The 113,764-nt window shown below is 45.8% G+C and overlaps 14 protein-coding genes and 2 long non-coding RNA genes across 53 annotated transcripts in view; 6 read left to right on the top strand and 10 right to left on the bottom strand.

The window, feature by feature from the left end:
• Window positions 1-835, top strand: part of LOC109642504 (clumping factor B-like) — a 4,154-nt gene extending 3,319 nt beyond the window's left edge. For all 3 annotated transcript variants that reach the window (XM_069516631.1, XM_069516630.1, XM_069516629.1), the window contains 2 exons: window positions 1-35; window positions 422-835. The exon at window positions 1-35 is cut by the window's left edge and continues 15 nt beyond it. The gene's annotated coding sequence lies outside the window, so the exon portion shown is untranslated. The remainder of the gene's footprint in view (window positions 36-421) is intronic.
• Window positions 836-7,022: 6,187 nt separating this feature from the next.
• On the top strand, window positions 7,023-14,849 carry LOC109642506 (secreted protein C). 2 transcript variants are annotated; one of them, XM_069516575.1, is made up of 24 exons: window positions 7,023-7,474; window positions 7,802-7,866; window positions 7,955-8,023; window positions 9,154-9,189; window positions 9,478-9,528; window positions 10,130-10,183; window positions 10,779-10,847; window positions 11,083-11,112; window positions 11,247-11,312; window positions 11,419-11,466; window positions 11,658-11,702; window positions 11,844-11,888; window positions 12,310-12,381; window positions 12,503-12,628; window positions 12,702-12,755; window positions 12,858-12,896; window positions 12,998-13,045; window positions 13,147-13,188; window positions 13,275-13,301; window positions 13,459-13,512; window positions 13,588-13,629; window positions 13,722-13,757; window positions 13,945-13,989; window positions 14,546-14,849. In XM_069516575.1, the coding sequence occupies exons 1-24, from the start codon at window positions 7,464-7,466 to the stop codon at window positions 14,578-14,580; spliced, it is 1,209 nt and encodes a 402-aa protein (XP_069372676.1). In that variant the 5' UTR covers window positions 7,023-7,463; the 3' UTR covers window positions 14,581-14,849. The 2 variants fall into 2 exon arrangements, with proteins under 2 accessions (XP_069372676.1, XP_069372677.1); XM_069516576.1 differs by having other exon boundaries at window positions 7,025-7,474; window positions 13,150-13,188.
• Window positions 9,105-11,592, bottom strand: LOC138405922 (uncharacterized). The gene is made up of 2 exons (XR_011239584.1): window positions 11,454-11,592; window positions 9,105-10,841 (listed from the first exon to the last, which is right to left on the bottom strand). It is a non-coding gene; the product is annotated as an uncharacterized lncRNA (long non-coding RNA).
• Window positions 14,850-15,459: 610 nt separating the features above from the next.
• On the bottom strand, window positions 15,460-24,189 carry hsf1 (heat shock transcription factor 1). 3 transcript variants are annotated; one of them, XM_069516572.1, is made up of 15 exons: window positions 24,055-24,189; window positions 22,490-22,598; window positions 21,884-22,020; window positions 21,618-21,742; window positions 20,181-20,256; window positions 20,046-20,107; window positions 19,767-19,845; window positions 19,558-19,676; window positions 19,302-19,486; window positions 19,061-19,199; window positions 18,730-18,801; window positions 17,066-17,171; window positions 16,902-16,949; window positions 16,563-16,611; window positions 15,460-16,233 (listed from the first exon to the last, which is right to left on the bottom strand). In XM_069516572.1, exons 1-15 carry the CDS (start codon window positions 24,169-24,171, stop codon window positions 16,046-16,048), a joined length of 1,611 nt encoding a protein of 536 aa, XP_069372673.1. In that variant the 5' UTR covers window positions 24,172-24,189; the 3' UTR covers window positions 15,460-16,045. The 3 variants fall into 3 exon arrangements, with proteins under 3 accessions (XP_069372673.1, XP_069372674.1, XP_069372675.1); XM_069516573.1 differs by lacking the exon at window positions 18,730-18,801; XM_069516574.1 differs by lacking the exons at window positions 18,730-18,801; window positions 19,061-19,199; window positions 19,302-19,486; ... (6 more) ...; window positions 22,490-22,598; window positions 24,055-24,189 and adding exons at window positions 17,260-17,729; window positions 18,001-18,383; window positions 18,561-18,723 and having other exon boundaries at window positions 17,066-17,198.
• A 298-nt stretch (window positions 24,190-24,487) lies between these two features.
• On the top strand, window positions 24,488-29,361 carry bop1 (BOP1 ribosomal biogenesis factor). Of its 2 annotated transcripts, none has more exons than XM_069516570.1 (16): window positions 24,488-24,623; window positions 25,259-25,432; window positions 25,527-25,619; window positions 25,849-26,003; window positions 26,083-26,200; window positions 26,376-26,477; window positions 26,657-26,869; window positions 26,964-27,125; window positions 27,260-27,340; window positions 27,474-27,543; window positions 27,744-27,876; window positions 27,973-28,156; window positions 28,228-28,519; window positions 28,608-28,692; window positions 28,859-28,966; window positions 29,050-29,361. In XM_069516570.1, exons 1-16 carry the CDS (start codon window positions 24,504-24,506, stop codon window positions 29,201-29,203), a joined length of 2,244 nt encoding a protein of 747 aa, XP_069372671.1. In that variant the 5' UTR covers window positions 24,488-24,503; the 3' UTR covers window positions 29,204-29,361. The 2 variants fall into 2 exon arrangements, with proteins under 2 accessions (XP_069372671.1, XP_069372672.1); XM_069516571.1 differs by lacking the exon at window positions 24,488-24,623 and adding an exon at window positions 24,648-25,159.
• Window positions 29,057-41,910, bottom strand: LOC138405921 (uncharacterized). The gene is made up of 2 exons (XR_011239583.1): window positions 41,259-41,910; window positions 29,057-29,488 (listed from the first exon to the last, which is right to left on the bottom strand). It is a non-coding gene; the product is annotated as an uncharacterized lncRNA (long non-coding RNA).
• ntaq1 (N-terminal glutamine amidase 1) lies at window positions 30,277-32,491 on the top strand. The gene is made up of 6 exons (XM_020106354.2): window positions 30,277-30,403; window positions 30,883-30,982; window positions 31,233-31,283; window positions 31,383-31,531; window positions 31,604-31,728; window positions 31,828-32,491. The coding sequence occupies exons 1-6, from the start codon at window positions 30,342-30,344 to the stop codon at window positions 31,977-31,979; spliced, it is 639 nt and encodes a 212-aa protein (XP_019961913.2). The 5' UTR covers window positions 30,277-30,341; the 3' UTR covers window positions 31,980-32,491.
• On the top strand, window positions 33,560-41,145 carry lrp12 (low density lipoprotein receptor-related protein 12). The gene is made up of 11 exons (XM_020106353.2): window positions 33,560-34,481; window positions 35,163-35,219; window positions 35,326-35,461; window positions 35,801-36,003; window positions 36,335-36,582; window positions 36,675-36,824; window positions 36,918-37,139; window positions 37,290-37,556; window positions 37,675-37,877; window positions 37,966-38,098; window positions 38,313-41,145. Exons 1-11 carry the CDS (start codon window positions 34,436-34,438, stop codon window positions 39,228-39,230), a joined length of 2,583 nt encoding a protein of 860 aa, XP_019961912.2. The 5' UTR covers window positions 33,560-34,435; the 3' UTR covers window positions 39,231-41,145.
• A 928-nt stretch (window positions 41,911-42,838) lies between the features above and the next one.
• On the bottom strand, window positions 42,839-67,041 carry LOC109641892 (regulating synaptic membrane exocytosis protein 2-like). 21 transcript variants are annotated; one of them, XM_069516548.1, is made up of 41 exons: window positions 66,854-67,041; window positions 66,433-66,610; window positions 65,707-65,739; window positions 64,813-64,914; window positions 64,134-64,344; window positions 63,248-63,423; window positions 61,441-61,597; window positions 61,057-61,291; window positions 60,702-60,983; window positions 57,776-57,840; window positions 57,552-57,671; window positions 57,368-57,467; window positions 57,015-57,138; window positions 56,650-56,696; window positions 56,477-56,565; window positions 56,348-56,383; window positions 55,145-55,275; window positions 54,828-54,999; window positions 54,579-54,738; window positions 54,370-54,393; window positions 52,615-52,683; window positions 52,308-52,443; window positions 51,815-51,922; window positions 50,959-51,009; window positions 50,769-50,837; window positions 50,616-50,675; window positions 49,978-50,145; window positions 48,880-48,989; window positions 48,618-48,647; window positions 47,142-47,648; window positions 46,948-46,989; window positions 46,695-46,733; window positions 45,984-46,006; window positions 45,791-45,888; window positions 45,344-45,490; window positions 44,926-45,110; window positions 44,647-44,782; window positions 44,391-44,503; window positions 43,985-44,086; window positions 43,651-43,790; window positions 42,839-43,536 (listed from the first exon to the last, which is right to left on the bottom strand). In XM_069516548.1, exons 2-41 carry the CDS (start codon window positions 66,594-66,596, stop codon window positions 43,351-43,353), a joined length of 4,947 nt encoding a protein of 1,648 aa, XP_069372649.1. In that variant the 5' UTR covers window positions 66,597-66,610; window positions 66,854-67,041; the 3' UTR covers window positions 42,839-43,350. The 21 variants fall into 21 exon arrangements, with proteins under 21 accessions (XP_069372649.1, XP_069372657.1, XP_069372653.1 ...); XM_069516556.1 differs by lacking the exon at window positions 45,344-45,490; XM_069516552.1 differs by lacking the exon at window positions 46,695-46,733.
• A 679-nt stretch (window positions 67,042-67,720) lies between these two features.
• On the bottom strand, window positions 67,721-71,900 carry LOC109645805 (zinc finger protein 665-like). 3 transcript variants are annotated; one of them, XM_069516490.1, is made up of 4 exons: window positions 71,697-71,900; window positions 71,210-71,309; window positions 71,124-71,167; window positions 67,721-70,401 (listed from the first exon to the last, which is right to left on the bottom strand). In XM_069516490.1, the coding sequence occupies exons 1-4, from the start codon at window positions 71,758-71,760 to the stop codon at window positions 68,444-68,446; spliced, it is 2,166 nt and encodes a 721-aa protein (XP_069372591.1). In that variant the 5' UTR covers window positions 71,761-71,900; the 3' UTR covers window positions 67,721-68,443. The 3 variants fall into 3 exon arrangements, with proteins under 3 accessions (XP_069372591.1, XP_019967010.2, XP_019967011.2); XM_020111451.2 differs by having other exon boundaries at window positions 71,124-71,309; XM_020111452.2 differs by lacking the exons at window positions 71,124-71,167; window positions 71,210-71,309.
• Window positions 71,901-73,299: 1,399 nt separating this feature from the next.
• On the top strand, window positions 73,300-76,026 carry jtb (jumping translocation breakpoint). 4 transcript variants are annotated; one of them, XM_020111453.2, is made up of 6 exons: window positions 73,300-73,571; window positions 74,059-74,278; window positions 74,896-74,936; window positions 75,036-75,121; window positions 75,204-75,283; window positions 75,455-76,026. In XM_020111453.2, the coding sequence occupies exons 2-6, from the start codon at window positions 74,190-74,192 to the stop codon at window positions 75,609-75,611; spliced, it is 453 nt and encodes a 150-aa protein (XP_019967012.1). In that variant the 5' UTR covers window positions 73,300-73,571; window positions 74,059-74,189; the 3' UTR covers window positions 75,612-76,026. The 4 variants fall into 4 exon arrangements, with proteins under 4 accessions (XP_019967012.1, XP_019967013.1, XP_069372641.1 ...); XM_020111454.2 differs by having other exon boundaries at window positions 73,312-73,571; window positions 75,207-75,283; XM_069516540.1 differs by having other exon boundaries at window positions 73,321-73,571; window positions 75,039-75,121; window positions 75,207-75,283.
• A 472-nt stretch (window positions 76,027-76,498) lies between these two features.
• Window positions 76,499-79,406, bottom strand: glmp (glycosylated lysosomal membrane protein). Its single transcript, XM_020113615.2, has 7 exons — window positions 79,261-79,406; window positions 78,565-78,729; window positions 78,204-78,302; window positions 77,947-78,111; window positions 77,590-77,808; window positions 77,140-77,408; window positions 76,499-77,062 (listed from the first exon to the last, which is right to left on the bottom strand). The coding sequence occupies exons 1-7, from the start codon at window positions 79,339-79,341 to the stop codon at window positions 76,888-76,890; spliced, it is 1,173 nt and encodes a 390-aa protein (XP_019969174.2). The 5' UTR covers window positions 79,342-79,406; the 3' UTR covers window positions 76,499-76,887.
• Window positions 79,407-80,303: 897 nt separating this feature from the next.
• cct3 (chaperonin containing TCP1, subunit 3 (gamma)) lies at window positions 80,304-85,284 on the bottom strand. Its single transcript, XM_069516525.1, has 14 exons — window positions 85,135-85,284; window positions 84,439-84,500; window positions 84,317-84,367; window positions 84,027-84,089; window positions 83,851-83,947; window positions 83,622-83,739; window positions 82,450-82,636; window positions 82,221-82,370; window positions 82,009-82,141; window positions 81,583-81,664; window positions 81,289-81,469; window positions 80,953-81,198; window positions 80,730-80,861; window positions 80,304-80,647 (listed from the first exon to the last, which is right to left on the bottom strand). Exons 1-14 carry the CDS (start codon window positions 85,160-85,162, stop codon window positions 80,555-80,557), a joined length of 1,623 nt encoding a protein of 540 aa, XP_069372626.1. The 5' UTR covers window positions 85,163-85,284; the 3' UTR covers window positions 80,304-80,554.
• Window positions 85,285-85,701: 417 nt separating this feature from the next.
• pdia8 (protein disulfide isomerase family A, member 8) lies at window positions 85,702-90,684 on the bottom strand. Its single transcript, XM_069516527.1, has 13 exons — window positions 90,324-90,684; window positions 89,477-89,555; window positions 89,241-89,358; window positions 89,057-89,164; window positions 88,407-88,536; window positions 88,034-88,147; window positions 87,797-87,922; window positions 87,527-87,709; window positions 87,281-87,389; window positions 87,073-87,201; window positions 86,687-86,766; window positions 86,547-86,604; window positions 85,702-86,469 (listed from the first exon to the last, which is right to left on the bottom strand). The coding sequence occupies exons 1-13, from the start codon at window positions 90,593-90,595 to the stop codon at window positions 86,398-86,400; spliced, it is 1,578 nt and encodes a 525-aa protein (XP_069372628.1). The 5' UTR covers window positions 90,596-90,684; the 3' UTR covers window positions 85,702-86,397.
• A 399-nt stretch (window positions 90,685-91,083) lies between these two features.
• On the bottom strand, window positions 91,084-100,943 carry gon4la (gon-4 like a). Of its 7 annotated transcripts, none has more exons than XM_069516468.1 (27): window positions 100,805-100,943; window positions 99,336-99,586; window positions 98,937-99,148; window positions 98,712-98,786; window positions 98,573-98,623; window positions 98,429-98,482; window positions 98,236-98,331; window positions 98,058-98,150; window positions 97,709-97,870; window positions 97,430-97,492; window positions 97,033-97,243; window positions 96,837-96,938; window positions 96,655-96,695; window positions 96,451-96,563; window positions 96,192-96,375; window positions 96,010-96,096; window positions 95,729-95,906; window positions 95,391-95,541; window positions 95,110-95,257; window positions 94,920-95,036; window positions 94,023-94,841; window positions 93,810-93,908; window positions 93,523-93,729; window positions 93,300-93,443; window positions 92,873-93,135; window positions 92,582-92,684; window positions 91,084-92,488 (listed from the first exon to the last, which is right to left on the bottom strand). In XM_069516468.1, the coding sequence occupies exons 2-27, from the start codon at window positions 99,559-99,561 to the stop codon at window positions 92,375-92,377; spliced, it is 4,113 nt and encodes a 1,370-aa protein (XP_069372569.1). In that variant the 5' UTR covers window positions 99,562-99,586; window positions 100,805-100,943; the 3' UTR covers window positions 91,084-92,374. The 7 variants fall into 7 exon arrangements, with proteins under 7 accessions (XP_069372569.1, XP_069372572.1, XP_069372570.1 ...); XM_069516471.1 differs by having other exon boundaries at window positions 96,837-96,935; XM_069516469.1 differs by having other exon boundaries at window positions 100,705-100,824.
• A 244-nt stretch (window positions 100,944-101,187) lies between these two features.
• Window positions 101,188-112,914, bottom strand: ints3 (integrator complex subunit 3). The gene is made up of 29 exons (XM_069516487.1): window positions 112,609-112,914; window positions 111,925-112,008; window positions 111,743-111,826; window positions 111,545-111,658; window positions 111,163-111,247; window positions 111,018-111,084; window positions 110,700-110,841; window positions 110,491-110,620; window positions 110,156-110,253; window positions 109,792-109,983; window positions 109,624-109,711; window positions 109,227-109,306; window positions 108,846-108,937; window positions 108,659-108,765; window positions 108,449-108,568; window positions 108,043-108,172; window positions 107,816-107,870; window positions 107,126-107,229; window positions 106,849-107,013; window positions 106,592-106,745; window positions 106,375-106,443; window positions 105,602-105,677; window positions 105,404-105,517; window positions 105,240-105,288; window positions 104,975-105,142; window positions 104,210-104,310; window positions 104,054-104,126; window positions 103,814-103,964; window positions 101,188-103,357 (listed from the first exon to the last, which is right to left on the bottom strand). The coding sequence occupies exons 1-29, from the start codon at window positions 112,690-112,692 to the stop codon at window positions 103,280-103,282; spliced, it is 3,054 nt and encodes a 1,017-aa protein (XP_069372588.1). The 5' UTR covers window positions 112,693-112,914; the 3' UTR covers window positions 101,188-103,279.
• Window positions 112,915-113,764: the final 850 nt, after the last annotated feature.

The following is a 113,764-nucleotide window of genomic DNA, read 5'->3' as shown; positions in this document are numbered from 1 at the left end:
CCCGCCTCTGGTTTGTGGAGGCTCGTGGACACCAGGTGATCCTCACTCTACGTCACAGCCGCTGGAAACGAACTCGTGAACTACGAAGTTCGTTTCTATGCAGACGATACGTTCTAGATAGAACTCCGAACCTCAGGCTCCATGAACTCGTTCTTTTCAGAACAGCTGTTCTCACCGGGTGCTGTGTAGTCTGACTGTGAATGTTTCTGGTTGTTTATTCTCTCTCATGACGACCTGAGGAAATAAAGTCAGTTGATGTCGTTTCTAGAATCATTGAATCATTTGCATAAAAATATAGAAACAGAAGAAACAGAATCCACCGCAGACTGTAACCGTGCTGCGTTCAGGTGCTACAGGAAAAAAGACTGATAAATGATAGTGTAGCATCAAGTTAACGTGTTCCTGTGTTTTCTCCCGTCAGAGCCCCGCCCACCGTCTTCACTGTGGAATACAGTTGCCATGACAACCACCAACTAAACTGCATCTTAACTTCTGCCTCCAGTTTCCTGTTCTTCTCGTCCTCGGCTTGTTCCTGATTGGTTCTCTTTGTTTTCCAACTGGCTGCTTGACTTCATTAAAAAAAACTATAAAAATTAAAAATGGACCTTGAACCTGTCTCACTCTCTGCCTGTCTGTCTGCCCTCAGTCTGATGTAGAAACATTAAAACAGCTGCTGATCTCAGATCTGTTCTGTGTGTCTGTGTTCAGGTGTACGTACTGTCCATCCTTTACCTGACAAACATTAATTACTATTTTTAAAAGAAGTGATGTCAGCGATAATGATTGTTTGTACACAGAGGAACAGCTAATAAAGTTCGAACTGTCAGAAATTCAATTCATACTGAGTCTTCATTAAGTTCAATAATCTCCTGTGTCCGATCACATATTTCTGATCGACTATTGATCTGAAATAAGATGCTACAACCAACGTGAAGCGAAGATGACAAACTAACATTTGTAGATTTTGAGCATATTTACTGGAGAAGATTTAAAACTACGACCTGCAGTGAAGCTCACAGACACAGGAAACCGCTGAGATCACTTCCTGTAGCGTGGTCTGTGTGGAGGTGGTGACACTTCAAATATAATATTTATATTTTACAGCAGCTTCCTCTTAATACACTAAACAGGTTCACTAAACTACAGCAGGTTCACTGAACTACAGCAGGTTCACTGAACTACAACTACAGCAGGTTCACTAAACTACAGCAGGTTCACTGAACTACGACTACAGCAGGTTCACTAAACTACAGCAGGTTCACTGAACTACAGCAGGTTCACTGAACTACAACTACAGCAGGTTCACTGAACTACAACTACAACAGGTTCACTGAACTACAGCAGGTTCACTGAACTACAACTACAGCAGGTTCACTGAACTACAACTACAACAGGTTCACTGAACTACAGCAGGTTCACTAAACTACAGCAGGTTCACTAAACTACAGCAGGTTCACTAAACTACAGCAGGTTCACTAAACTACAACAGGTTCACTGAACTACAACTACAACAGGTTCACTGAACTACAGCAGGTTCACTGAACTACAACTACAACAGGTTCACTGAACTACAACTACAACAGGTTCACTGAACTACAACAGGTTCACTAAACTACAGCAGGTTCACTGAACTACAACTACAACAGGTTCACTGAACTACAACAGGTTCACTTAACTACAACAGGTTCACTAAACTACAGCAGGTTCACTGAACTACAGCAGGTTCACTAAACTACAGCAGGTTCACTGAACTACAACAGGTTCACTGAACTACAACAGGTTCACTGAACTACAGCAGGTTCACTAAACTACAGCAGGTTAACTGAACTACAGCAGGTTCACTAAACTACAGCAGGTTCACTGAACTACAACAGGTTCACTGAACTACAGCAGGTTCACTAAACTACAGCAGGTTCACTGAACTACAACAGGTTCACTGAACTACAGCAGGTTCACTAAACTACAGCAGGTTCACTGAACTACAACTACAACAGGTTCACTGAACTACAACTACAGCAGGTTCACTAAACTACAACAGGTTCACTGAACTACAGCAGATTCACTAAACTACAGCAGGTTCACTGAACTACAGCAGGTTCACTAAACTACAGCAGGTTCACTGAACTACAACAGGTTCACTGAACTACAGCAGGTTCACTAAACTACAGCAGGTTCACTGAACTACAACTACAACAGGTTCACTGAACTACAGCAGGTTCACTAAACTACAGCAGGTTCACTAAACTACAACAGGTTCACTAAACTACAGCAGGTTCACTGAACTACAACTACAACAGGTTCACTGAACTACAACTACAGCAGGTTCACTAAACTACAGCAGGTTCACTGAACTACAACTACAACAGGTTCACTGAACTACAACTACAGCAGGTTCACTGAACTACAACAGGTTCACTGAACTACAGCAGGTTCACTAAACTACAGCAGGTTCACTGAACTACAACAGGTTCACTGAACTACAGCAGGTTCACTAAACTACAGCAGGTTCACTGAACTACAACTACAACAGGTTCACTGAACTACAGCAGGTTCACTAAACTACAGCAGGTTCACTGAACTACAACTACAACAGGTTCACTGAACTACAGCAGGTTCACTAAACTACAGCAGGTTCACTGAACTACAACAGGTTCACTGAACTACAGCAGGTTCACTAAACTACAGCAGGTTCACTGAACTACAACTACAACAGGTTCACTGAACTACAACTACAGCAGGTTCACTAAACTACAACAGGTTCACTGAACTACAGCAGATTCACTAAACTACAGCAGGTTCACTGAACTACAGCAGGTTCACTAAACTACAGCAGGTTCACTGAACTACAACAGGTTCACTGAACTACAGCAGGTTCACTAAACTACAGCAGGTTCACTGAACTACAACTACAACAGGTTCACTGAACTACAGCAGGTTCACTAAACTACAGCAGGTTCACTAAACTACAACAGGTTCACTAAACTACAGCAGGTTCACTGAACTACAACTACAACAGGTTCACTGAACTACAACTACAGCAGGTTCACTGAACTACAACAGGTTCACTGAACTACAGCAGGTTCACTAAACTACAGCAGGTTCACTGAACTACAACAGGTTCACTGAACTACAGCAGGTTCACTGAACTACAGCAGGTTCACTGAACTACAACTACAACAGGTTCACTGAACTACAGCAGGTTCACTAAACTACAGCAGGTTCACTGAACTACAACTACAACAGGTTCACTGAACTACAGCAGGTTCACTAAACTACAGCAGGTTCACTAAACTACAACAGGTTCACTAAACTACAGAAGGTTCACTGAACTACAACTACAACAGGTTCACTGAACTACAACAGGTTCACTAAACTACAGCAGGTTTACTGAACTACAACAGGTTCACTAAACTACAACAGGTTCACTAAACTACAGCAGGTTCACTGAACTACAACAGGTTCACAAAACTACAACAGGTTCACTAAACTACAGCAGGTTCACTGAACTACAACAGGTTCACTGAACTACAACGGGTTCACTAAACTACAGCAGGTTCACTAAACTACAGCAGGTTCACTAAACTACAGTGGGTTCACTAAACTACAACAGATTCACTAAACTACAGCAGGTTCACTAAACTACAGTGGGTTCACTAAACTACAACAGGTTCACTAAACTACAGCAGGTTCACTAAACTACAGTGGGTTCACTAAACTACAACAGGTTCACTGAACTACAGTGGGTTCACTAAACTACAACAGGTTCACTAAACTACAACGGGTTCACTAAACTACAGCAGGTTCACTAAACTACAACAGGTTCACTGAACTACAACAGGTTCACTGAACTACAATGGGTTCACTAAACTACAGCAGGTTCACTAAACTACAACAGGTTCACTGAACTACAACGGGTTCACTAAACTACAACGGGTTCACTAAACTACAACAGGTTCACTAAACTACAACGGGTTCACTAAACTACAGCAGGTTCACTAAACTACAACGGGTTCACTAAACTACAGCAGGTTCACTAAACTACAGCAGGTTCATTAAACTACAGCAGGTTCACTAAACTACAGCAGGTTCACTAAACTACAGCAGGTTCATTAAACTACAGCAGGTTCACTAAACTACAGCAGGTTCACTAAACTACAGCAGGTTCATTAAACTACAGCAGGTTCACTAAACTACAGCAGGTTCACTAAACTACAGCAGGTTCATTAAACTACAGCAGGTTCACTGAACTACAGTGGGTTCACTAAACTACAACGGGTTCACTAAACTACAGCAGGTTCCTGAATCTGATCTGTGTTCGTGTCAAATGTTAAACTTTAGAAATAAAGTTTTATTTGAACATTTGATTCTAACAGCAGCTTCCAGGTGTGTGGGAGGAGGCGGAGTCACGTTACCTGTGGCGCAGGTCGATGTTGTGGAAGAAAGAGTCGGATAAAGTTTCTCTGAGAAAAGTGACCTGAGGTCCTCAGAGGTTAACTGACACACACACACACACACACACACACACACACACACACACACACACACACACACACACACACACACACACACACACACACACACACTGACACTGACACACACACAGACACAGACACTGACACACACACACACTGACACAGGTTGTGTGTGTCAGTGTGTGTGTGTGTGTGACTTTTTTATGAATGAAACTTTGTCCAGGTGAGTTTCACTCTGAACCATCTTGAGATCTTTGAACCGTCGGTGTCGTTTCCTCTCATCACGTTAACAAACTGATGTTCGACTTCCTGTCTGTGGCTCAGACTGATGAACGTCTGAGTTTACTGACAGTTGGAGGATGTTTGTGTCGGACGTCCGAGGAGCCTTCCTCTGTTTCTGGAGTCTCTCTGGCTTCCTGTTACTCGACTGTCCCACAGCTCTCGGTTTCAGTCGGACGTGAGCTCCAGTCATTCAGAACCAAGCTGGACCAGACTATATCTTAAAGTGCCCCTAATTCTCCTCCTGGTCCTGATCCCAGAGTCCAGCGGGCGTCTGGTTTCAGGACGTCCTGCAGATGGATGCTGACTCATGTTCTGCCCTGATTCCCACAGACAGCAGGAACTCACTTCAAAATAAAAGCACAGAAGGTCATTGGGTGTACTAGCGTGTCACAGTGAAAGGACACGTTTATCTTCACGTAACCACCTGATGTACACACATATAACATAAGACGACCACGACGACCACGACGACCACGATGGGATTCGCTTCATTTGTCGCCTGTGAAACAAATCTCGCACATTCAGCCCCCTCCCTTTTCATTTCGTCCACCAGGGGGAGTAGGTCCCATTGTTTGTTTTTCTATCACAGACTGTAAGTAAAGATGGACGACATGACTCCTAAAAGTGAAGCCAAGTCACCTCTACCTCCCCCTGGTGGCTTCAGTAAAGTTCATAAACCTCCTCCATGTTAGCAGAGGGGACGTGGACCAAAGTAAAAGAGTTCATGGAGTGAGGAGGGAGAGGGGGAGGAGGAGGGAGAGGGGGAGGAGGAGGAAGAGGAGGAAGAGGTCATGGTTGTAGATCAGAGGAATGTTGGCAGCTTCTGTTTCTGGAGATCTGTGACTTTAATAAAGATTCTTTTCTATACGTCCTGAAACACACAGAGAGCTCTGTGAGGAGGAGAGAGGAGGAGGAGGAGGAGGAGGAGAGGAGGTGAAGAGAGAGGAGGAGGAGGAGGAGGAGGAGGAGGAGGAGGAGGAGAGGAGGTGAAGAGAGAGGAGGAGGAGGAGGAGGAGGAGAGGAGGAGGAGGAGAGAGGAGGAGGAGGAGGAGGAGGAGGAGAGAGAGGAGGAGGAGGAGGAGGAGGAGAGGAGGTGAAGAGAGAGGAGGAGGAGGAGGAGGAGGTGGAGAGGAGGAGGAGGAGAGGAGGTGAGGAGAGAGGAGGAGGAGGAGGAGAGGAGGTGAGGAGAGAGGAGGAGGAGGTGGAGAGGAGGAGGAGGAGAGGAGGTGAGGAGAGAGGGGGAGGAGGAGGAAGAGGAGGAAGAGGTCATGGTTGTAGATCAGAGGAATGTTGGCAGCTTCTGTTTCTGGAGATCTGTGACTTTAATAAAGATTCTTTTCTATACGTCCTGAAACACACAGAGAGCTCTGTGAGGAGGAGAGAGGAGGAGGAGGAGGAGGAGGAGAGGAGGTGAAGAGAGAGGAGGAGGAGGAGGAGGGGGAGAGGAGGTGGAGAGGAGGTGAGGAGAGAGGAGAGAGGAGGAGGAGGAGGTGAGGAGAGAGGAGGAGAGAGGTGGAGAGAGGTGGAGGAGGAGGAGAGGAGGTGAGGAGAGAGGAGGAGGAGGAGGAGAGAGGAGGAGGAGGAGGAGGAGGAGGAGGAGAGGAGGAGGAGGAGAGGAGGTGAGGAGAGAGGAGGAGGAGGAGAGGAGGTGGAGAGGAGGAGGTGGAGAGGAGGAGGAGGAGAGGAGGTGAGGAGAGAGGAGGAGGAGGAGAGGAGGAGGAGGAGAGGAGGTGAGGAGAGAGGAGGAAGAGGAGAGGAGGTGGAGAGGAGGAGGTGGAGAGGAGGAGGAGGAGAGGAGGTGAGGAGAGAGGAGGAGGAGGAGAGAGGTGGAGAGGAGGAGGAGGAGGAAAAGGAGGAGAGGAGGTGAGGAGAGAGGAGGAGAGAGGTGGAGGAGAGGAGGAGGAGAGGAGGTGAAGAGAGAGGAGGAGGAGGAGAGAGGTGGAGAGGAGGAGGTGGAGAGGAGGAGGAGGAGAGGAGGAGGAGGAGAGGAGGTGAGGAGAGAGGAGGAGGAGGAGAGAGGTGGAGAGGAGGAGAGAGGAGAGAGGAGAGAGGAGGAGAGGAGGTGAGGTGAGGAGGAGGAGAAGGAGAGGAGAGAGAAGAGGTGAGGAGAGAGGAGAGGAGGTGAGGTGAGGAAGAGGAGAAGGAGAGGAGAGAGAAGAGGTGAGGAGAGAGGAGGAGGAGAGAGGACAGAAGGTGAGGTGAGGAGAGGGGAGGAGGAGAGGAGGAAAGGTGAGGAGGTGAAGAGGAGGAGAAGGTGAGGAGAGAGAATAGGTGAGAAGAGGAAAGAGGAACAGGTGAGGAGGAGAGGAGATAAGGAAGTGATCCCCAGTGCATGCTGGGATACACCTGCTCAGGGTTCCTGTACAAGTACTAGATAGTAGTACTAGACGTAGCTAGAAGCAGCAGTAGTATTTTAACAGTACTACTAATACTCCTTCTGCTCATACTACTACTGTGGTGTTAATACTAGTGCTAACACTGTTAGTATTAACACTATTTGTGGTATTTTATATAGTACTAGTTTCATTTGTAGTAGTATTATCAGCAGCCGATGCTCATACTACCACAAATACTACAAATAGTATTGCTAACACTGTTAGCCAGTATTTGCAGTACTATGATGAGCCCCTCCCCTCCCCACTGTGTATAAATATGAGTGTGTGCAGGAGGAGCTGCTTTAGTTCAACAGTTAAACTCTGACACAGCAGCATGCTGCCACCGTGAGTACTACTACTACTACTACTACTCCTAATAATAATGAGAGTATTGATACTATCACTACTATTAATATAACTAGAACTGCTGTAATAGTATTATTGTATTTCTGAATTTGATGGATGTAAAGTCTTTAACCTCATAATGTACAATACTCTGTACTGCAGTAATGTAAAAATAATGTACTATAATGTATTTATATATATGCGTGACTACTAATATAATGATAATGTACTATGATTTATATATATATCTCAGTAGTACTGCAGTACTAGCTGTATCTGATTATCAGCTGAGCAGTTATTGATAATCAGTGATCACCTTCACACCAGAAACCTGCTCATGGTGTCGCTGGTCGTCTTTTTGGCAGCAGCTGTTTCTACGGCTCCTGTCGAGGGTAAAAATACACAAAGTACACACGTGTTCACTTCTTTCTTCATCTCTTACTATTTTCATCAGATTTGATTTCATTTTTTTTTATCCAGAGAAGGAGCGAGAGGAGGTGGAGTTGGAGACCACAGAGGAGGGGGATGAGGAGCTGTCCGAGGAGGAGGGTAGGCCTGTGTGTGTGTGTGTGTGTGTGTGTGTGTGTGTGAAAGAGAGAGAGAGAGAGAGATGGAAACAAGTTTTTATTTTGAAAAGGCTGCTTCCCGCCACTTAAATCTTGTGTTTCTACACCATGAGAACGTGTTTCTGATCGATTGATTGATTGATTGATTGATTGATTGATTGAAAACCTGACTGGGTGACGAGCTGCTCGTTCTGTCTTCACAACACAACAGCTTTGATCGTTCGTCGAGCTGAAACTGATAAAAACCAAAGTGATCAGAAAAACTCGTACAAACATCAGAGAGAGAAGAACGAGCTGAAACGACAGAAACATCTTTGACAAACATTTATTTTTAACGTTTACTTTGATTTTTTTATACGGTCCACGTCCCGTCTGCTAACATGGAGGAGGTTTATGAGCTGTACTGCAGTCAGCCACCAGGGGGAGATAGAGATGATTTGGTTTCAGCAGCACTGTGATCTGATCCAGATCAGATCTTCTCACGTTATTTACGGAGTCTCGAGGAAAACGTGTGAAAATCTGTCGCAGTGAAAACAGAAGCAGTTTCCACTGAAAACACTGAAATCAGAAAACATTTTAGAAACAGCTGTAAATAATGAACAAACACTCAACCGAGCTCCGCTGAACACTCACACACTGTGACTGAGCAACAGCGCCCCCTGCAGCCACCTTCACCTGAACTGACACACAACTGAATGGTGGATATTACCCATGATCCTCTGCTTCCTGACCCAGCAGAGCTGCTGCTGTAACAAACTGCTCAGTTCTTCATGTTTTAAAGTTTCTGCTGAACTCTGGAGATAAACTCTGGTTGTTAAGAACTGATCTCAGTTCAGCTTCACTCTTCAGCTGATGGAGACTCTCAGTCTCTTGTTCTCTCAGGAGATGAACCCACTCAGCAGAGAGAGAGAACAGATGCTCAGGGAGCGAAGGAGGAGACGTTCTCCACCTTCACTCATCAGACTCACTTTGATCAGCTGATGGTTTAAGGAGGAAACATTTAGATTTTTCAGGAAAATAATCGTAGAGTAAAAGAAATTCTTCAACAAATGAAACGTGTCGTTAAAAACATTTTAATTAGAAGTTTAAACGTTGGATGTTTTTTCTTTCCAGATGATGATGACTCCAAGAGTCAGGATAAGATTGAGGGTGAGAGGATAAAATAACTTGACAACATAAACCTGCATAAACACAAAGATGCTGAAAGACGATGATGATGATCAGTGTCACTAACAACAAATGATTTTTACTACGATTGTATCATCGTGGTTTGATTCCTGCAGCCGTTCTTCAGTTAAAAACACCTTTCAGACTTTTGATGTTAACGACACTGATTCTCCATCAATCTGCTTTTCATCAGCTCAGTTTCCTTCAGCTGAAGAAAACAGAAGCATCATTCATCCTGTCCCCCCCACCCCCCACCCCTCCCCCTCACAGGAATTCTTGGCGTGCAGCAGACCACCCTGGCGTCTGCGTCCGGAGGTTCAGGTGAGTCGACCCTGATCAGGTGTATCCTCCTGAACACTTTGCTTGTTCCTGTTTGGTCTCAGGTTTAATCCAGATTAAGTGTCTGGTTTTCAGACCAGGATTAGCGTGACCCGGTCTGATCCACATCATGCTGCAGGTCTCCAGTTACTGCAGCAGGCCAGGATCAGAGCCACAGCGCCCCCTGCTGACACTGGAGACAAACTCCAGGTTTATGTCAACAGGTTCACATCGATGTAAAAAGCAAAAAGTGTCTGAATACTTCTGTCAATATGATGTTTCTCTTTTTCCTTTAATTGATTTGCACATTTTCAAAAAGTCTGTTTTAATTTTGACATGATGGTGGAAACTAAACAAAATAAAATGGTTGAAGGCTTCACCTTCGTAATTAAATCTCAGACGTGAGATTAATGAGGGAGTGTGACAAACGTCCTGACTATTTTCCAAATGCAAAATATGAATGTAGTTAAAACAAGGTGATTATATAAATCATCTGTATAAAGTTCAACATGTTCTCATATTATAAACATCATTATGATTAGAATAATTCTAACGTGAGCTTCAGATAAATCCAGGTAATAAACTTCATCTTGTTTGATTTCAGGTTCCAGTGTTCAGTCAGCAGGGGGAGCAAGTGATGCAACAGGAAGTTCTGCAGGTAAAGCACAGATTCAACCTCTTTACTTGAGTAAAAGTATTTAAGTACACGTTTTGAATTCTACTCAAAGTATAAAGTAAGTACTGGCTGAGCAAAGAAAACTGAGACACGTCATTAATAGAGTTTAAAGAATCAAATAAAAAACAATGCACTAAAAACATCTTTCCAGGAGGAAATGTTTAGGCTACAATGCACTGAATAAAGTTTCATTTGAATAAGGCCAGGACAGAGAATGTCGTGACGTTATCAGTGACGCTTCACTTCCTTCATGTTGTGTCCGTCTGTTTCATCCTTCCACATCTTTCATGACATAAATCACAAATCAGACAACTGACAATTCCCCAAAAACACATTCAAACAAAAGCAACGAGCCTGATTTGAAAATGAAAAGTAGAAAGTTGAGATATTTGTGGTAAAATGTTGGAAGTAAAAGTAAAAAGTTGTCGGAAAAATAAATACTCAAATAAAGTACAGACACCAGGAGGATCTCGTTGAGTAAAGTAACAAAGTATTTCTAGTGAGTTATACTGGTTCTTATTTTCATACCTGTTAGTTTCTTTCTTGAGAACTAAAGGAAGTTCTTGTGATTTCCCAGGTTCCCCAGGTTCTGCAGCGGCAGCATTAGGACTCTCTGGTGCCTCTACTGGTCAAAGTCACGCTGCAGGTGAAGAACAAGTTATTCAAACACAAGCGATGATAATATTTTATGAATTGTAACATGACACTGCATCAGGTCACGTAATGTTAAGTAACATAACAACAGTAATGCAATGTAAAGTGACATCAGTGTAAAGTATTGTGACACGAAAGCTACGTCACGTTCAGTGATTTGATATATTGTAGCGTAGCATTGCATCGGGTCACATCGGGTAATGTACGAGAAACATTTGTGTCGGCAGGTTCTGACGGAGTCGACTCGCAGTCTAACGGTAAACATCTGTAAAAATATTGATGTCGATAAATGACTCAGTGATAAACTGAAAAATAAAAGTGTCACATTCAAAGCACAAACTTTTCTGCAGAAATCGATCGAGCTGATTATTGATTATTGTGACGGATTCAGGAAACGGACAGAAGCTGCTGAATGGAGGAGGAGGAGGAGGAGGGGGCGGAGCTGCTGGCCAGACAGGTGAGCTACAGGGGGTGGAGCTACAGAGAGAAACATGAGAGATACTGCGAACTGAAAGAAGTTCAGTCTCTCTCTCTCTCTCTCTCTCTCTCTCTCTCTCTCTCAGGTGTGTTGGGTTCATTCGGGGGAGGATTTTCTCACCTGGATTATACAGGTGAGTGTCCAGGTGAGGTCTGTCTGCCACCATCAGGTCTTGATCACTTCTGATTATTGGTTAACGAAGGTTCCCTCAGATGATCGGCGGCACACAGAACAAACAGCGTCATGACATCATCTTCAGTCGTCTGGTTCAAATTCTGCGTAAACAAAAAACTGTGTTTACTCATCTGTCTTCTTCTTCTTCAGGAATCATCGACCCGTCCAATCACGACTTCGTGCTCGGCCTGATGGGTAAGTTTCCTGACTTAAGGTCAGGTGATCCTCAGGTGTTTCAGTGTCTCAATCTACAACAAAAGAAGAGGAAGTCAAAAAACTACTTCAAAATAAAAGCATCACAGTTTTTTTAACAAAATCTAATGTTTATGGTTCCAGGTGAAGCAGATTCATTTAGTCCAGAAGTTCACGTCAACATCCCAGGTGTGTTTCTGTCACTTCTACAGAAAGTTCTCAGGTTTATTATATCGTTTATTAAGACTTTTCACCATCACTGCTCCTCCTTCAGAGGATTTTCTGTAACTAAGCAACCAACTACAGAGGAGACAACCTACTTCCTGAGTGTTTTGAATTTATGTCGGTGATTATATTTATATTTCAGTAAATGACAGAGACACAACTCAAAGAAATGTCCTGATTGTTAAATGAACCATCTGCTCATCTTCAGGTTGATTATTTTAATCAGTGTCCTCAGACTGTCCATCGCTGCAGCTCCTGTCCTCAGCCTCTGTCTCAAACACTTGGGTTTAGCTCCTGTCTCTTTAAGACCCTCCTCCTGATGAAGCCCAGTCTCTCATTGGTCGGCTGATCGAACGATTGCTCTGTCTGCTTCTGTTTGTGTCAGGGTTCAGCTCAGGTGTGACAGCTGCTCTGTCTGCAGACCACAGCAGCAGCTCCGGTCTGGATTTATCTACAGGTACTGACCCCGCCCCCTACAGGTGTCAGGTGATCAGGGATCATCCAATGACTGTTTCAATTTCAATTAAAAAAAGTTTGTTTCTGTGAGACTCACCTGTTCTGGTGTCGTCCTGTTGAAGATCATGTTCATCCAGCTCATGTCAGCATCGACCAATCAGGGTTAGACCACTCCTCTCTGAGCTCAGGACCTGACCAATCCCTTTTTAGCTCTGTCTCAGGCTCCTCCCACTCTGCTGCCAAGGAAGGTTGGTATACAAACGTCTTTTACTTTGACAATCAGGACGGATTTTCCTCTGACACACGTTCTTTCTTCGTCAGCTGGCGCAGCCTCATCATCTTCATCACACAGTGAAGATCACAGAGAACACACAGGTAAACGCACCTGTACGACCACGTCCTCCTGCTGGCTGCTCTCTGTACAGCACCGTAGTGTTTTATTAACAGACGCTCATCATAGGCCATCGTGTCTTTCAGGAAACGGTCGACAGACTCAACTGACAGATGCAAACGGAGGTAAACTTTAATTTCTCCTGATCAGTGATTATACACACACACACACACACACATATATATATGTTTGTGTCACTTTCATATATATGTGTGTATATATGCAGTGACTGACAGACCAGTTTCCCTCAGCGACCTCCAGACTGATCTTATAGGTACAGTCTGACTATTGATCACTTGGAGATAAACTGCAGTTAATTGATGAACGACTGGTTTGTTTAAGAGTTAATTAGCAGTAACCTGATGATGATGTCAGCAGGTGGAGCAGAGTCAGTGACGGGTCACATTGATCTGACAGGTGAGAACTGATCTGATCAATAAACCATCAATTAGCTTTGTTCACTGACATAAACATGACTCTCTTCTGATTGGGTCTGACCCCAGGTCTCGGACTGGGACATGATGTCACAGGTAAGACTTGTTGCTATGACAACCACATGTGAACATCAGGAGATTATTTGACCTGTGAGGTGTCACTTCCTGTCACATGACCATATGTCACAGTCGTACCCCATCGTCCACCGCTCAGTATCTGTTTACCTGTCTCACACACGATTTTCACTTTCAGGCATTTACTCCCACACAGACCTGGTTACCGCAGCGACCGACTCTACAGGCTTAGGTGAGCCCCCCCCCCCCCATATAGCCACCAGTGAGTGGTACTGCAGAGTTTGTTAAACACGTTGTGTGCTTGTAGTTTCAGCAGATCCTACAGGAACAGGAAGTCCATCTGACTCCAGTAAGTCCTTTTTATTTCTACAGAAGAAGAATTCAGATTGTTCTTCTTCTGTAGAAACGTGTGTTTCATTTGTGTGTGTGTGTTTGTTTCAGGTCATCCAGCTGTGACAGACCACACACAGGTGGCTGGTAAGTTTTACAGATGTTCAGTTTTTACATGAATAAAAAAGACCACAGACCGGCTGCATATCAGTGGTCTGTGATCAGGTCTCATTCAGGGTCTTGATAGACTCGTCCTGTTGCTTTATATCTGACCTGAGATCAGGTGCTGAAGGCGCGTTATTTCTCTTTTCTTGGTTCTGCTTGTTCTCTGCAGGTTCAGTCACTGAACAGTACAACCCATCTGGTCAGGGTCCTGAAGGTTTGTAAGGACACACACACACACGCACGCACACACACACACACACACACACACACACACACACACACACACACACACACACACACACACACACACACACACAGACACACAGACACACAGACACACAGACAAGAGAAGACTGACTGTTTGAAAAGAGGAGGAAGGTCAAATCTGTCCCTTGCTGAAGATTTTTGTAGTGATTGATATGGAAGTGCCTGAAACCTGTATTCTCTCTCTGACCAGCAGGGGGCGACTCACATGGTAGTTTCTCGAGAAAATGTCTCTTCTCACTTTCTAACGTCAGTAAACTTTGTCCTCAGAAGTTTTTGTCTCAGTCTCTAGTTTCAAGTCTTCTTCAAACAGCTGATGTTCGTTGATCACTGAAGATCATTTAGAGTCAAACAGAGCAGAAAGAACTGGATGTGTTGGGGGTGGAGACCACAGTGTGATTGACAGCTGTAATCTATGAGTGTCACAACCTGAGCATGAATCGATATCTTTGATTTAAAAGAGTAAAAAGTCAAATCTGACTTTAATCTTTGTTTTTCTGTCACAGGTGCAGAAAATGTGGAACTGGAGGATACCTGCTGACTTCCACATTAAGCCACGAGTTCGATTCCTGCGCTACAGATTCCAGTGTACCGACCAATCAGCATGGCCCAGGAAACATGACTCCTCCCACTAGTTGTAGACGCCGCCCTCTCAGCAGCAGTGTCTCATGTTTTTTTAATATTTAAAATGTGGAGTTTGTTTATAGACTTTTATTTTGTTTTAGAATCACTGAGCAGAAATACAAACGTTTTGGAGGAATCTTGACTTGATGACATCATACAGGATGTGACATCATCTTCACTGTCAGGATTGAAATGTTTAAACTTCCACAATAAATGTTTTTGACTATTTTGAACATCAAACTGAGAATTTGTCTTCAATTCAAAATGAAGAGGAACTTGAATTGATCTTTATTAGTAATACTGATCTGATGAAATCATTTTCAGTTTCACACTTGATCTGACCTTTGACCCTGTCTTCAATGTTTATAATTTATTACAATCCTCCTCTCCCAAGAGCAAGAATAAATCCAACAGCTAGAATTTGATGTAATCGATATAAAAATGTTAAAACATGATCAAACAAATATAAACATATTGACGACAGAGGCTTTTATATTGAAGGGCAGCTTCTTGATCACAGAGCATCTGTTCAAGTCTGTGTCGTCTGTTTCACTGGTTTCTGTGATTTATTCTGACCTGTGACACTTTACCTCCACGCTACATTCTGAGCAGGACAACCATCGAAATGCTACATGAATCAGTCGTTCTGCTTCGTCACTCAGAAAAAACTGTTTACGCAAATTCAGTTTGTTCAGCTCGGTTCACTCTCTGGGTTCAGAAAATAAAATCAGAGCAGGTGACCCTGAACACAACATGAGCCTAAAGCAACAGAAAGACACGGAGCGGTACGAGAGCACACTGATCAACTATTTAATCAATCATCAACAACATGGCTGATACCTGCTCTAATCGATCAGATCCATCAATCTGCCTTCATGTCGTCTCCATGGTAACAGAGGTGATGGGGGTGTTCTCATTCATAATAAACTTTTCCAAAAATATACAGATTCTTCTCATTGAATCTATATCTTATACATGAAAACAGAGACAAATCAAATCTGACTTAAACATGCAGAACACGGAACAACCTGATCACATGATCCTACCTCACCTGTCCACGTGACATCATCAACTGAGCTCAGAGCTGCTTCTCATTGGACGGGCAGGTACAGACGTGACCCTGGTTCTCTGAGTTTTTTTTGTGACTGTCAAATAATTGAAAAAAGCTCAAATAAAAACAAAGCTAAAATAAAAGCATAGAAGAAGGACGCAGGTCTATAAATGGTTAATATCGATCAATAACATCTGCAAACTAAAAACATGAGCTTTGACCGGATGAACTGCAGCTGATTGATGATTACATCATTGTCTATTGCTGCTGAGTCAGTGCTCAGATTGTCCTGCTGCCATGGTTACTGATGAGTCATCGCATTTTTATGTTGTCAAAGGTCAGAGTCCAAGTGGGTGTGGCTCAACAGGTCGGCTGCCGGGTCATCAGTGGATGGGTCGGGCGTAAGGAAAGGCTCCGCCTCTAGCTCCAGCAGAGACGGCAGGTCAGCCCCGCCCTCCCCGAGGCTGATTGGTTCAGACATCAACACAGGTGTGGCAGAGTACTGCACCAGCTGTTTCCCTGGACCAATCAGAACAGCAGAGTCACCCAGTGTGTGCGTGAGAGTGTGTGTGTGTGTGTGTGTGTGTGTGTGTGTGTGAGTGAGTGTGTGAGTGTGTGTGTGTGTGTGTGAGTGAGTGTGTGTGTGTGTGTGTGTTTGTGAGAGAGTGTGTGTGAGTGAGAGAGTGTGTGTGTGTGTGTGTGAGTGAGAGAGCGTGTGTATGTGTGAGTGTGTGTGTGTGTGTGTGTGTGTGTGTGTGAGTGAGAGAGTGTGTGTGTGTGTGTGTGTGTGTGTGTGTGTGTGTGTGTGTGTGTGTGTGTGAGTGAGAGAGTGTGTGTGTGTATGTTACCTGTGTGGCTGCTTCCATCACTTCCTCTCGGAGCCTCTTCAGCCAGCAGCTGATAGGACAGAGACATCACAGTGAGACGGCTGTGACATCATAAACACTAACATGTGTGCACCTTTGTATTCACATGTATACTAACATGTGTTCACCTTTGTATTCACATGTATACTAACATGTGTGTACCTTTGTATTCACATGTATACTAACATGTGTTCACCTTTGTATTCACATGTATACTAACATGTAAACATACCTGTATGAACGTGTTTGTGTTAATATGGTGCTTTTATTTCAACATGAGACAGGAAGTGAAGATGCAAAGTAAAAGTCTGTTGAACTCACATTGTCCAAACAGTCAAGGTCAAAATCTCCAGAGGGTGAACCGAAAAACTGAACATGGAAACACACATGTGATTCAACACGTTCACATACCACTAACATGTTCATATACTGTTAACATGTTCATAGAGTTGGCGTGTTCATAACATGTTAATTTGACGACTGACCTCGATGATGGGGGAGGTGTCAAAGGTGAAGGTTTGTGTATTGAGGATGTTCTGCAGGTTTTCTAGACTGCTGTCCATAGTGTCCACATGGTCCAACAGTTCAGACCTGAAACACAGACAGACAGAGGAGAGAGACAGGAGAGAGGAGAGACAGACAGAGGAGAGACAGACAGAGGAGAGACAGGAGAGACAGACAGAGGAGAGAGACAGAGGAGAGACAGACAGAGGAGAGACAGGAGAGAGGAGAGACAGACAGAGGAGAGAGACAGAGGAGAGACAGACAGAGGAGAAACAGGAGAGAGAGGAGAGACAGACAGAGGAGAGAGACAGGTAGAGGAGAAACAGAGGAGAGACAGAAGAGAGAGGAGAGACAGACAGAGGAGAAACAGGAGAGAGAGGAGAGACAGACAGAGGAGAGAGACAGGTAGAGGAGAGACAGACAGAGGAGAAACAGGAGAGAGAGGAGAGACAGACAGAGGAGAGAGACAGGTAGAGGGGAGACAGAGGAGAGACAGACAGAGGAGACAGAGAGATAGAAAGATGTGATGTGAAGCTGCTTCCACAGTCTGGAGTTTTTCCTCTTGTTAATAAAGCAATCGTGTCTGTTCTGACTTCCTGTTCGGACTTCCTGTTCTGACTTCCTGTTCTGACCTCCTGTTCTGACCTCCTGTTCTGACTGACTTCCTGTTCTGACCGACTTCCTGTTCTGACCTTCTCTTCTGACTGACTTCCTGTTCTGACCTTCTGTTCTGACTTCCTGTTCTGACCTCCTGTTCTGACTTCCTGTTCTGACTTCCTGTTCTGACTTCCTGTTCTGACCTCCTGTTCTGACTGACTTCCTGTTCGGACTTCCTGTTCTGACCTCCTGTTCTGACCTCCTGTTCTGACTGACTTCCTGTTCTGACCGACTTCCTGTTCTGACCTTCTCTTCTGACTGACTTCCTGTTCTGACCTCCTGTTCTGACTTCCTGTTCTGACTGACTTCCTTTTCTGACTTCCTGTTCTGACCTCCTGTTCTGACCTCCTGTTCTGACTGACTTCCTGTTCTGACCGACTTCCTGTTCTGACCTTCTCTTCTGACTGACTTCCTGTTCTGACCTCCTGTTCTGACCTCCTGTTCTGACTGACTTCCTTTTCTGACTTCCTGTTCTGACCTTCTCTTCTGACTTCCTGTTCTGACTTCCTGTTCTGACCTTCTCTTCTGACTGACTTCCTGTTCTGACTTCCTGTTCTGACCTTCTCTTCTGACTTCCTGTTCTGACTTCCTGTTCTGACCTTCTGTTCTGACTGACTTCCTGTTCTGACTTCCTGTTCTGACCTTCTCTTCTGACTTCCTGTTCTGACCTTCTCTTCTGACTTCCTGTTCTGACTTCCTGTTCTGACCTTCTGTTCTGACTGACTTCCTGTTCTGACTTCCTGTTCTGACCTTCTCTTCTGACTTCCTGTTCTGACTTCCTGTTCTGACCTCCTGTTCTGACTGACTTCCTGTTCTGACCTTCTCTTCTGACTTCCCGTTGGTTCCTGTGCATCTAGGGTCTATTTTCTTTGGTTGATGAATCCACATAGTGATCAGGCTCTGATAGGATTCACTGGTGCTAGCTTTCCAGACTCACACTTCAAAACAAAACATGTTTTATTTGTGAATTATAGATTCAATGATTCACTTGTCAGTTTGTGTTGATACGAAGCGCCAAACGTCAGGTGACAATCCACCTGCAGAGGGAGGGGGGTGGGGTCTGAGGGAAGCACAGGGGTGTTAATGACACACCTGACCTTCAACAACCTACAGCAAAGGTACAAATACACAATAAACTGATACACGAATAAAACAAGAGCAGTGACGGGCAGGTGATGGGGCAGGTGATGGGGCAGGTGATGGGGCAGGTGATGGGGCAGGTGTCGGAGCGGGAGTCAGGGCAGCTAGTGGCTGGAGTGGGGCAGTTAGTAACACGTAGCACCTGCACCATATGACAAAAGCACTGATTGGAAACGTACCTGTCGATACAGGCGAGGGTCTGACATTGATGCTGAGCTGCGGCTGGACTGGAGTTTGGGGTGGGAATAGAGGCGGGTAATTGGCCGGTTGGTGAAGGTGGGAGGGTCCCAGAGGAGGCCGGGCTCATCAGAACGATGCCTGCAGAAGAGACAGAAGAGTCTCAGGTCAGAGACAAACAGATTCAAGAGCAGAACCAAACACATGGAACCTTTGAGAACCAGACTTCCTGTCAGCTAGTACCTGGTGAAGGGTTGGCGGTGGAGGTGTTGGGAGTCGGCTGCGTCTCGTTGTCTTGTAGGATGGAGTTGATGAAAGTGGTGGGGGAGAGGGGCGTGTCTCCATGTGTAGCCCCGCCTTCCAGAACAGGACACACCTCCACCTCAGGACTTGCTGGCTCCTCTTTTATGTTAATGAATTGGCTCTCTCTGGAGGCAGAGGACAGAATTAAGTGACTGCTGCACCACTGTTACTGACAAGAGGCTTCATTAGTTCTCACCCTGCGTCCGACCAGTCAGGGACTGCATCCTCAATGATGGGTGTGGCCACCTCTGTGATGTCAGAGATGATTGGCCCAGAGGATATTGGGGAGTCAGCTGAGAACAGATTGGCTGTAGCCTGAAGAGGAAGTGCACGAGAAAAGATCCTTCATGTGAACCGCTCATCACAAACTAACTGAGGTATGCAGGTGAGTCGGCGACATGTTACCTGCATGTGCTCCAATGAGAACTGCCGACTGTACTTAGGCATGGAGTGGGCGGAGCTGGAGTCATTCAGCATCAGAGGACTGCAGAGAGAAACTTGTTAACGTTATAAATCAGGTTTTCTCAACAGTCACTGGACGTAGGTGGGTGAGTTGCTGGTGACCACAGGAATAGTGTTTTGTTGAGACCCCTCCCCCCTCCCCATCATGTGTGTATGGATTAGACAGGTAAAAACATCTCAGCTAGTTCATAGCAAAGTGTGTAGTATTAGTAGTGAACTTGCATCTTCCTCTTGACTCCCAAGATCCTGTTGGTTTGGATGAGTGACACCAGAAACTGGATCAACTGAGGAGAGAGAGTTATCATTAGATCAGCCTCACTGTGGTGGAAGCATCCGAGCTGACGTGAGGAGAAATACCTTGTTGACGACTTTCTGTTGCTGAGTGTGTTTCTGTCTCAGACTGGCCACCTCCCTCCACAGAGCCTCATTTTCACTGCAACACAGAAACAAATATATCCTGTTTATATGACACTTTACTAGGAACTGTGACATTCAGACCGTGATCCATTAAAGACCCAAAGTGAGTTGAGAAAACTATCAACCTTGGGCGCCACCTGCAGGCTTAAAGGAGAAGTTTGGTTTTTTTCAACCTGGTCCTTATTTCCAGCATATGTTGTGTAGATCTACTCACCCATAAAGGTTTGGAGTAACTTTGGATCAGCCGCGAAACTCTTTATTTACTATGATTCTCCAGCACTAGTCCCCTGTGAGTCTCGCCAGCCTCGGAGCTAACGTTAGCTTAGCGAGTTGCTTTGTTTGCATCCTGGGCTTTCACTGGGGTGACGTCACTGAGGTGCGCAGCCGCATCACAGCTGACGATCAACTGTGTTTGTTTACACAGAGTTTGCTGATGCTAGTTTTGCGCAACATGGCAGAATGCTTATCAGGTGCTTCACAGTACAGGATTCTTTTAAAGCAGCTGTGTCCTGGTGCTCGGGCCATTCACCCGGTTAAAGGCTAGCTAACTTCAACGGGCTAACGAGCAGCCTCGGAGCTAGCGTTAGCTTAGCGAACCCATTTGTTGATTAAACAGGAAGACAACTCGCTCTCGGTTCGCTAAGCTAACGCTAGCTCCGAGGCTGGCGAGACTCACAGGGGACTAGTTCTGGAGATTCATAGTAAATAAAGAGTTTCACGGCAGATAATGCGTTATTTAGAGGCTGTATTGTGGATGCCCCGAACCCTTGCGTTGTATGGATATACGCTGATCGCGTGTGGATCTAAAAGCATCCGAAGGACTCAAAGTTACTCCAAACCTTTATGGGTGAGTAGATCTAAACACCATATGCTGGAAATAAGGACCAGGTTGAAAAAAACCAAAGTTCTCCTTTAACACCAAGAAGTTCGGCTCCATGGATGAATTCTCTCGACACCATTCATTAGACCAGCAGCGTCTTCAAATGTCCCCTGCTGGTGAGTTTGTGTCAGTGCAGCCTCAGGTCTCAGGAGTGAACCTGACGTGGTCTCTTGAACCGCTCATGTAAAGTTTGGACGTGTTATTCCCTGAGATGTAAAGAGTGGTTATCAGAGTGACCGCAGCCTTTCTGTCAGCTCCGATCAGTCTGACCTCTGACCTCATCAGAGCTGCTGCTCACTGGTCTGACTGTTTCCTGGTGGTAAACAACAGTCTCAATCCTGTCACAGTCAAAAGCTGTGTCCAGAATCACTCACTCATTCACTAACCCCTACTTTACTTTATGGGGTCTTCAATGAAGAGCACTCTATAGTGAGCAGGTGTTCCTAATAAAGTGCTCAGTGACTCCCGGACTGAAGAGGTTGTGGTTCTCGTCTTACTGTTTCATGGCAATGATCCTGGAGTCGATGGTTTCCTGTTTTCCCTTCATCAGCTGGACGTCGCTCAGGATTTTATTCACTTCATCTGTAGCGACCTTCACTTCCTCCTGACGCCCCGAGGACACCTGAACCAATCACAGCACAGAAAGACGGTTACCATGGAGAATGTGAAAGGTTTGAATCTGGACTTCGGTGAACAGGTGTGAACAGGTGTGTGTGAACAGGTGTGTGTGAACAGGTGTGTGTGAACAGGTGTGAACACGTACGTTGGTGACTTTGCGTTTGATGTTCTCCAGCAGGTGTTCTTGTCCTCTGATGAAGAACGGATGTTGGAACTCTGTGTCATCTCTCTCTGGTTTTACCAAACCACTGTGCTCGATGTGCACCACTTTACGGAAGCCATCTGTACGGAAGCCAATTCGCAAAACCACTAATTTAACATCATCATACAAACAGGTGAAAGAGTTTCACTGTCAGAGCTGTCAATGGTTCATTACCTCCGCCGGCAAGCTAATGTTTGTTTCTCTGTTTGTCGGCAGGATTGTGAAAAAACTAGCAAACGTGGTGGAAGGAGGGAACAGGGCTCAGGGAAGAACTCATTAAATCTTAAGGAAGATCCAGTTTCTTATAAATTGTGAGAATGTTTTGTTGAACATTTTCACTGATTTCTCAGAGAATAATTCATGAATCTTGATGAAAACAATCAGACATGTTTAGAGGACGGATATCTATGAGGGTGTGTGTGGTTTGATGCAGCTTGACTGCATTTAAGAAACTGTTGGACTGGTGGAGGAATGAACTCAACTGAATGATGTTGTGGTTCAGAGCAGTGAAGATAAACGCTGCAGTAACGTGAGACTCTTTACACTCACACATGTTCAGCTGTCTGATGAAGCTAGCCATGTTGTTGTGTTTGAAGAACTTGGGAAGAACTTCTTTCGAGAACCGACCCTGATCAAAAACATGGAAGCTGGTTCCACTCTGAAACAGAACACAGAGAAACATTATAAATACAAGAAGACTCAGATGCTCCTGATGAACCAGGATCAGAGTGTTTTCAGACACCGGCAGGTCAGTTGACAACTGATGTGGATGAAGGTTATGTGCCAGATGACTTATGTTTCGCTTGCTGTTTTCAAATACAGATGATAAGTTGTGACCCCCGAAGCAAAATACTTTTCCACAGACAGTAAATGTCCCAAAGCAGCAGTATGATCCAGGACCAGCAGACATACACAGACAGCACCCGACAGGACCGCTCCTTCTTCAGGGAACCATCACTCCATTCATAACACTGATATATTTTACTATCAACAGAGAGTCATTTTAAAAGTAATCTCGCAGGACATCAGAGATCGTCTGACAGTGAAGCAGCCTCTTGGGGTAACAGACTATATTTTGGGTCTTCAGGTGTAGACAGCAGACGTCTTTGTGATATGTTGTCCAAACACTGTTTACAGTGAGACTACTTTAATCACACTAGTGCAACGTTTCTCCGCACAAACACGGATGGTTTTCGTAGATGTTTTAGATCCTGTCTACGGCTATTTGCTAGCTATCAACAGAAACCAGAAGCTTCGTGCCCTAAGATCTGTCTCCTCACGACAGATTCTGTACAAACACACAAAGAATCTGTTCATAGAGAATATTTTAACAGAAGAACACAGAAAAATCAAATTGAAAACAGGAAGTAAAGGAAACTGTTTGTTACATTGTAATAGCGGTACAATACCGTAAACCACTGTTGTTATTATTATCAGTATTAATACTGTTGTTATCAGTATTATTACTGTTGTTATGAGTGTTATTACTGTTGTTATGAGTGTTATTAGTATTATTATTGTTGTTATCAGTGTTATTACTGTTGTTATCATTGTTATTAGTATTAATACTGATGTTATTAGTATTAATACTGATGTTATTACTGTTGTTATTAGTATTATTACTGTTGTTATTGTTGTTATTAGTATTATTGTTGTTGTTATCAGTGTTATTACTGTTGTTATTAGTATTGTTGTTGTTGTTATTGTTGTTATTACTGTTGTTATCATTGTTATTAGTATTAATACTGTTGTTATTAGTATTATTACTGATGTTATTAGTATTAATACTGATGTTATTACTGTTGTTATTAGTATTAATACTGTTGTTATTAGTATTATTACTGTTGTTATTGTTGTTATTAGTATTATTACTGTTGTTATTGTTGTTATTAGTATTGTTGTTGTTGTTATCAGTGTTACTGTCGCTGACGTTAACGCGGTGACATCAAAGCATCAGAATCTTCTCAGCTGATTATCTGTCAAACAAACAGCAGGGGCTGTGACGTCACATTGACTCAGGTGAACAGGTGGTCATTTCGTGTGTGATCTGCTGTTAGCATGTGAGTTTCGTTAGGGCTAGCAGCTAACTGTCGGATTATCGTGGCTGTGAGTACCGGGCTCCAGCAGATGAGCGGGTCGGTGTCCGGGTCCTCCACCAGGGTCCACAGTTTGGTGAGGAAGGCTGGGACGTTCCCACTGGGCAGCACCGCCCCTCCTCCGGCAAACTCCATGGAGAAAAACAATCCAACGCACCCTGCACTGTTAAACGCTGCTGTTACTCTGAGCTATCGGTGCTAACTGTTAGCATCGTGTGAGAAACAGCAGAACTCCAGAACAGACAGCTGTGATCCAGATCACCGGAGGCTCGGTGTGCGGGGGTGTGCGGGGATCTGCGGGGATAGAAAAAATGAGTTTTAACGGAAACTCAGCGATAAAAAAATTACAACAGATCCCATCAGACTAACAACTGCGTAACGAAGAGCCCGTCGCTGCCCGATGACGCAGGGGAAAAACGTAAAGTGTACGTATTTGACGTAGATAATATAGAGTCACACGTGGGGGAATGGAGGGTAGAAGCAGGAACATGCAGAGCATCGAAGAGAAAGAAGGGATGAAGAAAGTCCGAGAGAAGACGAAGAAGAGAAGTAAAGAAGAAGAAGAAGAAGAAGAAGAAGAGGATGAGGTGAGACCGGAGGTCACCTGAGGAGGTGCAGGAAGCTAGCTGTTAACATGCTAAACCAAAACACGCTGCTGCTCGACAGTCAGATAAAAAGTGGATGAAGCCGAAGTGAAGCTGAAACCAGACCGAGTCCAGATCAACCTCACAGCCGTTTATACCGCGAGCAGATTCTAAACGGAGTCATGAATGGACAGGCTAATCTTAGCTAAAGCTAAATAACAGTGTAATTAAACACACTGGAGCCAGAGTTAGAGCAGCTCTCCTCACATCGTCATGAACTGAGTCTGGCTCCTGTTCTGAGGCTTCGGTCCACGATCTTTATCTGAAACAGTCATTTTCTGACTGTTCTACTGGAACCATCAAGCTTCATCATGTTAAAGCTGAAATGACACTGGAATCAATAGTGCTGTTGTTCATATGACCCGAAGTTTGACTTCGTTTAAATCGGAAGACACATTTTATTTTCATTCTGGAAGTGATGCCAGATGATGAACAGTTGCTCATATTCACGAATTAGCAACAGTGTTATTGGAACTGATGTAAAGTATTGTTACGCAGACTTTTAAACTACAGCCCAGAGACAAATAGAATAAAGCTCTTGTGTGTGATCTGGTCATTTAAATCGGTTTCTTCTTCAGATCTTCAATCTCAAAAACAAACCTGCTGAGGAGGAGGAGGACGAAGATCTGTCCGACAGCGAGGACAGTGTTTACTCAGGACTGGAGGACTCTGGGAGTGACAGCGATGATGATGAAGAGGAGGGACCTGATGATGAAGATGAGGTGACGCTGCAGTCAGAGCAGACTCAGCAGGTAGAGTTTAATCCGTCCATTGATTGGCTGGTTGTGACTCACCTCAGAGAAACTACTGCTGTAGAACGTCACCTGTTTCCTGTTCTACCTGCAGACACAGGAGGGGAAGAAGGAGGAGGGAGGAGTGACAGAGGGAGAGGAAGAAAAGAAAGAAGATGAGTACGAACACGACTCCTCGGACGAGGAGGTGAGGCCACGTTCTGTCTCTTTTCTGACACGTTCTCCAGAGTTTTTAGAACTTTCTGTTTGTTGATGATCTTTATGGTCTTTGTTCTGTGGGTCCTCTGTCATCAGGCCTCTGAAGTTCTCTTGGTTTGTCCTGTGCTGGTTATGAGTTCTATCCTGGATTGATTTGGTTCTAAAGCCATCAGCGGTTCATTATGGTTCTACTTTCTGACGTTCTTGTTGTGTTGCAGGACATCAGGAACACTGTTGGGAACATTCCCATGGAGTGGTACAAAGACTTCCCTCATATCGGCTACGATCTGGATGGGAAGAAGATCCTCAAACCAATCAGGAACAAGGACGAACTCGACGAATTCCTGGACAAAATGGAGAACCCGGACTACTGGTGAGCCTGCGAGAATGATACTAGCTCCTCCACTGCTTCAAAGAGAATGCTAATGATGCTAACGGCGATGTTTCTGCAGGAGAACAGTCCACGACAAAAAGACAGGAAGTGACATCGTCCTATCAGATGAGCAGGTGGCGCTGGTTAACCGTCTGCAGAAAGGACAGTTCGGAGACGTCAACTTCAATGAGTACCAGGTACGTTCAGGTCCCTCATGAGACTCCACCCCTTTATTAAGTCCTGGACAGGAAGGACTCACCTGGACACCAGTTCATATTGTTTAAGGACAAAGTTCCAAAAGTTCGATATTACGTCATCAGATACAGTGAAGTTGTTAAATCACTGCTCTGCCTCTTTCTTCTTCCTCCTCAGCCCACAGTGGAGTTCTTCAGTAACGACGTGATGCTTCATCCCGTCACTAACAGACCTGCAGACAAACGCAGTTTCATCCCGTCACTGATCGAGAAGGAGAAGGTAAAACACCTGTCTGCCTCCCCCTCCCTCTCACATGTCTGCCTCCCACTTCCTCTCACCTGTCTGCCTCCCCCTCCCTCTTCATCTCACCTGTCTGCCTCCCCCTCCCACTTCCTCTCACCTGTCTGCCTCCCTCTTCCTCTCACCTGTCTGCCACCCTCTCTCTCACCTTTACCCAGGTGTCTAAACTGGTCCATGCGATAAAGATGGGCTGGATCAAACCTCGACGGGTGCAGGACGACACTCGGGGGCATTTCTACGACCTCTGGGCAAGTGAGGACTCGTCCATTCTGGCCAAACATAGGATGCACCTCCCCGCCCCCAAGATCCCACTGCCTGGTCACCATGAGTCCTACAACCCCCCACCTGAGTATCTGTTCACAGAAGAGGAGGTACGTCACATGATGAGGATCTCACCTGTTTGACTCACCTGGTTATAGAACAGATGGAACATCTCTCTCTCTCTCTCTCTCTCTCTCTCTGCAGCTCGCTCTGTGGGAGCAGCAGGATCCGTCAGACAGGAAGTTGCCATTTGTTCCCAAGAAGTTCTCGAGCCTCCGTCAGGTCCCGGCATTTCCTCGTTTCCTCCACGAGAGGTTTGAGCGCTGCCTCGACCTTTACCTGTGTCCCAGACAGAGGAAGATGAGGGTAACTAGCTTCAGGTTACCTGTGATAAACCTTGAAGAAGACTTGATACATCAGATTATAAGAAAAGCTCCTGCAGCCAATCAGAGCACAGTGTGCCTGTGGAGGTGATCATGGGTCTGTACGTCTGTTTTCAGGTGAACGTGAATCCAGAGGATTTGATCCCAAAACTTCCCAAACCCAAAGACCTGCAGCCGTTTCCTACGACACAGTCTCTGGTACGTCAACGTGTTTTTATTCTTATTGTTCTGTTGACGCAGAACGTGTGACACACAGACGCACGCACGCACTCACACACCCACAGCCAGCGAACAGGTGACCCTTGATGTAATCTGTTCAATCTGACTTCAGGTGTACCGGGGTCACAGCGGACTGGTTCGCTCCATCAGTGTGTCTCCATCAGGACAGTGGCTCGCTTCAGGTAACTCACCAATCAAAACACACTCCACCTGTATGACATCATGCTGCTGGTTGCTATAGTAACTCTATACACAGTCCGGTGTCTCACTGTAAATATTTAACTGTCACAGTATGTGTTCTGTGATTGGCGGTTGGCCAGTGAAATGCACCATGGGAGTTGTAGTTGATTGCTCAGCTTGTGCTGGTTCTGTGTTTATCCAGGTTCTGATGATGGTTCTGTGAGGTTCTGGGAGGTGTGTTCGTCTCGCTGTATGAAGACAGTCCAGGTGGGTGGAGCTGTGAAGAGCATCACTTGGAACCCAAATCCTTCTGTCTGTCTGCTGGCTGTCGCCATGTAAGTACCTGTCTGCCTGTCCATCCACCCGTCTGCGACCCGTTGTGTCGGATCGACCACTGAGCGAGGACCGGTCTCTCTCTCTCTCTGTTTCAGGGACTCCGTGGTGTTGATCCTGTCTCCCTCTCTGGCAGACAAACAGGTCGTGTCATCATCAGAGCGACTCCTCTCAGGTCAGCAGGAGGCGGGGTCAACAGAGGAGGCTGGCCCTGTTACCTGGAGTGACACTGAGGGGGAGGAGCTAAACCAGGGGATCCGCCTCAAAATCCAACATCCCAAAGTGAGAAAACACTGATTGATTTTAGAATCCTTATCAATACCTGAACTAACTGCTCACTGTTGATCCATCAGGCTGTCCAACAGGTAGCATGGCACGCTAAGGGAGACTACCTGGCGTCGGTGATGCCGGATCACTCCAGCCACCTGCAGGTATTCATCCACCAGCTGAGCAAGAGACGGAGTCAGAACCCCTTCAGGAAGAACAAAGGTCTAGTTCAGTGTGTGTCCTTCCACCCTGTCCGGCCCTACTTCTTTGTGGCCACGCAGCGCTCAGTCCGGATCTACAACCTGGTCAAACAGGAAATGACAAAAAAACTACAGGCAAACTCCAAGTGGATCTCCAGCATGGCCGTCCACCCTGGAGGTAACGTAACTGTTCCACCACAGAACCAGATTCACCACAACACCAGATCACTGCACTGTGACATCACTGTCTCACCTTCTGTCTACAGGTGATCATGTGATCTGTGGAAGTTACGACTGTAGACTGAGCTGGTTCGATCTCGACCTCTCAACCAAACCCTACAAGATGTTAAGGTACAGTAATCACCTGTCCATCAAATCCTCACCTGTCCATCGAACTTGTCAATAATCAAGTGAATGAATCATTTGTTTCTAAATTAATCGATCAGCTTTTGATTGTTCCTTCTGTGTATTTGTAAATTTGTTGGTTTTGATCATGTTGATCACTTCCTGTCTGCAGATACCATAAAAAGGCGGTGAGGGGTGTGGCCTATCACAGAGCCTACCCTTTGTTTGCGTCAGCCTCTGATGATGGATCAGTGATCGTCTGTCACGGGACTGTTTACAAGTAATACACACACTCATACACACGATACTGTGATACACAGATACACACACATAAATACTAAGACCCCCCCCTCCCCCCTCCAGTGACCTGCTGCAGAACCCCCTGATCGTCCCGGTGAAGGTCCTCAGAGGTCATGTGGTCACTCACGACCTCGGTGTTCTGGATGTGACCTTCCACCCCACACAGCCCTGGGTGTTCTCCTCCGGTGCGGACGCAACCATTCGCCTATTTACCTAGCAACCTGCCCGACAACCAACCAACAATCTGTCCAGCAGATGACCAGCTAACAACGAGGTTGCTAGGATACAAGCTGTTGTAGAAACATTTTGACTGTTTTCACCTCTAATCTCAAAACTATTATTGTCTTTGTTTTTAATTAAACTCAAACTCTCTGACTTGTTTGTTTTGTTGATTCATTTTGTGAAGTTTGTTGCATCATCAGCTGTGTGTTGTTACCGTGGTGATTCAGGAGGCTGGCGTCCTTCAGATCAGTTTTCTATTCCTTCAGCTGCTGTTTTTATTCTGCCGACAGAAACAGACACATGACAGTTAACGTTAAGTTAATGTTTAAAAAAACGAACCGAATATAAATAAACTGTTTACTTTAGCACCGTCTATCAATAAAATAGGATGAGAGTTTTATTTTGAAGTGTGTATTTGACTGGACCAGGTTCAGTATATAAGGAATATGGAGTTTTCGTCCCGTCTTTAATCAATCAAAACTCTGGCCTTGCACTAAAATAGCTCCTGTTTGCACTCAGATGTGCTCCGCTTCTGCTCGGACTGTGCTTGCACTCAGATATATTGTCACAGACCTCCTGCTCTTCCACTCTCGGGCTGCTGTCTGCGCCTCGTGAGTCGTCTGCTCACATTTCTCCTGTGGCTCGGAATGTTTTGTGTTTCCAACCATAGACTGTAAATAAACAGAGTTAGAACTCTGTCAAAAGTCCCTGACCAATAGAAAGCCAGGTGTCGTGTTGTCACTGGTCGACCAATGAAATGGACCATGCCATACCTGCCTCGCTGCGGGCGCGTTCGCTTTACTTCAGTGCGTCCCGTGTGGGCGGTTACTCTGAAGGGAAACGACGTCACTTAACTCCAAAGTTTGATCCAGTTATGAAACTATTGAAATAATAAAAACTTACTTGAGGTCCTTGGCTTTGCTGCTGCATGTTGGCTGGCGATCCGATAAACTTTTGATTGAAGTGACGTCGTTTGCCTTCATAGTAACCGCCCGCACGGGACGCGCTGAAAATAAAGCGAACGACACCTGGCTTTCTATTGGTTGGGTACAAAGCGCCCTGTACTTTTAATTTGAAAGGGCACAGTCTCTACAGGATGTAACGTATTACAACCACTTCCGGGAAGCGTCGACATGAAGCGTGAAGACGGAATCACACCGACCCGCGAAAACTGTGTTTACAGCAGCTGTTACTGGTAAAGACCGATCGATCAGTGTGATCACCCACACACATCACTGATCCGCGCAGGGATCGATATCAGCAGATCAACGACTGGACACTTTCAAATTAAAAGCCTGTGTGGAGGCCAGAAGCTCCTTTCAAAGTAAAATGCAACTCTTGTTGGTTCTTAAGATCAAACAGTAAAAAAACAAAGATGAAAGCTGCAGCACATATTTTTTATTCTTCATTCATTTGTCAAAAAATATGAATTCACATGAATGAATTTTAGTTTGACACAGTAGAGTCTCTGTTAATCCAGCAGTGACTTCTAACACCTGATTGGCTGCTGAGCGTTGATCCGGACATCAGGTTCTACACAGAGTTGTGTCCGTGCTGATCCTCACATGACTGAGGCTTCATCAGGTGTCTCTGTAGATTGGTGATTGTTTGAGTTTGTTCGGACTATGCTTGGGGTTCTGCTGGTGTCTGACTGGTTCTGTTGTTGTTTTACAGTGAAGAAAATGTTTGGAAACTTTGTGAGTTTGTCAAGAAGGAGAGAACCGCACCACTGGAACATCTGTCTGTGGTTTTCATCTCAAATGAGAACCGAATGGTGAGAATTGTGGCAACTGTTGGTTTCTCTATATATTTTTAACTTCTTGACCTTCAATGTAAAGAGCCTTGATGTTATGTATATCATGATTTGGTGCTATACAAATAAAACTGAATGGAACTCTACAGAACGTCCACATCTGTCAGGTTCTATAAAACATCTGTCAGGTTCTATAAATGTCAGGTCCTTCTCTCAGGCTCTCTGTCTGGTTCTAAAGCTGAAGTTCAGTAAGTTCTCTGTTCCCTGTCAGGTTCCTCTGTGGAAACAGAAGTCTGGATGTGGAGACCAGCCGGTGATCTGGGTCTGTGGTGTTACTGTGTTTTTGATGATGTCACAGACAGCTCATGGAGCAGAAATGATGTCATGGTCATGTTACTGATGACATCACCGTGTATTTCAGGACTATCATGTGATCTTGATGGTCAGAGGTCTTCAGTCGGACGCTCTAGTTTATGATCTGGACTCTGAGCTGTCGTTTCCCTGCAGCCTGAAACTGTACGGTGCCAAGGCCCTGCGCTCCGATCGCAGCATCAGACCCGAGTACCACAGGTAACACACACCTGAACGCCACAGGAAACACACCTGAACGCCACAGGTATCTCACTCTTCTCCTCTTAACAGGAAGTTGCGTGTCATTCCTGCTGACAGCTTCCTGTTGAAGTTTGCGTCTGATCGATCTCACATGAAAGCACCTGATGGGTCCTGGAAGATGCCGCCACCACCATATCCCCCCATTCACACTGCAGGTCATATGACGCCACCTGTCACCTCAGCATGCCATGATGATGTACTGTATACCATGTGACCTTGTGATGACATCATACTGTGTTGCCTATCTTCCTCAGAGAGTCACATGAACCTGGATGACTTCATCAGTATGGACCCTGCTGTCGGCTGGGGGACGGTCCTCAGTCTAGATCAATTCCTGCGGAGCTACGCAGAAAACTCTTCATCAGCGTCATCATCAGTGTCATCATCAGTGTCATCATCAGCGTAGCTGTTGCTGCAGACATTCATGTTTTTTGATTTGTAAGAGTCAGACGCATGTGGACATAAAAACTTTCAGCCATGGTGCATTTCTGCAAAACTAAATAATGAGCTTCAGCAGCAACAGCAGTGGAGGCTCATAAACAAATAATTCAAACCTGCAGTTGGAATTCTTTCAGGACATAAACCAGTGCGATGGTTCTGTTCCCAGGAGAGTTTGGACGTTCCCAACATTAAGATGTTAAGGAGCAGACACAGCGACTCACTCGTCTGTACCTGCACACACACGGTTCCTGGATCAGGTTTTTTCCAACCTGATTTAGCATTTCCTGGTTTGAACCATAGACTGACAAAGATGGATGTCATGAAAGAACTGCAAGACTAAGGTCAAGTCATATCAAGCACCCCCTGACTGCTGACTAGTATTGGTCGTAAACCCTCCTCCTCCATGTGAGCGGGTGGGACATGGACTAAACTAAACATCTCAAAAAGTAAACGTCAAATAAATATTTGTTAAAGATGTTTCTGTCATTTCAGCTCGTTCTTATCTCACTGATGTTTGTTCAAGTGTTTCTGATCAGTTTGGTTTAAATTCGTTTTTGATGATATAAAAACCTTCTGAGACGTCTTGATTGACAGCTGACATTGACTCAGGATTGGTCCAGTGTGGTATCAGCAGGACCTCGATACCACGCCTCCACTCCACCGTCACTTCTGCTCAGACTGACTTAATGATGTCATCAGAGCAAAATAACAGTGTTGGTATCAGATATTAGTGTCGTGATGACAAATGATCAGGAGCATAACAACATGAAATGAACATGAAGACTGAACCACCACGCTCTGGAACAATCAGCTCATATGGGCAGGTTCCACAGTGGGCAGGGTTTGACCTTCTGTCTGAACATTTGTTAATGCAGCGGGGGTGGGGGTGACCTAGCAGCAGATGGAGACTTTCACTGTGTGTGTGTGTGTGTGTGTGTGAGGGGGGGGGGGGGGGGGGGGGAGTCCAGAGAAAAGGAAACAATGGAACAGCTGAAAGTGCCGACCCACAGGACAGATGTGAAAACACATGTTCCGTTCACGTGTTTGAAAACAGGTTCCACACGTCAACTTGTTCACACAGGGTTACACCACGGATACTAAAGACAGCAACACACACACATCTATATATCCACTTAGTCTAAAATGTATGTGATTTAAATGAAACTTTACTGAAGTGGAATAACCCTGGTGCTTTATACTTCTACACTTCAGAGAGTATTATTGATTCGTTTTTTCTACACTATCAAAAACACAAAGGAACAAAGGATGTTTCTTGTTTCTCTGAATCTCTGCTGCATGATTTTCAAATGGAAGAAAACAACAAGTCAATAAAGTTATAATTCAAAACAGAAATTAACGGAATCAGATCAATTCATTTACCAAGAAATGTTCCGTTTATTTATAATTTAAAGGTTTAGTTGATTTATAACATAAACAAATGTGTTTAATGTGAAATAAGACTAAATGTTTTCTAACTAATGTGTTTATTTAATCTGATCTTGCGGATTAGAGAGAAAAACAAGAGAATCTCGTCGTTGATTGGTCGGTGGATATTACGTCACAGTCTCATTGTAGTTGTCCAGCTCGACACAAAGCTAACAGCTAACAGCTCAGAAGATCAAGGAGAAGCTAACAGATCATAGGAACCAGCTAACAGCTCAGAAGATCAAGGAGAAGCTAACAGATCATAGGAACCAGCTAACAGCTAACAGATGAGAAAAACAAGGAGAAGCTAACAGCTAACAGACGATATCGTCAGGCTGACGCTAACATCAGTGTTTGTCTCCGTTATCTCGGGTTAGCTCTGGTTAACCCGGGTGACCGGTTCCCCTCCTAGCTGTGTTACAATGTCCCAGCTAACCGTCCAGTGTTATTAATGGTAGCCGCGTTAGCCGGACTCCAACTGCTAGTTTGTGGTCAATTGATTTGTATAGAAGAAGCAGGCTAGCCAAAGAGCTAGCCTCTGTTTATTTAATCTAGCTAGCTGCTGGCTGTAGTAGTTAGCTAACCCGTTACTCAGTCCAGTTAATTTAAGCTTCAGTCCGGGTTTTGATCATGTATCGGATTGTTTTGTCCATCGAGCACGTTCCCAAAGCGAAATGTTGTTGAAACAGTCCAGTACTTTTAGCTAGCAGAGCTAGCGTTAGCTGTTAGCCAGCAGGAATCAGTTGTCTTTGTTTCCATCGGCAGCTGATGGTTTATGATGTGAGCGCAGGTCAGCGCTGTTAGCTTAGTTAGCTCGTAGATGATAGACAGGACAGTCAGTTCAATGATCTAGTGTTTGTGTGTTTAACCAGCGAACACTGGTCTGAGAGCAGCTTTAGTGACACTTCAGAGGAGTTTGAGGCTGACATGCAACTGTAGGTTCACTGATCATCACCACGATCCGACCCGACATCAAGTGGAACCATCGGAGGCAACATGGCCCTCAGATCAGCGGGGGTCGTCTACCTGCTCATACTGTCAGGTGAGTCCACTGACTCTGGACCAGCTGTTACAAACATGGAGTCAATAATCCACTGCTCATTAATCAATTAACTGATCAACCAATAGGAAACGAGTTCCTGGATCTTAGGGGTAGTGTTGTGTTTCAGTGTTTGTTGGTGAAGCATCAAATATGAAGAACTCAATAAAGAAATGGGAAACAATGATCATGATGAATGTGTGTTGATTTTATTAAACGTGTAATCCTTTTACACTGCAGACATTACTTCCATCCTGTTCATATTTTACAGTCCCTGGGGTTTATATTGCATGTTGACTTATTAATTACTTGTTTATTTAATAAGCTAATTTCCACATTTTCTTATTTATCTGAACATATTCAGTTAAATTGGTTTATTCTTGAACATACTGAGTTTGAGCTTGTTTGCGGAATATAATTGTGTGACATATGTTTAGAAAGACTAATCCTATTGTTTTATAATTTTATAATTAAAATAATAATGGGTAAATTATTTTATTTAGATTTCAAGCTTGTTTTGTTGTTTGAAGTTGTCACATTAAAATCTTTGTCAGTTTATTTCAGTTTTGTGATTGTTGGACCCGATGATGTTGTCATGCAGCTTCTGTGTTAGCTAGAAGAGATTAGGTGATGTTAGCTCTTGTTCTCATCTTGTTAACTATCTGTGCACTAATGCTTTCCAAGGATGCATTGCTGCCTCTCAGAGGAGCGACAACGTCTATGTATCAGGAATTTCCAATGGTGAGGTCACAACCACAATGACGCATCAGAAATTTGCAAAACAAAACCCTCAGGCCAAAATAAACACCAGAAGTTTGACTAACCAAATCTCTCTCTGTCTTTCCAGCCTGCAGCGACGTGGCCGAGCTCCTGCGGGCATCCAGTGGCATCATCACCAGCCCTGGTTGGCCCTTCCAGTATCCAGCCAGACTGAACTGTAGTTGGAACATCAGAGCTCGACCTGGAGACACCATCACCATCAGGTGACATACGTGCAGATTCTTTCCACGGTTACAGCACAATAAATATCCATGAGTTTCACAGGACGTCATTCTTAATGCCCTCACACCAATGTGTACAACTATTAAAACATCATCAGCTAAAGGTTGCAACAGAAAACATATAACAGCTGATGTCAGAGAAAATAATTCAGTATGAACACAGCGGTCGACCTTCAACACAACAAGGATTAAAAAGACTAAGGTCAACATATGTTTACAATTTAAATTCATCAGAATAAATTTAGAAACTATCTGACCCAAGAACTACCTTCAGATTCTGCCATAAAATAAATGTGACTCTCTGTTTGTGTCCTCTGGTAGTTTCCAGGACTTTGACCTGCAGGGTTCCCATCGTTGCTCGTCGGACTGGATGTCCATCAGCAGCTATAGGAGCCTGGATGGACTGAGGGTTTGTGGTTCCTCACTGCCCCCACCCTACATGTCATCCCAGGACCATGTCTGGATCCACTTCCATTCTGATGACAGTCTGACAGGAAAAGGCTTCAGACTGTCCTACATCACTGGTGAGGACTCGGTACATACAGGTCCTGTCAGGGATGTTTCAGCCTCCTGAGGCTGATTCACATATTTCTTAGTGCAGTGTGAATTTGATAGTTTGAGTGTAATGACTGAGTAACACACAGTCAGACCAGCTTTCATTAGCTGCATCAGGCCCTCAGAACAAACAGATTGCCTGTCGGGTTTGTGTTGGGCTCAGGATTCTCTCAGGTTTAAGGTTATGTAGTGTGGGACCTCCCCCATCGCCAGTCAGTTGTGTGTCAGGTGATCCATGAAGGAGGAGTGAAGACTCATCATCAGTTGTAGTAACTAATAATCAATATGGCCTTGTTGTAGGTAAACCAGAGGCATCCAGCTGTGATGTGGACCAGTTCCACTGCTCTAACGGGAAGTGCATCCCAGACTGGTGGCGCTGTAACTCCATGGATGAGTGTGGTGACAACTCAGACGAGGAGCTGTGTGTGGACTCGCCCTTCTCCTTCCAGCCCTGCAGCCTCAACCAGTTCCCTTGCCTGTCCCGCTACACTCGCATCTACACCTGCCTGCCCCACAGTCTGCGCTGCGACGGCAGCATCGACTGTCAGGTAACAGCAGCTCAGTCACCCTCGCCTGGAGCTGTGTGTTTTATCCAGCCCTCGATCACAGTATTTAGAGTGTCTCTTGTTTATTTTCCCAGGACCTCGGTGATGAGATCGATTGTGACGTTCCCACCTGTGGAGAATGGTTGAGGAACTTCTACGGCTCCTTCAGTTCTCCAAACTACCCTGACTTTTATCCTCCAGGGAGTAATTGCACCTGGCTGATCGACACCGGAGACCACAGGAAGGTAACATCTGACCTCTGACCTCATCACATTTGCCTGACAGGGGTTTCAGTTCCACCAGCTCATCCCTGGACTTATGTTGTCCTCCTCCCGCAGGTCATTCTGAGGTTCACAGACTTTAAACTCGATGGAACAGGTTATGGAGACTATGTGAAAGTCTACGACGGTCTCGAGGAGAACCCTCGCCGTCTCCTCAGGGTGTTGACTGCCTTCGACTCCAGAGCGCCGGTGGCTGTGGTTTCATCTTCCGGTCAGCTACGAGTTCACTTCTATGCTGATAAGATTAACGCTGCCCGAGGGTTCAACGTCACGTACCAGGTGTGCTTGATTTGACCTGGGATCAGCAGATTCTGCTTTATCTGTTGTTGTGGTTCTGACTCGATGCTCAAGTTCATTTTTAAGGTGGATTGTGTGCTTCTGTGGGCTCAGTTTAACCTCTCCCTCTCTCTCTCTGTGTGTGTTCTTAAGGTGGACGGGTTCTGCCTGCCCTGGGAGGTTCCCTGTGGGGGGAACTGGGGCTGTTACACAGAGCAGCAGCGCTGCGATGGCTACTGGCACTGTCCCAACGGTCGGGATGAGCTGAACTGTTCTTCATGTCAGGAGGACGAGTTCCCCTGTTCCAGAAACGGAGCATGTTACCCTCGATCAGACCGTTGCAACTACCAAAACCGCTGCCCCAACGGTTCTGATGAAAAGAACTGCTTTTTCTGTCAGCCTGGGAACTTCCACTGCAAGGTACTGAAAATTGAGTAAACATAAACCTGAACAAAACCAAGATTAAGTGTCTGAGCTAAGGTTCTGACAGAAAATTGATATTTTTCAGTAACATCAATTTAACCTTTGACCTCTGCAGAATAACCGCTGCGTGTTTGAGTCGTGGGTTTGCGATGCTCAGGACGACTGTGGAGACGGCAGTGACGAGGAGAGCTGTCCCGTCATCGTTCCCACCAGAGTCATCACGGCTGCCGTCATCGGCAGCCTCATCTGCGGCCTCCTCCTGGTCATCGCCCTCGGCTGCACCTGCAAACTCTACTCACTTCGCATGTTTGAACGCAGGTGCGGACGCAGCAACGCCTTTACTTGTCACCTCCTCTGATTGGTAACTTCTTCTCAGTGATTGCAGCTCTCTGATTGGTCATTTCAGGTCTTTTGAGACTCAGTTGTCCAGAGTTGAGGCGGAGCTACTGAGGAGGGAAGCCCCACCCTCTTATGGTCAGCTGATTGCCCAGGGACTGATCCCACCTGTGGAGGATTTCCCAGTGTGCTCTGGGAGTCAGGTAGAAATAATTTTTGTATGTGCTACTTGAAGCTTAGCTTCAGTTTCTGACCCAAACACTGTGATGGCCGCCCTGCTCAGACTTCCCTCAGCAGCAGCTGCAACATGTCTTGCTCATGTTGTGGAGTTTGTTGTGTGTTACAGCGCCCCCACCTACCTGTAGAAATAAATGTCAGTGTAGAAATGTCTGATTGGTTTTTATTCTGTCTCCTCAGGCGTCTGTCCTTGAAAACCTTCGTCTGGCCGTCCGCTCTCAGCTTGGTTTCACCTCCCTCAGACTCCCTTCCTCCAGTCGTCATAGCAATCTCTGGCGCCGGCTCTTCACCTTCTCTCGCTCTCGGAGGTCAGGTTCTTTGGCTCTGGTCTCTGCTGACCTGGAGGACAGCGCAGGTACTGGTAGCACTGGGAGTTCTGGTTCAGACCTGCTGTCTCCGGACTCAGACGATACAGACACAGAGGGTGAGCGAGGGAGGGAGAGAGGTGTGGGTGCGGTGGGCGGGCCTGTTGCCCCCCTTCCTCAGAAAACCCCCCCCTCCACTGCTGTTGAGGCAGTGGTATCTGTGACAACGTCTGCGACGCCTATGACCCCAATACCGGGCAGAGATAGGTGTCGTGACAGGCCCAGAGAAGCTCCGCCCCCTTCCAGCCCTGTCACAATGGCAACCCCCAATCCAGTTCCTGAATGCCACAATGATACCTCAGAGATACAGGCCCCGCCCACCTCTGCCCTACAGCGTCTGGCCCAGAACTTGCACCGTTTCGCTAGGAACCTGACCAGAAACAGTCAGAACCAGACCTGGACCAATCACAGCCCACTTCGTCAGCTGGAGACAGGAAGACACGGGTCTGAAGCTCCTGAGCGACGTGGGAGCAGAGACGAGGAAGAAGATGTGGAGCTTCTCATCCCTGTGTCCGACTCTGACTCCTCATCATTGGTCAGCGAGGTCCATCGACCGCTGCTGGAGCCACACCCCTCCTCCTCCTCCACAGGCCATGCCCACCGCCATCACCGAGGGCGGGATGGCCCGTGTGAACACTGTGGGATCGTCCACACAGCACAGATCCCTGACGCCTGTCTGGAGGCCACAGGCAAGATGGAGAGCAGTGACGACGAGCTGCTGCTGCTCTGCTAACAACCTGCGGGGGCTAACATGCTAACTGACACATAAATACTACGAGTACTACCCAGACCCATCATCTAAAGTTAGCTTACAAGCTAACTGACATGACTACTGCTAATACAAACCTGTCCTTACACCTTCAGTAAGCTAACATGCTAACAGATTGGCGAACAGTAAAACTGACACAACACTTTAAATTTTAGACGGCAAGCCAACATGCTAACACTTCAGACTGGATGACTACTAGCCAACACTTCAGACTGAGAAACCAGCCATAATCATACCCCCAGCATGTGTTAGCATGTTAGTTGGACTAAAGGTGAGCGCTCAGCAGCCCTCCACTGATATGAACCAATTAGAAACTGAGGGGAGTGATGCCATTAATGGCAATAACCCCACCCCTTTATATTCCCTTGTCCGTCCGTTAAAACACCCCACCCCCTTCCCAGCAGCTGGACGTCTCTATGGTATGGCTTACTCAATAGACTTCCTGGTACGACTGTAAACTGAGTCCTGACAGAACAAACTGCTGGTTCCTGCTGATGAGTCCAAGGAACCTCATCTGCCTCTGAAATGTGGATGTGCAACAGTTTAAATGGTCCTTCCTCCATTTCCCCGCTGCGCTGTTTAAGAAAATGATGAGAGTAACGAGGATCATGTGACCAGTGGAGTTAGCCAAATAAAAGCAGAGCAGTTATATAAAACGAATGAAGTTCGAAGAACATCGAGTTCCTTAAAGTTTGATCGTCACAGAATTTCAAGTCAAAAGTTCAATCGTTCATGTAGAAACCTGTCAACTGCACTGTAATGTATCTTTACTCTATATATATATATATATATATATATATATACACACACACACACACTCTACTGCTTATATAGGAAATTATATAGCTCCCATATAACGCTACACAAACAAACATAAACACCAGGATGATGTCGTAAATCAGAGTCAGTCACCTTGAACATCTGGATCACTGCAGCAACACCTTCGTGCTGACGGCTCTGTACCTGATCACTGATCAGCTAAAGCCTTCAACACCCATGAGGCTCAGTAGCGGACAATGACGTGGGAGGGGCAGCAGGTGCCCCGATATTAATTCCTCAATGTCGTCATATAACATTCAACTTCATGTCACATGACCTGTGGTCGTACCAACGAAGCAGAACTCAGCAAACAGAACAGAAACCACGGAATGACCGCAGACCGATCAGGTGAAGGATTATCTTGGTGCTCGCTGCCTCCGTTGGTCACATGACCCTCGTCACGCCTGTTGTAGCGGTGTCCTGACGACTGTTGGTCGTCATCATGTGTGTGACTGTGATTCAACACTGAGTGTGGATCAGGTTCCTGTGTGGTCCCTCATGATGTTCCACCTGTTCCCTGACTGGTTCCAAAGGGAACACGTCCAGTCAGAGAACAGCTGTTCATTCTAAAAGTCTTAAAGTTTTATTGATCCTGTGAAAAAAGTTGTAGATGTGTCGATCCTACGATAAAGGAATTACAAAGTTTAAAGTTCTGAAGGTCAATCAACTGAAAAACTTTATGCATTTGAATGGTCGAAGGTCACGAATAGTGTTTACAAATATTCTTCAATATAAACGAGTCTGAATTAGAGAGCGTGGAGGAGGAGTGTGTTTACGAGGACGTTCAGAAGAAGCGATCAGGCGACTCCCTCCGCAGACTGAAGCCATTCAAACGTCTGTATTTATGATCTTTGGTAGTTTTTGGTACTCGGCTCTCGGCTGACCTCGTGTGACTGTATATTTATTATTAATAATATGACTGTGGTTATAATTGTGTTAAGTTGCTGTTGTGTAGCTGTTTTTTCTGACCTGCATGATTCAAGTGGTTTGGTGTTAGTTTTTCTTTGAGTCTGTAAATTAAAAACTTTAACTGCACTAAAGGATTAAAGGTTCACATCGATCTGAGACTCTTTATCTTCTGACACCACATCGAACACTAATGACGAGGATAACGAGGAGACGTCCAGTCGTGTGTGGACGAACAGACTCCAGAGAACATGGAGGAGGACTCACCCTCTTCAGCAGAACCTCCCGACGTCTTCACCAGCGGGCTCGTGAACCGGGACGCGGTCTGTGCGGGGGCCGGGCCTGCGCACACGCGGCTGCAGGTTCCGAGTCTCCGGGTCAGAACCGTCTCGTCAGCTCAGCACCTGTCTGCTGCAGCTGCACCGGGTGTCGTCATCAGGTGTGTCGTCACCAGGTGTGTCGAGTTGGCCCCACCCCCCTGTGTGGAACGAGCTCGCGCTGCAACTAAAACAAACGAACTCCGGCTGAATCTTCACTGGTGACGTCACGGTGTTCTTGACGGAAGGTAGTTTACAGATCACACAGCAGGAGGACATCTGCCTCCCCCTGCTGGTCAGACTGAAAGTTACACACAGCCTGCAGCTCCAGGTCAGAGTCAGGGAAACAGCTCAACTGTAAATAAAGATGGACGACGTGTCACCACTTCCTGCACAAGAGAAGCCACAACATCCCAGATGAACGCTGCCATCTTGTGTTCAAACCGAACTGATGAGAAACATCAGAGAGAGAAGATCGAGCTGGAGCAACAGAAACATCCTCGACAACCACTCGGTTCGTTGCAGCGCCACCATCAGGTAAAAGCTCCTGCATCAGTTTGGATGAGACTGAATATAATAAAGTCTGATTGGTGAATATGAAAAATAAATTTGACATTTCGTTTGTGTCGACTAAATCAAACAACACTACTTTCACTGTGTCACAATTTAAACATTTTCCAAAGAGAGAAGAGTAAGTGTTATATATATAAGTATAAGTGTTATATATATAAGTATAAGTGTTATATATATAAGTATAAGTGTTATATATATATAAGTATAAGTGTTATATATATAAGTATTAGTGTTATATATATAAGTATTAGTGTTATATATATAAGTATAAGTGTTAGTGTTATATATATAAGTATAAGTGTTATATATATAAGTATAAGTGTTATATAGATAAGTATAAGTGTTATATATATATAAGTATTAGTGTTATATATATAAGTATTAGTGTTATATATATAAGTATAAGTGTTAGTGTTATATATATAAGTATAAGTGTTATATATATAAGTATAAGTGTTATATATATAAGTATAAGTGTTATATATATAAGTATTAGTGTTATATATATAAGTATAAGTGTTAGTGTTATATATATAAGTATAAGTGTTATATATATAAGTATAAGTGTTATATATATAAGTGTTATATATATATAAGTATTAGTGTTATATATATAAGTATAAGTGTTATATATATAAGTATTAGTGTTATATATATAAGTATAAGTGTTATATATATAAGTATTAGTGTTATATATATAAGTATAAGTGTTATATATATAAGTATTAGTGTTATATATATAAGTATAAGTGTTATATATATAAGTATTAGTGTTATATATATAAGTATACGTTTTATATACTGAAACCAGCAGAACCTCGTAGACCAGTGTTGACAGAACCCAGTAAATCAGGTTCATGGTTCTTTCACCATGACGCGTGTCACTGAGCCGTCGTTATGGAAACCAGCAAATGCCAATGCAAGCGTGGTTGGACCAAAGTCACACAGAACAACTGATCTTTGAGAATCTTTTATTTTTACTTTGCAGGCGATGTTCTCATATTCTTTAAAGTTTTTCACAGTGGATGTTTTTATGATCTACTCATCGTTCCATGCAAAAACAAAAAGACCCAGAACTCCGATTCCTGCTTCGCCATGGAAACTATCAGGTGACGGACTGAGTCTATGGGTTCTGGACATGCCTCGTAACAGTCACATGACTCCTGAGGAGCTGCTGTGATTGGCTGGCGACTGGAGGTCACATGGCCTCTCTTGTCCTTTCTTTTCCCAGCATCCTTTGGTACGCCGCCTTGTCCTGTGTGAGGGTCATTTTGTGTCACCATCAGGGGGTGGAGCCTTCCTTTCTCCTCCCATTGACATCGTCATGATGCTGTTACACATTGTCATCATGCAGCATGCAACAGCAGAGGAGAATCATGGGACTTTTTTAAGGTCCCGCCCGGAAACAGCATGTTCCCTCCTCCCTCTCTCGGCCCGTTACTGTGTTGGTATAGTCCCGCCTCTTGACACTACGACTTGCCCTCGGTCTCCTTATTGGTAAGAGGCGCCAAGGCAGGGTCCACCAATGAGGTGGCAGGAAACAGTTTAAACCAGCCGATCACCATGTTGGACAGGTCTAGATCGTCCAATAGAATCTGAGCGGCGCCCATGAAGGATTTATGGTCCATCCTGCCGTAGTCTCCCCACACGATGATCTGAGACAGAGGTTAGAACTTCAGGTTAGGTTAGTGTGTGCGTCAGGCTGTACACCTGTGAGTGTGTGTCTGTGTGTATGTCTGTGTGTGTGTGTGTGTGTGTCTTTGTGTGACCTGCAGGACTTTTCCCTCTGGATTCTCCTCAAACTGCAGCTGCTGTTGATAAAGAGGATCAAGTGTTTTTCTTGCCAGACGAGTTCTTCTCTTCAAAACACACTTCCCGTTATCCATCAGGTACACCTTCACGTACGGAGCTACACACACACACACACACACACACACACACACACACACACACACACAGTGAAAGACAGTTTGTATAGTTAATGACTCCTCCAGCAGCTCCTGTTTGCACAGATGTGCTCCGCTTCTGCACGGACTGTGCTTGCACTCAGATATATTGTCATTGTGTTATTGTGTTGTGTGTAGCACAGTATAGTGTTTTCACCTGGAGTGTTCTTGTTGCCTTGTTTACCCACAAGCCCCCGGGCTCGAATCACCTCCACGTCCAGACGCTCCTTTCTGTACACCATCCCGATCTGGATGTCACCTGATCAATAAACAAACAATCATGTAAATACCACAGTGTTTAAAATACTTATATATTTACTATATTCATACTAATATGTACAAAAATTATTTAAATGTAGGAACTAATGTGTATAATATAAAAGTAAACACTTAATACTTGAATAGATGTAAACATTATAATATGAGGATAAATCATTTCTTGATTTTTCAATATAATATATGTATGTGTGTATTTATATATATATAATGTATGAATGTATGAAGCTATAAAATAAATAATAAATACAAGACATCATTTTAATAAAGTTTTGATTGGTCATTACCCATGGGGGGCGTGGCCAGAGTCTGCCGTCCAGCCAGCTGGGCGGGGCCTAATCCTTCCAGGAAGCCAGTGAACTGTTGGTCCGTTGCCAATTTCACACCCGGAAATATCAGCCTGAAAACAAATAAAAGTTTCTGAGAGGATAAAAACTAAAGAAATGACAAATCAGAGGAGTAAAGAGGAGCGACAGTCAAAAAGAGGAGCGACAGTCAAAAAGAGGAGCGACAGTCAAAAAGAGGAGCGACAGAATTTCTTACGCTCCAGGTTTGGGGTCCTCGGCGTCCGGGTCACGACTCGGTTGTCTCGTGAAACGAGATTTAAACTCAACAGCCAAACCAGTTTCTATGCTCCTCTGGACAGGAAGTCTCACCACCTTCTTCTTCTTCTCCTCCTCTGGATGGATGGAGAGATCAACAGAGAGAACACAGGGGTTTGAATATGGGCAAATCAACACTGAGTATCTGCAGTAGAGTCTTCATGCCTGTAGAGGGCAGTGCAGCGGATGATCAACATGAGAAGTCTAAACTGGGTCTGACCCTCTGGGTTGAGCTGCGAGGCGCTCTGACTCTTCTTTCCCAGTCCGACCATCCCCATCATCCTCGCTCCGAAACTCGAGCGTCGCTTCTTTTCATCGTCGTCGTCGTCATTCCTGCCCAACGAACAGATTTCCCCCCCGACACTTGAGGACTTCATGAGAGGAGCTCCGGCCGCAGGTGCCGGCCTGCGGGGGGTCGAGAGAGAGGGACACGCCTGTTAATCACCCAGAGGGGGAGGGACAGTGACACTCACACCTCTCAGTTACCTGAGGGGGAGGGGAAAAACACATGCCTGTCAATCATTTTCCAAGGAGGTGGGGGCATAAAAGGGGTGGGTTACACCAGCACACAAGGGAAGTGGGCGGCGGCACACTGTTGCTATGACGAGTTGTTTGACTCCAGACTGTTGCTCCCTTACTTTGAAGGCACGGCCACCTCCTCCTCCTCGCCCTCCTCCACTGATTCACTCTTCTGCAGTGAGGCTCCACCCGCTGCCGCTACTTCCTGTGTTCCCTCTGTCCCCGCCCCCAACTCCACTGATTGACCTTCTAGGGCCTCCGACTGGCTGCGTCAGCCAATGAGAGGAGAGAACAGGAGCATGCAGACAAAGACATGCAGCAAAAGACATGCTAACATGCTAGCTCTTTAAGCTAACAGAAAGAGCATGCTGAGTTAACATGCAGACGAATCAAACACAAGAAAAGATGGTAAATGAAAAACACGTTAACATCACTAACGTCAACGTATTTAAATGGACATTTTGAAAACCACAAATATAAATCGTGCTGTTAACATTCATCAGTTCTTAAAAACCTTTCGTTCAACCATCTGGCTGTGCTGCTCTGTGATTGGTTCCTGGACTCACCTGATTCTGCAGACAGATCGAGTGTCGGAGGCGTTGGACATGGCCGACACGTCGCTGACGTCACTGTCTGACGATTTGAAGGACAAGCTGTCCCTCATCTGGACACAGAGCAGGTGAGCAGGTGACATTATCAGTGATGTATGTACAAGGTATGTTCTGTGTCATATGTTGTAACGTGTTTCTGTGTGTTCACCTTTGATGGATCCTTCATCACACCTGCAGAGACACAGGAGCAGAGGTAGTTTATTACAACATTGTGAGGTCATCAGTTGCTTGATGTTGGACAGTGATGTCATCAAATCAAGTGGTGATGTATTTAAATAAATTCAAATATTAAGCTTTTGCATGTAAACAATAAAAATATAACACATGAGAAAATACATGAGAAAATAAAACTAGTTGCTGGGTTTCTGACTAATTGAAGACAAGGACGACATCATAATGAAGAAATCACAGAGAGTTTCATTCAACCAAGAGCAGGGCGGAGCTTCACATTCAAAACAATTAAAACAGAGAAAGTCAGAAGAACTCAGGGATCAAAGTACAGAGCGACATCTGAATCGAATCTACGCTGACAACACAAGATAAATCTAACAACCATGGAGACATTAAATCTGCAGGAATCAAACACCTGTGGCTTCAGTGTATCGTCGTTAACAGTTTTACAAAGATCAACATGCCGATCGTTAATCGCTCTGATTGAGAAGTTAGAGCTAAAAAGTGAAACTGTATCTTAACCTTCAGCCTGGTTAGCCTGGTTAAAAACACTTTGTTGAATTCTTGTAGCCTGTGGTGGATTATTCCCATTTACATTAATATCGTCACAGACTCAGGTGACAAGTGTGTCACATGGTCCAGGAGCTACCTGTCTAAAGGTGGGCGTAGCTAACAGGTGGTACGTTACCATTGGCAGTTTTCTTTTGCTGGTCCTCCCATGTGACCTCTACATCATTGCAGGCAGAGAGAGGTGATTGGTCAGACTTCAGCAACACTCTAAACTGTTCAGGTGATCCATCTGACGTCAAACCAGTTAAACCAGCAGGAGTCAAAACCTTGTACTTCACAATACCTCACACACCTGGACAACTACACCGGATCAGTACAATCTGAAGAGGATCATTTGAACGCATCATCACATCCACTGAAGACTAACTTGCCTTTTCTGGTCCCTCCAGGTGTTGCTGAGCGTATCTCAGGCTCTGACACGACAGGTATGATGACATCAGCACGAAGTAGCGGAGATAAACACATGAATGAATAAATGAAATGAGAGATGATGTTGATGACTGAAATATCCAAATGTGACTGACTGATTTACCACGAATGACACATCAAAATGTCATGTACACACCTGGAGTCTGTGGGGGCGGGGCTGGGGAGGGGGCAGGTGTGGGGGTGGGTGAGGGGGCAGGTGTTGGAGTGGGTACAGGGGCCAGGGCTGGTTCAACATGTGACTGTGATTGGACTACAGGAGCTGGGAGTGGGGCTGGGAGTGGGGCTGGCATAGGTGCAAGCACAGGGGGTGGGGCTTGGGCAGTCGTTGTATGTGTTGGTTGGGCTGGGGAAGCTGGGGGTGTGGCTGCAACAGGTGCTGGTGTAAAAATAGGTAAAATTGCAGGAGCTGGTGATGGCGCTCCCACAAATGGTGCAGGACCAGGTGCAGGTGCATGTACAGGTGCTGGTGCCCGTGCAGGTGCATGTACAGATGCAGGTGGTGGGTGAGGCTGGACAGGTCCAGGAGAAAGCGGGGCTTGGATTCGTATGAGAGGAGGTAATGGGTGATTGCCAGTCGGAGGGGTTTGTATGTTGGCAGGGAGAAGGGCTGCTGGTGGTGCTCCTGTGGTAGGCGTGGTCAAAACTGATGGAAAATGAAAGATCAAGGAGAAAAAGAAAAGGTGATCAAAGATGAAGGAAGACAGACAATGCGTTGATGAATGATCAAATGACCTGTGACAAGAGCTGACCAATCACATGCCTAGTTTCGCTTCTAAAGGTTTCACTGACCCTTGAAAAGAGAAAAGAGTAACAGCTGCAGAATGACAAAGCCTCCAGCTGTTTGCCCAAAACCTCACTGCCTCAGGAGGATGCAGGCCCATGCCATTTCTTGATGGTCCACTAGGGTTAGTAGACCACAGGAGCCAACAAGCTCCTCTCACTGACCTGGCTCCAGGAGATGGCACTGTTCTCCACAGTCCAGGTGAGGTACTTTATGAGGGCTCTGGACAAACCTCCAGTCTGACCAGTCTCAGACCAGTTTGTCAATGGTAGTTTACCTACTAGAAAACTAACAACAGCCAACAATGACCAAGCTATGCACCACATGAAGCTGATGATTCTCAGAGAGATCTCCACACGAGGAGCTACACCATTTGTGGTACTTTCTTAGTTGGTTATACACCAAGACCAGGATGTCAGCTGATAGTAGCACACAGCCAGGAGTAGAATGACAGCAGAGCAGATATTCACTTTTGTTTAAGATGTGTTCAGACCAACCTGCGCCTGCTGGAGAGACTACTGTAACTTCTCTTATGGTTTGGCATTATAGAGATAAAATGTACTTGACTTGACTACATTTCCCAGCATGCACAAGATTCACCTAAAATGTGACACATTAAGTAGAATGTTTCCTTTAAAACACCCCCAACTGTGACCTCTCGTCAACAGTTTAAAAATTCAGATCAGTGCGTGACCATCGCTACAATTACTAGAAAGTAAATTTTTCAAAAGTGCAAGAAAGGATTAGAACTGTTCTAGTTCTAAACTAAAGGAACCCGGAGTAGGTACACAACACTCGGGTGTTAAACTACACACAGGTCACAATCTGTACCTGTCTGCACAGTGTCAGGGAGTTCTCCATCTGAAAGACACGACTCTTTGTTAGATCACTAGCGATCCATCCTGGGACACAAGGTGTTCCATCTTTATGCAGATGATCCAAAGTTATGTCAAGATAAAACCTGAAAACTTCACTTGTCTGTCAATAAATAAACAAAAAGACCGAATCATCATCCGGCTTTTTAAGCAGGTTTCCCTGCATTTAAAAAAACCCTGTGTATTCCTGCTAATTTTGGTGTAAAACAGGTACATACTTCTGTCAAGCGTTCCTTTGGGTGGGACAATGGGCAACTGGCGTACTCTGCGGCCACAGACCGGTGTTCCTGACGGACTCGTCTGGGTCGATCCACTTTGAGGATTTGCTCTGTTTGACAAAGTAAAAAATCAAACTACCAATGTCACGGGAGGACTTGAGTCAAAGGTCAGAGATTAAATTGTCATTAGTAAGATTAATGGTTCTGTTGATGTAAATTTGTGCACAATGTACAAACAACAAGCTAATGGCTAACACCATTAAAATGCCTTCAATCAATCGATACACTGTCTCCATGGTTACAGTAATTGATTTGATTGAGTTTGTCCAGCAGGGTAATTAGCACAGATACTCAATTCTCGGGCTCAATCCAAAAGTCCAGACTTTTCTGATCCTGAAAACTCACAAATTAACAGACGTGTTACTGAGGAGGAGGTTCCAGCTACGACCACACCTATCCCCTCCCCTAACCCTAACTATATTTGTAAATTCAACTTTTTTCACGTTTTCGTGACTGAAGTCGTCTTTACAAGGCCAAGAGCTTTGATTAATTTCCATGGAAACAAAACTTCTGAGGTTCTGTTTCTTAGCTAATTGTATCCCTTTTTTTCCCAGGATCAGTATGTACGACCAAAATCTGCTCAGGGCTCAGTCTTTAAGTCTAGAAGCTGGAGGTTTGGATTCAACCTGAGTTCACAGCAGGATTACGACTCAACTACCAAGGATTAAGAGAGAAAAAACAAAGTGACCTTAGGAATCAAGAAACTCATGCAACCAACAAGCGATGCCAACATGCTGTTAAATAAACATGAATCAGAAAAACAAGAAGACGAAGCTCAGATATGAGGGTGGGAAAAAATAGGATTAATTCAACAAATGAATACCAGCAGTACAGAAATCATGTGGGTTAACCCTAATGGAAGACAACATCAAGTTTTTAGTGGTGTGATGTCACTGTGAGCCAATCAGGGAGCAGGGGGAGGGGTTAGAATATGGGTGTGGTCAGTCTTCAGCTAGACGTCATTCTCCTGGATAAAAACCACATTCAACAAACACAACAGAGACGAAGTTGGTTACTGATAGGTCAGTTGCCAGTCACCTGGTGCAGGCAGGTGAGGGGGGGGCGGAGCGTCCCGACCTCAAGTGGACGAAGTCAGATCGGTCTGTGGAGTGTGAGCGTGTGTAAAGCGGTTGGTCTGCCATTGCACGCTGGTCAGCTGACCGAGAGCGACTGTAGTAATACCGCCGGTCCATTCCCCGACTGTACCTGCACATCACCATGACAACAATCACCCACCCTCACCAACACAACCACTGCACCTGTGGGAGAGGTTGATCGGTCATCCCTAAGGAAGTTTGCAAGTCAGGTTATCAGGAAATGTAAGGCACTGACGGCTGTAAATAAAAAAACAAAGAAGAAGAAATCCTAAAAGAAAACCTTCAGGGTTCTGACACTACATGTCCCAGAAGGCCTCAGTGATATAGAGGACAATGAAGAATGTTGGGAGAGAGAAACAGGAAGTTCTGAGGCTGTTTCAAATACAGAGAACTCCAGATGAAATTACAAACTTTAAACAAGGACCACAAATTGAAACTGTTGTCCTCTGGACTGAAAGACACCTCAAGCATTGATGGGGGATGATAAGAAGGAGGCACAGAAGGACTACGACTGTCCTCTACATCTACATATGTCCTAGTCTATCTGTCTGTAAGTCAAACTGTCTGTCAGTCCGTTACCTGTGCAGTTCCTCATCGTACGCATCAGGTTCGTAGGGGAAGTCTGGGATGAAGTCCTGACTGAAGAACAGAGAGGTATCAACTTCACAACACGTTGAATCTTACGTAAACTTCACCCTCTACACTACATTACCCACAAACTCTGGGGCTCACCTGTAGTCCTCACAGTTCCCATTCATCATGGGGTTTGTCCAGGGAGCGTGGTTCGGACCATTCATATATCTTACACATAGAAGCACGAATGGAGATGAGAACGCGGTTACCGCAACTCATGGTAATAGAGGCACAACTACTACTACAACAAACACTACTCCTGTAAATCTTCATCCAATAGTTTCAGTACCTGTCATGAGAATCGAGAGAGTTGGTAACAGACATTTTCCTCAGTGGACTCCTGAATACACAGAAACAGACAGTCAGACACAACTGACCAACAATCTGCACCACAACCAACAACCAGGATAGAATGCGAACTAAAACCAGCACCACACCCAGAAATCAAACCAATACTGGTACAAGCAGTACTACAAGTCATATAGTGGTATAATAACAATAATTTGCAGCATCGCCAGTTTGATTGCCAGTGCAACTAGAACTATGAGAACTGGTACTAGGTGCTAGTAACTAGAACTAAGACTAGCAGTATCCAGCAAGCCCAAACTATGAGCATGACTAGCCAGTGTTGTGTCCAGTAGCAGTGGATTATCCTGTTCTGAAAACCAGAACTAAAGCCACTATGACTGGTACTACAAGAAGAAATATGACCTTTACAAGAGACATCTGATACAACCAGTACAGAAACCAGCGCCGCTACTACAAATACCAGTAGTAGATGTAGTACAACAAATACTATAACTTGTATATAACAAGCATAGCAATTGTACAAAGAGCAGTACTGCAACAGAACTACCACCAGTACTAGAACCAGAACTACAAAACAAAATCCACTCCAGACCTGGGTCCTGGTCCAGCCCTGAGATAGAGCAGTATGTTGTTTGATTGGTTCAGCAGCAGCAACAGAGGGGCGTGGTTTATGTGACAGAACAGGTGTATCTAGTAATTCAGGATGATGTTTATTGATCATTTCATGATTTCCTTATGTTCCCCCTTAAGCACAATATTACACAATAATTGTGTGCTGATTTACTGCTGTCCAGGTGACCCAGGTCAGGTGTTGTGCCATGTGTTAACATGGTTACCTGTCCAGACTGCTGTACTGACCGGCGTCAGAATACGCTCGGCTCAGCTTTGAACCTCGCAATAGCCGCACAGCGTCTTCCCGATACAACGGGTACAGAGGGTTGCCACTGGTATCCACAGGTCAAAGGTCAGGAGGGTTCACAGGATAGAGGTGGTCGGAGGTCAAAGGTCAGGGATCAGGTGTCAGCAAATGGTTAAGGTTAGTGAGGTATGAAAAGAATAACAGTGAGTGGTGGTAAAATGAAGCTGAGACCTGAATCAATGAACAAAAATGGAACATTTATTTAATTCCATCTCATTTGGAATCTCATAACATCTGTTCTCGTCTTCTATCATCTGAGTTCTTCTTTTCATTGTTCTCATCGGGAATTATCTTGTATCACATGATCCAATTATGAAGTCATCTCATATTATCATCCTAATCTTTCTGAAAAACTACCTCAACTCCTCAGCTCTCATTCTTTAAAACGTGTGCTCAGTAGCAGCTGTTACCTGTGCGGAGGCGGTTGGCTCGGTGACCGTGACCTCATCCTGACCAAGTCGGATCGGGAGCAGTGATTGGTCGACATCACCTGCTCTGGCACTGAGAGGGTGGAACTGTGGAAGTCCCGCCCATTCTGTCTGTAGTCTGCACACAAAGAACCAGAGCCAGTCAGTTCAGTGGTTCTAGGAGAACACTGACGAGATTGTTAAAGGGAACATTTGAAATTAAAACAAGGACAAATAGTGCTGAAATGTGTTCTATTTTCTGGTATGTGTTCAGACAGGGCTGCAGTGCATGATGGGACATGAAGTTCACCTGATATCACCCCGATGCCGTCTTCACAGTCGTAATCTGAAAACTCACTGTCACTGATCCTCTGAGACCCTACAGGGGGGGGGGGGGGGGGGGGGGGGGGGCATTGAGACACAGAGAGGACGTTTAAGCCTATAAGCAGCTCTTCTGTAATCCTCGACAGGAAGGTCAACTAATCTGACACACAAACAGTACAGGAAGACAAGAAACAACTGAATTTACACAGCAACATTAAAAGATTCATATATTTCATTTGACAAACTTCAGAAATAGCTTCATGATGATAATTGGGGGCTGGAAAATTAAAGGTCACAGGGCAACATTCAGGTTTTTACCCACAATGACTTGTGAAAGTCAGGATTCTCTGAAGTACCTTTAAAATCCCACACAGGATTCCTGGACATCCTTAGGGACATATATATCCTTGAAGGAGACTCAGGAACCCCCTTAGAGGTTGTTAAAGTCCACTAAAACATCTTCACAGAACTCTGCTAGTCCTTCATAATCATTAGGGCCACCTCAAAAAAGATTACTTCAAGAACCTTTTAGAACTCCTGGCAATCACATCAATCTCGTAAAGACCTGTTGGATTTCCTCTGAGACAGCTGGAATATGTAGAACCCTAAGACCTCTGGGTTGATCTGCAGAACCCCCACAATGATTTTGTGAATTTCTTTCAAGTATGGGAACCTGGGACACACTTAGTCTCTAAATGTACAACTCCAACATTTTCACAAACCTCTGTCACCCTCTCAAAAAACAACAAGAAACTCCTTGAGGAACCAAAGAACTTGTAACATCCTGAAATTCCATCAGTGACCATGGAACAACTTTGAAACCAGATGGAACTCTTACTAAATGTTGGAGCCTTTCTTAGACCTAATGGATGATAAAGCATCTAAACACCCACAAGGGTGCCTAAACATTTGGAGGAACTCTATAATAAAGCCAGAGGAACCTATACAGGACAACCAGCACCTCCTAGAAAAAAAAACATCACTGAAACATCTGAAATGATTACTGGAGCCCCCACCAAGGACCACAGAGAACATCGAAAGGAACTTGAAATCCAAACAGCCATTCAGTGCAGCCTTGAGAACAACAGCAAATCCCTTGAGGAACCCCGGAACCTACTTCTGATATTAGATTACATTCAGCTGACATTAAGTTCATCAGCCATGAGGGAACAAACATGGAACAACAAGAATCATGTCAGAACATTAGCTTCAAAAAAAGCCAAACTACAAAGTGCTACATGTAAGGGCTGGGGTGTAAGGTTTAACCATGTCCTGGATCCGATCCGTTCACAGCACGGTACACAAGTACTAGTGTTTTGAAGCGGATGCGGGCAGCTACTGGTAACCAGTGAAGGGAGCAGAGGAGCAGAGTAGTGTGAGTGAATTTAGGTTTAAGACCAGTCGAGCTGCTGCATTCTGGATGAGCTGCAGAGGTCAGATAACACCAGCAGGCAGACCAGCCAGAAGGGAGGTGCAGTGGTCTAGGCGTGAGGTGACCAGAGCCTGGACCAGAACATGGACCACCTTCTGAGTGAGTGCTGCCTTTTTAGACCCATCTGCTCCTTAAACTACCACAATTTAAAAAATGTACACCTCCACTCAGCAAAGACTGATGACATTACAGTAACATCATTGCGCCTGTTAGGAAGCCTGTTAGCTTAGCATCGGGAAAAGCCAAAGGAGGAAGAATAAGCTACAGAAGGTCAGCAGCCACAACAGACACACACAGAGCTGTTATTACCTGAGTTACAGTAAGGACCTTTATCTGGTTAAGCATCATGGGAGGAAAGTAAAATTGACAAAAACAAATTTCAATCAAAACAAGATGTTGAACTGAAAAGAAAAAAAGCCGAAAAAAGAAGTATCTGTAGAACTCATGATGATAAAACAGGGATTCACGTTGTGGGAGTCACAGAGGATCAGAGGGTGTAATCAGTGTTATTTTCTCACTCTGCAGCCTCCTGCTGGCCTGACTGTGTTCAGGCTGCAGTCCTCTCCTCTGCAGGTAGGGGGAGGCACTGGGCAGTGGCAGAGAGGAAACATCATGAAGCTGTAGCTTGTACCAGTGAGGCTGATCGTCCAACAGAGCCGACTCCAGTTCAATCAGCACCTGAACAGGGAGAACAGACTGGTTTTAAAGAGTTTCTGTTGGGACAACTTCACTTCAGATGTTTTTGAAAGTTCTCCATGTGTTCTGACCTCTCCCAGGAACTGACTCTCCTCCTCTCTGAGCCGGGCCTGATCCCAGACTGTCAGCTCCAGCATTCGTTCTCTGAACTCCCGCCGGTGGACCGGAGAGTACATGAAAGTCTGATTCCACCGAGGTTCCAATGACTTCTTTACCGTCTTCGTCCTCCGCTTACTCTTATCACTGCAAGGAGAGAAGTAACTGCCAATCATAACGAGGCAACCACCTCCAGTTCTAAAGAACCAGATCAGAGGTTCCGCAGGTTATACAGCAGAACCCAATGAATCGCAAAACTGAAACAAGGAAGCAGTTTGGTTCTTTTATTTACCTTCTATCAGGCAGGAAGTAGATCTTGACATAAGGGTTCCTGGGTCGGCCGTCATCTTGGGAGGGAAGTTCTTTGGCTCCAAGAACTGTGACGATTAGCTGATGACCGACTTTATCGTACCAGAGCTTCACCTGTAGAACAGATTTTAAATCAAACCAAACACTAAACAGGAAAAGAGGACCGACGCAATGGTTGCAACCCGCAGAACATTAGAACTCCAACAATCAGAGAAAGAACCCTAGTAGACACTAGCAAACCACATAAAAAATACAGCACTGAAGAACTACTGAGGAAACCCAATCAACAGCAGGAGAACCTGGCACAACAGTAAAGACTTAGATACACCTAAGGACTAGTTTCATCCTTCCATCCATCCATCCATCCATCCATTCGCTTACTACCGAGCTAGCCAAGGGGCAACAGGCGCACTCTGTACAACATCTGCTGAACCCCAAAGAACAAAAAACCAAACAAAGGCCGTAATATAGGGCAGCAGGAGCTCCTCAATTGGTTGGATTCATATGATCGATATATTCCGCTCTGGCAGTTTTACACCAGCTGGCAGCAGCAGCACCAGCACCTTACTGCACCTAAGAGCACCTTAGAGCACCATCCTGCTCCCGCTGAATTTCTGACCATTACCGCCCACAACATGTGTTACACTCCCGGTCTCCCGCCATCTGAGAATTTATGCCAGCACAATACATTTTTTAATCCTGCACCTGACAAATAACCCAAAGTATTAAAAAACTAAAACTAATAAAAACTCAACTAAAACTAAACATTTTTGAAAATATAAAAACTAATAAAAACTAGCAAACCCACACTAAAAACTAATTAAAACTAACTGAAATGGAGGGAAAAAGTCAAAACGAAATAAAACTAAACCAAAATGAAAAATCCAAAACTATTATAACCTTGATAACACAGAGGAGCACTACAGCGCTAAAAGAAGCACAGAGAACAGATGTGGAACCTTGTGTGTAAATGAAATAGGACAGAACCTGTTAGCTTAGTGGAACAGAAAAAGAACCTCATTCATCAATGAGGAAACATTCTACTTCACTACTTATTTTAAAGCTGCAGTTGGTCGGCAGAGGTTTGGCGTAATTGACACGAGCGAAGAATTAGAGAGAGTCAATTTAACTAATAACTAATAACTACAGAGGACATTCGCACTTCTCTCTGTGTTCTACAGTTTACCTGAATTCTGGGAACCAGAGGACGCCTGTTCACAGTCTGAAACACACACACACATCACCATGGAGACAGCTGTCAACCAACAGCTGATTGGCCATGGGCCGTGTGCAGAGCATGCTGGTGTAAACGTACCGAGACTTGTCCGGAGAGAACACTGGGGCTCATGGGAGATGTGACTGAAATGGACGGGCCAACTTTCTGTGAGTCGAAGGAACTGGAACCTGAACACAGAACTTACAGTTTATAACACAGTCGTACAGTCTCAGAATCAGCCCTGATTTTTGATTTGTATGTTATTGACTCACTGGAGTCCAGCTGGACATGGGAACCATCTGCTGCCCTGGAAACGTCTCTGATGAACAAAAATCACAAGCAAGTTGTTAAAATGACAGAACCTCAAGTTCTCTGTAGAACATCAGAATTGTTTTTAAAGTGCTTATCTAGTCGTGATAATCATTGACACACAGTTTCCGTGGGAACCGCACAGCCATCAGGGGCAATTGAGGTTTAGCATCTTGCCCAAGGACACTTTGGCTGAATGAGGAAAACTGGGTTTCGAAATGCCAACCTACTGGTTAGAGGCCATTTAGAAGATCTGAAAAACTTTCTTGTCATATTTTTAAAACTACTTAGTTTCTGTAATGTGACCCCTGTGTGACCTTTGACCCACCTGATAGGTCTTGACACCACGAGCTCCACCTGTGGTTCTGGTTTAGACTCCAGGATGATGTTATAAACTTCATTAAACGTGGCTCCCTGAAGAACCCTGCCGTTCCACTCCAGAACCTGATCACCTGAACCATGGAGGAGATGAAGAAGTTGAAATAAGCTATGTTACACTCATTGGCATTTCTCTGTCAGGGCTTGTACCATGATCATCACTGTAGATCACCATTGTAACCTGAGCCGCAGGTTAAATATCAAAACCTGTCAACAACGTGACTACTGACCGCTCAGAGCACTTTAAAGTGATAAAAGCATCAACACCTTCAGGAATCAAAGAACATTAAGAAGATGGATTACCTGGTCTCAGGTGTCCCACAGTGTCAGCCAGACTTCCTCTCTTCACCTTGGTGATGAACGCACAGAGACGACCAGACTCCGTCATCTTCCCACCAACAACCTGAGAGCACACTGCCCATGAGCAAGGCACTGATCTGACCGCTGACGTTCAATAACAGGATGAAGGGGAAGAAGAGTTCGTCACCTTGAGTCCCAGCAGCGCTCCGGTATCCGCAGGAACCGTCCCGTCCTTCATCCTCTTGTTCAGAAGAATTCGACCAATCAGACGCTCTCCATCCTTGGACGGTTGCCATGTTACCGGATGCTGAGGAGTCACAGTGGACATATATGTGGTTGCTCAGCAACAGTAATATAAGCAAATAGTAGTTCACTTCAATGAGCTGGAGGATGATCTGATCTCAGTCCTACCATAGACATGGGCACAGGCTCTCCATGCCAGGAACCATGATCCCACCATTGGCTGTCCATGTCTCCTAGCAACCAGACATCCAGGAGGAGAGAGTGGAGGTCAGAGGTCAAACGTGATTAAAACAGAGTTTAAACACCCAGAAGGTTCAGGTAAAACATGTTGATGTAAGTGACACATTATAGTAAGACATTATTCTATAGTTAACTAAGTGTATCCATACATATATATGAATATATACACTTAGTGTACATACGTTTTTTTCAGGTATCTACTTTATCAGGTATTTGTTCTACTCTCGACTTTTTTTCAAATTTACATTTTCATTCATCATCGAGTCTAAATGCACATAAACACAGATGAGATGATTCCAGGTTGTGAATCTTTCACACACAACAGACGTTTCACAACGTAAAAGATGAAGACGTGGAGAAGAAGCACACATGTCCGTGACGAGGACGACATCAAGTGAAGAATCACAAAACGTCCCTGATGACGACGACACACATTTCATCCTCCTGGAACATTTTCCATGTCACAAATCTTTTTTTGCTCTAAATTGTCTTCAGTTGATTTAAAATCAGAGTGAGTGAGACAATCTTTGAACTAAATGAATGAGTCTCTCTTTGCTTTGCACAGATATCAAGTAAACGTTTAACTTTTATAATTTGAGTAAATGTCCGTTTATTGGAGTAAAGAGTTTCAGTCTGTACTTTTCCAACTCATCTGTTCTTCGACTGGAGTTAAGAAAGTGTGGACTTAACTCTGCTCAGTGTAAACAGGGAACAACGCCTGAAGCAGCCATGTTGTAAAACTGCAACAAAATAAGTTTCCTTGTATCCCACAATGCAACACTCAACAGAGGTAGAGGAGCCGGGTTCTTTATGGATTTCTGAACAATCAGACGAAGGTCTCTGAATCTTGGTTGGGGACGTGGGGGGGTCTGAACCTTCCAGCAAACAGTAATCCGTCTTTACACGTGTCAAAGCAGCTTTAAACACGCACACTTCAGTACTCACAGGTCTGTGTGAACGCCATGAAGGAGGAGGAGGCTTCAGCAGAGGAAGAGGAGGAAGATGAAGAGAAGGAGGTGAACCTGCAGCTCCTTTCTCCTCCTCCTCCTCTCTGTATCTTTGGGTGCTGTTTGCCCTGAGCTCTGGCTGCAGGCTGCAGAGCAGTTCATACCTGTCTGTAATAAGATTAGTCAAAGCACTGAGCAAATCTGTTGGCTATGATTCCCTTGTTCTCTTGTGACAGAGCTAGCTTCCCTTTCACTGCAGACTTCGCTAATAGCTCAGAGAGTTGTTAGCTTGTTGATTTCCTGGGCTGCAGCTCCACGTCCAGATGGTTCGGACGTCTAAAAGTGATCTGGTTTGTCAAGCTGTAAACAGGACGCTGGTGGAGGTTGGCAGGTTGGGGCCAACATTGCTCAAACCTTCCCTCTCCTCCACCTTTTCACCAGATCACAGTCAGCGGAATCCAGTAGATCATCAAGAAATGATCAAACCTCCAGATCACCAGGGATCCAGCAGTTGCGATGACATTGACCAACCCACTCTGTCAGCGACTCCTGCAACCTTGTGTCTACAGTGACTCCTGAGGTAGGCCAGTAATCCACACTCTCCTCTTTTAATCCAATTTAACGAAGGTGGAGTAGGTGCTTCTGTTGCAGCACAGGAGCAGCCGCGCATAGATGTTCTCTTCAAATCTGGATCATGCACGTTATCTTAGATCCTCCAAGATCCTCTGGGCCAGGATCCGTTAGGGTTGAAGGTCTGTTGGAAGTTGTATTGGTTCTTATTTATGAGCAGGTATGTTCAGGGCGGCAGAGAAAGAGACTCTGAGCTGCTCCGTCACCTCCAGACTTGAGAGAAGGAGCCAAGAAGCCTCTGAGCCAGTTAGAGTTCATAATCTCTGATCACGTGACTTCTGGTCCAATGACATGGACACAGCAGATTAACTCGTCAGCATGACGCTTGATTTCCTGAGACGACCTGCAGAAACACGTTCATCAACTTTATCTGCAACACGTTGGGCAGCAGAACAGAACAGAACCATGTGGGTGCTCAGAGAGCAGTGACCCAACACTGTTCTACAGAGCGTTCAAGAAAAGCAAGGGAAACCATAAACGACAAGTCATACACAATAGAACAGAAGCAGAATCCTGCATGGAACATGTGCTGATTCAAGGGGAACAATTGCCATGGAACAGCAGGAGAACCCTACAGAACTGGAGCAGAACCTTGAAAAACAGATGGAATCCACTGCAACAATAGCAGAACCCTACAGAACAGACAAGAGCCCACATAGAACAGTTGTGGATCCCTGCAGAACAGCAGGACTTCTATTTATTGTGCTTCCGTATCATACATCCAATCCTCACAATGCAAGAACAGATGTCAGGGAGCCGGGGATCAAACCGCCAACGTTATCATTAGTGGACGAACCCCTCTACCAGCCATCACAGCAGATGTAGGACCTTACAGATAAGACGGAATTCTGAAACCATTTAAGAACCACCCAGACACAGAACCTGTTTCAGTGTTCAGAAGTCAGAGTTCTACTGTGTTCTGTCGGCATGTTGGGTTCTCTGAGGACTAGTAGGAACCCTCTGGTGTTTGCTTGAGGAAGTGCAGGGTAAAGCTGTTCAGACCGAGTTCAGCTGAAAGAGGATTATCACACTGAGCTAATTACCATCAGAGAGAACTCAATGTCACTGGACTCTTCCTGGTTCCTCTCACCTACACCTTTCTAAAACAAATGATTGGACACATTCACAACAGTGATTGCATCAGGTGTGTGAACACCACCTGGCCTCATGTATTTAGCTGTTAGCATGAAGGCATTTAGCCTTTACCTTCATTATGTGACAGTTAGCATTTAGCCACATAGCCACATTTCGTTAGCACTTGGCATGTGGACACTCACTGTCAGGCTCGTCACAGCTGGTGTACTCTGGAGTGGTCACTAGCTCTTCCTCAGAGCTGCTGAAGCTACCAATCACGTGCATCTTCCCCATCCCCCGCCCTCTCTGCACCACGCTCTCATTGGCTGACTTCCTCTTATGGGCGGAGCTCGGGTCCAGGTGTTGCTGTGGTAATGGGCTGCGGCGGGGAGACGTGGGGCTCATGTGATTAGATGCCCGGTCCACAGAGAATGACCTCTGACCTTCAGATCTGATCAATCCCTGAGGTCGATGCTGACGGAGAACTAACAGGAAAGAAAAAATATCAGACTGAGTGCCCTTGGCAAGGCATTAACAGATTGTCAGTTTTATTCCTACCTGTGTGTCTCAGGGTCAGGTGGTCAGGCTCAGCCGTTGCCAGGGAGACATCACTGTGGCGACGTTGGTGGCGGACTCTGCCGACTTGAGCTAACATTCTCATGGCCTCCTCACTTGGCTGCGGCTTCACCGGATAACGAGCCAGGTTTGGGTCACTGCGGTAACGGGCCTGAAACTCTTCTTCCTGTCGCCGCCGCAACTCGTGAGCGTCCAGGTCCTTGTCCAGAGGATGGTCCTGATCCAGGAGGAGAAACAAGGACCATCATCATCATCAACAACATCAAGTCCTGTTAGTGTTGTTGTGTTTATGAGTCAAACTATGATGAATAATGAATAAAAACTGTTCGAATTACTCATAAATTAAATGAACAATAAAAGACTCACCTGTGAGTGCCAGCGGCCTCGCCTGTCTCTGATTGGTCGCCTTTGACCCTGCAGATCCGCCTCCCCATTGCCATGGTAACCATGTGACAAGTGAGTGGAGTAGTCCAGACCGAGGTCGCCCCCACCATCAAAATAAGACCCCGAGGGGCTCCGCCTCCTGTCAATCACATCAATGAACCAAAGTGAAAGCTGACATTACACAGTGATGAGCCGACTGTTTCCACACAGGACGTGAATCTGACTGCAAGCAAGCAACACAAATAAAGGTTTGAGTTTTAAATCAAAGCATCATAAATCTACCTTTTCATTCCACAAACAGAAATGAATGAAAGAACCAGAGTGACAAACAATCCCACACACGTCTGTGACGTCAACAACAGAAATACAGATTATCAAGATCTAAATATTTTCCTGACAACAATCTTGAACTGGACGTAATGAGTTCGGTTCCTCATCACTTCAACATCCTGCTGACAAACAAACAAACTTCAGTCTCTTACACTCTTTCCTTCAGCTGTCGGATGTTTGAAGCTTCACATCGACTCAACACACGAATCATTCAACCTCCTCACACACACGCTCACACACACTCACACACACAGTCAGCAGCTTTATAACTAATATCTGGATCATAACTGAAAACACACCCACACATGATCAGACTCCACCCCATCTAGAGTCCCTCACCCTCCCAACCCCTCCTTGTCTCTCTCTAGCTCCACCCACACAGGTAGGGACATCTGTGTGTGTGTGTGTGTGTGTGTGTGTGTGTGTGTGTGTGTGTGTGTGTGTGTGTGTGTGTGTGTGTGTTTGTGTGTGTGTGTGTGTGTGGTTAGCCTGTTAGCTTCCATCAGCCTGCTGTGTGTTAGCGTGCGTCTGTATTTAGCAGCAGCAGTAAATCTCTGAACTGCAGGATTATAAATCTGTTAATCAGATTATGTGTGTGTGTGTGTGAGTGTGTATGTGTGAGTGTGTGTGTGTGTTGGGGGGGGGGGGGGGTCTCATTCTGTAATTAACAACAAACCAAACTAATTAAAAGTCCGTCTCACTTCAAACCACAGAACAGGTTTCTGTCACAACTCCACTATCAGAAAAGTTGCCAGTTTCAATCCCAATTTCTCTTTGTGTGGAGTTAACATGTTCTCATGTGTCTCTGTCCCACTTCCCCCCCACAGTCCAGACACATGCAGACTGGACCGGAGACTGATTGGTTGTTTGTCTCTGTATGTTGGACCTGTGATTGGCTGGTGACCTGTCCAGGGTGAGCCCCGCCTCTCGCCCAATGTCCTTTAAAGGCCAAGAGCTGTAGATGTACAGACGTGTCACATATGCAAGATATTCAGTGACATCTAGTGGTGAACACATGAACTCTGTCCAGACATGTTGTGTAGTCATGTTGTGTAGACATGTTGTGTAGACATGTGGGGGACATTCAGGTGAGGGGTGGAGCCTGGAGGAGGAGGCGGGACATGGCGTCTAAACTGTGTAAAGATCAGTGTTGTTGTTTACAGCTCGTCCACACGGCGTCGGCCCTCATCACCAAAACATCTGGAACCTCCTCGTCTTTCCAAGTGGACGTCTTCGTCTTCTACGTGTACGGCTCCTCTTCTTCATCCTGAGACATTTGTGTTCTTCAGTTTCACGTCCGTCACGTGTTAGAAACCTCAGAGACACGCCCACTCGCTCACTGAGAAGGTTCCAGATGTTTTCTCTCAGGGACTCACTCTGACATGTTCCAGATGTTTTACTAGAGGCTGCAGGAGAAGATCCAGAAAAACAGATCAAAACAAATCACTTTGAAACTGACCGCTCTGTGGCTCCGTTGCTCAGGGGTCTTGTGCCCCCCGGCGACCCCTGCATTGGTGGGTGTGGAACCCCCTGTGACGTGTGGTTGACAGACAGCGATGTTGAGTTGGAATGAAACTCGCCCGACTGAGTGAGAATCTCCTGCTTCCTCCTGCACACGTTACAAACCCACATCACCTGAAACACGACAGAAACAAGATCGTTTATTCAACGAGCTGCAACTGAATTTTCTACAAAACTGAACAGACTCAATAAATTATGTTTCAGTCTAAAAGTCCTCCACCGGACGTAGCAATGCTACCGCGCGCCCTTGGGCGAGAGCTTGTGTGAACGTGGCACCAGAGGACATCGGAGACAATTAGGCTAAAAACGATCCTTTTAAACTAAGTGTTGAAGGAGCTGCTGGGATGTTTCTACATATGTGGCACCACCCAGTGTTCAGACACAGTAACTACTACAACCACTTTTTAATGATGTCATTTAAACACTAATTAAAATGGAAACTTCACTTCATCGTGATCAGGACAGGTTTTTAAGTCCCGTGTCCAAATGAGCATGTGACCAGGTTTTTCATAGATTAACTCGTCAACACAGTTTGTCAGAAACAAGCTCAGGTTTATTATTATGATCATAATCGAGTTAATGTGAAGCTGAGTCTGAGTTTGACTCATCCACTTTGACACTTAGAATAACATTTCTGATCTCATGCTATTGCTAACATCAGGCATGTAGCACTGGCAAAAAAGGACACATAGCACCTTTAATATTTTCTAGTGAATCATAAAACCTTGACATTAATTCATCTCAGATCTGTGATACTTTTATCCAACCCTCATTAATAAGTTTTTCCTGATGTTTGGTTCAGTTTAAACATTAGTGTCATTTACCTTATTGGCTCTGAGAGGAACCCGCCCCCCGCAGCGGGCACAGAAGCGGCTCTGACAGTAGCAGCACGCTCGGCCGCAACCATCGGCGAACTTCGTTTTGCGACAGATGCCACAGGTCGGAGACTCCGCCCTCGCTGTCTGAGCGGCCTGAGGCTCCTCCCCCAGCTTCTTCACCTGGTCCTTGTACATCTCGAACTGCTGATGTAACTTCCTGTGTGGGGTTAAAGGTGGCAGTTCGTTTAGGAGACTTTCGACTGATAGGTATGTGACATGTAGCATTAGCTGAACTAGCATGGCAAGTTTGAAGGTGTGGTTTTCAAAGTTGACTTGTCGATATTTTGAAGTCAGGGATGAACACCGAGCTTAAGATGTTTATCTGCGGACTCTCCCTCCATTGGTCACGTGATCTTTGCTTTGCAGATTACGTCACTCCAACAAGAGTCTGTTGCCTCCAAACATTCTGTTTAAATAAAAACTGATTACAGAACATTTTACTGCAAAGACACAGGAAGAGGATGTGAACGTTTCTGTGACTTCCTGTTTCTTTCTGACTGCAGCTTCGTGTCACCTGATCTCGACCTGGATCCTCGAGGTTCTGATCGTCCTCCGTGTGAACATGAAGGAAACTGTGCAGAGGTGTGAACCAGACTTCTGATCGGTTTCTGTTTTTTCTACTCACGTCTGCGACTCGTCGTCAGTTGGACTTTTAACCAGCAGAACTTCGGACACATTGGCGGCAACGTTATTGACCAACTGACTGAACCCCGACAACAGATTCCACCTGTCCAGGTGACACAGAGAATCAGCTGACAGGAAGTAGGAGGGGGGGGGGATTTGGGAAACAGGAAGTAGTTTGACTGAAGTTGAGGCTGAATCCAAATGTCCACCCTCTGGACTGATCACCCACACACTTCATTTGTCTGTTTCGTGACGTGTTCGACGTGACGGGCCTGACGTTGGTTTGACTCGTTGCCGTGGAAACGTTTGGAGTAACGAGTAACTCTTGTTAATAATCATCCCCTTTTCTGGTTTTGCAGCCATTTTGTATCTGATGTATTTTTGTCCACTTCACTAACAAATTACATTTTAATGACCTTTGACCCCAACAGCTGTTGGTCAACATTCTGTGTCATGATGTGGTTGGATAATATTCGGACCAATAATTTCCAGTAATGTTACTAATTTAATTCAAACGTAGACTTTAAATAAAGATGGATGACACGTCTCCACTTCTTCCTGTTGTTCAGAAATGAAGCCATTGAGATTGTTTGGCTTCACTTTAGGGAGCTGTCATGGAGATAGTCTTTATTTTCAGTCAGTGGAAGAACTACAACATCATGTCCACATTGCAGTGACTTGTGGGTAATGAAATCAGGTGAAGACTGCACCTGGACATCTGCAGAAGCTAAATGACGCCTCCTGTGGACTGGATGAGGAACTGTTCCACTGTGAAGTGCAGACATTTGGATTTTGGCCAGTTTGGGAACCAGGAAGTGGTTCAGTGCGGTTTAGGAGGGAGGTGAGACCGGGACAGGTGCGCTAACGGAGACATTGTTCAGACTGAGATACTTACGAGGCCAACGGAGGTTTGATTCCCTCCTGATCCCTGCAGACACATGACGATGACGACGATGAAATGAAAATAAAAATGACATCAGAAAAACTGAGCTTTAAATAAAAAACTACAGAACACAAACATCTGTGTACGTGTAAAAAATAAAATCAAGCTACATGAATGAGACAAAGGGACAAGACTTCAAAATAAAATGACACATGCAGACGTCACCAGGTCTAAACGGTCCGTCATGACACCTGACCCGCCCCCAACCAGTGATGTCACAACAGGTGTTTTCGCTGTGAAGCTCCCAGGGGCTGATGGGTAATAGGCCCCTGAACCAGAAACCCCTCAGTTACCCACAATGCACAGATGACATCAGGCGACCTCCCTCACAGAAACACCTGCGGTCTAACATCTGGAAACTCCGATGGAAAACATCTGGAGTTGTGTTTCCATGGAGACAAAGACTGTGACTGCACAGGAAACCAATGCTAATGTTAGCTTAGCATTAGAGAGACTGACTCTTCTGAATTAATTCACTTCAAATCTGGTGCCAGCGAGTCACAGAGTGAAGTACTTGTACTGTGGTGCTGTGACAGGAAGCGGATCACTGTGTACATGTACTGTATCTCTGTAGTAGTATTCTGATCAGGAGTGCTTGTTGATTATTGTTGGACTGACGTCACCTCCATGATCAGTCGGTGATTATGGATTATTGGTGATTGGTACCTCCCTCCTTACTTGAGCATGCTCTGCTCCTTCTCCTCCTCCTTCTTCTGTCTCTCCACCACCGACAGGATGATGCTCCGCTCCTCCTCCGTCAGGTGGCTCAGGTCCGGTCCCGGCTCCGGCCCGAGCCCCGGTCCCGATCCGGCGGGCGGTGCCGGTCCGGCCGGGCCAGACATCCTGAGTGTAGCCGCTGGAAGAGAGAGATGATGGAGGAGGTGAAGATGACGAAGAAGATGATGAAGAAGAAGATGATGAAGGACAATGCAGCCTGTTCACAGTATTCTGTCCTCCTCCTCCTCCAGGTGTGTGGACCGGACACTGCACCGGTCAGAGAGCCGCTGTGTCTGCACCTTCACCCGCCATCACACCATCCACACACCCGCTTGTTTATCCTCCACCCCTCCTCCATCACGCCTCCGTCCCCCCTCCTCACCGTCCTCTCTTCACTCCGCTGTCATGTCGTCTCCTCCGGGATTCAGCGGCGGCGGCTCCGGTCTCCTCTCCGTCCCGGCGGCTCTCATCCTGTCTCCTCCCCGGTCAGGCCTCCTGCGAGTCCCGCTGCAGCTCCTCGGACTTCACGTTGATAATGGAGGAGGAGCAAGAGGAGGAGGAGGAAGAGGAGGAGGAGGAAGAGGAGGAGGAGGAAGAGGAGGAAATAAATAAATCCTCCACGGACGGGGGAGGGGGGGGGGGGGGGTGACGACGTTACGCACAACAAAGATCAGCTGGTCACGTGGACAGAGCTAAACATAGTCCTGCAGCCGAAGATAGAAACAGATTATCTCACACACCACCGGCAGGGGGCGCACTGACAGCTCACTGAACACATCCACCACCAATGAGAACTAAACTAACAACATTTAAAAACACTTCACAACAAACTAACTTAAAACACATTCAAACCAAAAACACAACATGAAGACAAACATAAATAAAACTTTGGTATCTCAACCTCACAACGTAAAGATAAAACTAAAGATCGCGTGTCGGGAGTTTACAAATAAAACTGACTGAGTAGAAAGTGAAGCCAATAAAGTGCCTGAAACTTTTATTGTACAGAAAATGATCTTTAAGATTAAAAGGAAATAATCTTTCTGTTTTTTGATCAATCATTAAATCATTACATTTTAAAAAATCATAAAATAATTAAATTAAAAAACTTAAAAAATTCACTGACAAACAAGAAAAATAGAGAAAGAGATTTTAAAGAACCTCAGCTTCTCTCCACTGACTCACAAATGTGTGTTTAGATATTCAGATGAAACGGAAGCTTCAGCTGTCGACAAAATGGAGAAGCAGGTTTTTATGGATCAGACACTTTGAGATTCGTCTCATTTTTAATAGTGAAAATAATCTGACTTCAGTTTCAGAACATTTTCTCTTCAAATCACAGGCAACTGAAGATTTCTGGGTTTTTGTTTGATGAACAAAACCACATTTTAAGAAACAGAACTTCATGAGGGGTTTGATTTTGAAACATTTCAGGAAACAAACAGATCAAGGGAAAGACGCTGACAACAAAAAAAATTAAAATCCAGTTTGACAGTTTGTTAAAAACTGATCAAAGCTGACGCTACGATCGGGACAAGCTGGTGATGCAGATGAGAAATCGTCTGATTTCAGTTCTGCCTTCGCGGAGCTATAGACTGTAAATAAACAGGGAAGCCCAAACATCTCCATCGCCCCCTGGTGTCTGGCTGCAGTATAGATCATAAACCCTCCTCTGTGTTAGCAGATGGGACCTGTTGGTATCTGACATATTTTAGTGTAATTTCAGGAGGAAGTGGAGACGAGTTGTCTTTATTTACATCATTGATCGTTAGTTTATGGGTAAAAACAACTTTCTAAAACGAGATGAGCAAAGAGCTGGAGTCTCTTTTTAGTGAGAGTCTTATTTTTTAATAAAAGCTAAATTCATTTAAAGCTCTGATACAATAAAATACATTAAAAATAAATATCTTCTGTCAAAGGTCACGTGATCATCAACAGTTTGACGTCTTCAGTCGTCCCGTCTCTCTCAGGTCTACACTTCACTTCCCGCCTCCTGAGACAGAATCATTTCTGTGTGTTTCGTCATGTGTCGTTTCATATTTGACACTTGAGTGAAGCTTTTTCCACAAACCGAGCAGCTGAAAGGTTTCTCTTGTGCTTCTCCCGTGTGCTGCGCCATGTGTCGTTTCAGATTCCCTCCCTGTGTGAATCTCACAGAGCAGACGTGGCAGCTGAACGGCTTCTCACCCGAATGAGTCCTCAAATGTTTCTTCAGAGCTCCGCTCGCGATGAAGCCTTTGCAGCAGACAGAGCAGCTGAACGGTTTCTCTCCCGTGTGAATTCTCATGTGAGCTTTCAGGTTGTGTTTGTGATTGAATCTGTTTCCACACTCACGACAGCGAAACGATTTATCGCCCGGTTCTACCTCTGCGCTCTCCTCGGTTTCATCCCGCTCCGACTGCTCGCCGCCACACTTGTGTCGTCTGAACCCTGACAGCCACGTGAACTTTTTATCACACACGCTGCAGCTGAACTGTTTCTCTCCCGTGTGGACGGCCATGTGTTGAGTCATGTGCACCTTCTGTGTGAAACCTTTACCACAGAAAGGACAACTGAATGGTCTCTCACCCGTGTGAAGCCTCTCGTGTGTCTTCAGATTCACCATACGGCCGAATCGTTTCCCACATCGAGAGCAGCTAAACGGTTTCTCTCCCGTGTGACTCGTCATGTGACCCAGCAGCGACCTCTTGCAGCCGAATGTTTTCCCGCAGTCAGAGCAGATAAAGGGTCTCTCTCCTGTGTGAATTCTCACGTGACTCTGCAGATGTTCCTTCCGGCCAAATATTTTCCCACATTGGGAGCAGCTGAAGGATTTTTTAACAGCGTTACATCCCGAATCATTTGCAAAATTTAAACATGATTCATTTCTCTCAAACACTTTCAATTTAAATTCAGAGCAGTTTGAGGTCTTGTCCTCAGGACCTGGTTGTAAATGTCCATCAGGACCTGAGTTCCTGGCTGGTTCTGGTCCTCCACAGTCCGCTCTGTTGTCCTCAGTCGGACTCTGATGAAGCTGTGACGGCTGAGGTTTCTCTCCATCTTCTTCATTCTTCACAGCGACAGGAGTCAACGTGAACTTGATGTCAGCCTCCTCCAGTTGTTGAAGCTGCGAGGATTCACCGCCACACTTGTGTCTTTTGAGCTGATAAAGCCACGTGAACCTTTTGTCACAAACATCACAGCTGAACCTGTTCTCCTTCGTGTGGACGGACATGTGCTGCGTCAGGTGTCCTCCATGTTTGAAGCTTTTCCCACACGTGGAGCAGCCGAACGGTCTCTCTCCCGTGTGGATCCTCATGTGAATGTTCAGATTGTCTCTGCGGCTGAACACTTTCCCACACTCGGAGCAGCTGAATGATTTCTCTCCAGGATCAGCCTCCCTGTTCTCTTCCGTCCGACTGTGACGCGACGACTCACAGACACACTGGTGACTCTTCAGCTGCGTGTACCAAGTGAACCTTTCGTCGCAGAAGCGGCAGCTGAATCGTTTCTCTCCCGTGTGGACGGACATGTGATAAGTCAGATTTACTTTCTGTGTGAAACTTTTCCTGCACACCGGGCAGCTGAATGGTTTCTCTCCCGTGTGAGTTCTCATGTGTATCTTCAGGTGTGGACTGCGGCCAAATATTTTCCCGCACTGGGAGCAGTTGTAGGTTTTCTTTCCTCTCACCTCGGGCACAGGGACTTCAATGATCTTCAGGGATTTTAAAACCAACTGAGGTTCACTTGGCTTTACTTCACCAACCTCCGTCTTTAATGCTGAGTCTGTCACAGCGTCCACTCGTGAACATTTATCTGGATTCAGTCCACAAACTGATTCTGACTGACTGCTCCACGGTTCCTCCTGCTCCTCTTTAAAGTGGGGGAGCTCTGGGTTCTCCTGCTCCACACCAGGAACCTCTTCTTCAGTCACCATCAGCTGCAGGACGTCTGCAGAGAACAGGAAACACACGGAGACAAGTTCAACTGGTTAATCCTCTTTTAATCTTTGACCATTTTCTGCAGATTAATGGAAAATAGAACACAGGAACCACAGAACTTAATCAAACAGTCGAACCGTCTAAAGGACTAGAAGAACCTCAGAGATACAATGAAAGTTATTATTTATCTACAGAAACTTTTGATGAGTCTCCGCTTGAGAGCGAAGTGTCTCGTAACATCTAGAGCTGATGCAACGTCTGTGTGTGTAACCATATCAGAGCTGGTGTTTGCATTCTCCTCCTTTTTAGAACCAGATGAGACGTGTGCATTTAATATGATGTCATCATTCTCCAGACATGTGACTGATGAAATACATCAGTTTATAAATATGAAAACGTTAATAAAGACGATGTTGCTGCTGAACGAGACTCAGGAGGAAAAGATTTGAAGTTGAATGTTTGAAAGTGAGAAATGAAAGTTTTTGTAAATGTCGGTCGAAGCCTCAGTTTTAGATGTTGAAGGGTTAAACATCACGTTGCTGTCGTGTCACAGCTGCTGGAGGAGACGTTCTTCAAGAACCACCAACAGAACCTCTTACATCTCGGTTCTTTGTATCATGCTCAGATGAAGGTGACACGTTAACACGTTCTCTCAAATGTTTAAGAGTCCTCGAGAACTTTTGTTTTATCGACTCTGAGATGGTTCCTCTGTTCTCGTCGTGTTGTTCCCACCTGAACGTTCATGTTCCTCACTCTTCACACCAGTTACATCCTCCAGCTGTTCTCCCTCCTGACTGCTCCACTGTTCCTCCTGCTCCGCTTTAATGTGGGGGGGCTGAGTTTGGACCTCTAGCTCCGGACTGGGGTTCCACTGCTCAGACAGAACATTGTCTTTATTCACCAGCAGCTGCTTGACATCTGCAGAGAACCGTAAACACACAAACATCTTTGCTCAGTTCTAAAACCAGAACCATCAGGAGAACCAAGCTAAAGACAACAAACACAAGAACCTTCAACACAAGAACCTTCAACACAAGAACCTTCAACACAAGAACCTTCAACACAAGAACCTTCAACACAAGAACCAGATCCACTTTGTGGATCCTCATGGACGACCAGTCTCCGACAGGACCCCAGGCACGTTCTCTACAGATGTTCGGTTCTCTACATGTGTTTTATTACAGATGTTCTGTGACAGATTCTCTCTGATGACGTCAGTTCTACCTGCAGGAGCCTGAGTCACCTGACCAGAAACGGCTAACAGCAGCTTAGCATCATTAGCAGCACGTCAGAAACAGAACCAACCTGTTGCTCTCAGCTCAACTTCCGCTTTTAAATCTACATCCGGTTCTTCGGCGTGTTGCTCCATCTCTCATCGCGACACTAAACGGAACCTTGACGGGTTTTCTGTCCGTGTTTACATCCGGACAACGGTTCACTCTGCTAACCGCTAGCAGCGTCAGCTGCCGGAAACATCCGCTCTCACTTCCGGGGTGGATTTCAAAATAAAACAGCTGATGACTACTATATATTGAGAATTGTGATGAAGAGGAGACATCGAACAGATGATGAAGAGGAGACATCGAACAGATGATGAAGAGCTGAAACACTCAAAATAGCTTTAACTTATCAACAATGGAATAAAAGTGTAATTATCATAAGTTATATATAAATAAAGTTTACAAGTTTTACCAGTAACTTTATTTAGTTTGTGAAACTTGAGGTCGTTGACCGCTTGAAGTCGTAACTGTGACGTATCTCCTGATTGGAGGAGATCAGTGTGATGTCATGTGACTCCTACAGCAGACTAAGAGGATTATTGTGTTTCCTCTTCAGCTGCTGGTTTCATTCACACAGAAGAACAAACTGTGAATGAGAGGATGATGGATGGATGGATGGATTGATTGATTGATTGATTGATTGATTGATTGACTGATTGATTGACAGATGAAGCTGCATGTGATTCTGCTGCTGATCTGCTGCCTCTGTCGTCACAGAGTCGGCTGCAGTCTGCCCGACTTCACACCTGCAACCCCTCTGCTGCAGGTAGGACAGGTGCATGCTGGGAACAAATGAATCCATGCTCTGGTTGAAGTGGTTGAAGTGTCGTTGTGTCCATCAGGTTGAGGAATCTGTGAACTCTGAGTCACAGGTCGTCAACGTCTTGATGAAGAATGACGTCAGTCGACTTCCTGGACTCTGTCGACGTCTGAAGAGACGAAGAATCAGTGTCCTGGTAAAACCTCACCGCTTGATTCAGCAGAGACCAGAGACAAGAGACACAGGAAATAACCTGTCCCCCTGTCCCCCCCCCCCCCTTTCTCAGTGCAACCTGGAGAAGTTCTGTTGGTGGAGGCGGGGTCAGGGGCGGAGTCAGTCCGGTCAGGTGTGTCGTTGTCCTCGTGGATCCAGATGTTCTCATTTCTTTGTCCACAGTCTCTGAACCAATCACGTCACAGGAAACTCGTCTTATTTTCTGCCTCTTTGTATCAAACAGTTGAAAGTTGAATAAAAGTAATAACGTCATCATCTACGTCTCTTTGTCTTCGTGTGTAAATTTTAAAATAAAATGATTCTGATGATAAAAAGTTCAGATCTGTGTAATGTGCAGGAGTCACTCTGATGACGTCAACCTCTGTGTCAGTCTGACGTTTCCGTTTCCAACACACCGGAAATAACAAGACGGGGACAGGAGGTGACGCACGTTTGTCTTCAAAGTAAAAGCTATGAAAATAAATCTGAAGATTCTCAAACAGGTCAGTGTGTTTTCAGACGTACGAAGGCAACTGGACGAGGAATATTGCGGTTAAATATATGTATGTATATAAATATATATTATGTGAGTCACTACGTGATTTGTTGACATTAGTTATAATCTAGAGTGTTTATATACATACGTAATGAAGCAGTGCTTTTATTCTGAAGAGGGATTGCAGGAAGTGTACGGTGTGTTTAACGGGAACATGTCGGTGTGAGGCCGCGGACACTTTCGGTAACAGTCGGTACTTTGATCCGGTTCACGTTGAGTCGCTTCGTTGAATCGTTAAATCGTTAAACCGGTGAAAACTTCTTCTTCTCGGTTCCCGCGCTGGATTCAAAATGGCGGCTGTTTCAGCGGATTACCGTGTGTTCTGAGCTGGAGCTAAACTAGCTAACGTTAGCATACATCGGAGTACAATGGTAAGAGGCTAACTGTTAGCATTAGCAGGCAAGCAGCTGGACTGTTCACATCTTTTATTGAAACCGGTTTATTGTCGGTTGTTCCCTCAGCTTCAAACTAAATAAAATGTGTCATTGTAATTATTAATAAACTGTAGAACATCATTGCAGCTGTGTTAGCATCTTAGCCAACGTGCTAACGCCTTTGTTTTGAGTCTGCAGAAGAGAAACGTTTGATGACATCATCGGTTTCATGGATCGAACCTCAGAGTTTATCTTCTGTTCAGAACACAAGTTCTTTTATTGATCACAGAAAACTACGTCAGAGTTCATTTAATTTAAACTTAAAGACATTTAAGTAGAAAAACTACACGAATCCAACATAAGATCTTCTTTCTGATCGTTTTAAGTTTTAATCAGATTGAATGTGTGATGTTTGTGTTGCTGAGGCTGAAAATGTGAACATGTGAATGATCCAACCCATTGATTGATCTATGTCATGTTTCAGGTTCCAGCAGCCTGGAGCCAGAAGTAAACAGGTCAGTGGATCCATCATGTAAACAGACTGACAGGAATCAGTGAACAGTATCGCTCGGTGTCAGGGTGGCTGCCGCGGCGTCCTGGTGGAGGAGTAGTCTAATGGAGAGCGACTGTCGGATCCCTGTGGCGTGTTGTCGTCCCCGAGTTCTCGTCCTCCACGCTCTTTTCTGGGGTCTCGTTTCCCTGAGGTCAGTCCGTACGCCGAGGTCACAGTTGCAGAATATAACCACTAACCGTTAGATTGTTGAGGACGCTGACTCTGAATCATAAACTGTACACAAAGATGGACGACGTGACAGCTAACAAAAGTGAAGCCCTAGTATCTTGATCGCCCCCTGGTGGCTGCATGCAGTATAGGTCTTAAATCCCTCCTCCGTGTTAGTAAATGGGATGAAAATTCAAAGTAGATGTTAAATACATTTCAGCTCGTTCTCATCTCACTGATGTTTGTTCAAGTGTTTCTCATCCGTTTGGTTTAATTAGTTATTGATGATATAAAAACAGGCGGAGACGTCATGATTGACAGCTGACCCTGAGACAGGACCTCGATACCACGATCAGTACTGCACAGACTGCGAGTAACATTATCACCACAAGATGGCAGTGTTATTATCTGAGATATACAATGTCATGGTACAGTGAGGCGTCAAACTTATAGAAATATGAAATAATGAACTTTGCACACATTTACAAAGTTCTTCACATGGTTCAAACAGCTGCAGACAGATGTTTCCGTCAGTGAAGGAGACCAGAGATAAAGTAGAAAACAGTAACACGATCCAGTGTGTTACAACTTGTGTTTCAGAGTGTTTGGAGCCGCCCTGCTGAGTGAGGACAAAACTACAGGTAACAGGAAACAAACTGAAAATCACAACAATAAAATCAAAATGTCTCCGGACAAGAGCAAAGACTTCTGGGAAAATGAACCCTGACTTTCTTCTGCAGCAGTGAAACCTGTGGTCTCCCCCTGCTGGCTGCTGGAGGACTTTATTGTGACCTCAGCGTGTTCGCAGTGTAACACCTTCCAGACTGTAAGTGTTTTTATACGTTCGAGGATGTGACATGTTGGAGCGTCTAGGTTCCAGAACACTTCTTGACGTCTTTGTCTTTCAGAAGTCGTGGTCGTCCTGTGAACAGACGGGTTATGTAGAGAGAATCAACTGCACCAGATCCAACAAAGACGAGTACAAGAGGTCAGACGTCCACCGACATGAATACAGACATGATCTTTAGCAGTTTTATGTCATTTTAAAAGCATCTGTTTAATATTGTTAAAATATCTTCATTAGTGTTATTGTACATCGTCATGGAAACTGTACATTACAATTCGTATGAATAAACCGAGTAACCGCCTCCCTCCGCAGCTGTCGATCAGCCGTGATGGAGGAGCATCTCTTCTGGAAGTTCGAAGCGGCCATGTTGGCTCTGACGGTTGTCTTCGCCATCGTGGTGGTCGTCCGTCAGCGATGGCTCGACCGCCTCGCATCGGAGAAAGTCCGTCGACAAATTGAGTCCATCTAGGACTCGAGGACCTGATCTGGTCCTGGACAGTATTTTAATGTGCGAGTTGAGAGTTCGGTCTGAAGACGTACGGAGGTCGATCAGGACGAAAGGAACCTGCAGGAAACTGGACTTTTTTTTCTTCAATCCAAACTTTATTTAACATGACGGGAGGAGGCGACATAAAGTCAGAACCAAGAACAGAAAAGTCTGAATCTTTTACTTTATCAAGATCTTCACTCGTACAATTCAAAAGTTGAATTCTCCAGGAATTTGATTTCAGACTTAAACCACTGAGACATCAAGTCGTCATTAACGTAAATTCAACCTGGTGTCAAGTAATTCAATCTTAATGGAGAATTCAACTGTGTAAATGTAAATTGTTCAAACTTATTTTCAATATGAAACAAATAAAGGTGAATCAGGTCAGAACCCAGTTCTCATGTTGACTCTTCGCTCTGTTTTCTAATCTGTCCTTCACCTGATTGGTCGACCTCACCACACGCTGGGCTCTGATTGGTCCCTGCTGCACAGTTCACACATAAATCTATGGAGGGGCACGTCGGACTGTTGTCGTCTAATTGGACTGAACACGATGATCGACAGGTGACGTTTCATTGTTGAACAAACGTTTGTCTTCAGATTTTATTAAATGTTTGTTTTTCTGACTAAATCAACAGTTTTAGACGCAGTTTGTTAAAAATGTCTGAACTGAAACGAGAGAATAAAACTCACAAAAAACTCACGTGTTTCTGCAACTGAAGAAAAAACACCAGAGAAAGTCTTAAACTTTAAAGTGGCCATTTTAAAGTTGAATTTATTCTAAATTAAACTTTTTATCTTGTGATGCGATGACCAGCGTCACATGACGTTCAACTTAACATCGGGAAGTAAAATTGTAAATATTCTGAAGCTTCAACGCCAACAACGTTTTTATTGATACAAAACTTTTGTTTTATAAATAATTTGGTCAAAGTTTTGTTCCTGAGTCTTGACTGAGTGAAAACCAGTGAAAATAATAAAACAGAAATAAAAATATATAAACTAAATATTTCCGAAGACATTTTAAACATCAACTGTTTGATTTAAAATATTTAAAATCCAAAATTATCTTGAATGTGAATCTGTTGATTACTTATAATATTGATTACTGATTAATTATACGTAATAAAAATCAATAAATTAATTTATTAAAAACCTGGGTTCTGATTGGCTGTCTGGACGGTCAGGCGGGTCTTCAGTAGAGTGATGTCTAAAAAAAATAGTCTCTGTGATCTCATTGGCTGCGGCCCGGTCCTCAGTTGATTGGCTCATAAGCTGTCGTTGAATCTGCAGCCTTCTTACGCACACAGACCCAGAGTCCGCCCAGCAACAAGAGGATCACAGGAGTTCCCAGACCAACCGCCATGATGACGACAACCATCGTCGAGAACGAGTCGACAGGAGGCGAGCCGACGCCCACCAACACGGTCCTGAGGAAGAGTGGCGACATGTCAGGAGGAGGATTCAACTCACCAGAAATCATCCAATCAGAGAGCAGGTGACTGACCAGCTGAGGAACTTGGTGCTGTTGTAGAACGGTTCTCCAGCGAGGCCGAAGCTCACGTTGAGCCCGAACGTTTCCGGTTCTGAGTAAAATGCTCGGATCAGAGCAGACGCTGCCGCCACAGTCTCGGCGCTCTGTGGCCGGGGGTCGGAATGGCTGCATGGCGTGGCGTCCTCCAGAGCGGGATCAGACCGACGGTATGCCACCGGCTTCCACTGCACAAAACTCTCGACATCAGAGCTGCCGTTCGCCGACGAAACCCAATGAGACGCCTGAGAGGTCGAGAATCAGATCAACGGGAATCTAAAATCAAGAGTCTACATTAAACGTCCCTGCTTGTTTCCATGGTGACAGAAACAGATCAGTTATTGATCCTCTAATTATTCTGACGAAAGGATTCTGATCTTTGTGTTTCCTGTTGTATCAGTAAAGTTTGGTTGAATTATTGATTACCTTGAATATTGACGGCGTATACTCGTCGTCGATCGATCGATGAACCTCCACCCTGCTCAGAGGATAAGCCCCGCCCACCGCCTGCAGCTCCAATAGGAACCTGGAACGAGCTGCTCGCGGCGACACACCGTCAAGCCACACCTCCAACTGGGAGGAGTCAGCTGTGTGTATGAGGCGGGGCCATGGCTGACCACGCCCATCAGAGCCAAATACTGACAACTGGAAGAAAAAGATCAATAAATCATTTTGTTTGATTTTTTAAATAAATACGACCCTCTGTGTGGATGACATCACATCCTGTTAAGTTACATCATATCCTATTTTTCATGTGACCCTGGTGTCACCATGCCAACAGACCTGCAGGCAGAGCGCCCCACTGGAGACGTTTGTGACGGCGCCGCAGAGCCGGGCGGTCGCATCCGTCAGGTTGAGACGAGACCAGGTGAAGTTCTTTAGCTCGTACGGTGGGAAAAGGTCAGAGGTCGAATCGGCCGTGTCATTAACGTCATCGTACTCCAGCAACTGAGACAGGAACAAGATTCAGCGATGAAAACTAAAGGTGGACAGACTGATTTAAGGTGGACAGATTGATTGAATGTATTAATGTTTCTGACCCTGCTGAAGACGACAGCAGTGCTGTACAGGATGCTGCGCTCCGGCTCCACCCTCAGGCTGCCGCTGGTGTTACGAGCCAAAAACAGAGGCCAATCCACCTACGTGGGAACACGTCAGAATATTAGGAGGACCTCACCGGTCCAGAAAACGATTCTGCTCAGACTCAAACACAAGCTAGAGTTTTCAAACAACAACGAAACCGAGGCTGGAAAACTCCTCCAGACATCGCCCCCTGTGGGATCATCGGTGCAACATTTAAAGCGAGCGATCAAGGCGTTTATTTAAAAAATGAAAATGAACAGAATAGTTTTGAAACTCAGTCATCAGAAATATTTTCCGTATTCTGAGATCAACTCTGACCTGGACAGTAGAAGAAGAAGAGTTGGTGTGGATGAGCAGCAGCGTTGGCGCCCCCTGGCTGCAGAACAGGTAGTGCAGTGTATCGTTGTCTCCCAAAGCTCTCACACTCAGTAGGTCGCCACCAGGAGGCGGCGATTTCAGGCCGGGGTTCATCGTTACTAACAACTGAAGGACGGGGGGGATCAGTTATAATCAACAACGATGGAAATCTAATCACAGCATTAAATTTAAATTCTACAGAATCAGTTCATAGTTTCATATTTCCTCTTAAAAAACAAAAACTTTCAAATTAAAGATAACTAAATGTCACTTGAGATGTACGTGGCTTTATAGACTTTCAATATTCTGCATTACAGTCACAGCTACTTTATTTCATAAAGAATGATTACATCACTTCCTATTCAACCAATTCTTTATAAATTAGTTGATTTATTTGCCATTTGACATTTGTAATATTTGATCAGAGACGATCTTAAAAAGATGACATCTGTGAATCCAGATCTAAAGATCAGATCAACCGAGAGAAACGTTTTCAACAGTTCAACTAGTTTCAACAAACGCTTTTAATCTGAAACAGGAACGAAGTGAACGAAGTTTCACTTCCTGAGTTTGTTGTTTTCTGACTCGTGCTCAGATTTGACTTCACTAACTTATCGCGGTTTTTCTCACCAGTGTCGTTATCGCGGTTTTTCTCACCTGTCGCTCGAACAAACTTTGACTCGAAGTAAAAACCAGAATCATCAGAGAACAGAATCCTCTCATCACCGCCGCCGCCATCTTTGTTGTTACTGCGCTTCAGGTCACATGACTTCCTGCTTCATATGTCAGCTGACAGCGGACAAGCTCCGCCCCCTCAAACACGGTTTAATCTTTAAAGACTCAAATTTATAAACATTAAATTATTCAGTTTATAAGAACGTGACAATTATCATAAAGTAGAGTGGAGATAATGACATCTATACAGTGTTTAAATATAAAGTATTTGAATATAAAGTGTTTAAATATAAAGTGTTTAAATATAAAGTATTTGAATATAAAGTGTTTAAATATAAAGTATTTAAATATAAAGTGTTTAAATATAAAGTATTTAAATATAAAGTATGTAAATATAAAGTGTTTAAATACAAAGTATGTAAATATAAAGTGTTTATATATAAAATATTTCAATATAAAGTGTTTATATATAAATTATCTTTTCTGAGGTAAAGAAAACTACAATTCATATAATTTAGATGAAACAAACTCGTGAAAACATGAGGATTCTTCTACGTTACATTTCTGACAGTGGATCCTTTCACCTGGATCTTTGGACCTTTAAGTACCTGATGATATAAATTGACTAAATGTTCTGAAAGGAATCTGAACGATCAGTGAGTTTGAACTGAACCTGATGTAAAAAATAGAAAACACGATTTTTATTTTAACAAATGTTAACAAGTTTTTTTTAATTTTCTTTTTAAGACAAAAACATCTTTGCTCTGTGAATTGAATTATGGGATGGAGTTGGTTTGTTGATCAGACACCTGTGACAATGCTTTTTCTTTGATCGCACCACGTTTAATTTCAGAATTTATTTCATGGTGTTTTGTCTTTTTCTGTTTAAACCAAATCAACTTTATTTATTTTTCATGTTCATTCAAACTTTTCAAAGTAAAACATCTTTTGTTCAATAAGAGAGAGAGATCTGAGATGAAGATCAAAATGTGTGTGATGAAAAAAAAAACTGCCCAGTCACAGAATAACTTATTCAGATTTTCATTATTGGACCAAAGTTCAAAAAACAACGTCTCAGAAATGAACTTTGACAGAAACAGAACTGACGTTTGGATCCAGGTGAAAACAGGAGAACAGGAAGTGGTTCTAACTTTATCACTTTTTCACGTTTTTATTATGTTTGATGAGTCGCCTGGTTCCCACACACACACACGTACACACACAGACAGACAGAGAGACAGACACACGGAGTGATGTGGATCTGGACTGATGTGGATCACTCGGCTCCTGGTCCTCCCATCTGATCATCTTTGTCTTTCTTCTTGTGACCAGAGACGATGTCGTCGATGCGCAGCAACAAGATGGCCGTCTGAAAAACACAACAACAGTCAGGAGTCTCGCTCGGGGTCGATCGGTATCAGTATTGAACGGTATCACTGGTTCGTCCTGACCTCCACGGCGGTCTTGTAAGTCTGAGCTTTCACTGCGAGCGGCTCCCAGATGCCCAGAGACGTCATGTCAGACAGACAGCCGGTCTCTCCGTCCACACCCCAACTCACACTGTTGTCCTGAGTGTGTTTGGCCTGAACACGAGACACATGATCGATAAAACACAAGTTAAATAGTGTCAATAAAGTTCTGTATCCTAATGTTATAAATAAAGTTTTGCCGTACCCTCAGCGAGGTCAGCACTCGTATGGTGGACGCTCCACAGTTCTGGATCAGGGTTCGGGGGATGACCTCCAGAGCTAGAGCCACAGCACGGTATGGCCACTGTTCAATGCCAGTCAGAGCACGGGAGCGCTCCGTCAGGCGCTTCGAAATCGCCATCTCCACAGCACCGCCACCTGGCAACAGGAAGGGGTCCAGCAGCACGTTACGACACACCTGCATGGCGTCCTGCAGGTTCCTCTCCACTTCCTGGAGGTCAGAGAGAAAAGAACATGAGCTGTGACACGTTTACAGGCTCCGCCCTTCGTCTGATGAGTTCTAATGAGAACGCGTTCTTACAGCCAGGATCTCTTTGCTGGCTCCTCGCAGCAGGATGGTACACGCTTTAGGATCTTTACACTCGGTGACGAAGGTGAAATACTCATCACCGATCTTCTTCACCTCAAACAGCCCCGCCCCCAAACCCACATCCTCCTCACGCAGCTCGTCTGTCCGACTGGCTATACGAGCCCCGCACGCCCTGAGAGAGAGAGAGAGATTAAAGTTGCAGGTATGACACTGAGTGGTTGAACCAGGGCTGACAGTGTGACATCATATCCTGCTGAATGTTGATTGGCTGGAGTTTGAGGTCACCTGGCGATGCGGTTGTTGTCGGTCTTCCTGACGCGGCGGATGGCGGTGATGTTCGCCTTCACCAGGTAGTGCTGAGCCAAGTCTGCAAACACACGTCTCATTAACACAGCGTTTGTCTGATGGCACTTCCTGTCCTGATCTCAGACTACAAACTCCCATGATGCATCAGAGACACTTCGATAATGTGAGTAAACAACCATCATGCATTGCAACGTGGATGAACAATGAGTAACAGAAACATCCGATGATGGAAGCCGGAAGTGTAACACAAAGCGCCATCGCTACGAGGACGTGTGAGCTGATGAGGTCACAGGTCACATGACCTGCGCTCAGTCACTGGTCTGCTCCACACACATGTTGGTGTTTTCTAACGAGTGGGCGATGATGTCAGAGAGAAGCGTGAGACGGGAGGGGCGTGACACACACCTGAGATTCCCTTCTCGGTGAAGATCAGGTCTGGCTTGAGGCGGATGATGTCCTCACAGATCTGCTGGATGTACTCCTCCTCCATCTGCAGGATCCTGGCGAAGTCTTCCTCCTTACTGATCTCAATGTCCGTCTGAACACACAGGGTCAAAGGTCATGTGATGCTCAGGTGCAGCAATGAGAGAGAGTGTGTGTGTGTGTGTGTGCGTTACCTGGCTCTCTCCCTTCTTGTACTCCAGAGAACAGTCGAGCAGGATGATGCGAGGGTCTTTGATCATGCGTCTCATCCTGGGGTGCGTCACGTCTTTGTTGATCATGACTCCTTTCAGGACGCAGGAGTCGTCGATGATTCCACCTGGAACCTGAACATCACACATGTTACAGGAGACGCGGGCCGAGCGGCAGCGTGACCGTCAAACTACTCGTGTCTCCAGCGCTTACCTTCTCCACCTTGGCGTACTTCTTGATGTCGATCTCTTTGCGCCCGCTGTCCTCCAGCTCCACGGTTCGGACGGCGTCCAGGGCGATGTTGCACGCCATCTCAGACCAACGACTCAGGGCTTTGGTGTTGATGGCGGAGTGGACGATCTTCAGCATCATGGAGCGGTCGGATGTGTCCACGGGGGTGCTGAGGGGTCAGAGGTCAAAGGTCAGCAACCAACAGACGACAGGTCAGTGAAGTTCTGTCAGAAACGTCTTTGTAGAGAGACCCTCACCTCCTCCATCACAGAGACTCTCACCTCCTCCCAGAGACCCTCACCTCCTCCCTCACAGAGACTCTCACCTCCTCCCAGAGACCCTCACCTCCTCCAGCACAGAGACCCTCACCTCCTCCCTCACAGAGACTCTCACCTCCTCCCAGAGACCCTCACCTCCTCCAGCACAGAGACCCTCACCTCCTCCCTCACTGACCTCCTCACAGAGGACCTCACCTCCTCCATCACAGAGACCCTCACCTCCTCCATAATAGAGACCCTCACCTCCTCCAGCACAGAGACCCTCACCTCCTCCCTCACTGACCTCCTCACAGAGACTCTCACCTCCTCCCAGAGTCCCTCACCTCCTCCAGCACAGAGACCATCACCTCCTCCCTCACTGACCTCCTCCCAGAGACCCTCACCTCCTCCATCACAGAGACCCTCACCTCCTCCATAATAGAGAGTCTCACCTCCTCCATCACAGAGACCCTCACCTTCTCCCTCACTGACCTCCTCCCAGAGACCCTCACCTCCTCCATCACAGAGACCCTCACCTCCTCCATAATAGAGAGTCTCACCTCCTCCATCACAGAGACCCTCACCTCCTCCCTCACTGACCTCCTCCCAGAGACCCTCACCTCCTCCATAATAGAGACCCTCACCTCCTCCAGCACAGAGACCCTCACCTCCTCCCTCACTGACCTCCTCCCAGAGACTCTCACCTCCTCCCAGAGTCCCTCACCTCCTCCAGCACAGAGACCCTCACCTCCTCCCTCACTGACCTCCTCCCAGAGACCCTCACCTCCTCCATCACAGAGACCCTCACCTCCTCCATAATAGAGAGTCTCACCTCCTCCATCACAGAGACCCTCACCTTCTCCCTCAATGACCTCCTCACCTCCTCTCTGAACATACCTGACCTCCTTCAGAACGTCCAGCATGTCCTCCAGGGCCTGTCTGTAGGCGCTGATGATGATGGTCGGGTGCATCTGCTGCTCCAGGAACTGCTCTGCTACAGACAGCATCTCCCCAGCTGAGGAACACACAGACACAGTTACAGACACAGTCACAGACACAGTCACAGACACAGTCACAGACACAGTCACAGACACAGTCACAGTCAGTGGCTCTGGCAGTCTCTCACCCAGGATGATGACGGACGTGGTCCCGTCTCCCACCTCCTCGTCCTGTGTACGACTGATCTCGATCATCGTCTTGGCGGCAGGATGCTGGACCTGGATCTGTTACCATGGAGACAGGGTTTGAACAACAATGCGATTTTTCTTAATTTTCGCGACACAGTGGCAGAGCGTCCCTCACCTCTCTGAGGATGGCGTTTCCATCGTTGGTCATCACGATTCCTCCCATGGGGTCGAGCAACATCTACACACACACACACACACACACACACACACACAATGAATCTACTTCGTCTGCTCGTGAATATGAATATTTCCCTACGATGAATCAGAAGTGATCAAAGTGATGAATGAATGAATCTCTAGTGAGGAAACAAACATTCTCTCATTTCAGACTGGTTAATACTCAGTAATGTAATCTACCACTGGATCTACTAAGTGTTCTGGTGCTGTGAGGTGATGATGTCACACCTTCATCATGGCCCGAGGGCCGAGGCAGGTCCGGATCACATCTGCAATGGTCTGAAACACAGTTTGACATTAATACCTTTTAATCACGTGGTGACATGACGTCAGATTGTTCGTGTGTTTACCTTCGCTGCGCTGATGTTTCCGGTCTGAACTTTACGTCCAGACTCTCTCTTCACGTTCTGGTCTGCACAGGAAACAGAAAACACATCAGGACACTTTCTGACGTCTCACGTTTTCCTCAGGGGGCTTTTATTTTGAAATGATTGTTTTCTCTGGTGTGAGATAATCAGGGATTAATATTAATGCGTAATTAATGTTAATGAAAATATATAAAAGCAGCTGACGTCACGTTACAAAGAAATGAGTTGACACTGAAACCAGATCAAGTGTGAATCTGGTTTGTATTGATCCGGATCGATGAGGGTGGGGCTGCTTCAACAAAGCATCCCAGTCATCGCTGTAGCACCGTTAGCTGCTAACAGCCTGCGGAGGCTTTCTATCGGCAGCTCCGGATTCCGGTTAGCGCCGTTAACCGAGCACACGTTAAACTGCGGGATCAGCTAACGAGCTAACGAGCTAACTAGCTAACCGTCTGTTCGTGCTGAGTAACGGTGGCTCGTGAGCATCGTTAGCTTAGCGACATGCTCTAAAGATGCTAGCAGCTAGCACGGTTAGCAGACCGGAGGAAGCACGTGCCACACCGGGCCGCTGCGGCGGTAAACAGCCACAAAGCGGAGCCGGCACCGGCCGCTCGCTCGGTACCGGCTCCGTTTACCGGAGAGAGTGAGAGAGAGAGTGAGAGAGAGAGAGAGACTTACTGAGAACTAAGACCTGCTGCCCGAACATCTTCACCGACACTACAGACACTACCGACACACGCGCCTGGAGCTGCTGACGGGCACGAGCGGAAGGACGCCTCAGACCTCAGGGGCGGGAGTAGCAGCGCACACTGACCAATCAGATCACAGCATCGATTTGACCGACACATGGTTCCACCAATGGAGTCAATGAACTGAAAGAGTTAAAGCGCCCGAAGCCTTTTATGGTGAAAACCAACAAGAGAATGTTCTGGAAATATTAATAATAATATTTCATTATTGTAAAACTCTCAGTGTTCATCATCGTCTGCAGACTGTGACTCTGAGCTCAGGTTTTAAAGGATCTTTAGAACAGAGGCTGTTCCGTCAGCTTCACGTCCTCCTGCTGCTGCTCCAGGAGTCACACTCACATCATTCAATATATTTAAAAACACAATTCAAATCCTCATCAAGTTGTCTAATGACTTCTCTTTGTTTAACGCTGGGACCAGCATCACGAATACATACTTTCACCTTTCCAATGAACATTGATGATGTGTTTTCAACAGTGATGTCAGACCAGAAGTGTTGGCGTCTTAATAACATGTTTATTCAGTGTTTTTGTTTTAGTGAGAAATAACCGACGGAAAACTAACCTCCGTCCAACAGTTTGTTTTCTGTCACAGTAAAAATCGGAAGGTTCAACAATAATACAAATAAATAAAAATAAGTTAATCAAAAGGCGACAATGACATAAAAACACGAAGCAGAAACTTGGCACCAGAACAGAATTTATCATTTATCTGAAATGTATCAAAAACAGTCACAACAATATTAAATAAATAGTTTAGAAATTAAACTTTACATATAAGTTTTGTTTGAATCTTATTTCATCTGTATTAATAAGTATTTTATTTTGTAACTTGTATTAGTGCTAAATAAATAAATAGATAAATTAATAAAGTTTCAGTAAAAATGTTTGTGTTGTTTAAAAGTCAGCTGAATATTGTCTTGTCGATTTTAAAAAGGCAGACTCATGTGTCAACTACATTTCCCAGGATGCTTTTCAAGATTCACCAACAACACGTGTGAACACTGAGCACGTCCCCTTGATCCAAAAAGGTAGAGCTCACAGTCACATGACAGGAGCCATGACATGTTGGTGGACAGGTGTCGGACACAGCGTTCCACTGTCAGCAGGGTCAGGCGTGTTGTCTCGTCCTCCCCCGACGTGTTTGTTGTCATGGACACCAGCAGTCAGGTCAGATCCGTGGAGGAAAAGTGTCAGAGTTCGTCCCTCGATGCGCTCGCCTCACGCTTCAGGAACTTCAGGAAGTCTTTGAGCTCTCGACCCCCCTGAGAACACAGAGGTGATGTCATTCCTCTGCTCACCCACCTGAAAACCCCCCCACCCCTCTCAGATGTTGTGTTACCTCGTATCGTACAGGCTCGTCCTTTTTACCCACCGCAGCAAAGTAAATGGTTGGATAGCTGAAGACAGAGATAGAGGGAAACTAATGAACATGTTATTTGTCCTGGTTCGACACGTCTCATAGAGAAACTCTGGACTCACCCTTGGACATCGTAACCCAGCGGGACGTCGTTATCAACAGCGTTCATTTTGGCGATGGCGATGTTTGTATCAGAATAGAGCTGAGAGTGGGAGAGACATTAAACTCATCAGGACCAGAATCAAAACAGAACCAGCAACAGGAAGTCAAAGTTCCGTCATTAGAAACTGTGTTTGTTTGTCTCCACCGACCAGAACAGTTTTCAGTTCACACATATTTTATTTACAGACTCATATGAGGTCACTGTGACCTTTGACCTTTCACCACTGACCTCTCATTAGTTCATCTTTAAATGTTCATAACAATGAGACAGACACAAAATTCCTCCGGCCACTGGTTGTCATGGAGATGACAATGATGATGAAGGTGATGATGATGATGTACGTACCGTGTCAGCCAGCTCTCTGTAGACTGGCTCCAGTTTCTTGCAGTGTGGACAGGTGGGAGAGTAAAACTGGATCAGAACATTTTTATCTGGATCATTGACGATGTCATCAAACGTCTCAGCAACAACCACCTGCAGTTCACAACCAGGGAGGTCAGAGGTCACACCGTACAATATGAATGAGAACAGTTAGCGTCTCGCTCCATCTCACCTTGACAGCAGCTGCGTTTCTCTCAGGGACGGATTCAGACTTCACGTAACGTTTCAGTCGACCTGCGAAGTAATCGTCTAAGAATCTCTCCAGGGACCGACCGTCCCTCCTGAAAGACACACAGCTGATCAGAGTCCTGGTTCCTGACCTGACAACACCACTGTGACCTGACTGGCTCAGCCCGAGTGACGTCACACACGTGATGAGTGTCACTGATATGAAGACGTCAAACCTTCGGTTACGTACGTGAACTCCTCTCTCATGGTGAACTTGTGGCCCAGTTTGGAACGAATCGTGACAAACGGCAGTTCTCCTCCGTCCGATGTTCCCAAACCGAAGTCGTCCTCCAGCTCAGACAGGAATTCCTTCTTATTGGCTACTGAGAATGTCAGGCCCCGCCCAGTGTATTGTGACACCACCTTCATCACCCTGGCGATAAGAAACAGGGGGAGGGGCTTACACTCACCTGTCGTCAGGTAGCAGAGCGTGTGTGGATTAGCTGTGTGAGCGTGTTACCTGTTCCTCCAGTAGTTGGAGCCTCTGGTGTTGTGGTGGTAGTCGAGGTCGTAGTACGCCGTCAGCAGGTCATGAACTCTCAGACGATCTCTGTTCTCCAGAGTCATGTGAGGACACAGACCGTAACTACAGACGGGTGGAGACAAACAGAGACGGGTGGAGACGGACGGAGACAGGTGAGTGTGGAGCAGAGTGAGGCAGTTGTGCATCTTGTGTTAAACTGATGTGAAGTCTTACATGTGGTCTCTGATGAAGCGTCTCAGAGATCCGATGGTCAGGTGATCTCTGAAGACGACCACGCTGTCCTCAAACTTACTGCTCAGTCTGGGAGCTCGGAGCAGCAACACGCTCCTCCAGGAGAGACGAAACATGTTTCAACATTCAAACGAATAGATTGTTCAGAGCCATCTTGACCAGACATAACCATATTTGTAAGAACTTGTGGTGGACGCCCCCTGGTGTCTGGCTGTAGTATAGGTCATAAACCTCCTCCACGTTAACAGATGGGACATGAACCAAAGTAGTGTTTCTGATCAGTTTGGGTTTAACTAGTTATTTGTTGACATGAAAATGGCTGAGACGTCATGATTGACAGCTGACACGGACTCACTCCGACTGAACCCCGTACTCGTCCCCGAGCTTCACGTCAGTGGTGTGAGCGAATCTGAACTGTTCCCTCAGCAGAGCAGCAGCTTTCAGAAACTCTGACAGAGCAGAGCTGCCTGCACCTGAAAACACACCTGACACACACACACACACACACACACGCACACACACGTTACATCGAGCTTTAAGTCGCAGCTGCAGATTAAGCAAAAAACTTAATCTGAGAACACAGAGAGTGAGACCCAACACAGTTCAGACACAGGTACTGAGGGAGCATTTCTAAAGCTGTACCAGAGACTCAGAGCAGCTCATCCTCCCTCAGAACAGAACTCAGCGAGGAGCTTTACAGATTGTTATAAATCTCAGCGAAGCATGGACGGCTGTGTTCACCACATACAGGACGTCACGATCCAGACGACATTAGAAGAAAAGCACAAAGTATTTCCGAAGCTTTTTCCGCTGCACACGAGGAGTCGTCATCAGAAGACCCAGATGTTGATCACAATCTAAGTCTCGTCCACGGAGACCTCGGATGAGGTAGGGCAGCCTGACCCGGCTTTTGACTTTGTAAGTGTGAGCAAAACAAAAAAGAACATCGTGTGATGTCACATGACGTGGAGGTGATGTCACACGAAGAAGGTGGAAGCGTCGTACCTATGATACTGGCATCGTAGTGTTGGATGAAGCTGTGGAGTTCGTCCTTCGTCTTCAGGTGAACTGAGTCTGGACCCGTCTGCTTCTTCATGAACTGATAGATCCCATCTGCACACACACACACACACACACATAAACACAGAGTGTGTGTGTGTGTGTGTGTGTTTGTGTGTGTGTTTGTTACCTGCAGTGCGAGGTCCGTCGTAGGAGGCGGAGTCTCTCCCGTTCCTGAAGATCTTCAGAGTAGGATAACCAGAGATTCCAAAACGACCACAGGTCTCTGAGTGAGCACTACAGTCCACCTGAGACAGGTGAGACAGACGGGTGAGACAGACGAGTGAGACAGACGAGTGAGACAGACGGGTGAGACAAACAGGTGAGACAGACAGGTGTGGAGAGACCACACGATGGGGACGTTACCTTTGCTAACTGGACACTTCCCTTCAGTTTTTTTGCTGCTTTCTCAAAGTCTGGAGCCAGTTTCTTACAGTGTCCACACCTGAGGAAGAAATGATGCAAGGAGGTGAAGAAGGGATAGATAGAAGGAAGGATGGCGGAGATGTGGCACAAAAAATAGGAAAGGGAGAAGTGGGAAGGAAGCATTGAAGGTGATAAAGAAGAGTATGAATGTAGAATGAATGAGGAAAGGAAAGAAGGACATGAAATAAGGATAAAATCAAAAAGAGAAGGAAGTAAAAGAGGGAAGGATGGAGGGAATAGGAGACATGAAGAGGACGGATGGAGGGAATAGGAGACATGAAGAGGACGGATGGAGGGAATAGGAGACATGAAGAGGACGGATGGAGGGAGGAGGAGACATGTAGAGGAAGGATGGAGGGAGGAGGAGGAGACATGAAGAGGAAGGATGGAGAGAGGAGGAGACATGAAGAGGAAGGATAGAGGGAGGAGGAGACATGTAGAGGAAGGATGGAGGGAGGAGGAGGAGACATGAAGAGGAAGGATGGAGAGAGGAGGAGACATGAAGAGGAAGGATAGAGGGAGGAGGAGGAGACATGAAGAGGAAGGATAGAGGGAGGAGGAGGAGACATGAAGAGGAAGGATGGAGGGAGGAGGAGGAGACATGAAGAGGAAGGATGGAGGGAGGAGGAGGAGACATGAAGAGGAAGGATGGAGGGAGGAGGAGGAGACACGAAGAGGACGGATGGAGGGAGGAGGAGGAGACATGAAGAGGACGGATGGAGCATCCACATATTAGAACCCGTATGTTTTGAGCTAGCAATGCTAATGCTAACGTCCCCTCCGTTACCATGGAGCGTAGAATTTCACCAGCATGGTCTCGTGCTCCGTTGCTAGGTAATCGAAATCCGCGTCCCCGAGCACGAGCACGTCCCTGCGCGAGGACACCGTGGCGGGAAAAAGGGACAGAAGTGACAACGTGATGGCGGGAAGGAGTCGGACAGCGGCCGCCATGTTGGAGCGAGAGGAGCCAGTTTCACATGGAAACAATAAAACACGGAAACTGGAGACACACCGAGCTTCCGTCAGGACCTTCACAATAAAATGACCTAAGACAAACATTAAAATATGACGTCACAAAGTCAAAGTGAAGATTAACATAGTAAAAAAAATCATAGAAATATGACGTCACAAAGCGAAAATGAAACAGTGAAAAATAAACATTGAATTCGCAGGTGACAGCGAAATGACAATGTTTTCATTAACCGCTTTTATTCTGAAGTCAGTATTTCCGGTAACTAAAGCTAACTTGACCAATCTCTCCACCTGTCAAAGTGGAGGCGGGACCACGAACACCGGAAAGCTGCTCTCTGATTGTCAACGGTCCAATGACCTGTCAATCAGAAAGCCCCCCCCCCCCCCTCATTAGAATTAAACGTTTTTAGATGAATTTCTAAATGAGGTTGAATTAAACATTAAATTTACAATAAAATAAATGTGAAACTGGGAGAATGTGTTGGTTTTTAACTCAGAATGAAAAAGGAAATTGTGTTTGTGTAGAAAATAATTCAAATAAAATATTCAAACAGTGATTCAAAAAGAAAAATACATTTAACAGCAGAGATCACTTTTAATTGAATTTGTCTTCGGGTTGCTTTTACATTTGAAGGAAACAAGAATCGGTTTATTCTTCAAGATGAAAATTAAAACTTTTAAAACTGTAAATTCAGGACAAAACTCAAGTTTTCAGGTCATATAAATATAAACAAAAAGGGTTTTTTTCAAACAATCAAGCTTCAGTCATTCACATTTAATATGGATGAATTGTTTTTTTTACAGTACATCCTCCCAAATGCATCCTGGGAAAACTCAAAAGAAAAAAGAAATGTTTTATCTTTTATTTCTGTATTTGTTGTGGTTTCTAAGCAGGTGGGCGGAGTCTAAGAGGAACACTGACGGTCAACTTGATCTATATTAAATTTACTGTATCTCCACAAAAAAAGCCCAGGGTCTCAGCTGATGTCCACACGAGGTCAAACATGTTGAGGTCGTCTCCGTCTCTGCTCCTTCAGTTTACACGTGGACCGATGATGAATACAGATGCTATCAGCAGCTGTCTGTTGTCCAGATGTGGACACTGTGTCTCACATGGTGTGAGCAGCTGTTCACTTGTCATGTGATTGGTTTACAGCTGCAGATCTTTACTTCATTTAATTTGAGTTTTTGAGTTTTCCTTTGTCTGACCTCAATGACTGAGACTGTGCCTCCAGACACACCCACAGAGGCTGGACTCTGGATGAGGTCAGAGACGATAAATAATAATAAATAATTAGAACTTATAAAAAGTAGCATGAGCAGCCTGAAGGTAAACTTGTGTATTCTTTATGTATTCAAAACTCAAGAATCACAGAGGATGAACTCTAGAACAATAACTGTCAGTAACTGAATTCTAGAAAGTTCCGAAATGAGGAGTTCAGTTCTTCTTCAAACCAAATCATGTCCGAGATCAATGAGATCAATGAGATCAATCTTTTCCAGAGAATTCTTGACATTTTGTGATTGCTCTAGTTCACACATAGATTTGTCAAACAGAACTTTGAACAGTGAAGTTTGGACAATCCACATCAAATTTCTGGAGAACAAAGATATCTATATATGTAGAGTCTGGACCCTTCTAGAATTCTACAGTAACTGAGGAAACAGTCACTGTGGATTCTGGAGTCATATCAGAATCATTCTTATTAAATCTAGAATCAATAAAACTGATTCATGACCGATGTTCGTGAACTCAGACAGTTCTGGAATTCAGAGGAGTTCTCATGAAGTGAATCTGGATCAGTCTCTTGGCTCTGAAGTCCACTTCCTTGTTGACTGCAGACTCATCTACTATTGGTCTATTGCTTAGTCGGGGGCTGGCTCTTGCCTCCTGATTGGCTGGCCCTCTGAGGAACAGGAAGTGGTCTTTTGCGATGAAGACTGGAAAAGATTCATCAGGTCGTGGAAACGCAGACTCACCTGAAGGAGACAAAAAAAGACAAATGTCCCCTTGTCAGCTTCAGACCTGTCAGTCTACGACTACCGGCACACTGAAGCCCCGCCCCCTCTCACCTGTTGGGCGGTCTTATTTCCCAGGTGGGCGGACACCTGTCTGAATGTTTTCCTATTGGCTCCTCTCTGCTGACAGGCAGTCAAGATGGCGCGGTCTGCCTCACTGAAACAGGAAGTGATGTTTTAGATGCTTTCTCCATGTTAAATAATGTTTTCATGTTTTCTAATTACGATGTTTCTGTCTTGTGATGATGTTTGATAGTTTACAAGATGTTTTCATGACGTGTTTGTATCAGACACCATCTCATGTAAATATCAGTGAGCTCCTCATCTGTGTTTCTGTGTTCTGACCGATTCCAGACGACGACTTTCTCTCCAGTGGACGTCGTCGAGATGTTTCTGGCACGAACTGGCCCCTCCTCCTCTTTCTCTCCTTCGCTTCCTGTCTCACTCGCTTCAGATGTCTGACTGTTGATTCTCTTCCTGTAAGGACGACTCTGGAAACCCGAGTCTGTCTTCATGGTCTCAGAGCTGGTCGCTACGGGCGACGAGTGGGTGTGAAACTGCAGGAAAAGCTGTTGCAGGTCGGGGTGACGTCGGAGAAGAGACGAGACCTGAGAGAGGAAAAGAAAATCTGATCATCAGGAAAAATGGGCTGATTTTAATTTGGATGATTTGAACTCTGATTTCAGTTGAACCTCATTAATTAATCCTGATTCATTTTACAAACTTTATGAGGATCAGCTGATTTCTGAGGTGGTCAAAGGTCATCGTCTACCTTGTCCATGTCTTCAGGTGGGGGGGTGGGGCTTCCCTGCAACACTGACACCACCTGCTGGTAGAGGGAGGAGGTTTCTCCCAGGCTCTGCCCCAGTCGCCGTAGAAACCGCCGGCTGCACTCAAACAGCTGTTGCTCCAACAACTGGCAGAGAGATACCACAGAAGAAGAGTTACCGCAGGTTCAGCCCGAACCTGTGTGATGTCACAGTGATGTCACTCACCAGTCCGCAGCGCCGCGCCTGTTCTCGGTTCAGGAAAGCAGCAAAGTCTCTGAGCAGCTGAGGCCACGGACGCAGCAAACAGCTCAGTCTCTCGTACAGATGCTGTGGGGCCCCCGAGGCATCCAGGGCCCCCGCTGCTGTAAACTGATCCAACAACTGCAGCAGCTGCTCCGAGACGCCTGGAGACTCCTGCACCGCATCACACACCTGTACACAGACATGATGCTGACACCATCACTGACTGTATATAAAGACGATCACTGACTGAATATAAAGAGATGTCTCACTCTGTTAAGATAATCCTGAGCAAACGCTTCATCCTCCCTCTGATCTTCTTCATCAGCCTGCTCCTCTTCCTCCTCAGTTTCTTCTGGGGACAGTTTCTCCTACAAAGACAAAGAACATTGATGAGGTTAATTATCGATAATCATCTGAAAGACGAAGATGCTCAGTTCACTGATGAAACAAGTTTAAAAAAGATCCGATGAATTGTTTCACACCTGCAGCTGGACGATGGAGGCTCTGGATTCATCAGAAGACGTCGCTCCATCATCATCATCATCTTCATCACCTCCTTCTTCCTCTGCTGCTGTGACCGGCGCCGGGGTCACGTCCAGCTCACTCCCTGACTCCGCCTCCTCAGGGTCAGCCAGGTCTTCGACACTTCCTGCAGCACTGGACGATGATTCCGACAGGGTCAGAAGGAATTCGCTCTGCTCTTCCTCCATATTCACACTGACGACATCGTCGTCCTCCTCCCCCCCCACTGGAGAAGGGGCGGGGCCTTCAGGAGGAGGAGGAGGAGCAAGTGCCTCCACATTATTCCATGCTGCTCCTCCGGTCAGGGTGTGTTTCTCTCTCCTTCTCCTCCTCAGACTTACGAGGGTCTGATAGTGGCGTCTGATTTGCTCTGTGGTTGCCGTGGAGACAGCAGCGGCATTAGTGAAGGCAGCAGGGGTGTCACTTCTGGTCAGGAGGAGTCGTTGGGGGCTGAGAGCCGGGGCGTCACAGGGTTTGTGAGGAGAGGCAGGTGCAGAGGGGTGCACCTGTCCGCTGAGTAGGGGGGAGGGGTCAGCAGGAGAAGGCGGGAGGGGCTGCTGCAGCAGGACGAAGCCAATGCGTTTGAAGTCGAGGTCTTTGGGAAGGCGGGGGGGATATCTTGTCCCAGAGGGGAAGCTGTAGTTGTTAGAACCGGAGCGTAGGAAGGTCAGGTGACTGTGACGGGGTCGAGCTCCCCTGCAGGTGGGCGGGGCCTCAGGTGTAGAGCCAGGAGGGGCATTATAACGTTTTATGGTTGGACAGATGACAGGAAGACTCCGCTACAAAACGTAAACAAACAGTGATGGAGGATTGATAACTTTATATAACACTTTTACTGACATCTACTTATCACCTACCACCAGCCACAGAGGCATGACTCTCTCCTCTCTCTCCACTGGGGGGCGTCGCTCTGCTTGATTAACAGGACCACAGGCCACGGGCATTGGCCACAACACCCGATGATACCGGAACACCTGCAGAGGGATCACACGGGTGAACACATACACAGACCTGTGCTGAAATCAGCCGAATCAGTCGCTGTATTACCTTTACTATATTATCAGGGACACCAGGTCGGCAGCACTGCAGGATTCTACGTCGGACCTGCACCAGAGTCTTCCTCAGGAGGAACTGAGACACCAGCTTAGTCGGGTCACATGACCCTTCCATGTTCCTGAGACCCAGAACCAGGAGACTGAAAACACACACAGTTACACACACAGTTACACACACAGTTACACACACAGTTACACACACAGTTACACACTCAGTTACACACTCGTCCAACAGAAATTTAGAGCAGCAGTTTGACATATTTGTGTGTTTACCAGTCCTCAGCGGCAGTGAATGCAGCTGTCCTGCGGGGGCAGTATAGAGCAGGGTCCAGGCTGGCACAGGGCAGTAGCTCTGGATAGAGGAAGACCGGGCGAGTAGCAAAGAGCCAGGCGAGCTCAGCCGGCATCACGGGGTAACAACGCACTGTAGAGGTACACAACAACACCGTATCAAACACCCGGCTGCTTTAACATCACTTCACTATGTAGCTAATGTTAGCATTAGCAGCTGTTAACTGAGCACATATCTAGTGTTGACAACATTTCAAAGTAAACTACACAGGAGAACTCATTAGAGACATCCCATCATTCCAAGCTGCAGGTGGACTCACTGTAACCTCTGGCGTCAGGTGGGAAGTGTTGCGACTGGTAGCTGATGGGAGTCTGCCGCAGCTCCTCCAGAAGCTGCAGCGCCCCCTGCAGGTTGGACGATCTAAAGACGCTGCAGAAACCAGGACGAGATGACGACATGAGCAGCTCGGCTCTCTGAGCCAACACATCCAACTCAACCTGGGGGGGGGGGGGGGGGGGGGGGGGGGGCAAACAACAGTGAAGATATTTTTAGAGTCTTGAGTTTTATTCGAAGTGAAGTGTGAAGAGGTTTGTGTGTTACCAGGAACTGTCTGGTGGTCTCAGCCTCACTCTGAAGTTTGGTCACAGGTGAACTCAACAGGTGAATCTGACTCAGCAGCTGAACGTGCTGAGAGACACACACAGTGTGAAAGAGGTCAGGCTTCATGAACATGAGTGTGTATGTGTGTGTGTGTGTGTGTGTGTGTGTGTGTGTGTGTGTACCTGTTGCAGATGCTGCTCTAGTCTGCTCTGTTGTTTTCTGTCCAGTTTCAGTGTGTAAGGTTCAGGACCGTATACGTGTGTGTTACACAGTGGGTGTGTCTGCCGTCTGTTCCTCATCCAAGCCAGCTGCTGCTTTACTGTACGCAGCTCTGTGATTGGTCCGTCCTCTTCATCAACCAGCCCTCTGTTAAATGAACACTTGCAGTCAGTGTGTGTGTGTGTGTGTTTGTGTGTGTGTGTGTGTTTGCATGTAACATACATGCTGTGCTGATCCTGAGCATGTGCCTGCACAGGGTGTATTTCATCCTGTGGCTCCTCCTCTTCCTCGTGGCCTTCGTCATCCCCTTCCTGTCCTGCAAGGTCTTCTTTTAACTGACACACACACACACACACACACACAGGTTGTGAGTGAAACATGTAACTGAGTGAACATGACTGAGGCTGTTCAGTGTGAGAGAATCACCGTTTCAAACAGCTCCTCCATCAGCTCGTTCACTTCCTTCTCTAGACGACAAACAGAACATCGTCAGTGTCTGGATTCATCACAGCTCAACACATCACCTGAGAACATCGTCTTTAAACCAGGAAGAAACCCCGGTGTGTGTGTGTGTGTGTGTGTGTGTGTGTGTGTGTGTGTGTACTGACTGGTGATGCGGACAGCCTTGTCGTCACGGTAATCTTCCTGGTCAGGTTCATCAACGTCAGCCAGGAAGTTGTACTCTGGGTCATCATCATCATCACACTCTTCTGAAAGAGAGAGACATGCAGTCATACCTGAAAGGTACACGCACACGCACACACACACACGCACACACGCACACACACACACACACACACACACCTTCATTTTCCATGTCTGAGCTCATCAGGCCTCTTAGCCAATCAGTCCAGTCCCTGTCCTTATGGGCGGAGCTGGAGTCGTACATGTCAGGTGTGATGTCGGGGGCTTGGAGCGCCGCCTCCAGCTGGCCCAGTGGGACATCACGTAGAGGACGCTTGGACCGAGTCCGGTACGCCATCAGACCCGCTTCGTCCTCTGACTCCGACAGAGGCTGAGAGGGGCCGAGAGTTATTCATGTATTAATTCAGTGAGTCCACATCTGTCAGACACCAACATGAGCCAGTACGACACACACTGACAGAACCAGTCCGTCAGTTCACCTCCTCCAACTCAGAGTGTGACTCAACAATTAGCAAACATGAATACCCTCAAATACAACATTACACTGTTTACGTACAGTGTGTTTACTGTCCGAGTACTCAGGACCCCCTGACCGAGTCCCACCACTGAAGACCTCCCCCTGTTCAACACAGAGACCATTCAAAAAAGAAAATGTTAACACACAACAGCTCATCACCGATCCTTAACCTGGACTGACAGGTCTTTAAGTTCCATCAACCGGTCCTGAAGATCTACCGACAGGTCCTAAAGTTGTCCTGAAGATCACCCATCATAACTACTCTGATGTTTGAATCTTCTGTACTGTGTGACCTGACAGGGTGTTGTCGAGTGTTACCTGGTATGGTTCCATACACACGGCGAGCTCCTCCTCCACTGCATGAAGTTTCTCCAGAAACATGCAGTCGGTCACTGCTTTGGAGGGCGGTGCTTTGGGAGGAGGGGGAGGGCCCATTGAGCCAGACCTCATCCTCGACATCCTGGACCGGCTCCGAGAAGTCTAAAGTGGGGAGGAGATTGTGGTTATGTGACAGATCAACCGAACACAACGAGGAAGAGTTTACAGCTTCTGTTGAAGACGATTATCACCAAAGATATAATGTCTCAGCCAGAAGACACAAACTAACTCATATGTAATAACTAACGTTCCTGTGAACAACAGGTTCTCAGTCACACTGAAGCTTTACCTGCCAGGGGCTGCAGCTGTCCTCCTCCACTCTGCTCAGACGACTTCCTCTGGGAGACGAGGCTGTGCTCTCCATGTCGCTCTCCTGGAACGTCTACAAACACAAACAGTCAATAACATCAGTTCATTATCAGCATCTGTGTCACACTGTACAGCAGCCAATCAGAGCAGAGGCTCACATCTTCAGCTGTCTCATCCTCATCTTCTTCATCAGGATGATACTCTTCATCAGAGGAGTCTTCCTCAGCCAGAGGGATGTCCACGAACTGAGGAGGCTGAACACAAAAGAGCAGAGACAGAGTTACTGGAGTTTAACAACGAGTTTAAGTTTTGAAAATATTTCAAGATGTGGATGTTGACCTTTGACCCCACCTTGTTGACGTCATTGGTTTTCTTGATGGGAGAAATGTTCCAGGCTGGAATCACCTGACAGGTAAACAAGATGCTTTTATTAAACAGATGGTCAACAAACAGATGTTCAACACATGGAACAGAGGTTGAGCAGATGTGGCTCACCACGCCCTTCTCCACCACTTCTTTAAACTTGGATCGAGTCATTTTCGGCTCCTGAAGAAACAGAAACAGAGATCGATGTGATTCAGTGACGTCACGTCCAATGCCGCACTTTCAACGGACAACACAGTGATAGACTCACAAATGGGGGGACGGCCTCAGTCTCGTTGATAGCAGCTTTCATCATGGCCACCACATGTTCATTAGTGATTACTTCCTGTAGGTCAGAGGTCAGATTTACATTTATCAAGTACTGATTAACTCATTAATCTCTTAATGAATCCTGAACTGGAAGACCAGCGCTGTGAATCTGAACCTCAGGTGAGTCCAGGTGTGTTCAGGTGTCATCTTGTGCAGATAAACTCACGTGGATGATGTTTCGGACGTTCACTGTGGTCAGGTTGTGTTGTTTGGACTTTGTCTCCAGTGATTGGTCCAGCTGTCTGTCAATCTCCATCTCGTCCTTTTCGTCGCTCTCTGAGCCTCCGCCCCCCTGCTCCTCTTCCTCCTCAGTCAGTTTCCCTCTCCTCTTCCTCACCGCTCTCCTCCTCGCTGCCTTCACCTCCAGCTGACTGTCCTCTGACACACACACACACACACACACATCACTGGCTCAGTGTACGAGAACAGGTAAGAACTTCTCTTCAGGCTCTTGATCGTCCATCCTGGTTTTCTGAGGGCTGGTATTAAGAACAGCTGTGAACATGTGGACCAGTCTTTACACAACACTGGTGACACTGAATCATGGACGGATTGTGTGTGTTACCCATGGTGATGATGAGGCTGGAGTCAGTGGTATCTTCCTCCACCAGCAGGTAACCTTCGTCCTCCTCCTCAGTTTCGCCCCATGAAGGAGCTGGAAGGGGAGGCAGCAGCAAAGCATCATGGGAGAGCAGCTGAGGACTAGACGGCGTGAGGCTCCGGGGGAAGGAGGTGGTAGCAGGTGGTGATGTGGACGGGCCGAGTCTGAGGCGTTTGCGGACCGGGTTCATTGTGGAGGATCATGACCTCTGACCTCTGCAGACACATCATCATTGACTGAGTCAGACAGTTTGTGCAACAGTGTTCAGAGAGAGAGAGAGAGAGAGAGAGAGAGACAGTGTGTTCAGAGAGAGAGAGAGAGAGAGAGAGAGACAGTGTGTTCAGAGAGAGAGAGAGAGAGACAGTGTGTTCAGAGAGAGAGAGAGAGAGAGAGAGAGAGAGAGACAGTGTGTTCAGAGAGAGAGAGAGAGAGAGAGAGAGAGAGACAGTGTGTTCAGAGAGAGAGAGAGAGAGAGAGACAGTGTGTTCAGAGAGAGAGAGAGAGAGAGACAGTGTGTTCAGAGAGAGAGAGACAGTGTGTTCAGAGAGAGAGAGACAGTGTGTTCAGAGAGAGAGAGACAGTGTGTTCAGAGAGAGAGAGAGAGAGAGAGAGAGAGAGACAGTGTGTTCAGAGAGAGAGAGAGAGAGAGAGAGAGAGACAGTGTGTTCAGAGAGAGAGAGAGAGAGAGAGACAGTGTGTTCAGAGAGAGAGAGACAGTGTGTTCAGAGAGAGAGAGACAGTGTGTTCAGAGAGAGAGAGAGAGAGAGAGAGAGAGAGAGAGAGACAGTGTGTTCAGAGAGAGAGAGAGAGAGAGAGACAGTGTGTTCAGAGAGAGAGAGAGAGAGAGAGAGAGAGAGAGAGAGAGAGACAGTGTGTTCAGAGAGAGAGAGAGAGAGAGAGACAGAGTGTTCAGAGAGAGAGAGACAGTGTGTTCAGAGATAGAGAGAGAGAGAGAGACAGTGTGTTCAGAGAGAGAGAGAGAGAGAGAGAGAGAGAGAGACAGTGTGTTCAGAGAGAGAGAGAGAGAGAGAGACAGAGTGTTCAGAGAGAGAGAGACAGTGTGTTCAGAGAGAGAGAGAGAGAGAGAGAGAGAGACAGTGTGTTCAGAGAGAGAGAGAGAGAGAGAGACAGAGTGTTCAGAGAGAGAGAGACAGTGTGTTCAGAGAGAGAGAGAGAGAGAGACAGTGTGTTCAGAGAGAGAGAGAGAGAGAGAGAGACAGTGTGTTCAGAGAGAGAGAGAGAGACACCAACAGGGTCCATCTCTCTGGTTTCTACGTGTTTTCCTCTGCCGCTAACATGCTAGCATGCTAACTAGCTCCAGCCTGCTACAAACCTCCGTTAGTCCCGGTTTCGTGCTCAGTCCGGTTCGACTCTAACCGGAACCTTCCGGTAGTTTTCTAACGTTAACTCCGGAACAAGAGAAAGTCACTTACCCGCCACAACGACCACACGCTCCAGCTGAAGACTACATTTCCGGGTGTGCGTGATGACGCAGAGGTGACGTCGGCAGGAGCAGCGAAGGGGCGGAGCGACTAAATAAGTTTATTATTTATTTCTGTTATTAGAGACCGGATGTGACGCACAGACACAAAACCATCAGAGGATCGTGTCTCACAAATCTAATAAAGTACTTGTTATGACGTCACTCCAGATCTCCAGTCCAAGGTTTTTAAATGAAGTCTCACTTCAGCTAGATGGCGCTGTGTCAACGTCAGAGCCAAACGAACAAAGTCTCAGCGACTGAAAACATAAAGACTTTGATCCTTTCATCAACACAGAGTTTGTGATGAACTCAAGTAAATAAACAACCGGAGAATTTATTCAAATCAAACTTTATTCAACACTTCCAGTAAAAGACAAAATGATACAAAATGGTCACCAGGGGGCAGAGTCTGCTGTTACCATGGAGATCAAACATTTTCAGCTTCATTGATCCTGTGATCTCTGGCTCCTCCTGGCGGCGGGGCTGAGCATCTTCAGCTCCCTCAGCACCTGCAGACCGAGCGCTTTAACGGGCCGGACCCGGGACGCGCCGGGACCGGGACCGTCCTCTGGGTGCTGCTCGGTGTCTGTGACCGTCACGGTGACCGGTTTGTTCCGGTGGAACAGGGACTCTCTCCGGTGCGTGCGCGGGCTCGCGGCTAGCACAGCCCGGAAGCCGTAGGGCGTGGTCACCTTCTCCACGTGCGGCAGCGACATGGCCGCACGTGTCGTCACGTCCGTGTCCGCGAGTTCTGCCGCTGCAGCGGTGGCGCGACGCGGAACTCTGACCCTTGGCGGGAGGCGGAGCAGGAACCGTGGGGAGGCCGCAGGGCTGAGCGGGACCTCCGTGGGACTGGCTCCCGGACTGTCCTCATCATGGTCGGACAGAAGTCTGACCCGGTCCGGGGAGTTCCGGTGAGGGGACAGAATGAAGCGCGGACTGCGGGACGGGATGAGGAAGTCCGGTATCCGCTCCGGAGTCAGGAGCAGAGTCCGCAGAGATGATCCGGATTTAACGGCCGACATGATCCAGAAGCTGCAGAGACGTTTCAGTCAGACCTGAACCGGATCTCAAGCAGATCAGCGAGGTCCTCTCACCTGGTCTCACCTGGTCTGAAGGGAACCCCCTGATGGTTTTAATCAGCAGCTGGATCCAATCACGTGATCAGTCCTGGACCTCATTAATTAAGCAGCGCGAAGGATTATTAGACGTGCACGCGCACACCTGAACGTTCACTTAAAATCAGTTCACCTGTGAACGTGAATCTGCCTCATGCCCCGCCCTCCACATGAATATTAATGAGCCAACTGACCAATGGGTTTCTCTGGTGAACCAAGTGACGAGGAGGAAACTTTGAGAGATGGAGGTGAAGAAACAGCAGTGATGTCATTGATAAAGAAAACACACTGACACTGTTAAAACAGGGAGAGAGAGAGAGGTGGAGAGAGAGAGAGGTGGAGAGAGAGAGAGAGTAACACAGATCAGATTTCTCTTCATCAGAATGTGAAGGAACTTGTTTTATCTCCTGAACTTTGCATCAGAAGCTTCGTAATGATTCTTTTTTCATTCATATTCAACGACTTTAATCAAACTACTGAAAAGGTCCAAAGTGTCTGAGCACAAGAAGACTCTGATGGATTAAAAGATATTATGGGATGTTGGCAGTGATAAAGTGACATCATCTGAATCAAGAGGATTCATCTGAACGTGTCTTTAAACGTGTATTTAACCAAACGTCCAAAAAAAAACTTCAGAAAAACTGAACAGAAAATCGAAAGATACCAAACTCCATTTGTATTTTTCAGGTTTTTAACAACGCTGGTAAAAAAACAAAAAAACAGGTGAACTGGTCCTTTACTGACTGAACCCCCGACCCCCCAGAGAGAGATGACGACCTGAAACAAACTTCAGTTTTATGTGAAGAATTCAACATCATGTTCAGAACAGACGAGGAGCTTTTACTGCAGCGAGACAAACATGGAGGAGCTGCTAAAAACAGCAGGAAGTCAGGATCCTCCACAATAAGAGTTCAAAATCCCCTCCAGAAAAAAAGCACGAGTACCCAAAACAACCACACTCATCTTCATCATCATCATCATCATCATGTTCCCTGTATTAAAATCAGTCATTTTGTTCCCAGAGTTCGAGGCTCCCTCCTCCCAGTGCATCATGGGAGTTAAGCCACACAGTGACCTTTGACCAGGTTAGTCCTCGTCTCCATGGAAACAGCATCAGTCTCATCATGTGAAAATCAGTTCACCACATGGGATTTAAAGCCTGCAGCGTCTCCGAGTCCCGCCCCTTCCGCGGGCGTCAGTGCATGTCATCAGGAAGGGGGGGCGGGGCATCTTCCAGTGGTCAGAGCGTCTGGTTGGCTGGCTGTCTCCGTGGCAGCTGGCATGTTATTGGTCAGAGGACCAGTCCATCAGTCACTGTCAGAGCCAACAGCTGACGAGCCTTTCCTCTTCCTCTTCGGAGCTTTGGGCTTCGAGTCTTCCTCCTCCTGCGACACAGACGGAAATGAACTTTATTTAAAGAGCGAAACATATTGTGATCATATTCACTTTGATCATTTCATGAGCTATGACTGTCAAACGTTTTCATGTTCTAATGTTCAGGATCTCTGTCCTCAGACTGTCCATCGCTGCAGCTCCTCTGTGCAGCCTCTGTCTCTTTAAGACCCCCCCCTCCTGAAAATGCCCAGTCTGCTCTGATTGGTCAGCTGCTCCGCTCGGTTGTGATTGGTCAACAGCTTCCATCGTGTGTAGGAAGTGCCGGCCTCTTTCTTTGCATGGTTTTGTTAGGGGGCGTGTCTGACTAGCAGCTACATTTTGATCTACAGTCGCGGATCGGCTGGACGGCACCGCGTGTACATTCCACCAACACCAGGACATGGGTAATGGGGGGTGGAGCTACATGTATTGGTTGGTATTGAACCTGTGACGCGGTCGGTACGTACCGAGGCGCTGCTGGAGGCGCTCTCCTCCTCGGTGGGCGGAGCTGCTCCTTTCCTAGAGCGAGGCGAGGAGGCCGGAGCTTTACGACGAGACTTTGGAGGCTTTGACTGAGAGTCCTCGTACTCCTCCGCCAGAGCAAACAGGTCGCTGAACCTGCAGGAACAGGAAGTGACGTCCGTTATGATGTCATCATCATCAGCGTGTTTGTGTGTGTGTATATATATGTGTGTGTGTACTTGTACCTCATCTTGTGTGCTTCGTCACAGCTGGCCTGAACGTGCTGCAGAGCCTGGAGGATGGGAGTCTGAGTGAAGACTGACAGAGAGACATATGGATCAGTTATCAACAGATCCAGGATCAACACTGAGTGATGGGGGGGGGGGGGGGGGTGGACTCACAGTTGTTCTTGGTGTTGCTCAGACTCAGTCTCAGGTTGTCCATGTGCTCCAGGATCTGTTCCAGGGTCAGCTGAGCCAGTTTACTGCTGGAACTACGAAGACTGACACACACAGACACATGTTACTACACGCGTGTCCCTGCGGAGACAACGTGACGCACCTGACCCACCACTGTCATTAACTACAGCTCTTACACGGCCGGTACCTACAGGACCACATCACACATAGATCGAGGTGTCTGAGCTCTGTGCTCAAGTAGTTTCCTGCTTACAGGCAACAGAAGTTTCACCACACGTGTCTAGTTCACGTTATTTTTGACTCCGATGAAAACGGTCGGTAGCTGGAAAAAAAAACTAAAGATGCGCAAACTGACTGGGGTCTCTACTGAGTCAGTGTCTCTGGACATTTTCTGGATCATCTCCTGCAGCCTCTTAGTAAAACGTCAGAGTGAATCCATGTGAGAAAACATCTCAGTGAGCACAAATACCTCAGGATGAAGATACCACAGATTTTGATGAGTCTGACCTGAAAATCTCGCGCAGCTGCCAAACACAAACCCCACACTACACGGTTGATTTGCATTGCATATGCACTTTATATTTTATATTTCGTATTTTATATATATTTTATATTAGTAAGCACAGTTCTTTGGTCGGGCAGTTGCAAAGTAAGAATTTCATTACCCAATAATAAACCTCTGTGTCTGTTCTTGTGTATATGACAAATAAACATCTTAGAATCTTGGTGTCTGAAGTGTGTCCTCACCTCTGTCTCTTGCGGGGCTGGTTGTTGTTCTTGATCAGCTGGGCCTTGATGTGTTCTCCCAGCGTGTCGTCATATTTGGACGCCCAGTGTCTCAGAATGCTGGTGGTGAACTGGTCCTCGGGATGACAGGGACGACTCAGGACCATCTTTACCATCTCCTCACTGGGCCTGACACACACACACACACACACACACACACATTAACAGGGACAAAGACACCTGTGATGTGAAGAAGGAACAAATGTTTTCGTTGTGACTTCCATACTTTTCTCTGCGAAGCTGCAGCAGCAGACACGATAAAGCTTCTGGATGCTCTGCAATCACAAAGAAAAAGAATCACATGGGTTGAACATGTTTATGTCTCTCTAATAAATCTCTGTCCACTGGGGTCAGTCATTGACCAGAACCAATCATGGAGTCAGTTGTCACCTTTGTATTTGACGTGTTGCAGGATGGGGATGATGGTTTCCAGAGGGATACTGTGAGCCAGAAACAGCTGCCAGGTGCTGTACTGTTCAAACGTCTCCCAGTCCAGAGACTGAACTGTTCAGAAGAAGAAAACACAGAATCAGCTGCAGCTCAACACACACACACAATAAACTGTTCTGTTGTGCGACTGTTCCTCACTGAGAATGTTGAGCACAGAGTCTTTCCTGAACATCACCAGGTTTCCCATCATCACATGACACATTAGCTCCTGTAACTACACACACACACACACACACACACACACACAAATGACGTTAATTATAAGAACGGGCCTCATACAAGAACTTTCTAAACGCACTCATTTGTTCTTGAGTTGACCCATACGAGTGATTTAGGAGAATTTGTCTCATTCACCTGTTTTCTTACAGGTTACGATCAGAATGTGTTTGTTCAGACGTGTCGTACAAGTCACTGATGGATCTTTCTACTGTTCTTCACCATGTTAACTATTTTCAGTTCCTGTTACAGTCGTCGATTGGCTCCATGTGATGAGACCTTTCTCATGTTGAACAATTTCCTCTGTATTTCAGTGACACAGTGTTAACAGCTGCTTCAGTCTCTTGTTTCCTCTGCTGATAAAAAGTCCAGACTTTACTTTCTGTATCTCTGAAGTCAGCACTTTTACTCTGTGTCACTTTCAGGAATGAACACCTCTGACATGAAGCAGCAAGTGGAGCCTTATATGGTATTATCGGGGTGTTAATTATGCTAATTTAATATCTTCATGCAAGCTCAGTCAGATGGAGATTGAAGCGTTGGATAAATCTGACGCGTCATGTTCGTTTAAACTGAGAAATAAAGAAGAATTCAAACAGGTTCTTGTTTGAGGAACATGAGTTTTAACAGTAAAATATTTGTTGTATGTTTCCACCAAAGGTTCAGAACACGTTGATCACACGTGTGTCAGTTACCTGTGTGGAGTCGATGACAGCGACGATCATGTTGAGCAGCTCGCCGCTTCTCAACGTCTCATCTGGAAACTGTACAGACACCAAGACAGGGGAGTGAGAGAGAGAGAGAGAGAGAGTGAGAGAGAGAGAGAGAGAGAGTATCTCAGAATCCATGGAGAGTGTGTGTGTGTGTGTGTGTGTGTGGGTGTGTGTGTGTGTGGGTGTGTGTTAGGGTTACCTCAGAGTATATGGAAGGGGTGAGGTAGCAAAGCAGTCGGATGTCGTCCTCCTGACACGCCTTCATGTCCATCATCAGACATGTGTGCAGGTCACCGAGAGCCGTCGCCTGAGCGAACGACTCGTACAGCATCATCTTCCCATTTGCCGCTTTACTGAGAACACAAACACACACAGGAAGTTTAGTTCTGGAGGACAGCCCACTGACCCTCTGTGACATCATGTGTGACATCATCAGGGGAGCCTGGGGCCTCTCACCTGGCCTTCAGGTAGTAGAGCAGGTGGTATCCGATCTTGGGTTGTTTCTGGTAAAGTTCAGCCAACATGTCGAGCAGAACTGAGAAGCCGCTGTTGTCTTCCTGCATCGTGACCAGGTTCCTGAAGATCAGACAGACGGGTTTACACACCGACTCCTCCAGGGACCTGAGACAGGTGAACGTCAGAGAGAGAGAGACAGGTGAGCAGAGACAGAAACCATGATCGTCTGACCAGCAGGGGGCAGCACAGTAACACACTAAAAGACAAAGAGTCTTACTCTTCAGTGATCTCCTCTGGAAGAACGTCTCCTCTGAAATGATCTTTAAACAGTTCAGCCAGACAAGAGGCCAGAGCCGACATCTGCTCTGTGTCGAAGTCCTCCTGGAACATCGGAGAACATCAGAGAACATCGGAGAACATCGGAGAACATCAGAGAACATCAGAGAACATCAGAGAACATCGGAGAACATCGGAGAACATCGGAGAACATCGGAGAACATCGGAGAACATCAGAGAACATCGGAGAACATCGGAGAGCACCAGAGAACATCAGAGAACATCGGAGAGCACCAGAGAACATCAGAGAACATCGGAGAACATCGGAGAACATCAACAAACAGTAATCAAAATATTTTTGCTTCCTTTTTTGACACGACAACCATCTTTATTTACAGTCAAAAGCTCCTGACATGTTCCTGACATGTTCCTGACATGTTCCTGACATGTTCCTCCAGTTTCTGGAACTTTCCCTGCAGCCTCCTAGTAAAATGTCTGTTCTGTTATTCAGATGAAGTTACAAGTTCCTTAGTTACTAGTTACTTAGGTACAGATTCAGAGCCTCCACATCACTGACAGGAAGAGCTGATGTTAACAAGCACTGGATGTTTGTCCAGTCAGAAGAAAGTGAAGCCTGAGTTTCTGTTGGAGTCTGAATAAATTCAACTTTATGGAAACAAAGAGAACTCACCTCCAGGATCAAGTCCACGATTTCCTGCATCACCTCACACTGAGTCTCTGTGTCACTGAGGACAGAGACACTTTTATTATGACAGGAATGATCAGGAGAAAAACATTATCATCATATTAATACAATATTAACTGATTCATTCTTCACAAATCCACAGTGACCTCACATGTCCGGCAGGTGACCCACAGGTCGACCTGAGGACCAGAAGGAAGACTGTGGACTCTCACCTGGATTTCTGCAGCTGCAGCACCTTCTCCTTCATGGTGTCATCTAACTGGTCCAGCCAAGGTGTGATGTCAGCAGGCTCCTCCATCACGGCCTCTTTGATTGGATGGAACCTAAACTCCCGTTTCTTTCCTGCACAGTGATTGGACGACAGGCAGTGTGAAGAATGAACAGGTAACTCTGAGGTGTTCACCTGCGGCAGGTAAACCAGTCACACATGGAACAACCTGCAGCTGCAGAGAAACACACTGTGTCTTTAAACTGGATCAAACTCATTCTCACTGGCTCAGTCCTCATTAAACTGGTTTAACCTCCAATGTTCTTCTTACGTTATGAATATATAATAATTCCTCGTTCTGGTTTCAACAGGAGTAACCATTTTTATCTGGTTTATCTCCATCTCGTCACCTTTGTTGTTGACTTCCTCCTCGTCATCACTGAAGGCAGCCTCAGTGTTGTCATAGCAACCCTCTTCCTTGTCCAACACGTGGTTGTCCATCTCTAAAGAAACGGCCTCTTCCATTTTCACTGCAGGACACAAAAGTTTTGTTTATACAGTGACACTGTGCGTGCGTGTGTGTGTGTGTGTGTGTGTGTGTGCGTGCGTGTGCACCTTACCTTCAGTTGGGGGTGAGGGCGAGCTGCAGAACTCGGGGAATCTCTCTCTGAGCATCGATCGAAGTTCTCGGTCCAGTTTTGGATTATCAAACAGTGGAGCGAGGTGACTGAGAGACAGAGAGATCAATAATCAATAATCAATACGTTCTGCACCATTGAAAGTGAACGCAGTTCGTTTGTTTCTTACGCCAGCACTCTCTTCTCCATGATGAAGGTGAGCGAGTTGAAGACGCCCTGACGGACCTGAGACTCCAACGGAGGAAAGAAGTGAGGGATGATCTGAGGAAGGAAACAGGGAGAGAGAAAGGAGAGAGGGAAGGTCGTCACGTGTTAGTAACCTCATCAACACGTCCACTCGCTCACTGAGAAGGTTCCACACATTTTCCTGCCGTTTTTCTCACATAGACAATTTACAGACATTTTACTAGAGGCTGCAGGAACAGATCCAGAAAATGTCCAGAGACACTGACTCAGACATTTGTCCTCACATACAGAACACGTGAGGAACTCATGTCTGAAAACAGCGTGTGTGTGTGTGTGTGTGTGTGTGTGTGTGTGTGTGTGTTACCCTGCACATGAAGTCCAGCAGTGTGGCGGTGATGGCAGGATGAGGCTTCATGGAGTGATGCATCACCAGGATGGCTGGTTCTGACCCAGAGCAACACAATAACAACAATGTCAACACAACAGTCTGCATGTTAATTGATTTTATTCAGCCTCTTATAATAATAATAATAATCTTTACTTGTATAACTCATGGTTACAAAGTGATTCACCAATCAAAGCGATCAAATGAAATACAAAGATAAAAGACAATAAAAGATTAAAAGGATAGAAAAACAGAAGAGAAGAAGAAACTCAAAAAAAAGAGAATTAACAGAAACAACTGCAACTGATCAAATCCACATCGACCAATAACAAGCTGTGTGTGTGTGTGTGTGTGTGTGTGTGTGTGTGTGTGTTACCTATGTTCATGATGCTGTCTTTCTCTGGATTGAAGAAGAGCCAATCATAGAAGAGCGCCAGCTTGGCGTTGGAGGCAGCTACGTTTGACTGGAGACAAAAAATAAATTGATGTTGATATTTATTGAAAACAACCTTCAGATTGACAGTCTGAGGCCCCACCCCCTTACCGTGCAGGTGGTGAGCAGCCAGCCAATGATAGCCCAGCGAGGCAAGATGTCAGAGCTCAGCACCTCATTGGACGGATGGACCACTCCACAGATGTAGCGAATCAGATCGCAGCGCAGTGATTGGCTCTCGGCTGTGGACAGGTACTGTCTCTGGAACCAGTCCTGATAACGCTTCTGCTGCCCGAAACGCACCTGAACACACGGGTGGAGACATCCAGCGTTCAGTCTCCAATCAAACAGCTCGTCACGTGATTAAAACAGCTGATCAATCCTGCGTGTTGATCATGTGTGAGAGAAAAACTCTGAAGACAACTATCTGGATTTTACCTGGAGGTCATGTCTGAAAGTGTGTGTGTGTCTTTACCCTGGAGGTCATGAACAGCAGCTTGGTCTCCATGTCCGGTGTGAGTCGACAAGCAAGAAACTTTCTCGAGGTCCGAGCCGTCAGCAGCTGGAGGACTCCTGAAACGCACACACACACACACACACACACAGAACTGATGTCATCACCACAGAGAAATCAACGCACATCAGCAGCTCCAGGATCTGAGGTTTGTGAAAGCTAGTTTACTGAGGATTGTGGGTAGTGCAGTTTACCAGTGAACTGAGGATTGTGGGTAGTGTAGTTTACCAGTGAACTGAGGACTGTGGGTAGTGTAGTTTACCAGTGAACTGAGGATTGTGGGTAGTGTAGTTTACCAGTGAACTGAGGACTGAGGACTTGTGGGTTGTGCAGCAGGTCTTTCCACAGCAGCTCTATCTCTGGGATCCGAGCAACATTCTGCAGCAAACGAACCAGATCTCTTCCGATGATCAGACACTCCATGAACTACAAACACAGACAGGGTTGTCAGGGAAACCTTACTTCTTTACTTCCTTATGTATGTCTGTCTTTCTTCCTTCCTTACCTTCTCCCTCAGCATGCTGATGCAGAAGTCCACCTCTTTCTGGCGGAGAATCAGCAGGTTGGGGGCTCCATGGTCAACGATCAGGCGGAGGTAGGTGTAGACTGACATGGCTATCAGCATCCCGCTCTTCAGGACCCACTCCCTACACAGAGAAAACAGATTCAGCTGCTTCACTGCAAAACTCCTCCAGTTTGTTCAAGAAGAAAAATTACTTCAGTCGCTCCAAAGAAATTTTTACTGTAAAATGAATCAGGGTTAATACTTCCTGTTGGTCTGATAAGGCAGATGTGTGATAAACAAATGTAAAGTGAAACATACTTCTGATCCAGGAGGATCTCGAGGACGTTCTCAGCCAACCACAGGTTCTTAGCGGAGATATCTCCACCTGAAAATCAAACAATACAAACTCAGCTGTGACTGATTCACTTAAGAGAAGTGAACTGTGTGACTGACAGTTTCTGACCTGCGATCTGTTTCAGCAGCGTCATGACGACGCCGTCTGCTCCTATCACGCCGCTCTTCACCAGCTCTCGGACCAGCCACACCAGCTGCACACACAACTTCATCAGTTTCACCATTTACAGACGATTATTTCAGGTCAGAGGTCACAGTGGACACGTCCACACTAATACTTTATCATTTAAACAAGAAAATAATCCTCTTCCACACAAGCGTTTCATCTGCGTCATCGTTTACTAAAGTCTCAGTTTCTGTTCAGACTAAAACACAACCCCAGAGTCTTCAAACTAAAACCAGACCAGCAGAGTTCAGTCTCTGATTCAGGGACTGGAAAACTCCACCAGGTGTAACCATAGCAACACTGATGTGTTCTTCTGGTGGTTCACCTGAGTTCTCGGGACGTCCTGCAGTTTGAGGAACTTCTCCATCAGGATCTGGTTGATCTTCACAAGGATCACGTTCATTCCATCTCTGTTGACCAGCGTCAGGTCTCTGTAACACTGCCCACGCACACACACACACAGTGATGTCAGAGTGTTGTCATGGTGATGTCACACATTAATAATGCTGCGGTGGTGTCTCACCCTCTGAGCCTGGGTCGGTTCCGTGAGGACCAGAGTGAACAGACCCAGACACACCTCCTCATGCTGCTGCTGACCTTTACACACCTGAGGGACAGGTAAACAGGAAGTTGAGACTATAAATGAAAATGTCTCACTGTGATGCTGGTGGTTGCCATGGTGATGGTACAGTGTGTTTTTCTTACATTAGCAGTGAGCGCGTCGTTGGCTTCTCTCTCAGACAGCCCATTGGTCAACGACTGGACGATCCCAGCACACCGCTCCGATTTCTGTGCACACACACGCACACACACACACAGTATCACTCAGGTGTTTGTGTGTGTGTGTGTGTGTGTCCTTATGTGTATAAGTATGTTTGTGTGTCTGTTTGTTTGTGTGTGTGTGTGTGTATGTTTGTATATGTTTGTGTGTGTGTGTATGTGTGTGATTGTATGTGTGTATATGTGTGTTTTGTGTGTGTATGTAAGTGTGTGTGTGTGTATCTCAGTCCTTTTGACAGAAACCAAACAGCCCCACGGCGCATGCGCACCTGTCACTTTCTATCCATATGTTTACGTAGGGTTAGCATGCTATGCTAACAATCGGTAAGTTGTGCCGTTAAACCGCACCCCCCGGGGCTCGCTCACACCGGACACACGTCAGCGGTCTCACACCGCGGGTTCACACCGGCTACAGCGTGTTAACACATGTTCTTGGGCGGCTGTGCCATGCTAACGCTGCTAGCCCCCTGCTAGCCGTGCTAACTAGCCTAGCCTGGGTGATCCAGTGGCTCCATGTCTTTGTTTTAAACTAAACTCAGAGGGCTCGGGTCCAGCGGAGTTCTCCCGGGTGATATCTGCTCGAGGAGCCGCTGGCCCGGGGTAGCTTACCTCCTCCAGCTCGTCTTTGGTGTCCAGCAGGGTGGACACCAGTAGCCGGCCCTGCGGCTTCATCTTCGCCGGTGCAGGCTCCATCTGCTCCCGCCGCGCCTCACCGGGCCCCGCGGAGCTGAGAAGGGCTGAGTCCCGGTTCAGCGGGTTGAGTCAGTGTCGGGGTACCGGGGAGTGAGCTGCGGTGGTCAGGGTGTCACGCTCGGCTCAGTGACCGTGTGTTGTAAACTTATGTCGGGGCAGTGGTGACTCTCAGTCCCGCTCTGAGGCTCCGACCACCGCAGACACATAACGGACATCCGCACCGGGACCACAGGCCTGTCCACCAATCACATCACCACACGCTCTGACTGATGGGACCGTGGGCCAATCACAGGAGAGGAAATCTGGAGCCAATCCCCGGGCTGCTGTGCCTTCATCAATAAATAACATGTTAATATAACATGTTAATATAACATGTTAATATCTATAACATGTTAATATAACATGTTAATATCTATAACATGTAAATATCTATAACATGTTAATATAACATGGTAATATAACATGTAAATATCTATAACATGTAAATATAACATGTTAATATCTATAACATGTAAATATAACATGTTAATATAACATGTAAATATCTATAACATGTTAATATAACATGTTAATATAACATGTAAATATAACATGTAAATATCAATAACATGTAAATATAACATGTAAATATAACATGTAAATATCTATAACATGTAAATATAACATGTTAATATAACATGTTAATATAACATGTAAATATCTATAACATGTAAATATAACATGTTAATATAACATGTAAATATCTATAACATGTAAATATCTATAACATGTTAATATAACATGTTAATATAACATGTTAATATAACAACATGTTAATATAACATGTTAATATAACAACATGTTAATATAACATGTAAATATCTATAACATGTTAATATAACATGTTAATATAACATGTTAATATAACATGTTAATATAACATGTAAATATCAATAACATGTAAATATAACATGTTAATATAACATGTTAATATAACATGTAAATATCAATAACATGTAAATATAACATGTAAATATAAATAACATGTTAATATAACACGTAAATATAACATGTTAATATAACACGTAAATAT

The sequence above is a fragment of the Paralichthys olivaceus genome, chromosome 20 (genome assembly GCF_024713975.1).
Source record: "Paralichthys olivaceus isolate ysfri-2021 chromosome 20, ASM2471397v2, whole genome shotgun sequence".
NCBI lineage: Eukaryota > Metazoa > Chordata > Actinopteri > Pleuronectiformes > Paralichthyidae > Paralichthys > Paralichthys olivaceus.
Note: the sequence above shows the minus strand (reverse complement) of the source record. Positions and strands in the feature narration are given on the sequence as shown.

What these genes read in the sequence shown, in the direction of transcription:
- LOC109642506 (XM_069516575.1), top strand. An exon ending in CTTCGTGCTCGGCCTGATGG is followed by an intron (nt 11,703 to 11,843) that starts GTAAGTTTCCTG and finishes TTATGGTTCCAG; the next exon opens with GTGAAGCAGATTCATTTAGT. An exon ending in CCACTCTGCTGCCAAGGAAG is followed by an intron (nt 12,629 to 12,701) that starts GTTGGTATACAA and finishes TTTCTTCGTCAG; the next exon opens with CTGGCGCAGCCTCATCATCT.
- hsf1 (XM_069516572.1), bottom strand. Translation starts at nt 24,171, where the DNA reads ATGGAGTTTGCCGGAGGAGGGGCGGTGCTGCCCAGTGGGAACGTCCCA. An exon ending in TCTCATTGGAGCACATGCAG is followed by an intron (nt 19,677 to 19,766) that starts GTAACATGTCGC and finishes CTTCCTCTTCAG; the next exon opens with GCTACAGCCAATCTGTTCTC. An exon ending in CCTGACTGGTCGGACGCAGG is followed by an intron (nt 19,487 to 19,557) that starts GTGAGAACTAAT and finishes CTCTGCCTCCAG; the next exon opens with AGAGAGCCAATTCATTAACA.
- bop1 (XM_069516570.1), top strand. Translation starts at nt 24,504, where the DNA reads ATGGAGGGTAGAAGCAGGAACATGCAGAGCATCGAAGAGAAAGAAGGG. An exon ending in AGTCAGAGCAGACTCAGCAG is followed by an intron (nt 25,433 to 25,526) that starts GTAGAGTTTAAT and finishes TTCTACCTGCAG; the next exon opens with ACACAGGAGGGGAAGAAGGA. An exon ending in AAACCCTACAAGATGTTAAG is followed by an intron (nt 28,693 to 28,858) that starts GTACAGTAATCA and finishes TCCTGTCTGCAG; the next exon opens with ATACCATAAAAAGGCGGTGA.
- ntaq1 (XM_020106354.2), top strand. Translation starts at nt 30,342, where the DNA reads ATGAAGCGTGAAGACGGAATCACACCGACCCGCGAAAACTGTGTTTAC. An exon ending in GTTTACAGCAGCTGTTACTG is followed by an intron (nt 30,404 to 30,882) that starts GTAAAGACCGAT and finishes GTTGTTTTACAG; the next exon opens with TGAAGAAAATGTTTGGAAAC. An exon ending in TCTCAAATGAGAACCGAATG is followed by an intron (nt 30,983 to 31,232) that starts GTGAGAATTGTG and finishes GTTCCCTGTCAG; the next exon opens with GTTCCTCTGTGGAAACAGAA.
- lrp12 (XM_020106353.2), top strand. Translation starts at nt 34,436, where the DNA reads ATGGCCCTCAGATCAGCGGGGGTCGTCTACCTGCTCATACTGTCAG. An exon ending in CTACCTGCTCATACTGTCAG is followed by an intron (nt 34,482 to 35,162) that starts GTGAGTCCACTG and finishes ATGCTTTCCAAG; the next exon opens with GATGCATTGCTGCCTCTCAG. An exon ending in CTTCGCATGTTTGAACGCAG is followed by an intron (nt 37,878 to 37,965) that starts GTGCGGACGCAG and finishes TGGTCATTTCAG; the next exon opens with GTCTTTTGAGACTCAGTTGT.
- LOC109641892 (XM_069516548.1), bottom strand. Translation starts at nt 66,596, where the DNA reads ATGTCTGGCCCGGCCGGACCGGCACCGCCCGCCGGATCGGGACCGGGG. An exon ending in ACTGACGACGAGTCGCAGAC is followed by an intron (nt 64,345 to 64,812) that starts GTGAGTAGAAAA and finishes AACCCCACACAG; the next exon opens with GAAGTTACATCAGCAGTTCG. An exon ending in GAGCGCTGCTGGGACTCAAG is followed by an intron (nt 57,468 to 57,551) that starts GTGACGAACTCT and finishes GTGTGCTCTCAG; the next exon opens with GTTGTTGGTGGGAAGATGAC.
- LOC109645805 (XM_020111451.2), bottom strand. Translation starts at nt 71,760, where the DNA reads ATGGAGCAACACGCCGAAGAACCGGATGTAGATTTAAAAGCGGAAGTT. An exon ending in AGTTGAGCTGAGAGCAACAG is followed by an intron (nt 71,310 to 71,696) that starts GTTGGTTCTGTT and finishes GGTTCTCTGCAG; the next exon opens with ATGTCAAGCAGCTGCTGGTG. An exon ending in TGAGGAACATGAACGTTCAG is followed by an intron (nt 70,402 to 71,123) that starts GTGGGAACAACA and finishes TGTTCTCTGCAG; the next exon opens with ACGTCCTGCAGCTGATGGTG.
- jtb (XM_020111453.2), top strand. Translation starts at nt 74,190, where the DNA reads ATGGAGAGCGACTGTCGGATCCCTGTGGCGTGTTGTCGTCCCCGAGTT. An exon ending in TGGGGTCTCGTTTCCCTGAG is followed by an intron (nt 74,279 to 74,895) that starts GTCAGTCCGTAC and finishes CTTGTGTTTCAG; the next exon opens with AGTGTTTGGAGCCGCCCTGC. An exon ending in AGTGTAACACCTTCCAGACT is followed by an intron (nt 75,122 to 75,203) that starts GTAAGTGTTTTT and finishes TTTGTCTTTCAG; the next exon opens with AAGTCGTGGTCGTCCTGTGA.
- glmp (XM_020113615.2), bottom strand. Translation starts at nt 79,341, where the DNA reads ATGGCGGCGGCGGTGATGAGAGGATTCTGTTCTCTGATGATTCTGGTT. An exon ending in CTTCTTCTTCTACTGTCCAG is followed by an intron (nt 78,303 to 78,564) that starts GTCAGAGTTGAT and finishes GTTCCCACGTAG; the next exon opens with GTGGATTGGCCTCTGTTTTT. An exon ending in CTGCTGTCGTCTTCAGCAGG is followed by an intron (nt 78,112 to 78,203) that starts GTCAGAAACATT and finishes TTCCTGTCTCAG; the next exon opens with TTGCTGGAGTACGATGACGT.
- cct3 (XM_069516525.1), bottom strand. Translation starts at nt 85,162, where the DNA reads ATGTTCGGGCAGCAGGTCTTAGTTCTCA. An exon ending in GCAGCAGGTCTTAGTTCTCA is followed by an intron (nt 84,501 to 85,134) that starts GTAAGTCTCTCT and finishes TTTCCTGTGCAG; the next exon opens with ACCAGAACGTGAAGAGAGAG. An exon ending in ACAAGAAGGGAGAGAGCCAG is followed by an intron (nt 82,142 to 82,220) that starts GTAACGCACACA and finishes CTGTGTGTTCAG; the next exon opens with ACGGACATTGAGATCAGTAA.
- pdia8 (XM_069516527.1), bottom strand. Translation starts at nt 90,595, where the DNA reads ATGTTTGTCTTAGGTCATTTTATTGTGAAGGTCCTGACGGAAGCTCGG. An exon ending in GAAGTGTCCAGTTAGCAAAG is followed by an intron (nt 89,359 to 89,476) that starts GTAACGTCCCCA and finishes CACCTGTCTCAG; the next exon opens with GTGGACTGTAGTGCTCACTC. An exon ending in CGACGGACCTCGCACTGCAG is followed by an intron (nt 89,165 to 89,240) that starts GTAACAAACACA and finishes GTGTGTGTGCAG; the next exon opens with ATGGGATCTATCAGTTCATG.
- gon4la (XM_069516468.1), bottom strand. Translation starts at nt 99,561, where the DNA reads ATGAACCCGGTCCGCAAACGCCTCAGACTCGGCCCGTCCACATCACCA. An exon ending in ACGTCCGAAACATCATCCAC is followed by an intron (nt 98,787 to 98,936) that starts GTGAGTTTATCT and finishes TCTGACCTACAG; the next exon opens with GAAGTAATCACTAATGAACA. An exon ending in CCTCCATCGTCCAGCTGCAG is followed by an intron (nt 93,909 to 94,022) that starts GTGTGAAACAAT and finishes TTGTCTTTGTAG; the next exon opens with GAGAAACTGTCCCCAGAAGA.
- ints3 (XM_069516487.1), bottom strand. Translation starts at nt 112,692, where the DNA reads ATGGAGCCTGCACCGGCGAAGATGAAGCCGCAGGGCCGGCTACTGGTG. An exon ending in TGCTGTTCATGACCTCCAGG is followed by an intron (nt 109,984 to 110,155) that starts GTAAAGACACAC and finishes CCGTGTGTTCAG; the next exon opens with GTGCGTTTCGGGCAGCAGAA. An exon ending in GGCTGCTCACCACCTGCACG is followed by an intron (nt 109,712 to 109,791) that starts GTAAGGGGGTGG and finishes TTTTGTCTCCAG; the next exon opens with TCAAACGTAGCTGCCTCCAA.